Source organism: Trachurus trachurus (assembly GCF_905171665.1).
Source record: "Trachurus trachurus genome assembly, chromosome: 6".
Taxonomy (NCBI): Eukaryota; Metazoa; Chordata; class Actinopteri; order Carangiformes; family Carangidae; genus Trachurus; species Trachurus trachurus.
In genome coordinates this window covers 21,534,413-21,678,591 of record NC_139897.1, presented here as the reverse complement: position 1 = coordinate 21,678,591, position 144,179 = coordinate 21,534,413, and the positions used below count along the sequence as shown (strand labels likewise).

The window sequence follows — 144,179 nt, the reverse complement described above, 5'->3', positions numbered from 1 at the left end:
ATTTGATTATCTTGGAAAAACCGTTAACAAAAAATGAAACTTACGTGATCAAGACAGACTGGTTCTCCCTGTCTGTTAAAGCATAAAATAAAGTAATTAAGCACTTATTTCTACAACATAAACCTCATACTAACACATTTTATATTGAAAAGGATTTACCAGTTAGCATGAACTGGTAAGCGTTGTCAGAGACAGAGAAGATGTGGGGTGGAGCCTCCATACGCTTCTTGCCTCTGTAGGCATTCACAACTTCAGGATCGTACACTGGGAGCATCTTGTAGGGGTTCACGGTGGCACAGAACAAACCAGAGTAGGTCTAAAAGTGATCATAAAGTTACAACAGTTAACCCTAGGTTTCCTACAAGTATAATCATTTTCAATATTGTGTGTATCATCTGGCAGATCTTACGTAGATCATCCATGCTGCATAACGCTCTTTGAGGTTATACAGGACAGAGGCTTCATTGAGATAGGTCATCATGGCCATATCCTCAATTTTGTCATACTTGGGAGGGTTCATTTGAGAGACGTCATCCTCTTTAACTGTCTTCTCCTGCAACAGGAAATTGGTTACAATGAGAGCTGATCACATTTAACTCATATATAACTCTGAATTTATGATACAAACCTCCTGAGTGTCCAGGACTTTGACGGTGACTTTGCCACCATCTTTCTTGAGGATTGTTCCCTTCAGGTACAGCTCTTTGGCATCAACCACATAGCAGGCAGCCTTGGCATCAAAGGGTTTGCTTTGGGCCTCAATTCTCTCCCTCTCTGGTTTACGGAGGTAAATGGCAGCTTTGCCATAAATGGCCATCTCTGCGTCTGTACTCATGGTGGCAGTTTATGTCTGTGAGGTAAAATGAAATGAGAGTAATTTTAGGACACCTTTTTGAGGTTACATCAGCTCATGAATCTGAACAGCCAAAAATAACTTAATTCAATCAAATGTTTCATATAAAATGCATTAAATTCAAAATATATTCATACCTGACCCTCTCTCTGTCAAAATGTTGTTATATTCCACAATCCTAAAAAACATAGTACATATTTTCAGACACAGAGATACATTTAAGAGAATATTTGTTCCAAAATATATCCAACCAATTGCTATTTTAAATACATTAAAATGAAAACATTGATATTCTCCAGAGCAGATAGAGGATGTTCTTACCAGTAGCAGGCTCTGTCAGGGGTCTCCACACACTGCTCTGTTCTCTTAGTATCCTTTTATAAGGTCAAGATTGCGCACGCAGCACAAGTTATAACGGGACACATACAAAATGTGGTGTGGTTTACATTATATGGCATGATGCTTTTATTGGCCGTTTAATCACCCCTAATAATTTGGCTCTCCATATTTCCATGGACCCGTGTGGCTTGAAGCAAACTGAAAGGCCTTCAGGAGGCTATTTTTAGATTTTATTGTACTGATGAAAGAACATTTCTCTTAAATTGGTAACACTTTATAATAAGTACACGCTATTAAGCATTAGTTAAACATTAAATACTAGAAGGAGAGCGGAGTGGCGAGCGGAGCAGCATGTGGGAGGACGCTCTCCCGTGTTTTAGCTGGGTCAATAAAAGGGACCTCTATTGAAGTAGTTAAATATGAAATTTATATCAGAGTTAATATCATAATAGTGTAGTAGCAGGAAAGACCAATTCACCTGTATCAAATATTGTGAATAGGCCTAGAACAACTTATTGCTTGTGTCTGTTGATTTAAAAAAGTTGAAATATTTCCATGTATGCCCCATACTGGGTCACACTAGAAGTCAGCTTAAAGTCAAAGGAAAAATGTTTAGGGTGTTTTTACTGTTCTCAAATGTAAAAATGCGTCACATTGGACCCTCAACATTATTTAAGGGTTAAAAAACATTATTTAAACATTTTTCATTGTGCCCCTAAAGTAGGAACTAACAAATATTAGTGTAGCCCGAGCAATGTTCACCTTTTTATGTTATAGACCCTATACCAAAGGAAATTTAGGTTCTCAGGAAAATTGCCGATTATCAATTAACCATTAATCGATTGGCGGTCAACCAACTAATGATTAATGAATTAGGCCTAATTGATCATTTGCATCCCTACTCACAACCCAAAGTGACGCCAAAGCGGCATGCATTTAGTGGGACACAAAAATTTGGGTGCACCTAAATTTTGTGCTGGTGCACACAAAAATAAAAGTTAGGCGCAACAGTGCAACTAATGCAAAAAGTTAGTCTGGAGCCCTGCATACTAATGAGTATTCATCTGTCACTCGAGATGATTATTACGTAATCTATGCGTAACTATGACAACTGCTGAAATCATAGAAACGTAATACAACTCCACCAGTCAAGCATAGCAAAGCCGGCTTCCACAAGAGGTAAACGGCAGCAGCAGGTACATTGTCAGCTGTGCTGGACCAATACAAACTTGAAGAAAAGAGCGCCTCCAAGCGAGGTGAAATTCACTGGAATCGCTTGAATGACGTCATCAGAGCGATCTGTTGAATTGTGCCAAACTGACGAGCGACTGCAGCTGAGTGACAGAGCGATTTTTTTGGTGCGACAAAAACAGTGACAGCGACAAAAATAAAACGCACCTTTAGTCTGGGCGCACTTGTAGTCTGGTTACCTCAGTGGTAACATTTTCCAAACCACTGTCAATCCCATTCAGACGGTTCACTATATCATGACGTTGGGATTTTAATTCGGCCATTATATCATTATTCAACTTTGAGGGGGGAAGTTTTGGCCTGTGGGTCAAACCTTCTCCTGAGATATCTTCTGTTACCATTTCATTTCATTTCATATACTTTAATTGTCCCTGTAGGGAAATTTATCGTGGACTCTCCAATGGTCGGCAGTTTACAAATAAAAGAAGAACAGCAACATTGAATGATCGCACCAGGCGACACACATCACACATGCGAGACAAGTACACAGCAGCAACAAGTATCAGTCGCCCATATCAGCAAACAATAAATGTCAATCGATCAATTACCCATACTGTTACAGTACACAGCAGCATAAAATATCAATCAATCAATTACCCTTACAAATACAATACACAGTAAACAACACATATCCGTTACCCATACTGTCACAGCACAGAGCAACAATAAATGGCAGTTGCCCAAACCATTACAGTACACACTGTACACACTAAACTACATATGTGCATTCAGGATATTAACAGATGTTGGGTAATAATAATAATAAATAAATAAAATAAAATAAAATAAAATAAAATAAAAATAGATAGATAATAATGCAGGTGACAATGCTAGGTGACGCATTGCCACTTGCAGGGAAAGAACAATAAATGAATAGATAATGAACAAGAAACAATAATAATAATAATAAAGAAAAAAAAATAATAGTGCAGGGGACAATGCTAGGCGACGCATTGCCACTTGCAGAGAAAGAAAAAAAATATAAAATAAAATAAAATAGAATAATAATAATAGTGATAACCACAGTGGTAACAAAGGTAGTGTACAAAGTTAGCAGCCATTATAACAATAAGAAATGAGAGGCCAGATAATGATATCTGCATAGATATAAAAGAGGTAGCTACACAATAATTTACAATAATGGATATGCTATAAGAGGAGATAAGAACTACAGTGGTACTGTATGAAAGTGCTAATTAGTCAGAATTTCAGACATGGGTGCAAGTTTGGTGGGACAGTAACCATGTTTTAAGCTGTTTTTTGAATGCATTAAACGTGGGGCTGTCTCTAATTGGGGTTGGTACTGTAGACTGTTCCAGCAAGTACCGCCCTTCACAGTTAAAGCAGATATCAGCTTCACGGCCGTTTCGGCTAATGCTGCGTTCAAGGCAGGCTTTTGAAACCGTAAGTTACAGCTTCAAGTCACAACTACGACTTGGTAGCGTTCCAGGTAACCCGTAGCTCGTGTTTTTACCATCCTGTTGTCTGTGAAAGTTCCCTATAACGGCCACTCGTAACTTCCGACCCGTGAACTCGTACCAGATCGAACTGGTATGACTTCACAGGAAGGAAAAACACAAAGTACGAGTTTCTTTGAACGCACCATGAGTTAGCAGCCCCCGCCCTTGTCAGGCATCAATTGGTCCTCGTGCTACGTCACCACATTCACGCGCATCCCTTGGCTGCACACACAGCCCTTCATGCCGTTCTCTCTCCTCATTGGATAACACTTGTATCCCACAAGGAAAATTTTCTCCTCGGGTTACAGCAGAGCAGAGTGACGGAGAGACTCGTGTTTAGGCTGAAATACTTCATGTAAGTGATTGCTGACGGAAAATAGGACTATTTAGGACTTATATTAACAAAAACATTCCACTGATATCTGCTTTAAAGAGTTTTGGCCTATTTGGCTTCGTCTGAATGGCACCTCGCAGTCCCCTCTGGAGGCAGATCTGGTGCTAAATAGATTTATTTAGCACAGGCAACGTGATTTATCAAACCTGAAACAGATTGCGGTGGAAGTTTTTGCATCTTTATTTAGTACGTTTGAAAGGCAAGTATTATCTGGCACAGCTTTTTTTTATTTTATTGATTTAATACCTGCCAGGGCAAAGGCTCTTATAGTTCTTATATGAATTTCCTCGCATCGGGGTCATTCCAGCGAAATGTAGCATCAGGTGTGTTAAAAGTCATTTAAGCGCCGTTACGCACGCCGCACGTCTCTCCTCCTGTGCGCCCCTCTCCTCTCCTTTCCTTTCCTCCCTCTTGAGTATGTGGCTGCCCAGCTGCGGGACAGGGACTGAGAGATGTCACCTCTGCCTTCACCCCGTCTTTCTGGTCAGTGTGTTTAGATCCGAGTGTGGCCTAAGTGTCCCACCTGAGCTCTCTATTAATCCATTGGATCAAATTCTATGCGGCCATCCAGCTCTCTGTCCACTCTCTCCATGGTAGAAATGATTACCACGCACAAAACCCTCATTTAAAAGCTGCGGTTTGCGTGTGTTGTCATTTAGCGGGTTACTCTCAGTAGATCACCTGTTTTTTGTGCGCTAACCAAACACGCAAATTTTTACCAGGAGCACGCAATTTAGCGCTCCTTATCTGGGATCTTAGTAGATCAGGCCCTATATCTCCTCCCGGAAGGAAGCAGCTGGTACTCTGAATGGAGAATATGAGATTAATCAGACGGAATTTTTTGTGCGTGTCTCAAGGTGGATTGTTCGTAAATGGTTTGAAGAGAAACATGATCTTTGACGCCCATAATTTTCATGGCACGTTGTACCAGACGATTAATTTGTGTCTTCAGTTGTACAGACAAGTTGTCGTACCAGGCTGTAATTCCGTACCTTATAGTACTCTCCAGTACTGCATGATAAAACAACAACATAAACTTCTGCTCAACACCAAAAACTCTCAATCACAGCAGCAGTGTTGGGCAAATTACTCTAGAAAAGTAAATAAATGATCGGTAGTTCTGATGACTATTCTTAAAAGTCTACTACCTAAATACCTCTTAAATAACTTTAATTTACAGTACTACAGTAGTTACTTGCAAACAGCCAATCAACTAACAGACAGGCCCACGTGTTCTCCCTGCTGGCTCATTGAAACAGCCAATCATATCCCTGCACGCTACGAGTGACAGACAAACAGCCAATCATTGAACAGCTGTGTAATTCAGTTGCAGCATCACCTAAGAGACAACACAACACAACAGAACAGCTGTAGTGAGATCATGAGGCTGAAGGAGAGGAGAATTAACAAAAAAGGACATGTTAGCTCAACTGTATGGTCAGGGTAACTGAAACTGTAACTGAGACCATAGCTACTGCATGCACACTTGCACAACACAAAAACATCTTCCAAAAAGCTGTTAATCACTCATAATTCTTCCTCTTTAAATGTAGATTCACAACTATCAAATTGTGATCAAATATTCAGCATCATTACTGGTACTGGTGAGATCATTGAAATGCATTATCTGGACAAAGTCATTTCACACTTGAAAAAGGCTCATTGATGGAGTAAAAAGATCAGTCTCTGTAAAAAAAAAAAAAAGCAAGTCTCCTTCAGACACATTCCCAGACACACAGGATCAGTGAAAAATCAGACGTGACCCATATCAGCGGCGGCGACCAAGAAGAACGCGGAGTTTGAATAGAACTACTATTACTACTACTACCACTATTTATATACAGATTAGACATATTGATAAATAGATATACAGATAGCTTGCAGATAGCCTATATTTACTTTTTGTTAGTTTTTACTTGAAACAATACTTTACAAAAGTAACAAATCAACAGAAAACAGTAGTGGTGGTAGACAGACACAGAGCTTCATCAAACATCTGAGTGTGACTCTTTCTGTTTCTCTCTACAGTATTTATAACTGATCCACTGAACAAAGAGCTCCAGATATCTCCAGATAGTTGTATTGACTTGTTTTTGGAGAATATTACCACTGCTAACTCAGCACAAAAACTTGATTCAAACCATTTAGACTGTATTTGCCATCAGTTTTACTCCCTACACTTAATCATGTGTTTCCCTACTGCCTGCAGACTTTGCACCCTCTGTTAGGGCAATTAATTTTTCAGGGCTTCCGAAAAAAATACTGTACAGTAAGGCCTTATCGTAAGGAAAGTCCTTGGGGTCAGGTCCGTCCGAGATTCTCAGGCAGGCAGCCAGGTGTTCTCCTTGCAGCTGATTTCTCAGGTCTGTTTTCACCGAAGGATTCATCAAAAAATAAGTTTATATGTCATAAACTGCACCAATAAAGAAAATGTTAAAATATTTGTTTTGCTCCTCAGAGTGATGCTCTTACCCTATACAGAGTAGAAAAATCCAGTTAATTACCACTTGAAAACAGGGATCACCAAAGCAATGGCTGCAAGGAGGCTGAGGCAAGGGTACATATTATCCCATTCGTTGAACTCACTTGCCAGTAGAGTAAGGATGTCAGCCTGGTTCTTGTCCTTCAAAAAACAAGTGTGGCAATAGTTAGTTAGTGAGTGTGCTATGAATCCTATCCTATTATATGAATCCTAAGATTATAAATGTGTTTAATTCGCCCACCTTGAACGCCCCAGTAAGGACATGGTTCTTAAATGAAGTCCATTCCTGCAGGACCTCATTCTGTTGCTCAAGGCAGAATTTTCTGGCAAGAATCTTCATATTGTCAATGTTTGCAGAGTCATCTTGCAGAGCACCCGATTTAGGTCCAAAGACACTGAAAGCCCCAAGTATGTCCAGGTCATGGAACCTCAGGTGAAGGTTTTTTTCCAGGCCACTTAGGTAAGGGTGGATGACCTACAATGAACATAGGAAGATGAGCTTACAGCCACCTTTAATATAGTCATTAAGGGTCAGACCATAGAGTCAGGAGTACAAATGAAAATCATGTAAGGGGTAAATCATTACTTAAATCATTGTTTACCTCTTGCTGGAATCTGGCCCACTGCTCCTCCCTTGTGGCTTCCTGGCCATCTCCTTGCCCCCATCCTCTGCTGTTCCTCTCCTCCTCATGCTGAATGTTTAAGGCCCAAGTCCTTGGGAATTATCCAGGCCTCGTGGAGGCGAGACAGGAATGATCCCGGGAGTCTGTCCAGCTTCTCTGATGTTCCTCAGAGTATTAATGGTGACAGGTACCTAAATTAAAAAACATAGCTGCTGTTACTGGTCAGATATGGAAAGGACCCCTATTTCAATATATCAAAACACACTGACTTTTATCACACTAATTAAATGTGCACATTCAGCATACCATCTCCTTTATATGAAGGAAGTTGACGTCTGCTTTTTGAAATACTCTGGACAGACTTGCAAGGTGGGGCAAAACATCAGCCTGCAGGTAAACAGCAGCCACACATCTGTAGGTGGCACAAAAAGTGTAGAGACCCTTTGCCACCTAACATCTACGCACTTCTGCCTCCTCTGCCAGGGCTGCCAGGACTGCTGTCAGGTTTCTCTGCAAGTTCTCAATTGCTGAGACAGCCAACGTGTGTCTTTCCTGGAAATGTTGCAACAAAGACAGGATATTGTTATTGACAGAAAATAACTATGGTATCACATTTTACATTATGAATAAACAAAAGATAACTACTACTGGTTCCTCAATAACCACTGGTTCCTCCATAACCTCTCCCAAGATCTCCAGAATTTCATCGATAATGTGATGAGATCTGTAGTCATTGTGCTGGTCAATCTTGACATTAGGAAAAAGAGAAAATTTGTTTTGTATTTTTTATTTATTAATGTAAAGACTGATTTTATTTTAAATAATATCTTGATGACCTTTACCATCAATTTCCTAAAATAATCATACCCCAGAAGCTCAGCCAGGCTCAAAAGTTAGTGTGGTGGGCCAGTTCATTTTTTATCAGCCAGTAAAGGCACTTTTCTGGCCACCTATTACTGCCTCATGCTCCACAACAACTGTGGGCTCAAAAGCATTCATCACTGACATGCCTGTAAATGATTAAATGTTTTAAAATGTTAAACTCAGATTTTATTATAATTGCATATTTGATGTTGAAATTGGAACCTACCAGATGCAAGAGATGCTTGGCATCTAACACTCTCCTGGTGGTGTTCTGTGGTGATGTGCCTCTCGATGTAGTCTTTTCTGTAGACCCCTCCTCCAAACTCGACAAAGGCCCTCTTTCCTGGCCCTTTTCTGGCAGCAGGCTTGTGCTGTCTGCACAATAGACAAAACATCCCTAAAATGTAAAGCAATAACATTACAAAGAGAACAAAAAACAAGACATGGTTTTATCAATAAAGATACTAAATTTATCGTGCTGGGTGTCATACAGCTATGACTTAAATTGTGGCATTTTTAGCCATTCTTGATCAAACCCAGTCACTCTATGTTTTGTTGTGGTCCTCTCTATAAGGCACATATATAAATTTCTGATCTGACCCCTGCTTTATTTTTCAGTGTTTGCTGAGTCTCACCTGTTGCCTCCGCCCTAGCTGGCTCTACAGTACATGCTGCCTGTCTTCCTCCTCTCCTACAACATCTCCCTGCGTACTCACTGCTATCCCTTCCTCCTCACCCTCTCTTATTGCCTCAGCTGCCGCTGCTGTGTCAGCTGCCACAGCTGCAGCACTAGTTGAAGCCTGGAAATATTGGAAGCAAATTAATTTTCACACTGATGGACATCTGTTCACTTTCCATATGAGATTCTTAAGTGTCTACACGGTTTTGATAATAGGCTACCTCCTGTGGTCCGGACTGTAGACCTACCTCCTCTCCAGGACGAGTCCTTTTCTGCCGTTGAAAATATTTTTCAATACTCATCTGTGTGAAGGAGTGAACATCCAATGTAAGAGTTTATTACTAACGAGCAGAACCGCTCTATGTACAGCGCCGGCTAACCTTTTTTCCCGTTTACAATTGGAATTAGGCCACTTGAACCAAAGACAGCCTAGGATGAATGTTACCACTTAATAACTTTATTCCGGCGCCATTAAATTAGCCCCACGGACCAAGCGGTAGGCCGTCACAAAACTGTCACGGATCAGTCATGGTCCTGTAGGGGGCCTGCCGAGGACCAACCATGAAAACAGGGGAAGGTTTGAGTGGCTCCTACTGTACACACAAGTGCTGTGTACAAAACGACTTCTTTTTTCTTTTTCTGTAATGTACCGGTAATACTGCGCATGTTCTATCAGTCCATAATTGCAAGTGTTACATTATTTGTCATTGTCTTCTGGGGTAGCAACATCAGGGTCAGGGACAGGAACAGACCAGACAAGCTTATTGAGAAATGTAGCTCTGTGATGGGAGTGGGAGTGGAGCTGGTGGAGGTTGTGGTTAAGTGGAGAATGGGGTGTATAGGACTCTCATAGGTCAGAGGAGCAGTAGCAGGCTTATCTCCCTGACCTGCAGAACAGAAAGATTAAGGAAATTCTTAATTCCTGCAGCGGCAGCCATCAAGCTGCACAATGCCATTTGTTAGACTCTACACTTTTACTTTTTATTTATATCATTATAGGTTATTTATTCCCTGTCATGTGTTCCTGTAAGCTGCTGGAAGACTTGAATTTCCCTCCAGGTGGATGAATAAAGTATTTTTCTTTTCTATTCTACACACACAACGACGTTTTTTGTGTGAATCAGGTATCCCGTCAAAGCTTATTGAGGGAGCCTGGATACATACAAAACAAAACAATACAGTACATACAAAATGAACAATACACTAAATAAAATATTAACAGACATTAGACAACATGGACCGCTTACATACCAACAGGAACTTTCTCAAAACATGTAAGTTGTTAACATGTTAGTTGTTATTAACAGTTGGTAATAAAATTTACATTCAATTTACTGTTGATCAGATGCTCTATGGTTGCAGCTTTATGTATAAGAATTAAGCAGTTTAATTTTTAGCTTTTTCTTGAAAGTGAAGATGGGCTTCTCCACTTTCAAGTTCTCGTCTAGTTTTGTTACAGATCTGCGGTCCTCTGCATGCAAGAGACAAGCTTGTACTTTTTAGTTCTAGTGTTTTTTCCTGGTATCATACGTGTGCAAAAGACCGCAAATCGGAACAAGCTCACACAATCTAGGGTTGGTTTTATGGATGATTTGATGCATCACACAGTCGTTATAAAATTAATTTAATTCAGTTAACCAGAGGAGATCAAAGCGATGCAAAATAGGTCTTGTGGGGGCATTGTACTCGGACCATGACACAGCTTGAATAATCTTTTTTTGAAAGCTTTCTAATCTTTTCAGATAGCTGGGTAAGTGTTGCACCAAATAACATTACAGTTGTTAATGTGTGAGTAGTGTAGTTAAAGGAAGATAATGTCTTCTTTTAAAGAAGGGCCCGACATATTTAGCTAGGTTGGATATTAAATGCTCTGCATGATGCTTAAAATTTGAGGACTCCTCTAGGGCTGACCCAAAAAATGTGAAGCTTCGAAGCTTCGTTCGTTGCCATGGTAATCGATCATGAAAGTCCGTGATAATTTATTTTTGTTTTGTTCCTTTTTTCCTTTTTGTGTCGGGTTCTCATCGGCAGTTGTTACATTAAAATGAATAGGCTACTTGGCATCCTGGAAACATGCCTGATTTTGGAGATATGCAGTGTTTGTTTGCCATTACTTTAATAATTTCCACTACGATCGCGCACCCCCCCGGCCTTCGAAGCTTCGACTTAAATCGATTTTACGTCCGCGAAGCTTCGATTATCAAAATATGATAATCGGGACAGCCCTAGACTCCTCAATGTGGACACCGAGGAACTAAGTAGAGCTTACTCTAAGTAATTCTTTATCACTTATTTTAAGATGTATGTGGTCTGCTTCTGATGCCTTTTTATTAGAATTAAACACAATATACCGTAATTGGTCTTGCTGATATTAAGAGATAACCTATTACACTTAAACCAGATATCCCTTTTCTGTAATTCAGTATTTAGTATTTCCTGTAGTTCAGATGTGTTGGTGTGAGAAAAAAAACAAATTGGTATCATCAGCAAAGATGATCTTATGGAGCGTTTCTGAAGAATTAGCAAAATCATTAATATAAGTAATTAAGAGTAATGGCCCTAGAATCGATCCTTGGGGGACACCATTTATGACGTCCTTGTTTTGAGATTTTTTATTTTTTATATTCACATACTGTTGTCTACCATAAAGATAGCTTTTGAACCAGGTATGTGCCGTGCTTCTAATGCCATAATGATGCCATTTCCCCAGCAAGATATTAAAGTCTACTGTATCGAAAGCCTTCGATAGGTCCAAGAAGATGCCAGCGCCACAATTTCCCTGTTCAACGGCATCGTTAACCTTTTCAATGAGGTCTATAGCCATACAGGTTGAGCTCTTTTTCCTGAAGCCATACTGTGAGCTGAAAAGAATATGCAGCTTATCAAGATATTCTATTATACACCACTCTCTCCGGTACCTTGGAGAGAGTTGGTAAAACAGAAATCGGATGATAATTAGTGTGACTGCTGAGCAGTCACACTATTGTTCTTCTGTTCGGCCATTTTCTTCCGCCTTTTTACGGTTTTAAACTAGTCCTTCATACTTTGTGCGATTTCAACAATTCATATATCAAAACGTGCAGCTTTTTTTTTTAACTTTATTAGTGTGACTGCTGAGCAGTCACACTATTGTTCTTCTGTTTGGCCATTTTCTTCCGCCTTTTTACGGTCTTCTTCTAGTCCTTCATACTTTGTGCTATTTCAACAATTCATATATCAAAACGTGCAGCTTTTTCTGGACTTTATTGGCATTACTTTTCTCTTTTTAACTATTTATACTTTTTCAAATATTTAACTTTTTAGATGTTGACAGTGTGCAGATCATTAACAGACAACAGTCTTCTTGACAACTCCACTGTAGTGTAGGGGTTAGGGTGGCCGCTTCCCAACCCTAAGGTCACTGGTTCGAATCCAAGGGAAGAACTCTTGTTATGTTATGTTGAATTCTGCTCTCCTCCCCCGCCTTCAATTGGTCACAGGTGTTTGTTATCTCCTTGATTACTCATACCAGTTTGCAGCACATCATCACATTACAATGAATGACAACAGTCTTGAAAGCAGTGTGCTCTCTGTAGCGGAGTGGCAGAGTAAAGGTTTAGTGATCGTATGGTCATGGGTTCGATTCCTGCCTTAGTCATTTCACATCATTGCTTGACTTTTGATTCCAATTATTCAGCTGTCATTGGACAGTCTTTGATTCCTCATAGTATAAAGCTCATTGTATCAAAGGTTTTCTTTACCCCTCACATACTGTCTCTGTCTGTAGCCTAGTGGTTAGCTTGCTGGTCTGGAGACCTGAAGGTTGCTGGTTCAAATCTTGCCTCAACAACAATTATAGTGAATTATTTTCCCAGTCGTCATCTGTTGACTTCTGATAACTTGCTTCATGTTGAAACTGCTGCTCTCAGCCTGAAATTCACAGAAATTTTCATTCTAAGTCATTCAAGCTTGACTCTCAAGCTTTCTTGATGTTGACAGTGTGCAGATCATTAACAGACAACAGTCTCTGCAACTGTGTGTGCACTGTGGCCTAGAGGCAGAGTGGAAGTCTAATGACAATGAGGTTGTGCGTTCGATTCCGACCTTGGTCAAACATTTGTATGGTGATCACTGCTTGCACTATTTGCTAATTCTGCAACAGCGTTCAGTTGCTATCAGCAGTCACACCATTTCCATTCTTGGAAATGCTTTTTCTAGTTGGCATTACTTTTCTCTTTTTAACTCTTTATACTTTTTAAAATATTTAACTTTTTCTGATTTTTTTCAGCTTTATAATGGGTGTGTATTGCGTCTAACGAGCAGAGCCAGAGTGGTGTCAGAGTGGATAGAGGCGAAAAAACATTCTAGAGTTTTTCTGGCTAAACTGTCAGCACGGCCACAAATTAAACTCTAGACAAATTATTTTCTCCAGTTTTGTAGCCACACTTGTCTTCTGGCTAAAATTCTGGTCAAAAATGCAAAGAGACTTAGATAATAATTAGTGTGACTGCTGAGCAGTCACACTATTGTTCTTCTGTTTGGCCATTTTCTTCCGCCTTTTTACGGTCTTCTTCTAGTCCTTCATACTTTGTGCTATTTCAACAATTCATATATCAAAACGTGCAGCTTTTTCTGGACTTTATTGGCATTACTTTTCTCTTTTTAACTCTTTATACTTTTTAAAATATTTAACTTTTTCTGATTTTTTTCAGCTTTATAATGGGTGTGTATTGCGTCTAACGAGCAGAGCCAGAGTGGTGTCAGAGTGGATAGAGGCAAAAAAACATTCTAGAGTTTTTCTGGCTAAACTGTCAGCACGGCCACAAATTAAACTCTAGACAAATTATTTTCTCCAGTTTTGTAGCCACACTTGTCTTCTGGCTAAAATTCTGGTCAAAAATGCAAAGAGACTTAGATAATAATTTAAAATATTTTTTTAAATGCAGCCAGGGAGCTCTCTGCTCTCATTCAGCTCAATGTATTTTTTTCACATCAGCAGGAGAAGGAGCTCAACTTTGTAACTTGCTGTTAAGTGCTTTTTAATTCATTTTAATTCACCAAAAAATAGTCACAGGTCACAAAAAAGTCCTCTTCTTGCTTGGTGTGGCTAATTTATACAAATTTCTCTTTATTTTAAGAATCATTGAAAAATCTCACATTCATCAAAGTCTCAACCTCTCTTCACCAATACTCCACTGTAGTGTAGGGGATAGGGTGGCTGCTTCCCAACCCCAAGGTCACTGGTTCGAATCCAAGGGAAGAACTCTTGTTATGTTATGTTGAATTCTGCTCTCCTCCACCGCCTTCAATTGGTTACAGGTGTTTGTTATCTCCTTCATTACTCATACCAGTTTGCAGCACATCATCACATTACAATGAATGACAACAGTCTTGAAAGCAGTGTGCTCTCTGTAGCTGAGTGGCAGAGTAAAGGGTTAGTGATCATATGGTCATGGGTTCGATTCCTGCCTCAGTCATTTCACATCATTGCTTGACTTTTCATTCCAATTATTCAGCTGTCATTGGACAGTCTTTGATTCCTCATAGTATAAAGCTCATTGTAACTCAGGTTCTCTGTGGCCATATGGTTAGTGTGTTAGGTGTTGTGCTATTTCAACAATTCATATATCAAAACGTGCAGCTTTTTTTTAACTTTATCGGCATTACTTTTCTCTTTTTAACTATTTATACTTTTTCAAATATTTAACTTTTTCTGCCACGATTCCTTACTTTTTTTTTTAAGCAGAAGCCAGTGATCCTCTTATCAACGGTTTTCTTTACCCCTCACATACTGTCTCTGTCTGTAGCCTAGTGGTTAGCTTGCTGGTATGGAGACCTGAAGGTTGCTGGTTCAAATCTTGCCTCAACAACAATTATAGTGCATTATTTTCCCAGTTGTCCTCTGTTGACTTCTGATAACTTGCTTCATGTTGAAACTGCTGCTCTCAGCCTGAAATTCACAGAAATTTTCATTCTAAGTCATTCAAGCTTGACTCTCAAGCTTTCTTGGTGTTAACTGTGTGTGCACCGTGGCCTAGAGGCAGAGTGGAAGTCTAATGACCATGAGGTTGTGGGTTTGATTCCAACCTTGGTAAAAAATTTGCATGGTGATCACTGCTTGCACTGTTTGCTAATTCTGCAACAGCGTTCAGTTGCTATCAGCAGTCACACCATTTCCATTCTTGGAAATGCTTTTTCTAGTTTAAAATATTTTTTAAATGCAGCCAGGGAGCTCTCTGCTCTCATCCAGCTCAATGCATTTTTTTCACATCAGCAGGAGAAGGAGCTCAACTTTGTAACTTGCTGTTAAGTGCTTTTTAATTAGTGTGACTGCTGAGCAGTCACACTATTGTTCTTCTGTTTGGCCATTTTCTTCCGCCTTTTTACGGTCTTCTTCTAGTCCTTCATACTTTGTGCTATTTCAACAATTCATATATCAAAACGTGCAGCTTTTTCTGGACTTTATTGGCATTACTTTTCTCTTTTTAACTCTTTATACTTTTTAAAATATTTAACTTTTTCTGATTTTTTTCAGCTTTATAATGGGTGTGTATTGCGTCTAACGAGCAGAGCCAGAGTGGTGTCAGAGTGGATAGAGGCAAAAAAACATTCTAGAGTTTTTCTGGCTAAACTGTCAGCACGGCCACAAATTAAACTCTAGACAAATTATTTTCTCCAGTTTTGTAGCCACACTTGTCTTCTGGCTAAAATTCTGGTCAAAAATGCAAAGAGACTTAGATAATAATTTAAAATATTTTTTAAATGCAGCCAGGGAGCTCTCTGCTCTCATTCAGCTCAATGTATTTTTTTCACATCAGCAGGAGAAGGAGCTCAACTTTGTAACTTGCTGTTAAGTGCTTTTTAATTCATTTTAATTCACCAAAAAATAGTCACAGGTCACAAAAAAGTCCTCTTCTTGCTTGGTGTGGCTAATTTATACAAATTTCTCTTTATTTTAAGAATCATTGAAAAATCTCACATTCATCAAAGTCTCAACCTCTCTTCACCAATACTCCACTGTAGTGTAGGGGATAGGGTGGCTGCTTCCCAACCCCAAGGTCACTGGTTCGAATCCAAGGGAAGAACTCTTGTTATGTTATGTTGAATTCTGCTCTCCTCCACCGCCTTCAATTGGTTACAGGTGTTTGTTATCTCCTTCATTACTCATACCAGTTTGCAGCACATCATCACATTACAATGAATGACAACAGTCTTGAAAGCAGTGTGCTCTCTGTAGCTGAGTGGCAGAGTAAAGGGTTAGTGATCATATGGTCATGGGTTCGATTCCTGCCTCAGTCATTTCACATCATTGCTTGACTTTTCATTCCAATTATTCAGCTGTCATTGGACAGTCTTTGATTCCTCATAGTATAAAGCTCATTGTAACTCAGGTTCTCTGTGGCCATATGGTTAGTGTGTTAGGTGTTGTGCTATTTCAACAATTCATATATCAAAACGTGCAGCTTTTTTTTAACTTTATCGGCATTACTTTTCTCTTTTTAACTATTTATACTTTTTCAAATATTTAACTTTTTCTGCCACGATTCCTTACTTTTTTTTTTAAGCAGAAGCCAGTGATCCTCTTATCAACGGTTTTCTTTACCCCTCACATACTGTCTCTGTCTGTAGCCTAGTGGTTAGCTTGCTGGTATGGAGACCTGAAGGTTGCTGGTTCAAATCTTGCCTCAACAACAATTATAGTGCATTATTTTCCCAGTTGTCCTCTGTTGACTTCTGATAACTTGCTTCATGTTGAAACTGCTGCTCTCAGCCTGAAATTCACAGAAATTTTCATTCTAAGTCATTCAAGCTTGACTCTCAAGCTTTCTTGGTGTTAACTGTGTGTGCACCGTGGCCTAGAGGCAGAGTGGAAGTCTAATGACCATGAGGTTGTGGGTTTGATTCCAACCTTGGTAAAAAATTTGCATGGTGATCACTGCTTGCACTGTTTGCTAATTCTGCAACAGCGTTCAGTTGCTATCAGCAGTCACACCATTTCCATTCTTGGAAATGCTTTTTCTAGTTTAAAATATTTTTTAAATGCAGCCAGGGAGCTCTCTGCTCTCATCCAGCTCAATGCATTTTTTTCACATCAGCAGGAGAAGGAGCTCAACTTTGTAACTTGCTGTTAAGTGCTTTTTAATTAGTGTGACTGCTGAGCAGTCACACTATTGTTCTTCTGTTTGGCCATTTTCTTCCGCCTTTTTACGGTCTTCTTCTAGTCCTTCATACTTTGTGCTATTTCAACAATTCATATATCAAAACGTGCAGCTTTTTCTGGACTTTATTGGCATTACTTTTCTCTTTTTAACTCTTTATACTTTTTAAAATATTTAACTTTTTCTGATTTTTTTCAGCTTTATAATGGGTGTGTATTGCGTCTAACGAGCAGAGCCAGAGTGGTGTCAGAGTGGATAGAGGCAAAAAAACATTCTAGAGTTTTTCTGGCTAAACTGTCAGCACGGCCACAAATTAAACTCTAGACAAATTATTTTCTCCAGTTTTGTAGCCACACTTGTCTTCTGGCTAAAATTCTGGTCAAAAATGCAAAGAGACTTAGATAATAATTTAAAATATTTTTTAAATGCAGCCAGGGAGCTCTCTGCTCTCATTCAGCTCAATGTATTTTTTTCACATCAGCAGGAGAAGGAGCTCAACTTTGTAACTTGCTGTTAAGTGCTTTTTAATTCATTTTAATTCACCAAAAAATAGTCACAGGTCACAAAAAAGTCCTCTTCTTGCTTGGTGTGGCTAATTTATACAAATTTCTCTTTATTTTAAGAATCATTGAAAAATCTCACATTCATCAAAGTCTCAACCTCTCTTCACCAATACTCCACTGTAGTGTAGGGGATAGGGTGGCTGCTTCCCAACCCCAAGGTCACTGGTTCGAATCCAAGGGAAGAACTCTTGTTATGTTATGTTGAATTCTGCTCTCCTCCACCGCCTTCAATTGGTTACAGGTGTTTGTTATCTCCTTGATTACTCATACCAGTTTGCAGCACATCATCACATTACAATGAATGACAACAGTCTTGAAAGCAGTGTGCTCTCTGTAGCTGAGTGGCAGAGTAAAGGTTTAGTGATCATATGGTCATGGGTTCGATTCCTGCCTCAGTCATTTCACATCATTGCTTGACTTTTCATTCCAATTATTCAGCTGTCATTGGACAGTCTTTGATTCCTCATAGTATAAAGCTCATTGTAACTCAGGTTCTCTGTGGCCATATGGTTAGTGTGTTAGGTGTTGTGCTATTTCAACAATTCATATATCAAAACGTGCAGCTTTTTTTTTTAACTTTATCGGCATTACTTTTCTCTTTTTAACTATTTATACTTTTTAAAATATTTAACTTTTTCTGCCACGATTCCTTACTTTTTTTTTTAAGCAGAAGCCAGTGATCCTCTTATCAAAGGTTTTCTTTACCCCTCACATACTGTCTCTGTCTGTAGCCTAGTGGTTAGCTTGCTGGTTTGGAGACCTGAAGGTTGCTGATTCAAATCTTGCCTCAACAACAATTATAGTGAATTATTTTCCCAGTTGTCCTCTGTTGACTTCTGATAACTTGCTTCATGTTGAAACTGCTGCTCTCAGCCTGAAATTCACAGAAATTTTCATTCTAAGTCATTCAAGCTTGACTCTCAAGCTTTCTTGGTGTTAACTGTGTGTGCACCGTGGCCTAGAGGCAGAGTGGAAGTCTAACTAGAAAAAGCATTTCCAAGAATGGAAATGGTGTGACTGCTGATAGCAACTGAATGCTGTTGCAGAATTAGCAAATAGTGCAAGCAGTGATCACCATACAAATGTTTGACCAAGGTCAGAATCGAACACACAACCTCATGGTCATTAGACTTCCACTCTGCCTCTAGGCCACGGTGCACACACAGTTAACACCAAGAAAGCTTGAGAGTCAAGCTTGAATGACTTAGAATGAAAATTTCTGTGAATTTCAGGCTGAGAGCAGCAGTTTCAACATGAAGCAAGTTATCAGAAGTCAACAGAGGACAACTGGGAAAATAATTCACTATAATTGTTGTTGAGGCAAGATTTGAACTAGCAACCTTCAGGTTTCCAGACCAGCAAGCTAACCACTAGGCTACAGACAGAGACAGTATGTGAGGGGTAAAGAAAACCTTTGATAAGAGGATCACTGGCTTCTGCTTAAAAAAAAAAGTAAGGAATCGTGGCAGAAAAAGTTAAATATTTTAAAAAGTATAAATAGTTAAAAAGAGAAAAGTAATGCCGATAAAGTTAAAAAAAAGCTGCACGTTTTGATATATGAATTGTTGAAATAGCACAACACCTAACACACTAACCATATGGCCACAGAGAACCTGAGTTACAATGAGCTTTATACTATGAGGAATCAAAGACTGTCCAATGACAGCTGAATAATTGGAATGAAAAGTCAAGCAATGATGTGAAATGACTGAGGCAGGAATCGAACCCATGACCATATGATCACTAAACCTTTACTCTGCCACTCGGCTGCAGAGAGCACACTGCTTTCAAGACTGTTGTCATTCATTGTAATGTGATGATGTGCTGCAAACTGGTATGAGTAATCAAGGAGATAACAAACACCTGTAACCAATTGAAGGCGGTGGAGGAGAGCAGAATTCAACATAACATAACAAGAGTTCTTCCCTTGGATTCGAACCAGTGACCTTGGGGTTGGGAAACAGCCACCCTACCCCTTACACTACAGTGGAGATGTGGAGAAGAGAGGTTGAGACTTTGATGAATGTGAGATTTTTCAATGATTCTTAAAATAAAGAGAAATTAGTATAGATTAGCCACACCAAGCAAGAAGAGGACTTTTTTGTGACCTGTGACTATTTTTTGGTGAATTAAAATGAATTAAAAAGCACTTAACAGCAAGTTACAAAGTTGAGCTCCTTCTCCTGCTGATGTGAAAAAAATACATTGAGCTGAATGAGAGCAGAGAGCTCCCTGGCTGCATTTAAAAAATATTTAAAATTATTATCTAAGTCTCTTTGCATTTTTGACCAGAATTTTAGCCAGAAGACAAGTGTGGCTACAAAACTGGAGAAAATAATTTGTCTAGAGTTTAATTTGTGGCCGTGCTGACAGTTTAGCCAGAAAAACTCTAGAATGTTTTTTTGCCTCTATCCACTCTGACACCACTCTGGCTCTGCTCGTTAGACGCAATACACACCCATTATAAAGCTGAAAAAAATCAGAAAAAGTTAAATATTTTAAAAAGTATAAAGAGTTAAAAAGAGAAAAGTAATGCCAACTAGAAAAAGCATTTCCAAGAATGGAAATGGTGTGACTGCTGACAGCAACTGAACGCTGTTGCAGAATTAGCAAATAGTGCAAGCAGTGATCACCATACAAATGTTTGACCAAGGTCGGAATCGAACCCACAACCTCATGGTCATTAGACTTCCACTCTGCCTATAGGCCACAGTGCACACACAGTTGCAGAGACTGTTGTCTGTTAATGATCTGCACACTGTCAACATCAAGAAAGCTTGAGAGTCAAGCTTGAATGACTTAGAATGAAAATTTCTGTGAATTTCAGGCTGAGAGCAGCAGTTTCAACATGAAGCAAGTTATCAGAAGTCAACAGAGGACAACTGGGAAAATAATTCACTATAATTGTTGTTGAGGCAAGATTTGAACCAGCAACCTTCAGGTCCCCAGACCAGCAAGCTAACCACTAGGCTACAGACAGAGTTGTGGAGAACTCTCAGCATTGGGCTGAATGAGAGCAGAGATAAATAGTTAAAAAGAGAAAAGTAATGTCGATAAAGTTCAAAAAAAGCTGCACGTTTTGATATATGAATTGTTGAAATAGCACAACACCTAACACACTAACCATATGGCCACAGAGAACCTGAGTTACAATGAGCTTTATACTATGAGGAATCAAAGACTGTCCAATGACAGCTGAATAATTGGAATCAAAAGTCAAGCAATGATGTGAAATGACCGAGGCAGGAATTGAACCCATGACCATATGATCACTAAACCTTTACTCTGCCACTTGGCTACAGAGAGCACACTGCTTTCAAGACTGTTGTCATTCATTGTTATGTGATGATGTGCTGCAAACTGGTATGAGTAATCAAGGAGATAACAAACACCTGTAACCAATTGAAGGCGGGGGAGGAGAGCAGAATTCAACATAACATAACAAGAGTTCTTCCCTTGGATTCGAACCAGTGACCTTAGGGTTGGCAAGCAGCCACCCTAACCCCTACACTACAGTGGAGTTGTGAAGAAGAGAGATTGAGACTTTGATGAATGTGAGATTTTTCAATGATGCTTAAAATAAAAAGAAATGAGTATAGATTAGCCACACCAAGTAAGGAGAGGACTTTTTTGTGACCTGTGACTATTTTTTGGTGAATTAAAATGAACTAGAAAAAGCATTTCCAAGAATGGAAATGGTGTGACTGCTGATAGCAACTGAACGCTGTTGCAGAATTAGCAAATAGTGCAAGCAGTGATCACCATGCAAATTTTTTACCAAGGTTGGAATCAAACCCACAACCTCATGGTCATTAGACTTCCACTCTGCCTCTAGGCCACGGTGCACACACAGTTAACACCAAGAAAGCTTGAGAGTCAAGCTTGAATGACTTAGAATGAAAATTTCTGTGAATTTCAGGCTGAGAGCAGCAGTTTCAACATGAAGCAAGTTATCAGAAGTCAACAGAGGACAACTGGGAAAATAATTCACTATAATTGTTGTTGAGGCAAGATTTGAACCAGCAACCTTCAGGTCTCCAGACCAGCAAGCTAACCACTAGGCTACAGACAGAGACAGTATGTGAAGGGTAAAGAAAACCTTTGATAAGAGGATCACTGGCTTCTGCTTAAAGAAAAAAGTAAGGAATCGTGGCAGAAAAAGTTAAATATTTCCCTGGCTGCATTTAAAAAATATTTAAAATTATTATCTAAGTCTCTTTGCATTTTTGACCAGAATTTTAGCCAGAAGACAAGTGTGGCTACAAAACTGGAGAAAATAATTTGTCTAGAGTTTAATTTGTGGCCGTGCTGACAGTTTAGCCAGAAAAACTCTAGAATGTTTTTTTGCCTCTATCCACTCTGACACCACTCTGGCTCTGCTCGTTAGACGCAATACACACCCATTATAAAGCTGAAAAAAATCAGAAAAAGTTAAATATTTGAAAAAGTATAAATAGTTAAAAAGAGAAAAGTAATGCCAATAAAGTCCAGAAAAAGCTGCACGTTTTGATATATGAATTGTTGAAATAGCACAAAGTATGAAGGACTAGAAGAAGACCGTAAAAAGGCGGAAGAAAATGGCCAAACAGAAGAACAATAGTGTGACTGCTCAGCAGTCACACTAATTAAAAAGCACTTAACAGCAAGTTACAAAGTTGAGCTCCTTCTCCTGCTGCTGTGAAAAAAATGCATTGAGCTTAATGAGAGCAGAGAGCTCCCTGGCTGCATTTAAAAAATATTTTAAATTATTATCTAAGTCTCTTTGCATTTTTGACCAGAATTTTAGCCAGAAGACAAGTGTGGCTACAAAACTGGAGAAAATAATTTGTCTAGAGTTTAATTTGTGGCCGTGCTGACAGTTTAGCCAGAAAAACTCTAGAATGTTTTTTTGCCTCTATCCACTCTGACACCACTCTGGCTCTGCTCGTTAGACGCAATACACACCCATTATAAAGCTGAAAAAAATCAGAAAAGGTTAAATATTTGAAAAAGTATAAATAGTTAAAAAGAGAAAAGTAATGCCAATAAAGTTCAAAAAAAGCTGCACGTTTTGATATATGAATTGTTGAAATAGCACAAAGTATGAAGGACTAGAAGAAGACCGTAAAAAGGCGGAAGAAAATGGCCAAACAGAAGAACAATAGTGTGACTGCTTCAGCAGTCACACTAATAAAGTCCAGAAAAAGCTGCACGTTTTGATATATGAATTGTTGAAATAGCACAAAGTATGAAGGACTAGAAGAAGACCGTAAAAAGGCGGAAGAAAATGGCCAAACAGAAGAACAATAGTGTGACTGCTCAGCAGTCACACTAATGACCATGAGGTCAGAAGAACACTATTGTTCAGAAGAACAATAGTGTGAATGCTGAAAGCATTCACACTATTGTTCTTCTGTTCGGCCATTTTCTTTATACTTTTGGCACTTAACTAGTCCTTCATACTTTGTGCTATTTCAACAATTCTCACATCAAAATGTTCAGCCTTTTCGGGACAGGTGTGCTATTACTTTTCTCTTTTCAACTATTCATACTTTTTGCAATATTCAACTATTTCTGATTTTTTTTTTCCCCATAGAGAATGCATTGGAACAGTCTTGAAACTCTTCAAATCTTCTTACTTCTTTCAGCCTTTAAAGCATCCACATACTTTCAGCTAGAGACTTCATTCAAATTCTGAGCTGTAGACAAACTTCTAATGTATTCATCCTGTATGTACAACTTTTTCATAGCTTGTACCGTTTTTGAGATAAATCCTTTAAAAGCACATGAGGATTTCTGACAAATTTCACACTTTTCAATGAGTGTGTATGGGGTTGGGTCAGAGTGAGTGACATCATCGTTAGAGTGAGAGGGATCGAAAAAACATTCAGGATTTTTTCTGGATAAATTGCCAGCACGGCCACAAATTAAACTCTAGACACATGATTTCCTCACTGGTTTGTAGCCACACTTGTCGTGTCTCATTTGATGTGTTCAAAACAGCAGACAGACTTACAGAATTGTCTCTATAAGCCTAATTGTGCAGCTAGACCCGCTCCAGTGGCTCATCCACTGCCATTCAGCCCAAAGCATTTTTTTTCACAGCAGAGTAGCAGGAGCTCAACTTTTTAATTCGCTGGAATGGGCATTATACTTTGTTTGATTTCATCAAAAAATAGTCACAAGTCACAAAAAGTCCTCTACTTACTTGTTATGGCTCATTTATACTATTTTCTACTTTTTTTAAGCATCATTGAAAAATCTCACATTCATCAAAGTCTCAACCTCTCTTCTCCACAACTCTGTCTGTAGTCCAGTGGTTAAGGTGGCTGCTTGCCAATCCCAAGGTCACTGGTTCGAAGCCAAGGGGAGCACTCTTGTTATGTTATGTTGAGTTCTGCTCCCCTCCCCCACCCTCAATTGGTTACAGGTGTTCGTTAAGAGACTCATTCATTCCTAGTGCCACAGTTTGCAGCACATCATCACATTAGAATCAATGACAACATGATTATGTGTGTGCTCTCTGTGGCGAAGTGGCAGAGTAAAGGTTTATTGATCATGAGGTCATGGGTTTGATTCCTGCCTCATTCATGTTGTACTTTCTGCTAGAGACTTCATTCAATTTCTGATCTGTAGACAAACTAATGGCACATTTATACTCTTTAATTTCTTTTTTTAAGCATCATTGAAAAATCTCAATCTCAAGTCTCAACCTCTCTTCAGAAGTCAGTGAGCCTCTTATACAGGGATTTCTTTTACTCTTCTCTCATTGAATGTAACTATGGTGAAGTGGTTACATCAGTGGGCTGATGTACAGAAGGTTGTGGGTTCAATTCCTTCCTTGGTCATGTTTCTTGTATGCTATTCTGCATGTCTTTGTCAATTTATTCTGCTAATTCAGCATGGTTCAGCAATTGCTTTCAGCATTCACACCATTTCCATTTTTGGAAATGCTTTTTCTAGTTGCTATCAAGATTTCGCTGCATATACCATCAGCCCCTGCTGTATGTTTTTTTTTTTTTCATATTTTTGATATATTTTTTTAAGTTCAGTAGTATCAGTGGGCTTCATAAAAAAAGAGTGTACATAGTGGCCTGAGAGGTAGTTTCTATAAGAATTTCCCTGGGGATGCCTGATTTTATTGGCGAGTTCTTGACCAATAGAGGCAAAGTAGTTATTAAAACTATCAGTAAGCTGAGGTAGATTGCTATTCGCTGTGTCTGGGAGCACTAGAGACCTCTGATCCCTGTTAAAGACTTAATTTAATGTCCCATGTCCTTTTTGGAATCTCCCTGGGCTTCACTTAAGTGTTCAGTATAGTAATTAGTGTGACTGCTGAAGCAGTCACACTATTGTTCTTCTGTTTGGCCATTTTCTTCCGCCTTTTTACGGTCTTCTTCTAGTCCTTCATACTTTGTGCTATTTCAACAATTCATATATCAAAACGTGCAGCTTTTTTTGAACTTTATTGGCATTACTTTTCTCTTTTTAACTATTTATACTTTTTAAAATATTTAACTTTTTAGATGTTGACAGTGTGCAGATGATTAACAGACAACAGTCTTCTTCTCAACTCCACTGTAGTGTAGGGGTTAGGGTGGCTGCTTGCCAACCCTAAGGTCACTGGTTCGAATCCAAGGGAAGAACTCTTGTTATGTTATGTTGAATTCTGCTCTCCTCCCCCGCCTTCAATTGGTTACAGGTGTTTGTTATCTCCTTGATTACTCATACCAGTTTGCAGCACATCATCACATTACAATGAATGACAACAGTCTTGGAAGCAGTGTGCTCTCTGTAGCCGAGTGGCAGAGTAAAGGTTTAGTGATCATATGGTCATGGGTTCGATTCCTGCCTTAGTCATTTCACATCATTGCTTGACTTTTGATTCCAATTATTCAGCTGTCATTGGACAGTCTTTGATTCCTCATAGTATAAAGCTCATTGTATCAAAGGTTTTCTTTACCCCTCACATACTGTCTCTGTCTGTAGCCTAGTGGTTAGCTTGCTGGTCTGGAGACCTGAAGGTTTGCTGGTTCAAATCTTGCCTCAACAACAATTATAGTGAATTATTTTCCCAGTTGTCCTCTGTTGACTTCTGATAACTTGCTTCATGTTGAAACTGCTGCTCTCAGCCTGAAATTCACAGAAATTTTCATTCTAAGTCATTCACGCTTGACTCTCAAGCTTTCTTGATGTTAACTGTGTGTGCACCGTGGCCTAGAGGCAGAGTGGAAGTCTAATGACCATGAGGTTGTGGGTTCGATTCCGACCTTGGTAAAACATTTGTAGGGTCATCACTGCTTGCACTATTTGCTAATTCTGCAACAGCGTTCAGTTGCTATCAGCAGTCACACCATTTCCATTCTTGGAAATGCTTTTTCTAGTTGCATTTACTCTTCCTTATTATGTGGGTGAGTTTATTTCTAAATATATAATATTTCTTTTTGTTGTTATCACGCGGGTTTGTGATGTACCGCTTATGGAGTTTATTTTTAGTATCCCTTTTGTGAGCCAGGGGTTTTGATCCTGATTTTTGTATGTAACAGTCTTCTCTGGGATAGTTTTGCAAATGCAGTCATTGAATTCATGTATCAGACTGTTATATGCAGTATCAGGATCATTCACATTAAGAACATTTGTCCAGTCTCTCCAGGCATTCAGACAACTGCTGCAGGGTTCTATTAGAAATAACACAACAGGAAAATTGTCAGATATGACAACACCAGACTCCAACTTGGTATTTTGAATATTTGTTAAATGATAGACTTGGGTGATGTGTTACTCTGGTGTAGGTGTTTGTGGTAGAGAAGAATGAGGTGAGTGTAGAATATTGTTGAAATCATTATTGATTGCATTCTTAGAGATGTCTATGTTGAAATCTCCAAGGAATAGGCATTTATTATTATTCTTGTTTACTGCATAAAGAGTTTCCTCTAACTTGTACATGAAATGAATTGGATTTGAATCCGGTGGACGGTAAATAACTCCAATTAGAAGATCATTACCTTGATCAGTGTTTATATTGATAAAGAGTGAATCGGAGTATTCGTTGTCCTGTACCAGATTATCACAAACATTTGCCTGGAGTCTGGAATTGACATACAGGCATACACCTCCTCCTGTTCTCCCTAGTCTGTTTTTATGATATAGTTTGTAGCCTTCCAAATTCAACCATAAACTCATCATGACCCATGTAAATGATGGCTAATTGATTTTACTGGGGTACAAACAGACATCCAAACAAGTAAACAATCAAACAAAATAGAAACAAACAGACACCATAGTGTCCTGTGCCCAAACGGGAGTGAAACCGTAGCAAAAAAGGAGGGACAGCCGAATCGCGTCTGCCCTCCTCCATAAGAGAGAAAGCTATATGGGCTATAATGTCAATAAAGTCAAGAGCCTAGAATTCTATTTCTATCCTGTACATCTCCTGGGGGCTAACCCCCTCCCTTGTCCTTAAAACCTAGTGTGCCCTGTCCACCACACTCCCAGGCTTAAATTGGAATCCTTGCATTGAATGTGTTTTGCTTACAAAGCAGAAGTTAAAAACAGAACACATACCAAATATGGTAAGGTCTACAGCTAGATGGTTACATGAGTTTTACATTTGTTGCTGTATCCATCTTGTGTTTCACCAGCAAAGGCAGATCCTGCATTACCTTTTTTATGTTATGCAGTTTTATAAACTGTCATGATTCCAGTTGATGATGGTGATTATTATTATTCAATTAAAGTTCATTATTTAATTGTTGTTTTATTATTTTATATGATATTAAATTAATTAATTAATCAATTCATTCATTAAAATTATGTAATGTGACCTATACCCAGACAACTGATGAATTATCTCTTATGATATTCTATTAGTCAACCATTAAAATAATTGAGATGTAATAGTTTTTAGCAAGAAATGAACTTGCTCCTGATTAAGTGTAAGGGATACTGTAGGTCTGTGGTATTCACACTTATATGTCAAGCTATTAATTGATTGACTGATTCTGCAGACACATCATCAAGTCCATTTCTGGCTCATGCATATCACAGGACTGTGAAGGTCAGCCTCACTCTGGTAGTTGAGCAGTATTATTTTTCAGTGTCACATTCAATAGTGTTAAACTTGCACTTCACTTCCAAAAACACTCAAACACACATTTTTACCTCAAACTGTCACCTAATAAAACGTACTATTATTAGGGCCCGAGCGGAGGACAGCGTCATCCTCGACGAGGACCCATTGAAATTGTGGTGTTTACTCGGGCCAACTTTTGGTATTTTAACAAACTAGTCCTAGGGATTTTGCCCGAAATTTGCTACACACCATCCTGATATCATGATGATCAAAAGTTATTGAAAGTTTTTATGTAGGTCAAGGTTGCTTGGGCAGGGCTCACCTCATTTTGATGACGCTTTCTTGGCTCACTAAAGACTTTTGAACAGCTGTAACGGCCACATACTTGATCGAAACAGCTTACAGTAAAACATCATGGAAATGATGATGGCTCCGACCTGAACGGCCTTCCCACTTCCCACCCACCGGGGGTAACAGGAAGTGACCAGTATTTACTTTAACATGTACTGATGGCACATAGTTGACCCCATCAACTGACCCCTCGCCATGAAACTACATTTGGCTTTTTGATGTCTTTAATGAACTCGTATCATGAAAAATGCCTCTATAGCGCCCCCTTGAAATTTTCAAAAACCCTTACGCAAGTAGGAAGATGAAAATTGGTACACATGGGTAAGTTGTCCAGATGCACAAACAGGAAGTTGGCCATTTTTGACTTGTCACTTTGGCGTTATTTCCACATGTTGTATGATAAGAGCCCCGTCTTCAATGTTTCTGTATGCCCATATAATAATAATATGAAATCTCGCTCATGGCACCCCCTTGTGGAAACAGGAAATGCCATATTTTACATTGACAAACACCAACCTCTAACTCCTGAGTGACCTGATCAACTACATTTTGTAGCCACATGACGATCAAGTTGATGAATCTCAACAGTGACTATGTGTCATGTCATGTTGCAGGCTGCCCACCGCAGCTTCGACGACTTTCCATCCTTAAAGCAGATATCAGTGGAATGTTTTTGTTAATATAAGTCCTAAATAGTCCTATTTTCCGTCAGCAATCACTTACATGAAGTATTTCAGCCTAAACACGAGTCTCTCCGTCACTCTGCTCTGCTGTAACCCGAGGAGAAAATTTTCCTTGTGGGATACAAGTGTTATCCAATGAGGAGAGAGAACGGCATGAAGGGCTGTGTGTGCAGCCAAGGGATGCGCGTGAATGTGGTGACGTAGCACGAGGACCAATTGATGCCTGACAAGGGCGGGGGCTGCTAACTCATGGTGCGTTCAAAGAAACTCGTACTTTGTGTTTTTCCTTCCTGTGAAGTCATACCAGTTCGATCTGGTACGAGTTCACGGGTCGGAAGTTACGAGTGGCCGTTATAGGGAACTTTCACAGACAACAGGATGGTAAAAACACGAGCTACGGGTTACCTGGAACGCAACCAAGTCGTAGTTGTGACTTGAAGCTGTAACTTACGGTTTCAAAAGCCTGCCTTGAACGCAGCATTAGCCGAAACGGCCGTGAAGCTGATATCTGCTTTAATTCCATCCCAATTTTATTTACATGATAACATGATTGCAGAGTGTTCATGATAGGGCTCTCAAATTTTGGCACAGGGTAGCCTACCCTCATTTCTCCACTACAAATAGCAGTGCCTTAAACTTCTCAAACTATATCAGTGCCACTGGTTTGGTCTCAGTTTTTAGTTTTTAATCTCACTGTTACAATTTACCACAGGTTATTTTACAACCTACCCTGGTAGTGGGGTAGGTTGTAACATAACCTGTGGTAAATTGTAACAGTGAGATTAAAAACTAAAAACTGAGACCAAACCAAAAAAACATGCATCTCTATGTAGGTTTATTGTGCATGTTCCAATAAAGCATCTTCCTATGGTTCAGTATGAACAAAAAGAACTCATCACTGACGGCTAAATGAAGAACAGTGTCAGTGGTGTGGATTCTAACATTAGAAAGCTATCTTAAAGAACATATTCTGATAATACCAATGAATGATGAACATGTTTGAATGGAAACCTTCAGCAGGAGGTCAGAAGCAGCTCATAATCCATGTAAAATTCCAGGAAAGATGGTGACACTTAATAAAACAACAAAGGTAAAACGTGTTACCACCACCCCCACCTGTTAGTCACTGTTTGACTACCTGTACCAGCATGGTGGTTTGAAATAAACATTGATGAAATGACTGATATTTTACCTAAGAATTTAGGCTTGGTCCAAAATATTCATTTCTGACCTAAAAAATTTTTTTTTTTGGCTGTAAAACCAACACATTCACACAGCCATGCAAATTCACATGCAAAGTGAAATGGAGTGAGTGGCTACACATGATATTGATCACATAACTCTAATGTTATCCCTTATTGGTGAATCATCCCCGGTCTCCACTAATTTATCTATCACATGTCCATTATTGAGGAAATAAAGTGACTAATGTGACACTCGTTTACTTTTGCCCTTATCTCCCCAACTTCTGAGAGATACAAAAGTGCACAGAACTCTCAAAGTAGCAACCTTTCATGCAAGGCAAAAAGATACGAGTGATAGACAAAAGTATTAGAGCAATAGCTTGATCTTTATTGTGTCAGCATAAGTGATATGACATTAGATGATTCAACATCGTAAAACACACTGTGCTTTACTCAGCTGCTTCCTTTCCCTGTAAAGACAGATACATGTTTTGTGTGAGTAGTTTTAGTGACAATCAAACTTTTGGTTTGATTTTTATTTTATTTTTTATATTGGTTACTTTTACTAAAATTCTTTATATTTACCTTGCCAGAGTCGTGGTTCCTGGCTCTGAGCTTGTTGACCTGGGCATCAGCAATGTCAGCACGCTCCTCAGCCTCCTCCAGCTCATGCTGGACCTTCCTGCACTTGGACAGATACACTGGCCTGCTCCTACTGGCATACAATATTATGTAAAATGTTTAAATATTAAAAAGGCTACCACTTTTGCACAGGGACCGCCAAAATCAACACAAACTGAAAGTTCCTCGTAGCGGCTTTAACGCATGTTTTGCCCTTACCTCTTCCTCAGCCTGCCTCTTGTAGGCCTTCATCTTGAGCTGCAGTTTGTCGACCAGATCCTGCAGCCTGTTAACGTTTTTCTTGTCCTCCTCAGTCTGTAATAAAAAAAAAACATTTACATATTTAAATGTTTTAATGGGAGTAAACTGATTCTGAATCTGTTCCACGTCTCTGCTCAGCCTCAATCTCTGTCTCCAGCACCTTCACCTATTTCAAATAATGTATCTTTTTACTTCTACCCAACTGACAAAACATTAACATGACTGTTGTACCCTAGACTCGAGTTTCTGGAGCTGCTTCTTGCCACCCTTCATGGCCAGGTTCTCAGCCTCATGCAGACGGTGCTGCAGGTCCTTAACAGCAACCTCCAGGTTCTTCTTCATCCTCTCCAGGTGAGCGCTAGTATCCTGCTCCTTCTTCAGCTCCTCAGCCATCATGGCAGCCTAGATAATATAAAATTGGGATTAGAAATCTCATGAAAAACACACTTAAGATGGGTTAGTACTGTAACCAAATTAAATTTAAACCTGCATCGGTGATGGCCTTCTTTGCCTTCTCCTCTGCATTCCTTGCCTCCTGAACGGTGTCATCAACTTCACTCTGGACCTGAACCAGGTCAGTTTCAAGCTTCTTCTTGGTGTTCAGAAGGCTGGTGTTCTAAGAGATTTAAAGAGAAATGTCACTTAAATGATCATGTATCATTCTTTTTATTATCAAACCTAATCTGTTTTTATAAATTGTTGAAATGATCATCACCTGAGAGTGCAGAAGTCCAACACGCTCACTGGCGTCCACCAGCTCCTGTTCAGCGACCTTGCGGCCTCTCTCTGTCTGTTCCAGAGCAGCTCTAAGTTCCTCAATTTCAGCCACCATAAGACCATTTATGCGGTCCACCATGGCAGCCTGTTCCTTGAGGTCTTCCTGGGCTCTGACAGCATCAAGGTGCATTTGGGCATCCTAGTTCAAAAGTATATTAAAAATATTCACATTAACACCACTGACAGCTTTTGTGGGACCACTCACTATACTGTAGTTTGTGCAGCAGCACTATGTCAACAATACCTTGAACTGTGTCTGCACATCCCTCAGCTGCTTCTGGGACTCAGAAGCCTGGCGATTGGCATGGCTCAGCTGAATCTCCATCTCATTCAGATCTCCCTCCATCTTCTTCTTGATTCTCAGGGCATCGTTCCTGCTCCTGACCTCAGAATCCAAAGTACCCTGCATGGAGTCAATCACCCTCTGGCTGTTCCTCTTGATCTGCTCCATCTCATCTTTTCGCTTCATGGTCTCCAGCTGATCCAGAGCTTCCTCATATGAGTTATTCATCTTGAACAGTTCAGTGCTGAGAGAACGAGCCTCCTTCTGAGCTCCTTCAAGCTCGGCCTGACCCTCCTCATACTTTTGCTTTCACGCTGCCAACACCTGAGTGACAAGAGATGACAACATCTGCTGCATCTGTGTAAAGCATCTTCTACTCAAAAGTGGAGGAAGAAACGCATCAAGGAAAAGTCCAAATCAGGGAAGAAGAGGGAAGTGAAACACAAAGAAAAACCACAGAAAATGACACGAAAAGAAGAAGAGATGGAGGTGAAGACATAACGACTGACCGGATAAATGACGGAGCCCAGTTACATCCCGCACCCATCCAGATACCCCCCACTCTTACCCAGGTCTACCTCAGTTTCCTTGATGCATTTCTGAGCAATGAGACTAGTAAAGGAGGAAGATCAGACAAGACAAAAAACACACAATCTGCACAAAGGTATAGAACACTAATTGTATTAATAATGTTATATTACAGTAGCCTCAAACTATATAACCTTTTTTTCAAATTGAGAAATCTTTGTTTGCAAGAGCATTACAAATGCTTTTGTAGTAAAGTAAAACTGTATTAACTCTCTTTGGAGAAATCCTGCTGTATCTGGCGTAATTGCCCTACAGTATGTTGTAACATAAACAACCTCAATCAAAGCCTGTTGACATATATTGTTACTCTTGCTAAAGACTTTTATTCTGGCCCTGTTTTAACATGTGTCCTTGTGATCTAGTCACATGTAGACAGCTCTAAGTACATCAGTTCACACCCAGCATTAAAATGTATCTGTACATACCTTTGATGATGCCAGTTATTTGATCCCACTTGCAAATGTAATAAACGCACATGTTGTTTTTAGCCAGGCCAACTGTTGCAGTGGGGTCCATTGTCCAGAGAGAGAGGGAGAGAGAGAGAAAGGGAGGGAGGAGGGGGAGAGAGCACAGCATGCTATGGTGTATAATAATGTGTTATCCTTGTGTTTGGAAGGTGGAGCTGAGACTTGAGGACAGGAAGCTTGTCAACGCCTACTGTTTCATTCATCTGACCATACAGGAATTTTTGGTTGCAATCAGAATCATGACGAGTAGTGATGTGAGTGACACGCAACTCAAGAAGAGGTGAGGAAATAAAATCACAGAGGTCTGGAAAGGAACATTGTAATATTTGTTAGTCTTCTACTATTGAGCTACGAGATATTCACTGTAAATGAAGATTGTGACGGTTTGACTTGATAACCGAGTTTTATTAGGAGGGGACTGCCAGGTGTCTCTCCTGACATTTAGGGTTATAAGTCATGTTAACAATTATTTACATTCAAAATGCACTTCTACACATTGAACATCTATTTTAGCCCCACAAAGAACAAAAGCATTCTTTTTCAACTGCAGTAAAGAAGAAAAAAAAACATACAGAAAACAACAACGGATAACTTTAAATCCCACAATCACAAAGTTCTTTTAGACTTTAATTTCACTTATGGCAGGAAAAAAAAATTGAAATAGTTCAGTTCAGTTCAGGAAAACCCTAGAGCCATACTGTACTGTATAAATAAACAAATAGTCTCTCGGTCAGCAGGTCAGTCGGCAAGTCTTTCATCCATGAGCAGCTTCCATAAAGAACAAAGTGGAATGGGAAATGTAAAGCATTTAGAGGTAGTTAACAGAGACCAGCTGCCAGTGGTGGAAAGATGACAATTTATAAGAGATTTAATGGCCTCACTCGTGGCTATTGTAATGAGCGCCTTGCTTCCTGTCACTCCTGCTGACCTCTTCTAACCCCCTCCCCAAAACTGATTGAGGATATTAAAGGAAGCGTTTGTGGCATGAGCACAGGTGGTTGTTATTGTTTCAGGGGGTGTGTATACTATGTGCTGGTGACGTCCAGGTTGTCACATCAAGGGGTGGGCTCTATTTTAGTGTCCTGTGATGTTGTTGCGTGTTTAATCAGTTAAAGTTTATCACAGCTTTTATGAAACATTATTATTTAATTGGAGTACAGTGAATGTCCTTGTGTTTTATACTTCAGTACTTCACTATTGACAGTGCAACACATGACTCAAACCAAACTTCTGCCTCTACAATAACATCTGTTTATACTTTTATATATTTGCACTGTGTACTCACTGTTGGACACAATTCCAATTTTACATGTAAAGCAAATTTAATTTTCATGGGCACACAAGCCTCACTGACCGGACAGAGACAGTGTTCACCTCTGCGAATGTTCCACTAAAAACAGGTTCCTTCCCAGCAATGCAAAATGAAAACCAACCAGTTGTTGTGTTGCTTGCACCTGTCGTTCCACTGCCACCAAAATAGAACCTCGTAACTTAAACCTGATAAACAATCTGATAAATAACAAATGGATAATCAATATAATATTCAAGCAAGAGCCATGTTCAGAGTTGATAGCAAAACCAAATTTCAAAATTGCACATCCGTCATTAGTGTACAGCTGTATTTTCAGATTGACTGGTTACTGACGCAAGTAAAGGCATGCTACAGGATTTGACCATATGTAGGCTGACCGTACGCCAGGAATAACTTGGCTGTGGAAGTAAAATGAGATGTGTAAGTTGAGCACGCAACTGTTCTGTCCTTCCTCCCCAAAAGGAGGTGAAAATAAAACCGAAACAGGCGCTGAGCAGATGGTCCAATCACAGCAGTGGTGGGTCAGGGTCAGCAGGGTTGAGGGCGCACTGAATTTGAGACGTGACTGTGACGCAGAACAACTTGTACTCTGTCACTCAAGAAGAGCCTGCCTATGTATAGCAACCCAGGGCCTTGGTCTTGTATCCTATACTGTAGAATGAATGTCATTTATACTTATGACAATTTTGGAATTCTATTGAATTGATAGGTCACAGTGAGATTCTAATTGCTAGGTATGTCACTTGCTGTAATTGACTTGTTCATAATGTGGAATAGTAAAATGCAAAATCTCAGTAGCAGACCAACATACAACTCGACCCTTTCCTACACCCAAACAAACGTCCAAACCAAACAACAATCAAAACTCTTCAGATTTTCCACTACTTCTTCTTCTAACTGATTCAATCTGAAAACACGTTGAACAACCAAATCAGACCAGAGGTCAGTCTTCACTGACTCCCTGCACCTATATCTATGTGGTCTGGCCTCCCAACACTGCACTGCATTTATGTCTCTTCATACAGTATACCCAAAACAGTCAACATGAACAAAACAACAACATCCAGTTTTCATGATACTACAGCAGAGTGCAGAGTACCACTAAAAGCTCAGCAAGTATCAGATAAACATAAAATACTGAATCCTGTACAGGTTTAGATTACAGTGAAAAGCAAAACCCACTGAAAATACAGTACAGACCATGCTAGATGTATTTCTGACTCCTTCCATTTTGGTTGAAGACACTGGTGCTTAAACCTGATCAGTGTGTCTACAATTAAGCAGTTGTGTGTTTATGTACCTGATGGTTATGTTTAACCAATTGGCTCATGGGTGTGATCATTTGATAATCAGCACTTTGGAATTGCAAAGAAGTGGCATAATCATAATGCTCTAATGTATTTAAATGTGTTTAGTGTTTTGCAAATCCTTCACTCACAGAGTTGGATTGAGTCTTCTCCATGTTCTGTTTGAACAGACATAATCAATAAAGGCATATTCATAAATGATGAGAGAAAAAATAATAAGAAGGTCATGTTTGTTGTCGCCATCCACAGTTTCTCCCACAACAGCCTGGAGATAGTTGAGTCTCTCTGTTCTGTTTTACCCGTGTTGCCAAAACTCACGTGGTTGGGTGATAATTCTGGTTACAAACATGTATTCATAGCTAACCTTTCAAAGCTAATTTCCGAAGGCGTACCAAGTAAAATACGACCTCCTGTAGCCACTTGCCATTTACTTGTAATTTATTTAATATCGAAACTTAAGCCTGCAGAGCTATTCCAAGTAGTTAGTCGTTAATGATAATGCTGCGGTGACACTGACACATTGTATTCGGACGTTATTTAGCACCACTCAAAAAATCTGGCCCGTTTAAAATTGTGTGTTCCTGCCAAAGTAGCAGCTTCACTGTTCATGTTGCAGCCACTGTTGCTGGAGCTCATCATTCCAACATGCCATCAACTCCACATGATACTCATCATAAATAAATTGAGTCTGATCCTACAATTGCACCCCACACCCCCCACCCCACCTTCAGAGGAAAGGTATTACTCCCCCTCTCGTAGTGTTAAGCTGTAAAGTATAGCTCTACAAACTCCCAAGATCAGGACTCGGACATGAAATGTCAGTAGCTGTGTGGTACATGAATAAATATCATATTTGTGTAGAAATCTGACTCAGATGAGATGATGGTTTGTATAACACTACTAATCTTTGTACTGAAGGACTGATTGCCTGGTTGAACAGCACCCTTTTTATGTGGCTTGTATGTGTGCCAGGTTAAACAAAAGTGACACTGCAGTTGGACCATCAGGAGCAAACAGCATGTTGGATCTGCTCTCTGCTATGGATGGACTGACACGGATGGAGGAGATTGAGTTAGTGTTTCACACATGCAGAAAACCTGGCACATAAACAGATGTGATAAACCCCTTTAAAATCTGTCATTGAAGTAAAGTTGTAATTGTTGGGTAGGAATTATGAGGTGATGCAGGAGAAGAAGAAGTACAGTACCAGAGTCCTGGATGTTTTTTATGGACAAAATGTATTTGTACTTGAATGGAAGAGTCATCAACACAACTTAAGCGCGTGATGACACCTCAATTTGGGGCAGATAACTGTCTCTAGCCATATAGTATCAAACAGAAAGACATCTACGTCTCAGCTCTCAACTATAAACATAGAGGGTTTGACCTTTAACCACACAAATTACATAGGGAAGTGAAATTCTTCCCTAACAATGTTGGATGTCTTGTGATTTCAGGCTGGAGGGCGGGAGGATGGCTGATGCTGCTAACCAGACTGTTTCCTATCTGGACCGGACGCACACTGCTCATTTTCTACACCTACACAAGTCAGCCGTGGTCAAACCTGTGTGACAGAATGATTTCATGTGTGGGTGACATGGATAAAACAGGGAATAAATAGAATAAATACTAATAAATATGTTAGTGAAATGAGCTTAAAAAGCACCGTCTTTATGGGCAGCAGCTGCTCCTATTTGGCTTTAAACTGTCAGTCTCACTCCTCTCCAGGAGTGAGACTGACAGTTTAAAAGCTCTTATAAAAAGGTGCCACAAAGCTGTGGTCATTAATTCATTTGTTCATTCATTACAAGATGTTGTAGCTGTATACTTTTTTTCAAAAATGGCTTCATGGCTCCTAACCTCTAATTTTGGCACCACCCAGTGGTCGTCTCAAAGAATACACAACCACTGAATCTTTTAGAGAAGGAACTACTTTTATATATCAAATTTGTGTGTGTGTCTTTTTCCTTCCAGACTCTCAAAGAACCTCATCAGCGACCAATCAGGAGACAAACTACTGGAGGCTTTGGTCACCTGAGCTCTAGTAATTTTTATGTATGTGGCTCATTCATGTAAATATTATTTTGGAAAATGAAACACTTGATAAGGTGCAGTGTTTTGGTTTCTATCAATTCACACAGGCACTAATGGCCATAAACATCTTTTTATCCTGCTTTTCTGTAAAACTCAAAACTCTTTTTTTTTTTGTAGTTTTTTGGTCAGATGTATTTTGGTTAAAGAGGAGAAAAGACGTGATTACAAATCCTATTTTTACATTGTTCCCTCAGTAAAGAATGTAAACGTGTTTTGTTTTGTTTTTTTCTTTCCTCCAGTCTGGGCAGCAACCATCTTGGTGATCTCACTGCTGCCAGGACGGCCCTCGTCTTCACGTCAGTGACACACATCACAGTGTTAGAGTAAGTCTCACACACATACATCAAGTTTGTCATTGACATTTATGACATTAAACAGTGTGATCCTGAGGTTTGTGTCCTTTATCTTTCGTTATGTCTTTTGCAGTATTTCAGAGAACAGTATTGGACACGAGGGCTCAGTGAGTCTGTCCAAAGCAATAATGTGCATGAAGAACCTCACAAAGATTCAGTAAGACTCTCCAGCTCCTCCTCCTGTTGCTGTGGGAATGTCAACACTAACGGATGACCGGCTTCACTGACTGTTTCTCTCTCTTCAGGCTGACCTCTGTTGGCACGTCAAACCTGAGTGCTGTAGCTGCCAGTCTGGCCCACTGTCCTCTCATACAGGATGTGGGGTAAGAGACATACAATGAACTCACTAAAGTGGTGCTACAGTGATAGAAATAACTGTGTGCAATTGAAGGTGTGGTTGGATTGTGAAGTTCAAATTTTCAAAACATCCATCTTGTTTATTTCAAAGCTTTAATCATGCAAAAGTCCAAGACCGAAAGCCACGTGAAGTTGGCTATTGTGACAGTTTCAATTAACTATGAACTGAATAAAATTGTTCTTGTCTGTGAACTTTACTCTCACTCTCTTTCTCTAGTCTGGGATGGAATAACTGTGGTGATGAGGTGGCTGGAGCTGTAGTTTAGTGTATAATATTAAGGTTCTATTGTTTAATGGAGTCTGAATGAAATAAATTAATAAACACAAGTGCCCCTTTCACAGCAGACATATTGACCTGTCACAGTCCAGGTGTAAACAGAAACATTCATCATGACTGAATTTCAATTTCATTGTTCTTTTTTGTTATGCACACTAGTTCACAGTCACACTGGTATAGAGGAGAGAAATTGTGCTGTTGTCAGTAACAGATGGCCCTCAATAAAAATATCTTAAGTATGATTTGATAATAAAAGAAGTCTGGAAGGATTATCTAACTACATAAAGGTGAGGTTGATCTTATTTATGAAGCTAATCCTCTTGCATGATTATACATATGGAACATATTAATGTTGTAGCCAACACATTTTATGTACAAGGTCATACAATTTTATTCTAACACTTGTACCTGTTATATAACTGTAGTGGATTAAAGATGCTTTAAATATTCCTCTACAGGAACTGAGTGGGGTAGAAGTATGTAAAATGGCAAAAACACTTGAATTCTTAATTACAGTACAAGTACCTCAGTATTTCGATTGAAGTCCAGTCCTTGAGTAAAAGTTTCTGTATAGGACTGGTAAAGTAGCTGAGAAGTGATAAAGATGTAGGTTAGCTGTGTAACCACAAGAGGGTGCCAGTGTCACTACATGTTTTCTACAACAATCAGAATACTTTTTTAAACCCCCACGGGAAATTGTTACACATACAAATAGAATAATAGAATAATAAATATTCAAAAATGTAATATATATTATTTTAAATATATATATATATATATATATATATATATATATATATATATATATATATATATATATATATATATATATATATATATATATATATATATATATATATATATATATATATATATATATATACATATATATATGTTTTGAAAAATAAATAAATAAAATAAGTAAGACAGTGGGTGGAAACGCTTCACTTCCGCTTTTATTTTGTAGGTGAGCTCATCTTACTTCCGGTCTGAGGCTAAATCCCGGTAGCTTGACGCAGTTCCATCCATCAGTGGCGCCGGGCTCAGAGCACCGTGGGGCTACGAGGATGATTTACGGTCACACACTGTTGCTTCTTCCAGGATACTTGGGATAAAAATATTATAATATAATCAAAATGTCAACGGCAACTTCAGTTTCTCTTCTTTCTTAAAACAACAAAAGGAGAAGAAGTATTTTTACATTTTTTGATCTTTTTGATTTTGCTCCTCACAGTGCGCAGCAATAGGAAACTGTGAAGTGAGAAGCGGCGGTGGGGAAGTTGGACGGTTTTCACTGAGGTGAGCGTCACTTGAGTTTTTACAATGTTTTTTTTGTCTTTATAGAGACTGAACAGGTTTCTCAGGTAGCTATCAGCTGTTTTGGATGAAACTACAATGTGCCAAAATGTGTTAGTCCGCTACTTAGAGAGCTGAGAGGCGGAATAAGGAAAGATGTGGCAACATGTCACTGAACGCCATACAGTCAATATGTACTATGTGATTTGTTATTATAAATAACAGCCGGGTCTTCCCCCCAGATCTGCCCTCCCGCAGAGAGAGAGGTGACTCAGGTGTGGATGTGACTGTGACTGTGTGATCATCAGCAGCATCAGCATCAATGCCACTACAGACATGGACCAAGCTGCTGTAGCCTATACTGTTTGTTGTCAGTTGGCTTTTTTGTGTCATCCTGCATATTATAAATGCACTCAAACACTCATTGTAGTGCTGCTGCTGCTGCTGCTGCTGCTGATGGTCTTAATAGCAGGTCTATTTAGTTGTATTATTATCATTATTATTATTATTATTATTATTATTATTATTATTATTATTATTATTATTATCAATTTGCAGTTTTCAGGTGCAGTGAATGTTTTCCAATCATTGTGCAAAAGCAGATTTTGAATGAGACATTTAAAATATGTTTTTCAGCCTGCTGTGTCAAAGGACACAAACACGCCCCATGTTTGTGTTTCTCTATTAGTTTTGACCTGAATCAATCCAGGATGTACTTGGACAAAAATCCAGTATCAGTTAATTTATTCATTTTATTTTATTGTACAGTGTTTCTAATACAATATTATTTCTAAGTGTATTTTTACACTAAGCTTCATTTTTAATATCAGCATCCTTCATCATGTCCTATTAGCAGGTTTAAGGCTGAGCTACTCTCACAGTCACCAGTTCCTTGATGAACACAGGACAACAAATGAAGCCATGAATGGTGAAGAATGAATGAGTAAAAGTGTTTCAAAACAAGCCCTTCACTGCCTGTGAATGGCTGCGTAAGTGAATGAAAATATTGCACTGGTTATTTTTTTTCCTTTTTCAGTACATCACCACTACCAGTGTGACATCACAGGAGCAGAATGGGAGGAGCACACATTAGTATCTTAGCAATAGACAGCAGCGTTTTAGCGTGCCGCTCTCAGAACAAAAAACACCTTTATTTTGCGGACGCGAGGTGTTGTCCTTATCATCTGTGCTCAGTTGACACATTCGGATTAATGTAATGATTTGTGTTTCGTCCTCTTTACCTGAGGCCTCACGAATATGGAGATATGTGCAATGACTCTGATGGCACTGTGTGTGTGTGTGTGTGTGTGTGTGTGTGTGTGTGTGTGTGTGTGTGTGTGTGTGTGTGTGTGTGTGTGTGTGTGTGTGTGTGTGTGTGTGTGTGTGTGTGTGTGTGTGTGTGTGTGTGTTTCCAGAGGCCATGCATGCATGACCAAACCCTCTCATTCTGTCTGGATGTGTCTGTACTATGTGGGTGTGTGTGTGTTTACGTGTGTTTAATTTTTACTTGCTGCTTATTTCAAGCCAGACACTGTCATTATTCTGCCGAGGGCTGTAAAACCACAGGTGGTGTCTTAACTCTGATTTATTCATTATTTCTTCTTACCTCTGAATTTTTTTTTCTTTTATTGTTATAAAAAAAAAATCGAACACTGAACTGTGTCTAAATACAACAAATGTCAAGTCTCTGATCCACCGACTTCTCTCTGGAGACAGGCACACACTCCCATAGCAACAGGTGCGAACACCCGGTGTGTTTCTAGATTTTTCATTTCTGTGGTGGCGTTTCCACAGAGTTATGATTTTGTTGGCCGACAATCACACACACACATCACACATACTTGATTGGTTAGTTATGTAAGAACCCGGACATGTGACTGTAACCATTCATGTGTGAGACTGTGTCAGGTGAACGTCTCGTTTTTATCTCTTTAAAATGTATTTTGTCAGTGTATTTGTTTTATTTTTTGATGAGTGATTGGCAGATAGTTTGGGGTGGAGTAAAGCAGTTAAAGCGATTAGAGCTCAAAGGCTACACCTGTTTGTGTTTGCATCACGGTCTCACATTCAGAATCATTACACCTTTAATAAATGAGCTGTATTATAATATAATGTGGGGGTATATTCATTGTCACAACCTCTGTTGATGGCCGAACCTCTTTGGTCCATGGTGGAAAATCAATTTAGTGGATTTCCATTAAATCTGGTGCAGTCGTTGATGTTGTTCATTAGCTGAAGTCTACTGATTTTGGAGATCCCATGAGATTTCACACAGCTCCACCACCAACATCAACATTAGAGACATGGATGGTTCCCAGATGCCATCTTACCGACTCTGGTGGTGATCCCCTGAGTTTTTTCCTCCATTGAAATTACGGGGTCGCTATTTTTGGTTTTGGTTCTCAACTACTCACATCGGATACAGGCCTTCATGTTTGTGATCTCATTTCTCTCCATAACGAGTCATCATTATCTACCATAGAGCTGCTGCAGCCATTACCAGATAAAATCAATTGGTTAATCAATAGACAACTAGTTCCCATCTTTCCTAATAACTGATTGATTGTTTATTGACTTTATTGACCTTTTTCCCAAGTAAAAAGGTAAAAAAAAAAAAAAAAAAACTTCCTAGTCTGATGATCTCCAATTTGATAGCACAGTTACTATGGTGGACATTGTAGCTGCAAAATATAACTATTTTAACATGCTAATAGTGTAGAGCACCAGCATAGAGCTTTATCAAATTTTGTCTTTTATATTGTTTTAAATGCATTAATCATATTCATATCAAGGAACACTTGTAAGGCTTCATTATATTGTTAATAACACTATCTCCCTGTCTCCCTGCCCCACAGTCTTAGTTTGCTATTACAGGAGACTGTATTTGACTTTAAGGGCACCTATGCAGCCTAGAGAGCGCCATTGGAGGATGATATGATGATGTTATTTCTAATATTAACCCTATTTATTTGTCTGTTTTTTGTTTTTCCTTCCAGGCTGATTAGTTGTGACCTCAGATCATGGCCTACACTCTGGGCTCGACCACCGAGGGCCAGACGCTCAGTGTTGTGCCTCAGCATTGCGTCACTCGGGTGGAAATGTCCGTCACAGCGACGAGCCTGCTGGACCGAGACGTGGCCTCCAAGTCGGACCCCTTCTGTGTCCTCTTCCATGAAGTGGACGGAAACTGGGTGGAGGTAAGGATGGAGGGATGATAGGTTAGAAGAAGGACGATTGAAGGAAGGAAGGAAGGAAGGAAGGAAGGAAGGAAAAAATGTCTTTTGTCTTTTTAAACAAACTGAAGATGAGAGATGAGAAAAAAGGTTTAAAAAAAAAAGGCAGATTGAGGAGAAAAGGCCAAACACAGGGAGACATAGAGCTGTTGAGATCAGACTGAGTCAAACCAGTTTCTGGTGTTTCTCCATGTGTTGACTTCAGCGAGGTGGAGTGTAGAGGATGAAAGGGAGGCAGAAAGAAAGAAAGAAAAAAAGAAAGAAAGAGTAGGCTGAAGGGAGGAGGGAACATTTGAATAAGTGTTATAAGTGCCGTCAAGGTCACACTCAGCAGCATCGAGCAAAGAGACAGAGAATAGAGGATTTTGTTTGTTGTCTTTGTTACTCTGCAGACTGTGTGTGTTGTGAGACAGATCCAGACTCAGGATGTCGTGGCCATCTGGTCTCAGTCCTGAAGTCTGAGCCCAGTGAGATGACGGCTGGTCCAACATTAGTCTAAACCTGAGGAGGGTCCATAATGGTAAAAAAAAAAAAAAGTACTTGATTAACAAGTTGTAACTACTTGAAATAATCATAAATTGCACAATTAACAAATCTACTAACACTCTCAATAACTGATACTGTACGTGTACGGCCCAAGTCATTGTTTGTAATTGGTGTTTAAATGATATAGTACTTGATTTACAAATGCTGAATGCACCATTATAGGTGAGTTTATTAAAGCATATTAACTTTGTTTGAGGCAATAGTGTTATGATAATAGATAGTGATAATATTAACACTAGTACTAGTAACTAGTAATAATGTGTAGGTAATATGAGTGTTAATGAAAAAAGCCATGAGGTCGTAAACAGACCAGATGGAAAAATAGATAAAGCAAGATAAAGCAGTGACTAGAGAGTTTACAGTTACCTCGCACACTGCAGCAAACTCTGCAAGTATAGTTACACTGTCAGGTCAGCTTTTGTAGACTAACAACATATTGAGGTGTTGCCCAACAAAGAGCAATGGGACAGGAAGAGCAGTACTGAGAATATTTTACAGTAATGATGAGTGACTGTAGATTTGATACTGAGAGTTTCTCTTCAGTCGACCTCAGGCCTCACTTCACTTTGTTTTCTCCTGTTCTTCTGTGTTTGAACCTTGTTGCTTTAATCCCATGATGTACGATGTGAAAAGATACAATATACCGTACTACTTGTTTATATTTATGGTGTAGGAAGAGATAAACACGAGCTCCAAGTTGGAAGATGACGAAGAGGAAGATGGTGATGAAGTTTTGGTGTGTGTAGGCTGCTGCTGCTGCTGCTGCGAGGCTTTTCTGCAGCGAACAGCTGGTCAACAGGGCAAGCTGGCTTTTGTATGTGTGTGTGTGCGCGTGTGTGCATGCGTGCATGTGTGCGTATGTGTGTGTAGGCGTGTGCCTCTGGTTGTAGCTAGCTCTCGGTCAGCAGGGCATGTGGTACTGATGTGAAATTGCCAATGGTTGCTATGGCAACGGGAAAGGAAACAAAAGCTTAATGCTCCTGGAGTGAGGGAATGATGCAGGAGGCGAAATGAGGCTCAAACCTTTTCTTGGATATTATCCACAGCTCGCTGTTTCTCTCACACTCGCAGCTCTCTCTCTTTTTCTCTCTTTCTCTCTCACTCTCTCTCTCTCGCTTTCTCAAATCCCCTCCTGTTAACTTTCTCTCTCCGTCTTCCTCTGATTGTCTTTCTCATCTCTGCCACCAGTCTTCCTATCCCTCTGTCTTTCTCCCTCTTTCGGGCTCACTTCCTGACTATCTTCGTCTGTCTTGTGAGATAGAGGTGTGAGAAGCAGCTGGGTCCATCGGGGGAAAGAGAGAGAGAGAGAAAGAGAGAGTATGACTGTGAGAGGGAATAGGTGTGAGAAAGGGAGATGAGAAAAAAAAGGGTGGAGGTATAGAGAGGGTGAGGAGCACATTAGCAAGAGAGACGGTAAGGGCAAATGTAGAAGAATAAAAGAAACACAGAGGTTAGACTGAAAGAGCGGCACATAGAAAAAAGAAGTGAAGATGAAGGAAACAATGAAATGAAGGGAAGACGTGATAGCAGCAACTAAAAACTGGTGTTGGAGGCTTCAAACAACACGATAGGCCGACATAAATACAGATCTAAGCTGAGCTGATGACTTGGCAGCCAGTTAGCAGACTAGTTGGGTTATTTTCTAAATCCTCAGATTTTTTTTCCTATCCGAGTCGTTCTGCTCATCTCAGCACTGTAACAAACAGAGGTTGGCAAGATGAGCTGTTCAGAAATCTAGTTGTTGGAGCATGAAGCGCATCTGTGAAAAATAAAATGTTTCCTCAAACATTTGAAGCCCGTGTTGGGTTATCACTGTCATTAGAAGTTTATTACTGACACAATTTTTTCAATAATATATGTATTGAATTCAGTAAATTAGATAAATCATTGGTCTTCTTGATATAATCTGTGTCAACCAATTCTATGTACGTTATTTGTTTACAAAAGGTAAGACTGAATGTGCATAAAAATCTCTCAAATATTAAATATTTTATCCACAGATATAAATCATAAAAATTACTGCTTCATTTTAGATTTTATCAGAATTGATGTCTCTAAGTTTGAGTGTGACTATGCTGAAAGGAGCTTTGTCTTTCCATTATCTTGTATTGATTATAGATTAGATTATTAAATATAACATAATATACTTTAATATGAATATCATAACTTGTATTTTACAAATGGGACTTTTAATCTTTGAGTAACCTGTATCACTGAATTGCCCCAATAGAAACAGGTTTTTTCTAATTATTTGTTTTGCAAGACTAATTACCAATGGGAAAACTGTGTCAATCAGTCAGTGAGTGAGTCAGGCGACTAAAAACTGCAATGCAGGGGTTGAAAAATAGTTAATAAATATGATAAATAGTTCATGAATATGATAAGAATGCCAGAGTTGACATGTTGGTTCGATAGTCTTACAGCCACAAGGAAGAAGTTATTTAGCCTTGTGGTGCTTGAGCGGATGTTGCTGTAGCTTTGTGAAAACAGGCTTCATGAGTCGACAAATTACTTTTCAGTGACAACCAGCCAACACTGTACAACTGCCAAAGAATTAAACTCTGGAAATGTGTGCACTCGTAAATGAAAATGGCTGAACAGAGACCAGCAGAGATGATGTAAAAGCCTATATTATGTTTAGTCTTCACTTACTGGAGGTTTTACTGCATCTGGCCGCTCCCATTGTTGTTATTGCACCGTTAATATCACAGATGATCTGATATCTGATTATAAACACTTATAGATAAAAATAGAGGATAATAAGCGCCATGAGGGTCTAATTTATTATTTCCATAGCCCAGTGAACCAGGTGAAAATCCACTGTGACACAAATGTGAGACATGCACTTGCAGGCTTTCACCGAGCCCCAATAATATCACTTTTTAAGCCACAAAGTGCAGCTATTCTCTTCCCCATGAGTCAGACAGATGGATAAGTGCTGTGAGTACCGTTGGCAGGCTAAAGTTAAAACCGTTTCCCCTCTGAAGTGGGTCTGCACCATCTCTTTATCAGTTCTTGAACGGTAACAGCATCCACAGAGATCAGAGAAATGTTTAAAGTTTGGAAGGAAAGCATTCACAACGGCATGTAAAAGGTTAGGTAGGATAGGTTTTTATCGAGATTTATTAAATTTATACTGTTATTGATACTCAAAATGAAGACTAAATCATGTCTTTTCATCGTGCTATAGTGCAGTGTAGAATTAAGGAAAATAAATAAGAAAATGCCTGAGAAATACAGTTAGATGGGTCCCGATGGGTCACTGCTTCAAGTAGCCAACTCAAAGTCCGAGTGATTAGCTCAGACCTCTTACACAAGCAATTCAGTCCCAGGGTGTTGACATTACATGGCGACCAATTGAGAAGTGGTGACAGGCCAGACATACGCTGACCTTGTCTAATGGTGGATAAACACACTGAGCAGTGTGTCCTGGGTGAGTCAGAGTAGAGAGTAGCAGAGCCAGTCAGTGTTAGTCATAGAAGACCCAGAGCAAATAACATGGCTCTCACAGTGCTCTTACAGACACCCACTAGCTGTAATCTGTCTGTGCAGTGTCCAGCCTGTTTTTTATGAGGGTGGGTGGGTGCATGTGAGAACCACTCAACCACTTGTAATACCTCAAAACTGGACGCACTGGGAACGGGGTAAAGATAACAGATATTCATGGTGCCCAGAGGATGAATAAGCTTGGTTTGTTAATATTTTTTTTCCACATATTCTATAAATTGTATCAACATTTACGGCAGTGGTCTTCGACAGACGGTCCACAGAGATACTGCAGGGGCGGTTGCGAAAGTTTTGGTTCATTAGACAATTTCTTTTATATTTTTTCGTTGACATATTTAGCCTATGTTTAAAATAAAAACCTCAACTTGAATAGCTTGTTAGATTATTATAATGCAATTGACAGACATTGTTAATATGTATATCTTTATTTTTATTATTAAAAATAAATCATTTTCAAACATCTTTCTCTTTTTTTCTTCTTGTTTAGTTGAGCCGCACTGAAACAGCAGTGAACAACTTAAATCCAGTGTTTGGAGTGAAGTTTCAGGTGGACTACCACTTTGAGGAGATCCAGAAGCTTCGCTTTGCCATGTTCGATGAAGACAAGTGTGCCACGCAGCTCTACGAACACGACTTCCTGGGAGAATTCATCTGTACACTGGGAGTGGTATGAAACAATTCCTCCTTTTCAATCCACAGTTGCTTCTGTATTAAATGAGATGATGGCGTACATGAGTTAGGGAGGAAACCAACCAACTCTTAAATTGACTTGATTCAGATAATTTGATTCAGGCTATATTCATATAATAGCATTTCACGGCTCTTTAAAATGCTGTGTTCTGATTGGTCAATCACTGCATTATATGGTCTGTTATTTGTTATTGTTTAACACACCGTTGCTATGTATGACAGACCATTTTAAGGTCTGTTATTGTTTAACAGAGGAGAGATTGAAACCCTTCATTCATGCCTAATCACTAACAATTTCTCCAGAGAATTTCCTGTCCTCCAATTCAGGGAACAGTAGTGGGTTGCTCTTGTAAAGCGGTGTATGGTAATAACTGAGCCTACGACAACTTCTAATTATAAACATTTTGTTCACAGTTTTGTCACATCCAGGGCCACAGCATAAAAAAAACACAGACATCAGTTTTAACAACACCAAAGGATTCCCATCCCCCCGTCTCATTTCACTATCAATGGCAACGTCCAGTTTAGTAAAAGTTTTCATCGACTGGCCGCTGATCAGCTGTTGCTATGTGCGCAGATTTATGCTTGTTTAACCACTGCGGGCAGTTTTTCAGAAGCAATTTATAGATCATTTCAATCGCATTTATCCAAATTTTGTCTCAAATTATAGAGTGTGCAGTTGTTATAGTATATAATACATTATCCCTTACATACAGTATGTTGTAGTTTTGTATATTTGTTCGTAATCGTGTTTTCTGTTTTTAATTATCCACCAGATTGTGTCCAATAAGAAACTACACAGACCGTTGATTTTAGCCAATGGGAAACCAGCTGGCAAAGGATCCATCACGGTAAGATGCAGCACTGTTTTTTACAGGTGCCCTACCAAACCCTAACCTAACCTATACATTGTGCATCAAGTGTTTCTGTTGTTAATAATAACAGCATGGCTGTAGTGGTTGATGATAGTTGTTGTTATTGAAGCTGATGCTATTTAGGGTCCGGGCAGCGCAGCTGACAGGACACTATTGTATTCCTAGGAATTCTTCTTCTTCTTCTTCTTCTTCTTCTTTCTTTCTTTCTTCTTCCAAGGAAGTCATACTTCCCATGGGCGAAAACTCACCAAACTTTGCACAAAGGTTCAGTCCCATGCCAGATTCACTCAACTCCAAGGACATGTGCCCCCCCCTCCTAGGGGGGGCACAATAAGCGTTTAAATTTAAAAACTTTAAAAATTCCTACCAAACCAACGGTAGATGCTACAGTGTTGAAACTTCACCACAATGTCGCCTCAATACTGCTGAAACTTTTGTCCACTTAAACTTATTACAAATTATGAAGTCCATCACTCTGTTTTTTTCAATAACTGTAAAACTTTTAAAATGTATCTCCTCCCACAATTTTTGCTCAATTGACACCAAACTTGCTACAGAGCATCTCCAGACTGTCCTCCACAAAACTTGTTTCTCGGATTTTTGATTAAGCAAAAATTGAGCCTACAGTGCATGAAAACGTTTGACTGCAAACAGTACTGTAAACATATACCATCAAATTCTTGATAAATACATTTTCAATCTTCCTGAAAAAAAATGACAATATTCTGGAGTCATGGTTGATGAAGTTTGGCAAATATCAGAATTTTAACTCAAAAACTGAATTTTTGAGAACATTTTGAATTCTGCTCTCATGGGAACAACTGCAGTCAATGTGAGAGTGGAATTTATAAACATCAGATTTTCTCTTATGAAGCAAAACACTTATCATTAAAAACAAATCACCAACATTTCCATGCTGTCAAGATGCAATTTATGTATTATCAGATTTTTGTTTAGATGACTGAATTATTGACATTTTGACCATTTCATCACAACAGCTGCCCGGGCACTGACTCCCTGAGTGGATAAATTAAGCTACACAGCAGGTCTCACTACCAGCTAATTAGCTCAGTGAGTTAGGAGCTGGTTCTTGGTGTCAGAGATTGTGAGTTCGAGACCCAGCAAGGGTGATGATGATGATGATGACGGATCAAAATGTCACATGTCCTCAAGCTGTTTTGCTGTCTAAATGCAATTTATGTATTAACAGATTTTTGTTTAGATGATAGAATTTCTGACTTTCTGAAATCTGCCTTGACAACAGCTGCCTGGGCACTGACTCCCTGAGTGGATAAATGAAGCTACACAGCAGGTCTCACTACCAGCTAATTAGCTCAGTGAGTTAGGAGCTGGTTCTTGGTGTCAGAGGTTGTGAGTTCGAGACCCAGCAAGGGTGATGGTGATGATGACAGATCAAAATGTCAGTTGACCTCAATATGAAACACAAGACAATTGTCCTAATTGTGGCATCACAGCAAGCCTCTAAATAAAAAAAAAAAAAAAAATAGCTTGGACTGGTCCATGCGCGAAGGCTCCTAACATCTTAGACTCATAGTAGATGTTTGACAAATATCATTATTTTACCTCAAAAACTGATTTTTCTTTTTACTGTGGTTTCAAATCTGCCTACACGACAGTGAATGGCTTACTCAATTTGTGAAGCCACTGTTGATCTGCCACTTGTCAATTAGCTCAGTGCGATAGACAACGGTCTTTGGTTCCCAAGGTTGTGGGTTCAATCCTCAACTGATGCAAATTGAACATTATAAGGTCAATTGTCTTGTCTTCCTATTCTCCTGTTTGTTGCTCAGAATTGCCTAAATTTGCCCAAAAGTAGCCCGGACCCGACCCATCGCTGCGCAGCAGCTATAATACTGTTATTGTTGTTGCTGCTGCTGCTGTTGTTGTTCCTGCTGATGTTGATGTAAGATGTGATGTAATGTTAATAGTCACCAGCATTTTGTTGCAGCTAATATTGTGCTGTAAATGTTATTTTAGATAACAGCACAGGAGCTGTCTGACAACAGAATCATCACTTTGACCCTGAGTGGGCGTAAACTGGATAAGAAGGTAGGCAGTTAGACCCACACACACACTCACACACACTCACACACACACACACACACACACACACACACACACACACACACACACACACACACACACACACACACACACAGGATGCAAACACGCACACACACTCGGACTACATTCAAGCATTACATACTACTTTAGATGCACAAACTAAGCCCACACAGTAAATGTTTTCACACTTCACCTTTGTCCACCAACTAACGGGCTGTCAGGTACAGTACACTGATAGCTGGAAATGAAAACAACGGAGGACCCTGTTCTTATGTTTGAAAGTTTATTTTCAGTCCTGGAGCTACTGTATGAAGTAGCTGCTGGTTTATTGTGAGGGGAATTAAGTGACGGTGGATCAGAAATGGCACAGCTTGAATTGTGATTTCGACTAACGCTACAGGTGTGAATGCTGTGCTCCCTCTGGTTAAGCCACCAGGAAACACACAAATCACAGTCATTGCAGGAGCTCAGGGTACGTTTGAATATTCACACTGGTTAAGATTGGCACACGTGGAGGCAAGAATAATCTTCACCCTGTGTACGCTTTATTTGTATTTGCAGCTAAAGAAGAACAGTTCATGTTGGTTTTGGTGTTATATAAACCACATTAACCTAAATCTACAGACAACAATAGAAAGAAAACAAAATAAAAATAAAGACCTATGATAATAATTTAGTAACAGACACTGACATATAACAAACAAATTAATTTGGTGTGACTGAATTACTTTGAATGTAAATGTGTATATTCTGCCTTGATAGAAATTTTGATAAAATTGGAGGTGTGTGTGTGTGCGTGTGTGTGCGCACATGAGCACAACCTACTGAACCTAGGACAACATTAATCAATGGAAAATCAGTGCAATATGATGATTTACTGTATTCGGCCACTGTGATGCGATAGGCTATTAGTGCCCCAGACATGGTGGTGCCCGGTGACATAAATGTTGCAGTTTGGCCGATAGTGAGAGAAATGATGATAAAACAAACTGTTTTCTGTGCAGGACTTCTTTGGGAAGTCGGACCCATACCTGGAATTTCACAAACAGGGAGAAGACGGTAAATGGATGCTGGTGCACAGGACCGAGGTGAGTCATCATGGGTGGTGGTGATTAAGTTTACCTTCAGCTGACACACAGTGTTTGTGTTTGTGTGTGTGTGTTTGTGTGTGCAAGGTAATTACCAGTGCGTAAGGTAATTCTACAGTGGCAACATCTGCTATCATATACAGTATCCTCTGCTGATTAATTTAATGATAACTTGCCCCTTTTCTGTGTCTGTGGCTTCAGGTTATAAAGAACACTCTAGACCCATCGTGGAAATCATTTACTGTGCCTCTCATCTCTCTGTGCAACGGAGATGTGGATAGAAACATCAAGGTTGGTGATTAGAGCCTGTATTTCTCCTGTGTGATTTGGAAAAGTTTTACATGACAGATGTTAGACACTGCCAATTGAAAGGAAGTAGTTAGCTCAGTAATTTTCATCAAAAAAAAACACTGAGTAATAGCTGCTTGAGTCTCAAAGAGGGGTACTACAGAAGATAACCGTGGTTTGGTGTGATGTGCTCTGCTCAATGACAGGTCCTGTGTTATGACTATGATAATGACGGAGGCCACGACTTCATCGGAGAATTTCAGACTACAGTTTCCAAGATGAGTGAAGCCCAGAACTCAGTGGAGGTAAAACATATTTGATATTATTGTAAGTGACAACACTTCACACCTGAACATTTACAGTTTGTTTTTTAGCCTGTTAAACATTTGACTTTTTAGTTTTCGGTTTCAGTATTGTGTCACACTCAGCACACACAGCTCTAATAAACAAAGCTAGTAAACAAACTCCCATCTGCCCCAGATCTACTATAAAACACACACATAAACACGCTTAACATTGGGAAATCAAAGTAATTTTCAATGTAATCAAGATAGCAAGCTTAAGTTTTGATTGTTACATGGTCAAAATTGAACATTGACATAATATGCATTACAACATGCATCCTAGCTTGAGAGAGGCATCAGTATGATAGCATGTTAACATTAGCATTAAGCTATTGCAAAACTGAGCTCATGCAGCCAAACAGCTGAGGCTGCTGTAGAGTCCTGAGTCTGTGACAGGGCTAAACCAAAATAAGCCCTTCTGATTTAGGCAACATCATCAGGTCAAACAATGAAATCATCCTCAACAGCGGTCTATTATGATTAGTACAGTATGAAGATTAATGAATATCAAAGTTGTCATTTTTTTCTGGAACATCGGAGCCTCACCGGGCGACTAATGTGGTTAAACTTCATCCACACGTTATCCAGTTTGTTCTGCTTCACCTAAGCAGCTGAATCCTGTGGGAAAATCTAAACTGTATGAATCTGATCTTGCACAAAAAAACTGGGACTCATGCTCCTTCACCAGCCAGTGAGTCGCTGCGTTATCTTATCTGTTTTAGCTATGCTGAATTGGCCACACGCTCTGCCCCGTACTGGCTAATTTGCAGTTTAAATGCATTCAACAATGAAACTGGAATAATAATACACAGATTTGCCTCACTGCATTTTTCACACATTATGTCCTCTGAGGACTGATTGAGGCTGAAGTCTGAGCTCCCTATGACTAAATACCATTGATATTTATTCTTTTCACTTCTATATTTGTGGTCTGCAAAAGATTTAAAGATGCAGGAATCAGATAGCAGTTTATTCATTAGCAGCTCTGCGTGTGCTCACATGTGCATCTGTGTGTGTGCGTTCATTTGTGAAACTGCGTGTGCATGTGTGGCGAAGCAGCCTCATGACTCGTTCTCCCACAGAGTCTCTTCATGTGTGGTAATGATGTTAGGGGTAACACAAAATAACAAGCAAAAAAAAAAAAAGACACAGGCACAGGATGGAGAGATGGGGGCTGGAGAGCGAGAGACGGAGTGTGTGTGAAAAGAAGCATGAGAAAATGAGAGGTGCTTTTGAGATGTAAAACAGCCTTTAGCTGAGCCCTAGTAACACGACAAGGCATTTAGAGCTACCTGTCATATGACTCACCAACAGACTTAAAGCATGCAAGTCTGTGCAGTTTTTGAGTGTGTGTGTGTGTGTGTCTCAAACGTCTCTTTTGATCAAACACATCGAAAGTGGTTATGAGTCTCACAGCTCTAATCTTCAGTTTTCTTTCATCTTCATCACATAAAATGAATTCATTACTGTTAATAAACAGTAATTGTTGTAGAATACCTCTGTTCATACATCATCACATGTGACTGTCAAGTTGAAGTTGTAGGCGACGTGTTGAAAACATACAGATCCATGTCATGTCTCTCAGTCCTCGTCTCTTCATTTCTTCCCAGCTTCTCTTTCCAGCTCAGCTGTGATCTCTTCTTTTCCCCTCATTTCCTATCCTCCTTTGAACTTTTTATTTGCTAATTTCCCTTCTTTTTTTTCTTTTTCTTTTTTTTACTCTTTCCAACTTTCTTTTCTCTCCTACATCTTTCTTTCTCTTCAGGTGGAGTTTGACTGTATCAACCCCAAAAAACAAAAGAAGAAGAAGAATTATAAAAACTCTGGGTTCATCATCGTCAAGTCATGTAAGGTGAGGATGGATGGATGGATGGATGGATGGATGGATGGATGGATGGATGGATGGATGGATGGATGGATGGATGGATGGATGGATGGATGGATGGATGGATGGATGGATGGATGGATGGATGGATGGATGGATGGATGGATGGATGGATGGATGGATGGATGGATGGATGGATGGATGGACGGATGGATGGATGGATGGAGCTTCAATATACTCCATGTTTACTCTTCAGTTGTTGCACCTACACAATGAGCACCGGTGTCACTCTGGTGGTGCAGATTGTGTAGATAATAAGACGGATGGTTATTTTCTCACTGTTACTAAAATTAGCTCGCCACATTAGACACATTGGGTTAATCGTGTTTCCCGCATCTCAAATCAAATCAATCTCCTCTCATCTCTCATTGAGTATTTGCATTTGCCTTGAGAGAACTTAGAATATAGAAAATAATAATGCTCCTCATGCTTCTTCCTAAACTAAATTTAAGTTGAATTCCTAATTAAATTCTATAAAATTCTGCATTATATTCTAATTAGGACAGCACAATGAATGGCAATGTAATCAAACTCCTAATATCACCAAATGCAATATCCAAATCACAGGGTTGTTCTTTTGTTCACAACATTGTTAGCGCCATAAGTGTTGTGTTGCTACAGAGACACACTGGCCAACAAATCACAGTTTCAAGATGTAAAACACCAAACAAAGATCATATCATACATTTTTATGTTTTTAAAGTGAAATTCAAGTAAAAGTGATCACTCCACCTGAAACTGGAGTCCCATATTGCAAGATCTGCACATATAATCACAATATTAAGCTTTTTGCATATTATTCAGCCAGAATAATAATGTGTCTCTTTGATGTCTGTTATCAATAGGCAAGATTGCTGTCATGAGGTGAGGTAAACACTGTGGCCCAGGCATTAACCATGCAGTGCACCGTGTTTAAAAAAAAAAAGAAAAGTCTAGTATTTCTCAATGAATTTCAGGATGGTATGTGACATTTTGAGTTCACGTGTATTAATATCAAAAGTATTGCTTTTCCAAGCCTGGAAAGCATTCACGTTCCAGGTAAATTTTAATTCAATTCAAAAACCAATCAATTAAAATCCTGCGGTGGAAGAACAAGCCACTCAGTTTCCCCTGATGTCATGTCACCACATAATGAGTAATGACCCATCTTACTCTTGGCTCAGGGAAACATTTGATTAACCGTTGTGGTTTTGATCAGCTGACACACTTCTAACTGGGCGTTCATAACTCTCTCTGAATAACTAATTAGCGTGGCAGCTTCGAGCCCCTCAGACGACACATTAAGCTGGAACACTCGGTCTTTATAGACGCCTATTGGAATGACATTAAAGCTGTGTGCGTGTGATGACAAGCTTTCATAATTGATTCTTTTCCTGCTTTCTTTTTTTTTCTCCATCATGCTAAATCATGAGCGAGCCGTTGTACCGACGTGCACACAGACACATTGCATGTACACACACATGCACATACACATAGAGCCCATGCACAAAAGAACCCCCCCCCCCTCTAATACAGTAATTATATTTGTTGGCTGCCGTCAGGGATTAGACTAATGACAGTAAAATCCATGCTAAATATTCATTGTAATTGGAGTGGAAATTGTGTTCAAACAGGATAATTAATTGGTGCTCAATTGGTGGTGCCTTATATCAGAAAACAAGTAGCTGTCTTTTCATTTTGAAACACATTTTATGAAAAGACTTGTGTTGTTTACCACATATGCTGTCAAAAAAAACAAAGGCTTTCAAAGGATAAAATGTACCTAAAGTGAAAAAAAGAAAGAAAAACAGTCCATTATTTTGTTTATTACTAGCTATTTCTCTTTCTTCTTCTTTTCTTCTTCTTTTGTGGCTGTATTAATTATTTTCCTTGTTTTCTGACTGTTTCCTCTGACTCTCCGGTGTCTCCAGATTACAAGGGACTATACCTTTCTGGATTACATCCTGGGAGGATGCCAGCTCATGTTTACTGTGAGTATTATTATTAGCATCCCTGTTTCTTATCTTGCTTCTGAAATGATGTGATAATGAGATACACGTTTCCGCATGCTTTGCTCTTGAAAATGGATGGAAAACATTCACATCTCCTATGTTCATCTCCTGGGGGAAACAGCTGGATGATCATTTGCATATAAAGAGGGAAAAGTGCAAAGAGACAAAGAAGATGTTACTCAGAGAGAATGAGTGGAGTAGAGAGAAGAGTAAATAGGGTATTGTGAAACACTGGATTGCAGGTACTTTACCGGATTTGTGAAAAGAGGAGTGCAGAAAGAGAACAGGAAAAAGGAGAAAGATAGAGATCGCGACTCACCATAAGAAGGGAAAGAGGAAGCGCCATAGTCTAATTTGGTCTCTCGTTAGGAGAAGCTTGTGTGTCCCTGGTGGTGTGTGTCGTATCTTCATGTGTAATTCAGTACAGTAAATACTAGAAACACACATACACACACACAGTCATTGAGTAGTTTCATTATTATCATGGTGGTTTGTGTCCAACAAATACAACTGCCCTAATAATCAATTCAGAGCCATTCAGACTTTTACTATAACACTCACACACAGATGAATTATCATTGGTTATTGCGTACACTCTGTGCCACCTAAACAGTAAGTCAGAGGGAGGATCCACATATAGCAGGATATGTAGGTGACGTAAGTGATTTTGTCTGCATTTTTTTTGCAAACAAAGCACCACCTTGTATTTGAATACTTGTCAGTGATCACTGCATTTGTTGTTTGTCATCTGGTTTCTGCTTGTTGAACTGTCCCACAGTTTATTAGATTAGATAAAGTATACTTTATTGTCCCAAAGGAAATTTGCTGCGTAGTGTTTAGTTTTCCATTTATTCAGCACATTATACTAAACGCCCAGCTTCAAATGAACAAGAACAATTCCTCGTCAATTTCCGCTGAATGCTTTATCAGTGTCATTTCTGCTGAGAGATGGAGTCTTTCACTCCTTGTCACAGTCCGAATTCACCCTTTCACTAGTTGAATCACAAAGAAAAACATTGCTCAGAAAGTAGAAAAGACAAAAACAAACAAACAAAACCTTTTCTCTTGCTATTTGTTGTGTTAAGAAAGTCTCTAGAGTGTGTGTTAAGATCAGGTCGATGTTTGGGCAGCACACACAGGCAAACAGCCTTTCTCACATGGGCCCTAGTTTGGTGGCGCAGCGCAGGTGGCGTAAGGTAGCGCAGCCGGTGTAATGCAAGTTTCGACCAGCGCAGCCTAGCGCAAAGTCAGATTGGCAGATTGGCAGATCGCGCTGCGCTGAGATAGGCATGGCCGCACAGCAGGGGGAGGCGTCACAGATTCGGCTTGGTGCAGTGGAAGTTTCGTGCGAAAATGTCCCGCCGAGGGTGCGCTGAAAGCTCGCCACCTCAATCCAGGTCTACTCTCAGCGCAGGGCGAAGCGCAGCAGGTGCAGTGGAAGTTTGGCTGACTGCCGTGCAGTGCACACACGTCACCAAGACCTCACAGGCAGATCTCCACAGTTCCAGGCACATTTCAATGCAATAAATATCCACAATAACCACTATTTAATGCAACTAATGGAATCAACACGTGAATTTATATCTATATAGATTGTCCCGTCACATCTGACGTCAGATCAAAGCAGAGATCAAAGGCTGTCGGCACGCGTAATGGAAACTCCACCTGAATTAACACAGCAGGGACGAACTGGCACTGAAAAGCAGCTGTGGATGTCCCAAAAGCAGGACTGAGGGTGGATGACTGCATGTCGCTGCCGTGTTGAGATACCACTCTGCCCTTGTGATGATCGCTTTATTTATTTATTTACTTATTAATTCATTAGCGGCGAGCGACCGCGTCGTCACGCAGCCGTAATGAAAAACAAAACACAAATCATCATCTCTCTTAGCCCACCACAACATCCTCGGTATCAGATAGTCAGTATATAGCCTATACTCAGCATCCCTCATCACAGAAAAAAAAGAGATGGACAGACAGAGAGAGAGAGAGAGAGAGAGAGAGAGAGAGCGTCCTTTACGCTGATTTCATCCCGCATGGTGTTTGTTTATGTTGTGATTAGTGTACATCTCTCATCTGTCTTACACAGGGAATAATAAATTGAATTGAATAAATGTGAGTTTCTTTATTAGTTTATTAGTTGTTGTTTCTTACACTGAGCACCGGTTCTCAGTGTATCAGATCAAACCTGATTAAGGATATTAGTAAACTCATTATTGGTCACTCTGAGCTCGGACCTCCGGACCAAAACAGCTGTTTCCTCCTGGGAGAGGTTCGGCCACTGGCGTCGCTGTCTCCTCCGTCCATGTCAAAGTATAAAAAATGACAAACTTGCAGCGCGCATCGCCCGCGGCGCAGTTAAAGGTGAGGAGAGGAGCTCATTTGATTGGTGAAGATCCGAATCGGCCTTTCTCTCCTCCTCCTGTCTCCCTCCCGCCCTCTCTCCTCCCCCTTTGCCGTTTGCGCCGGGAGGAGGGACGAGGGGCGGGCTTGCGCTGGCCTGAGTCGGACTGCGCTGCCCACCAAACTTGCGAAATGGACCTGGACACGCCTCGTTGGCGTGGCGAAGCTGCGCTGAGCTTAGACTTCGCTCGGTCTAGGAAACTAGGGCCAACATCTTATTGTTGGAAATGAGGCTTTAATGTAAAAAAGGATAGACATTGTTCCCATAGTGACGCTTTGTGATGTTGAAGACAACATTTGCTCCATGACGAATAAGTGAGTGAAATATGGATCAAAAATCTGGGAAAGAATATTTCATAGACAAAGGCTATTTAGATAATTTGCAGCTGCAGTAGTAGTGACCAGGTCGTCAGCTCACAGAGTTCATTTTGGGTCTGTACGTGACGACATCTGGGAAACTGTTGCAGGCAGCTTTAAGCACTGTGAGCTGTCAACATGCTCAGGCTCTCTTGTAACTTTTTGGATTACTGCAGTACAACCAGTAACAAGCATCACCGGTTGCTCTGCCAATATAAGTTCACTGTGTGTGTGTGTGTGTGTGTGTGTGTGTGTGTGTGTGTGTGTGTGTGTGTGTGTGTGTGTGTGTGTGTGTGTGTGTGTGTGTGTACACATGTGATTATTATGCACACTTGGACGCCATGTGATATCTTCACCGCTGCGGTTCAGTGAGTTATTTTGCCTCCTGCTCCTGCTGTGCTCACGTTTTGGGACTTTTACTGTGATTAATTATCGTCCCCCGCTCGCTTACAGCAGCAGGTGTGTACGTGAGAGGAGTGTAATGTCTTCGCCTGACCATTCAGAATCTGTTACACTGTTTAGAGTACAGTCACTTTGTCTAAATGTAATGAATATACAAATGTCAATTACATGTGGAAAATTGGATTTGATAATCAGCTGCTAATAGGGATCAATGAATAGAGAGGATGGTATTATTCCTTCCTCTATCTTAGGGTAACATTCATAATTAGTATTAGGCACCTAATTCATCATTTATAAAGCATCCCTTCTATATGTATACTAATTAGTGTTATTCATGTTTAATTCCATATATTATATGTATTACAACAACATTTTATAAATATCGCAATTCATGATTTATATAGAGTACTTTATAAAACATCTATTAACATACTCACTAACCATTAGTACATGTCTGAATCAATGTATGTACATATAAGTGCTGCATAAATAGTTTGTTAATCATTTACAGCCAAATAACTGGTTTATAATAGATGTAATACTTAAATATAATACTTAATCGACATACTAATTAGTATCAATGCAGGATGAAATGCTTTATAAACATTGAATTAACTAATACTTAATAGTGTGTAGCCTTCCCCTCTACATGCTGTGATGTTGGTCCAACTTAATTTAATAACTGGTAGTACTGAGTGATAAAACTGTTGTTAATAGCAGCAATGTAATTCCTCATGGTTTTGCCGTGGTCTGCCTTTTTACGACCAGTTAAAACCAGAACAGGGAGGTTTTGCAGTGAGGAGCTTTCAGCAGTTTTCAGCCCCTATAGGACTCTCTGCATCCATCCAGCCTGTTCTCTCCTGGATGACTGAGGTGAATGTGAAACGCTCTCCCCCTCCGTCCTCAGCCAGCAGTCAAGTGCCTCAGTAAAAGGTTGGACGGTGTTGGACAACAACTCTCCAACTGTGGTGGAAAATAATTCACTGCTGAGCAAGTGCATGTAGGGATGTTGGCAGAAACTCAAACATCCAACAAAGTGTGCCAAAAAAAACACACAAAAAACTGAAATTTGTAGGATTTTCAGAGAGAGATTGACATAAATGTTTTAATCATTTCATCACTTCAGGCTTGGCGTATTTGTAATGAACCGAATTTCACTGCAGTGCGAACGTTTGCGTGTTCTAGTGAGGATGAGATGAGCAAATTTAAGGCGGAATGGGAACTCTTAAATCCTCACTGCTCCCTCCTAATCTTTTGCCTTTTGTCACAGACCTGCAGCTCTTTCACTGATGCACACACACACACACACACACACACACACACACACACACACACACACACACACACACACACACACACACACACACACACACACACACACACACACACACACACACAGATACCTAATACTGTCTTAGCACAGATACTTCCTCTCCTGCTTACAAACTCATTTACATACACACATGTGAGCACAAACATTTATTATCCTCTTCACACTCTTCTCGTCCGCTTTCGCACTTACACGCCACCGTGTGACTGATTTACACGTAAACTCCCAAACCCATGACGAAACACATGCACACACAAATCCAGAGGTAGTATCTTCTTCATACAGACGTTTTTATCTTGCACACTTTTGGCTGTATTCGAACACATCGTACTGTTACTGTAACGTGTGCACGCACCAACACTATCTCCTTCCCTGCTTATGCACACTTTACTGATTTTGGCGCACGTTAATCTGACACAGACTCTCAATCATCGATGGCATCGTCCTCTCACAAACACACACTGCCACTTACAGTAGATGCATAGATTTTGTGTACACGTGCAAACGGCGGAAAGCATTCGTGTACAAAAACACACCCGCGCTGACACACAAGCATGCAAAAAGAGCTGTTCTGTGGTGTTCAATCAGACTTAGTGTGGCTCTAATCCTAATCTCCAGGAAGGGAAAGTCTCGAGGCTGTGGGAGCTGGAGGAAAGAGAGCAATGTTTCTCTGTTACACACTCCAACACAAAGAGACAGCCCGCTACTGCTCATGGGCTGTTTGTGAAGGACTCATTTCAGCTGAATTATGCCGTTATTCATATCTTATGTTTGATATCATTCAGGGCCGTGTAGAGCACTGGCGGTGAGGGATTTTCAGTGAGGAGAGAGCAGCATGTATACAGGAAACATACAGAGGCTGACGTACATATCACTTACTGAGATATTAGCTGAGTAAAGTGGAGGATTCGGTGTATAAACTATCAAATCCATCAGTACAACAGGGGAGAACATGACAGAATGGATCTCACCTTGTGCTTTGGAAGAGCTACAAATCACAACGGTGTCCTCAAAACCCTGTGGGTTCATGGAGTAAACCAACTTTTCATGAATGACAGCACAGTCAAGAATTTACATAGGTAAAGACTGACTGATAGAGTCACAAGGCTGCTTCATGCTCAGGTTCACAACACTGTTTAGATGTCATTCTCCCGTCAGATCTCAGAGCTTCACCGTTTTATTCAATGAACTGAGGCCAAAGTCAACAGCTGTGAAATGTTACAGTAGATGTCTGTTTTTAAGGGCTGCAACCCCACAGCTACAGTAGTATACTGTGAGCCACCCACCAGTGCATGTTTGACACTGGAGATTTTATTATTTTTTAGTTTAAACCACTGTTGTCTTTTGACTATAAAACTTGTAAAAGACACAAATATACACAAGAGCAAATCTCAAACCACAAACAGACTCTCTTACTGTCGAAGTTTGGCATTGGACAGCGGCAGCAGCAGTTTTAACACACTCATCCATCCAGCCTCCCCTCCATCCATCTCTCTGGCTGTTTAACTGCAAATGAGTCTGAGAGGTCCTGGCGCGAGAATTGGCTGATACTTGACAAGACACAGCCGAGAAAACTCTGATGCGAATGTCAGCATGTCAATTATTTGACAGTAATTTAGCAGCAGTGGAATCTCTCTAATTCTCCGCAGTCACACTCATTCTCCCACGTCGCCCGCTCTAAAATATTCTGGTAATAGGATGCTGCCCTGTTGCCCCCCCCCCCCCCCGTTCATTTTCACTCTGCGCACTCTTGCTTGTTGAAAATGTGCGTTTGTCATGTTGTGTTTGGGCAACTTGTCTCTGAGCAATTACTAATGGCTCGAGGCGAGGAATAAGTTGGAAACAGAATGGTGTTGTCTCCGCTGTCATCAAATTTACAGCCATCAAACTAATAATGTCTGTCACTGAGGAGGGCACTGGAGGAAAGGGCTGTGGTAGTTTCACTATATATACAGAGAAAATAATGGAAAATATGAATTGGTTTCTTGCATGTTTGGTGTAAATTTGTTTACTTGGTTGCATTAGCAGTTCATACTTTTATAGATGGTAATTATAGAGCCACGGTTTACTTAAATTTGTCCTTTCATAGCCAGGTAGGGAAAAAAATACTCATATAATTTCTGAGATATGAGCTCTTGGCTAAACGTTGTCTTTGGTAGCAGTGTAAAAAGAAATTAACTTCCAGCTAGTAACGCTCTACAATACCCCTCTGTATGAGGGATGCCACTGGGTGCTGCTCTCTGAAGCCAGGCCTGGGGAGAGCTGATCGAAGCTGAGTGCCTGTTGGCTGCGTGATTAAAGTAACTCAGTCATGCACAGGCTAAAAATGCATCTTGGGGTTCACTCAGTAAAATCCGTCTCCAGGTAAAGGAAGCCATGTTGTCAGTATTTGACAGGGATCAACTATAAAACCAAGGGTATAAAAATAAGAACATTTTATTGATTTTCTGCAAAAGCAGTGTTTTAATGAAATTTGAAAGGTCCACACTGGTATTAATAGACCCCTTCCTGTTTGTATTCCCAGAGAGGTGAGCATGTGGTGCAGTGATGATTGTATTAAAGCAGATATCAGTGGAATGTTTTTGTTAATATAAGTCCTAAATAGTCCTATTTTCCGTCAGCAATCACTTACATGAAGTATTTCAGCCTAAACACGAGTCTCTCCGTCACTCTGCTCTGCTGTAACCCGAGGAGAAAATTTTCCTTGTGGGATACAAGTGTTATCCAATGAGGAGAGAGAACGGCATGAAGGGCTGTGTGTGCAGCCAAGGGATGCGCGTGAATGTGGTGACGTAGCACGAGGACCAATTGATGCCTGACAAGGGCGGGGGCTGCTAACTCATGGTGCGTTCAAAGAAACTCGTACTTTGTGTTTTTCCTTCCTGTGAAGTCATACCAGTTCGATCTGGTACGAGTTCACGGGTCGGAAGTTACGAGTGGCCGTTATAGGGAACTTTCACAGACAACAGGATGGTAAAAACACGAGCTACGGGTTACCTGGAACGCTACCAAGTCGTAGTTGTGACTTGAAGCTGTAACTTACGGTTTCAAAAGCCTGCCTTGAACGCAGCATTAGCCGAAACGGCCGTGAAGCTGATATCTGCTTTAATGTTTTGCTACTTGGGTTCAAAGAGGTGTGGTCTCCCTCAGCCTGCTGGCCTCCTGTTGTTAGACTTCAATGCAATTTATAGATATAAATACAAACAAAACCAGCACTGAAGCCAAACAAAGCACAACCATTGGTACATTTTGGATTTATACAGCGTGAGTTTGACTTGTCTGTATTATTTAATTATTATTATGTTATTATTACACATGGTTTCCAAAAGTCCCACAGTGCACATGGTTGTTAATAAATACTACCATCTCTAGAAACTCTCTGTGATTACAGGAACCTAGAGTAATTTGCATAATTGGTGTCTTGTTGGGTTTTTTTTTTTTTTTTACACATATGTTATTCCAGGAGTAACACACATGCACACAGGAGCAAAATGCACAGCAGCACCCTAATTCTGTCACCCTGCATCTCTGTGTCCGTCAATCCTGCTGCTCCTGCTGCTCTTTATCCTCCGTCCTCTCTCTCTCTCTCTCTCTTTTTCCTCATTTGTCCAATTGTCTCTGTGCTGCTCACACACACCTAACAGCTTTCCTCTCCATTACCGCCTCTCTATTTTCTCTTTTTCCTCGGTTGTAGTCCATATTGAACCAGAACATTGTTGTTTTTAAAAAAAACACCCCTAGTGGCTCCCAACAAAGAGAGACGGAGGGAGATGCGTGAGCCTATCTCCGAGCCGATCGCATGGGAGGCGGAGTTTCTGGGTCGGGTTCTTGTCAGCCCACAAACCGCTTTTCAACGCCTGAGGAAAAGCTTGTCACTCTTAATCTCATATTATGTTTGGCTGTGTGTATCTGCATGTGTGTGCATTTGTAGTTGGGGAGCATGTGTTGAAAGTTGGTGTGTGTGTGTGTGTGTGTGTGTGTGTGTGTGTGTGTGTGTGTGTGTGTGTGTGTGTGTGTGTGTGTGTGTGTGTGTGTGTGTGTGTGTGTGTGTGTGTGTGTGTGTGTGTGTGTGTGTGTGTGTGTGTGTGTTCATATTTGTATATACTGGATGTTCTCGCAGTGTCACCCTGTGGTCATGTTAAAAATATGTCTCTGTGTGGTTTCATTGCCTCTCTTTCCTTTTTTAGACACAGCTGCACTATGGTGTTTAAAAGAAAAAAATCTGTCCTCAGATGAAAAACAAATTGTTGAAGTTTTGATATTGAAATGCTTTTAATTTGTCCGATGAATCAGAAAAGTTGCTTAATGGACAAATGGCTGAGTGCCTTTTTTATTAGGGCTGTAAGAAAATCATGTTGAAATGTTTCGTGTTGCATTGTGGGGGTGCAAAAATGAATCACGCTGTCAACTAAAATCATACAAACCGGCTGTCAAAGAAGAGAGCGGTGTAAAGTTGGGAGTACAGCAGGTCTTTTCAAAATTAGACCGTTGTGTTGTTCTCTTGCTCAGAGATAACAAGACGTCCCAGTTCAGACGCTTAACAGCAACTCCTGTTTCTCTGTTTTCACCTCCGACGCCTGTCTCCTATCGTCTAATAACTCTGACTGGAACAAACAAAGAAAACTTTTAATGTCGATGTTCATTTTCAGTCAATTTATGGAAAGTTTCAGAGTGACAGAGTGAGTTTTGTGTTGCAGGCTAAATAGACAGGTCTTTTTTTTTACTGACTTCTGTGTCTTTTTTGTGAGTTACTGCATTAAAAATGAAAACCAAACCTACAAAACCATCAGAGGCTCCAGCTGAGTGATTAATGGGGACAGCATATGTCACATTGGCAGCGAACATGGCAATTTCTGTCCCACATCTAGATAATATGTAGTAGAGGTGAACTGGATCCCACAGGTTTCTAATTTGGCCTCACTTTCTCTGTGTTTCCATAGGTCGGTATCGACTTCACGGCCTCCAATGGGAACCCTCGAGAGCCGTCCTCCCTCCATTACATCAACCCGCTGGGCAGCAACGAGTATCTCGCTGCCATTTTAGCCGTGGGACAAATCATACAGGACTACGATACGTGAGTGTCTGATTCAGCCATCCTGGTCGTTTGTTTGCCATCAGTGAGGGGCAGGTGTCAAGTGTTTGTTTTCCAAGTGACCACAATTACAGACACAACAACAATTCAAGGACCAACACGAGACACGAGAAAGACACTGATCTGTCGGTCACATAGACACTAGTGGAAAAGAATTACATTTCATCAATTGTGCATTTTAGATTATAGGTATTTGTTACAATAAGATTTTCACAGTAAAGGCCTCCAGTTTTACATGATACACATATTTTTATACAATTGCTGTCAACAAAAAGACCATTCTTTTTATGTCTTCTCAGTGAGAAGCCATTTACTGTACTACACTACTGTATTTTTCTACCATCTCTTTGTTTGTTTCTCTGCAAATGTCTTTGAATGTGAGTCTTTGTGACAAGGTAACAGGATTTCCTCTGCCATCTGAATCCAGCTTGTTGAATTTGGATGAAAAAAAGGAAAGAAACGGTTTAACTCACGTTCCAATCTGTTGTCATGGTTTCCTCCTCAGCGACAAAATGTTTCCTGCTCTGGGATTTGGGGCCCAACTCCCACCAGACTGGAAGGTATGTGTGTTTGTTGATGTGATGTTGCCGTTATTGTTGTTGTTGTGTGTTTGTGTGTCGGTGTCTGTGTGGATGTGCATGCATGTGTGTGAGAGAGAGAGAGAAAGAAAGAAAAAAAGAAAGAGGGGGATGGTGTCGCATGCAAACTTCAGTTAAAGCGAGTGTGTATAATACATGCATTATTTCACAAACACACAGACACACACACACACACGTAGACTGTTAGCATTATACATGCATATTCACATGATTACGCAACTGTCAACCCATCTGTGTTGCCATGGCACTGAAATGATGAAAAGGACAAAGGAGAGAGAGAGAGAGCTCTACACGCTGCGAGATGGAGAGAGGGTGGGAGGGAGAAGGTGTGGGAGAAATGGACAGTATTTCTCAAACAATATTTTACAGTGTAGCGAACGACGCACATCAGATTTATTGCTTTGTTTTTTATCTTCTTTTCTCCTCAGGTGTCACACGAATTTGCCATCAACTTTAACCCCACCAACCCCTTCTGTTCAGGTGAGACACTGCAGCAGTTACACATGTCGTTGTCGATGACCCTGCTGCAAGAAATATTGATAATATATTCACATTTTTTATATCACGCATCGATTTTGTACTTTAATTTTGTTGCACTGAGCATTACTGCATTTATGAGGTGTACTGTACACCAGTATTGATATAACTGTAAAAATTATATTTCGTTTTATAGAATAAGAGCATAAATAACCAAAATAATAAACAAATCATCGCAACAACGACCATAGATTTACACAGTGAATTAAAAACTGCTGTTGCCAGGCTTTCAACACGTAGGAAGAGAAGAGACATCACACCTCATATCCTTGCAGCACTTCAGTGTCTTCCTGTGAGTTGTAGAATTGATTTAGAGATTTTACTGCTTGTGTTTAAAGCCTTACACAGTCAAACTCCAGCCTACATCGATGCTCTCAGTTGTGCTTCCTAAATCTGGACTGGTCACTGAAGGTGATCAAGCCTTTGCCTGCAGATCTCTGGCAGAGTTGTCTCTATAATAAAGACTTATCTTTTGGCCTTTTCTTAACCACTGGCCTAGGTGTAACTTTTACTGTTTCCTTATCAGTGTTTGGAATTTACAGTATCTGCTTATTGTTTCATTATTGTTTTTATTTTTTATGTAATTTTTTGAATTGTTAAGCACTTTGCAACAACAGCCTTGCCTACTAACCAGTTGACTAACATGACAACATATCTCTACTCCATTCATGACAGTTGCTTGTTGTTCATCTTCATTTAGAGGTTGTTGTCTGTATTCATGTGACTCTGACTCACATCTTTGTGTGTCGAGCCAGCCGTAGGAACAGATTTGAGTTATAAGCTGTTTCTTGCCCTTTGAAGATGAAATAATTATTTGTCTACAAAAGTACTTAAGGATTAGGCCCATGTTAAAATATGATTTCACAAGTACTGCAACAGAAAGAAAAAATGTTCCCAGCTTTTGTGAAAAGCTAAAACAGAATTAAAGTTTATTTAAAAGGACAGAAACACATAGAGCCATTTTCTCTAAAAACATTCAGAAGATTTTGTGGGAAACGAACAGAGCTAAAACACCAGGGTAATAAACAGTAATCTACTGTTAAGCAAGAATGGCAGAGACTGGTGAAAAAAAAGACACACCATCTCGAGATCATGTGACAGCAGCTCCTCTGTGAGCATCTCGCTGAGTTGAGTAAATAACACATTCACACTTCACCTACTCTTTCTTCTGAAGACGTTTGTCTGAGTTGGCAGCTCGATGCTCAAACAGTCGCTCCTGACAATACAGACCAGTGACAGATTCAGATAAGGGCATTCACATTTTATGTACTGGCAAGGAGAACGTCAGTCACAAGACACTTTTGTCTTCTACTCTGGTGTGGACAGGCAATAAAAGAAGATGTGTGATATAGATAGATACAGTAGATAAGGTTATGATGTTAAGAGTTGAATGTTTCAAAGCATATAGTCAAACTACAGTGGCCCTGAGAGCTCATTGCACTCACAACATTGGAAGTGTTTTCAGGGACACAACAGACCTGGCTAAAGACTAACACTAACCCTAAGCTAACAGTATGATTATGTTATAATTAACCAAACAAACTCACCTTTTCAAACGTTCAAACTACTTTTTTACTCATCCATGGCCTTCCTTCGTATCTCAGTAAGCATGCTACCTAGATGTATAGATTAGAAAGCTTATAGTACTGTGTCCTTCTAGTGTGACCACAGACTCTTAGTCATATTTAAAATACTTAAAGCAGAAGTAAGTGGTCCGGTCGTTTTCGCTAATGCTGCGTTCCAGGCAGGCTTTTGAAATCGTAAATTACAGCTTCAAGTCACAACTTACGACTTTGTAGCGTTCCAGGCAACCCACTCGTGTTTTTCCGACCTGTTTTACCGGTGAAAGTCACTATAACGGCCACTCGTAACTTCCGACCGGTGAACTCGTACCAGATCGAACTGGTACCACTTCACGGTCGGAAAAATACGAGTTTCCTTGAACGCACCATAACAGTCCTCGTCCCTACGTCGCCACATTCACGGCGTTCCTTGGCTGCACACACAGGCCTGCATGCCGTTCTCTCTCCTCATTGGATAAAAACTGTAGGATACGATAAATGTTTTCTCTTCGGCTCAGAGCAGAGCAGAGGGACTGAGAGACCCGTGTTTCAGTCCAAACACTCTATGTAAGTGATTGCTGTCGGAAGATATAACTATTTAAGACTTATATTAACACAAATATATCACTTACTTCTGCTTTAACAGAAAGGCAAGAAGTTAGATTTCTAGTAAAGTTCAGATTTGAAAACCCGCTGTATCCTGCTCCCACGTTTATGGATCCCAGTGCAAGGACGACTTCTTTAATGTCACATCTGTTAAGGCTACATTAGCGTTTGAGATGTGTGGATGGGAAATGTGTTTATTGACAAGTGCAAATGACTCGAGTATCAACTGCTGGGAGCACAACTGTGGGACCCAGGGTGAAGTTTTTCTGTTATATATTTCAGCCCGACAGAAGCGGGAGGTTATTATTAAACATTACGTGTACATTTTATACTTAGCAACAGCTTCTCTGCGAACTATAGAAGAGAGCATTAGAGTTCATCTTTTCTTTGAGAGGCTAATACAGCCTCCAGTGCACTCTCGAGTGGAAAGAATCAGGTCAGACAGTTAAACCTGATTTGGAGGACTGCAGTAACAAAAACGCTGCTGCGACTGACTCATAAAACCTTTTCATGTAGCTTTCATGTGCAATATTCAACCATCCTGCTAACCAGGACAACCTACAGATAATCTTTGTCTTGTCACCAACAGTTTCAACATTGTATGACTTAAATTCAGATGGAGCTTTTTCATCTCTGTAGTACTGACGTCACCAAACACTACTGTCAGATTTTATGAGTGTAAGTCCGAAGTTTTTTGTGTTTTACATAACAAAGGGGATTGTGCCCTCATTGTGAGACAAAGCAGTTTTAGGTTTTTGTATTGTGATATATCAAAATATCCATACTTTTCCCAATGCCTACGGTTTTATCAAACTCATCTGTGAATGAAGAGAACGTAAGAAGTAAACAGCTGCAATTAAGCTGCCGTGTTGACTTTCTACTTCTACAACTTGCAGGTTGATGAGACAGAAGGCCAGCGTTCAGCAAATTAACCTTGTCTGGGCATAAATTCAAGATTTAAGTTGTTTAAGCTTATGTGAGTCCATCAGAGCACTGTTAATGAGAATCTGTAATATGTTTGGAGCTGGGATATAAAGCCATTTTTTCATTCATCAATCTCTCCTCTCTCTCTCTCCTCTGGCCACTTTTCTTCTTTCTATCCTGATATTTAATCTAAATTCACTCTCCCTGTCTTTTTCTAGGTGTGGAGGGCATCGCTGAAGCCTACTCTGCCTGCCTCCCGCATATTCGTTTCTACGGTCCGACGAACTTTGCTCCAATCATCAGCCATGTAGCGCGTTTCGCTGCGCAGGCTCTACAACAGGAGAAAGCAGCGGTATGTGACAACGATTACATTTTGTCATTCTTTGTTCTAACCTACTAAAAGAAAGCAAGTAAGAGGAGGCAGCGCTTTGTCAGATATAAACAGGTAGATGTTTACCACCCGACACGAAGCAGCCGCTGCTTTGCCTGAGGCTCCTCAGGTTCTGGGTTCACCACTGGTTTAACTAATAGATGGTGGACATGGTAGAAATATACACCTGCTTAACATCAGCAAGCCTTGTTGGCATACAATGGTTTTCATATAGCAACTCCACAATTTTCTGTGTGCAAACCCAAAGTATTTGTTAAGAAATTAACTCAGTGAAATTCATGGACATGTGTCTGCGTATGTTCAAATATCTCTGCTGAATATTTTGCTGTTAGCTCGTCATCATCATGTGCATACAGACATAAATTAAGTCACGTCAAGTCAGCATATTTATATAACACCTTTCATGCTAGGGCACAGATTCAGTGTGCTTAAACTGAGCACCATACAAGAGAAAGTCGTACACCAAAAACATAAAAGACTCAAAATTACAAAGTAAAACCAATGATATGATTTATTGTTTATTGTATTCTTTGGATCCCCATTAGTCTACATAATGATGCAGACTATTCTTCCTGGGGTCCACATGATAAAAATCAGATAAGAAGGTCAGAGGAAAATTAGTAGCAGACCTGAGTTCATGTGGTAGGTTTAATTAATGCCCTTTATAACCTGCTCACAGATATACAAGAAAAGACAACCACAGGTTTATCTGTGAATGAGAAAAATAAATAAATAAATTTACCCAGATTCACCTCACACTTTGTGTCAGTGTCTTAAACTTCTGGCTCTGCTTTTGTTGTTCAAAGATTACTGCTCTTCTCAGTGAACAATGACTTGACAGCTCTCATAACGGTCTGGTTTGCTCTCTCGTCTCATCTCCTCACAAAACTCTCTCCTTCATGGTGCCATCAAACTGATTTATTTGATCCTTTAGATGATATCCTCTCTCATTTCCGGAAGCATTTTCCCCTTTTATTGATTTGCATGCTCTTTTGCTGTGAATGTGGACTTTCTGAAAGGCTGCTCTGCCTTTATTTGTGTCTCTGTTTTACTTCACCTATAGTTTGTTCTCAACTTTCCTTTCCATTCATCTCGCACTGAGCATGTTGGTCGTTATCAGCCTCTCACAGGGCAAGTCTTATCACAGATAAACACTATTGACTGCTCACCAGTGGCAGAACAGCAGTTAGTGGTAAATACCTGTCAGGGCAGTTTGTACTTGTAATTAATTTCCAGTGTTTAGCAGCTTGATGGATGGCAGGAAAAACAAGTGTGTGTGCATCTGTTGGCTCCAACTCCTGGCACGTTGACCAGAGTGCCAGGGAGGAGGGCGACAGACCGGAGTGACAGTTTCATGTCCTTCCACCACTCCGCAGCTGAGACTTTGACATTTTGATTTTTTCACACATTTTTGGGCTTAACAGCGTGATAGGGAGGCATCCTCCATCTCATTTAGCTTTTTACATGCTGGTGGCATGGCTGGAGGGAAGGCTGGTGTCTGGAGTCAGTCCACCGCTTTGGCCCAGACTGAAATACCTAAACAAGCATCAGATGACCTGCCATGAAATTCTGTAAACACTTGTGCTTCGCAGCTTGGTTGGCAGTAATTTAGATGATCCCCTGACATTGTGTCAAGTGCCATTATCAGTTCAGATTTGTACACATGTGTAGCCTCATCTGTGCTTTTTGTATTGTGCTAATTATAAAGTGTTAGTCTACTGACACACAGCCTCACAGAGCTCTGGCTGTGGACTCTCAGCCTGTGTTTGTGGATGACGTGCTGTCACCTATTAGCAACCAAGTCATCTTCATTTTTCCTGTAAATTTCACCAGCATTTTTGCTTTCAAATTTTTATTTTCATTTTCATTTAACAAGTCCAACAGAGGTATTTCAGGGGATACAAATATTGATTCTCAGAGCAAGAATACGAACAGTGGGCCCAAGACATAAGAACGTGTGATGGGATACCATAGAACATAGTGATAGTATTGATTATAATAATCATTTTTCATACAGTTGTCCTTTTAGCATTAATGACACATTCACACTCACATGTAACATTATACGTGTCGTCATCTCTCAGAGTCAGTTAGTCATGTTTCAGTAGAAGAGACGAATCCCAGCTGAGCTTTTTAGAGCTGAGTTCAGTTTTAGTCCAAACTAGTGAATTAGAGCTCACTGTACTTCCAGCTAGGTGAGCCACTGGATTATATATCTGAGACATTAACACTAAATTAAGACCAAGACCGAGCCTGAGGCTCTGTCTCACACCCAGGCAGCCTTTCTATTTGGGAAGCATTTCTCAGTAGGAGGCCATAAAGTGTTCCTTGAAGTGCCTCAATCAAATAGGACTTCCTTTTAGGGTGTGGTTCAATTGACAGTAACACGACTGTCCGTCATGTTTTGGTCAGGTCGTGGCGCCAAACGATGAGCAGGATGATTACAAGACACACAATACATTCACTTTACAGCAATGAGGAGGAGCTCAGGACATTATTTTACACAATACAGTTTAATGCACAGGACAGCACCGCTTCAGCACAGACAATAAGCCCAGTTATACTGATCACTGAATGAAATGCATGCAAACCTGCATGAAAACATTCAACCCACACAGTTAACAGAACAAAGGAGATCCATGAAATGCACTGTGAATATAGGCATTATTACTCATCCATCTCATTGTCTAGTATTTTTCAAAACACTCTAATGTAGCTATGTCATAAAATGACACTCAGCTGATATATGTATAAAAAAAAAAAAAGAGGATACTAAATGGACTATTTTAGTCATGCTAGTGGTTTGGCACAAAGACACAACTCTTTTTAATTTTGAATTACAATAAGGCTGAAAAAAATCCACTTAATATGTCTGAACTATTATGAAATGCATCAATGCATCTTTTCCTCTGCATCAATGCATTTTTTCCTCTGAGAAGCAAATGATTAGATCCGAGAAAGTTCATTTAAGTGGGCTGTCTTAGAGCATGTAGCACTAAGACTAATGGTGTGTTTCATTAGTGGATTTTTATAGTTAATTTGATTTGAATGCCCCCTGAAGTCGAAATTTTGGAGTAACGCCAATCTTGCGATCCAAGATGGCCGCCCTGTGAGTGAAAGCTTTGGGCTACATCACCACTATTGGCCACTTCGTCGTGCTCTTAGTTGTATCAACAGTATTGTGCAACTTCTGTAAACATGTTGTTGCTTTCACATGCAAACTATTTCGTAGTGTGTTGTTATTGGCTGGTATTGGTAACAATGCTAAAAACACCAATAGCTTTTCCGACTTGTTGCCAATTTGTAACTGGAACAGTCGACTCAGATGTGATGTCATTCCCAAATCTGCATCCCCACTAAATGGATTATGAATCCAACAATTGGCCAAATTAACCCTTTAAATAACTGTATTCTGCTTGATTGACTGTTATTAATATGTATGGTAAAAAAAAAATGTATGTGGGTTTTTTAAGCTGTGGTGTGATGGTGCACTGGAAAGCTGTGTAGCTTGTGTGATGTGTGATTTCTAGAATTTTTCCAAACATTTTCTTTTGCTATTTGCACCAAAGTAACCTTCTGTTTTTTTCTTCCCTTGCTACACATAAATCTCAAATGAGAATTACTTGGCTTTGGCTGCTTCAAGTCTATAGAGTCAAATCACAACTGAATGTGCAATTACTACTGCTGCTGCTCTAGCGTCTGAATCTGCCACCTGGAGACCAAAATGAGAGAACTTGCCCATTAGCTACAGACTTGCTACTATGAGGCAGCAGCAGTTAGCACCGAAAAAAGGTTCAAGGCCCTGTAAGGTGAACTGGTGCAGCAAAATCATGCCAAACCCATGTTTCAAGGTTGATTTATAATTGAATTGTTTTAAGTCTTCATGATAAAAAATGTCAAGTCAACATTGTAGTGAGACGGAAACACTGCGATCAGTAAATTGTGATGCTTTTGGGACATTTGGATGTTTAACGTCTTAATGGGGAGATCAACTGAAAGGAAAGTCAAAATAACCCTAACCCAAAAAAGTAACTTAAAATAAATAAATAGCAGCCCAGATACAGCTGGAGGAAACTTTCCCTGTCCATCATTCAGCGTGTCTCAGTTTGTGCTTGTGCATTCTTTCATATTTTGTCCTCAGGTTCATGTTTCTGACTGTGTGATGCTAAAGCAACACAACACAACACTGGGCACAAACCAAAGCCTCGCTTATGCTGCTTATGTAAAAGACGAGAAAAGAGCCTTGGGAGGCTTTGGTTAGGAATGACATCACCTGTAAGACTCAGCGAGACGTCTCCACTGCCATCGGTCAAAATGTACAGATGCGTAACATCAAGGAGCTTCCACATCTTCAAAATGTTCCCAACTTCTGTTTCTATCCAGTGGCACATCTCCTGCCAAAATCTGAAGAGAGTGCTGTAGCTGGGTATCATTATGCTCCCACGGTCCTTTCTGTCCATAATTGTACCCTGTCACCCTGTGGAGAACAAATAGATGAGCAAAATACACAAAGGGTTGTGTGTCGTGCGCCAGAATCCCATTGTTTCTGTAAGGGAATGATTGCAGACCCTTTTCTTGTTGCAGATTGTAGTGAGTTCAAACAGGGCTACGCCATGGAAAGGACTAACAGACAATAAGATGTGACAGCCACAGTAGACGTGTGTGTGTGTGTGTGAGTGTGTGTGAGTGTGTGTGCACACATGGACCACATCCTGGGGTAGTGGCTGGTTACTGATGTGTGTGTTGGGGTAAGTGGGCGGTTTAGGTAGTATAGGCTGCACAAATCGGCTGCTGCTCGGCCTCAGTGTCCCTGTTCCTGGTCCTGATAATGAGAGAGCTTTGTGACTGCAAACTGTGTACGAACACATTCCCGCAACTCACACACACACACACACACATACACACACACACACACTCACATAGGCTGCAGGCCAGTGCAGTCTTATGTGTGTCTCAGTGTGTGAGCGACCCTGTCTGTCTGTGTGATAATGACTCTCTAATGAGCGCTGCTGTTAGCACATTAAAGAGACAGGCTTCAGAGCCCTCCCCGGGTGTGTGTGTGTGAGTGTGTGTGTGTGTCTGTCTTAGTGTGAGTATCATGTAAAGTAAATCTATTAAAGTAACCATTGAAGTAAAGTCTGTGTGCGTGTGTTCACCCTCACTTATCTGGGGATAACCGTTCACACAGTATGCAGAACTGATCATTGTTTTGCGTTTTGGGGTTTTTGTTGTGTTTTTTCGCCCACAGTTTTCGTGCTCACTCAGATCACGTTGTCAAACTTTAGAAAACCAAGTTCTTGCGTCAGGAAGCAAGTTCAACTCTCTGGTCCAGTTCTCTGTGGTTTACCAGGTGATCCGGGACGTCCTTCATCACACAGAGCTGGTTATTAGATAAGATGGAAGATCAGTTCAACTCATGTTTTTATAGAACATGGTCTGTGCAGCGACCAGCACAAACAAGCGTTCAGTGTTTCCTGACGGTGAAATTGGCTGCGCTTCTCTGTGTGGCATTTTGTTGCCTAACGCGGAGCATGTGGTTCAAAGGTGGGAGGAGAGGCGCAAACAGATGGGAGGTTTATTCAGATTAGGCAGCAGCGAGTGTCTGGTATTATACTGTAAAAACGTGCCATAGATGTAATGTTATGAGATAGACGTCTGTTTCTGGCCTCGTCTGCTGACTTTAGGAACTAATTATTGGAGCAAACATGCAGCAATGAAAGAGTAATGTAGAGAAACTGATTTAATTAAACAATCTCCACCCAGTAGGTGCCTGTAAATCAGCATGTCATCACCTCAGTCTGCTTGTCCACAGCTGCTTTGTAGTATATGTACATTTTTCCCTTTCACTTCATTAAATCCCTGCAGCATGTGAAGGCAGCAGGACACAGACTGCATGTTTGTGCCATGCCTGAGCTCAGCAACCATTACGCTCCGCTGTCCGCTGTGTTTACCTTCGTTATCACATGGAAATGACAGCAGGCTGCGGGTGCCATGTGGCTCACAGCTGCGCATCAATTCTGTGCGTCATTTCATGTTTTATTCTTGAATTTCATTGCAAGACAAACGCTACTACACCAGAGTCTGGTCTCTTGCACACGGAGCAGATACCGTTTCTGGTATTTGCAGCAGTCCCTCTAAATAGAATAAAATCAGTATTAGTGTATATGTTTGGTTTTTGCCATTATAAGTCCAGTTCTACATAAACAAATATCGTGATTCACATTATAATGCAAAATGATGCTCATAATGTTCCTCCATTTGGTTTTTACCAGTTTTATTTTCTCGAAGTCCAAAGTTTTTTTTCCCTAAAGTGCTCTCTCTTTAAATGTTTTTTACTTTGTGCTACCTGTGATTTTATTTTCCTTTTCTATTGTCTCTCTTTCATATGTTTGTGTGTAAAGCAGTTTATGTTGCTTTTCATGCATGAATTGTACTATAGGAATGAAGTTCAGTATTACTATTATTATTATCATCAGTTCTTCAGGTTTGTCCTTTGAATTTGTGTTCAGAAAACATTGATAACAACATGCTTCAGTCATATCCCAAAGGATGAACTCTCATTTTGTCATTCATTCATTTATTCTTTCCTCTTATTCTGATGAATTTTTTTTTTTTTTACATTTTCCCTCCATTTTGTCCAGGAACAGATGGTGTGCTCTGTCATATGAATGAATGTCAACTCACTTTGCTGCAGAGAAGCTTTTCATTCTGTTTTTATTTTCTATTTTTACACAGTGTCACTCTGTCTATACTTATTGACAACACAGTCATCATGATTGAGACAGATTGTCTCTTTTCTTCAAAACAGATCCATCTCCAAGCTACTGTGGGATCCAATTTAAAGTCACATTTTTCTCTTATTTTTCTGTTTTCTCATCCTTTCTTTGTCTCCTCTTTTCCCCTCTGCAGCAGTACTTCAATCTCCTCATCATAACAGACGGCGTCATCAGCGATATGGACGAGACGCGTGACGCCATCGTACAGGCGTCCAAGCTTCCCATGTCCATCATCATCATCGGTGTGGGCAACGCAGACTTTGCTGCCATGGAGTTCCTGGATGGAGACGCCAGTGTTTTGAGGTCCAGCACAGGAGAAGAGGCCGTGCGGGACATTGTGCAGTTCGTCCCTTTCAGGGATTTCCGAAATGTGAGTATTGAAATAGAAACTCCAGCTATGAAAGTGATCGATTTATTGGTTGTTAAATCTATGTCCTCCAAATATTTAAAATTTTGATAAAACCATAAAAAGCAGATTTGATTGACAGTTGTCTTACAGCATGATCAGATACACAAACTATTGTGTGGTTCTGATTCATTTACACCAATCAAAGAGGAACTATGTAAGTCCTGTCGCTTTTCTGCTGTTTTGCTAACCCTGCCATGTGCATTTGTTTACAACGAAGCCCGTGTGAAAATCAATCAGTAGAGTGGTAGATAACGTTATATATTATATACAATGTTACAATGTGTATATCTGTGTTGTCTTATCTGTCCTAAACAAGAAGTTACGGCTTACGGGGCACGTTTATGTCACGGTGCACAGAGACGATCTTGCAAGGTTGGTTGGCATGTGGAAGGCAGAGAGCCTCCATTCTCCCTCGTAACAGGTTAAGCCATTTATTAAACCATCACAATTATTTCAAAGCTGTTTAATTAAGGTACAAATGTAGCGTAGTTAAGCTACAAATCTTGCATAGTTCTGCTTCAAGGGGATGAAGGGATCCATGGGTAGAGGACACAACAATCAAAGGCCCAAAATGCTCTTTGGAAATTCAGTGGAACAGTTTGTTTAGGAGACGTAATGAAGCATACGGTATAAGAAAAAGAGCACTGCACCTACAATCAAACATGCTCTATTATGTCAAGGTCTTGCTTTGCTGGGAGCTTCAAATTATGACATCACCACAGTGTTTTACGGTGAATAGTGTTACTCATTGTCAAACGAAACAAAGTGTCTTTCAGGACGAGTTAATGCTCATGTTCAACCGAAGAAAAAAAGAAAGGTTAAAAAGGAAAACATGGACTGGCTTAAAGCAACAAGTCCTGAAACTAAATCCCATTGAAAACCTTGTTTTATTCCACTATTATTCCAGTTGTTTTTTTCTTATGTTCAGTCACCTTGGACATTGTATTGAGTTAATATTATGGGTTTGTTTCTAAATATATTCTGAATTGTGTACTCATAATTCATGGTTGCCAGTGATTTTGACCAGGACAGTACCTGTGCAATACTCACCATTCTAATGTGCAATATCGCCATTATGCTGTGCAATTTTTCTTAATAATCCATACTATATATATAACTTATTTTATCTTTTGATACATAGATTTATTATTTATTATTGGAATTTATCTTTCGTATTTTTTATTTCATCTTTTTAATCTATGCATATGTTTGCACTGAAGGAGAGAGAGCTCTTAATCTCATTGTACATGTGTATAGTGACAATAAAGGCAATCTATTCGATTCTATTCTGATGACATGATGTCATGCTGTCATGCTGTGAATGTGTTACCAAACGGCAGCCTGTTGCTCACACACACTCAACACCGTAGCTACTCACACACACACACACACACACACACACACACACACACACACACACACACACACACACACACACACACACACATACACAAGATGTGCGAGAGGAGGTAGCTGGTTATCTCAGACTCAATAGAGAGGCTGTTGGTGTGTGTGTGTGTGTGTGTGTGTGTGTGTGTGTGTGTGTGTGTGTGTGTGTGTGTGTGTGTGTACTTGCATTGGCTGTAAAACATGTCAGTGGTCATGAGTGTTTATGCATGTAAGATGTAATGTAACGACAGCACACAGGATAATTAGTGTGTGCACATTTTCAGACACAGAAAAAAGTAATTTAGTGCGTTTTTGTCTTTTTTGTAGGTTTTGTGTGTGTGTGTGTGTGTGTGTGTGGGCTGTTAGTGGGCAAGCTGACTTCCTTTGTTGTGGGAGGAACAGACAGTGTTTGTTGGCCTCGTTCCAGTTTGTTAGTGGGAGGGTGAGAGACAGCAACAGGCAGAACAGAGGAAATGGATTAATGAGTGACCTGAAATGACGAGCTGTGCTGGCAGACAAACTTTTACTACAAATTATCTTCATGAAGTTGGTGCAGTCGGTGGTGAGCAGCTTGAAAGTTGGTAGCTATTGTAATAACATTTGTTAGAAGGGAAATTGCTCCTTGTCTGCTGTGGGGTGTGAACCTGATTCAAAGACCCGTTCATGAGAATAAGAATTATAGAAAAAGAATGTTAAGTATCTATGTATACATTTGTTCTGAAATATGATCAGATATAAGATTTAGGTTACAAGAATTATGAACAAACAATTTTAACTGATGACACACTTGTAGGGTGGGTTAGAGCTGCCACAACTTATAAAACAACACTTGAATATTTTCATCTGCTAAAGTGAATGCCTCAAAAAGAAAAGAGCTGGGCGTCCAGTAGAAATGACTTCTTACAATGCAGGATTAACAGTGAGGTAACAAAGAACAGCTGGTTGATCAATGGATCAATGGAGCTTCTTAACATCTCTGTTCACGCATCGACCAATCACAAATCATTGAATAGGCATCACTGTACACCTGAGGTTTGCCAAAAAGGGCTTATGGGAAAACACCAATACCATTATCAATACTTTATGTATGTGGCACTTTTCTTCACAAAGTTACAAAGTGAAAAGTAAAAAAACCAGATTTCAAAAATATCCAAGAATAAACTGTTCTTCTCATCTAAACCTGTTGATACTGGATCTGCTCCAAGGATGGATTTTGATGAATCACAGCTCTCCACTCATGATCATTGATGTTGGTGGCTGTGGGTTTTTTTTTTCTTTCCACAATCTGTTTATTGACATTTTCAAATAAAGGACAAGTACCCAAGAACAAGACTCAAGAAAAAGACCAAGGACACGAAACAGCTTAGCAACATAGAGATGCATGAACAATAAAAATACAAAGTAAAATAATATTTAAAAAAAAAGGAATTAAGAATAAATATATAAATAAGCAGGTAAACATGAAATAAAATTAAATAGATAAAAAAAAAAACCTAAAGTGTTAAAGCATGAAGCAACAGCTTTTGGCAAGCTCAAGATCCGCCACGCCACAACTCCAACAACACCAAGCATGAACACCATCAAATTCATTCGTTCTACTTCCTCAAAAAACCCAGCGTTGTGCACAGGACCACTAAAACACACTCCTAAACCATGATGATTCTTCTTCACCAGATATTAGAGGCCTGACCCAAACCATGGAGGAAAGGTTAATGATGCGTATAAACAAACGACCACATAGACATTTAGTCAATGCAAACCACGTAAACAGGTTTAGGTTCATATACAAAACTTCAATTTTCTCTCATCTTTCCTTTCAGGCGCCCAAGGAGACTCTGGCCAAATCGGTGTTGGCCGAGCTGCCTCAGCAGGTCACACAGTATTTTAAACAGAGGAACGTCCCACCCCTTAACTCGGCACCGGAGTGAGGAGGACGCCAACAGAAGACGAAGACGCGCTGTACAATTGGATCGTCAACAAAACCTCTTTTTTTCTCGTTAGCGGCCAACGATATAGGGACTGAACATGTGTACAGTGTATCAGCTGTGAACAAAAATGAGTTGTGGACTTTAAAACAAAAAAAACAAAAAAACATTGGAGACATGTCTGCCATTATATTAGCAAAGTTTGTTCTGGTTTAGAGAAAGTTTGGTGAGTTTCCAGTGTGAATCCATCAGAAGTGATGTTGTTTGTTAAAGCTCTTCAGCTCAGATCTACGATGATAATGTGTAAAGGACGTTGCATGTCTACAGTGATGGCAGGTGTCTCCAAATGATCATATGAATATGCAGATGAGACACTGGTCTTCTTCTTTTTTTTTTCTTTTTTTTAGAGGAATGAAAAATATCTTGATTCATCAGGATGTAGACTTTTTAAACTTTTTTTTTTTTGCTTTTTGCATGTGTGTCTTGTGACTGGAACCATGTGATACAGTACCTACAACTCCTCGATGTAAAGTCCCTTCTAAGCTGAACTGTTATCAGTGGTTGACTCCTCTCCTGTCGTCGTATGGATCCTTGTCTGGTAGCAGTATCAGGTGAACGCTGCTTTTTTCACGCTCATGAGCGGTGGTGGAGTCACGGTGGTGGACCGATCCCGAGCAGAGATGAGAGGCAGGACCGACGATCCACGATGTTTATTTGATTCAGGAGGACAGAGTCAGCGGTGAGTGAGGCCGTCTGTAGTGGTTGTAGCTGTAGCACTAACACACAATAGATGTGGGATACTGTGCAAACTCATTTGGCTGTTATACATATGAGGCTACTTTGTTCGCCTTGTATTTCTTATGACTTTGGTTCACCCTGCATGTTGCCAATATCTATTCACTGTTTACAAACTGATGCTGGTGATCACAAACGCATGATTTTTTTTTCTTTTTAATTATGTATTTAAAAAATGTTGTCAATATTGTAACAAGAAAGAATATTGAAAGAGCAGGAAAGCACCTCAGCGGAGGTTGTTACTGTTTGAGAGTTTTAAGATGAGAAGTTTCTGATATGCATATATATATATATATACATATATATATATATCGAATGTATATTTATATGATGCTGTTTATGTTCTGATAAGCCAATGTTTCAGACATGTTTTTAATGTACTTTTTATGCAGTGCTGAATTGTGTACTTAAACTGCTACTATGTGTATTTACTGTGCATCTTTGTACTAAATGTGATATTAATTTTATAAAGTTGTGTCTATGTCCACACTCAGGTTAATAAACTGAAGAAAACGTCGCATATCCTCTGTGTTTCTGTGGATACAAACACATCAGAGAGACTTGAAATGACTGCAAAGAACTTCCCATAGCAGTAAAGTCACAGGTGTAACAATTTAGAAACAACATTAATAGTTGGTTAGTTCATGCACATCTACAGTAAATGAAATAAATGTATAGTTACAACTATATGTAGTGCCATTAATGTAAGAATATTAAAGGGTTTTATTTGTCTTTGGTTGTAAATCTTTGATTTTGATCCTAATTTACTACTTTACGTTAACTCCTGTGCATTCTTAGATTTGAATACATTGAAAGTGTTATGCACAATTTTAATTTCTGAGAATGACGGGTGTTTTGTTGTCCTACCCTTCATGTGAAAACGTCCCCTATATGAATATGTATCACAATAAACAGATATCTCCTTTGCATGCTGAAAATTAAAAAAAAAGAAAAATGGCTGCACACAAATGTACAACAACCACAAAAAGATAACAATTGGCGACAAACAGGAGAAAATCAAGCTCCCCATTGAAAACGTACTGTAAGAGAAGAAATGGCTGTAGAGAAACAGAGCAGTGGGCGGTGACAAAAAACATTCACACCAGATCTGTGTTTAACTCCACATGACTCAGCTGTGATTTTTTTTTTTCTGCTGTTGGTTTTTCTTGGATTGAAGACGTAGTGAATGACACTTTGATGCTACCACTCAAACATAATCAATTCACCTCACACAAAAATGTGGCATCAGAGGAAAATGTGGATTTCTGTGTTTTTGGCACAAACTACCTCGAATACACCGATAATTGATTTTAGCTGCTGGCGTCTTATTTTCATCTAAAGGGCCCCTGTTTGGCTCAAAGCTCAAACCCAAAGCCCCCCTTTTTTTTTTCTTTTGGTGGTGAATTTTGGTTTTTATTATTTGTTGTCATAGCAACTCCTCTCCCCACTACAGCAGAGGCACTGAGCGTCATCTGTTGGTTTAACAGAGAAACCCATTGCTTCGTTATGAAAGTCGGTGTGCTCAGACAAACTGAAATAAAGATAAAATCATCTTCAGTCTGTGTTTGCAGAGACTTTTAGTCACTCTCAAACACAAACACTGAATTGTTTACGTTGCTTAATGCCACTGAGAGTCTTTATATTTTCACATTATCTCATCTTGACTGCCACCCTGTTTTTTCTATCTCAGTCAGCAGCACTGAGCTCAGGCTCCACATGCATCTCATTCTCCTGCCAAGGTTTTAATGAGGACTGAATACACACCCCAGAATCCAATTACCTGCATTAGTTTTGATCAGGTACAATTTTACACATCCACTTTATGGCTCTTGTCGACCTGGCACTGAGCTCCATCTCTTCATCTTTTTTAACCTGTTAAAAAAAAAAAAAAAAAAAAACTGGCAGACTTTATGAAGAGTGACTGACAGCATAATTAGCTTTCATCTTTCAAGCTAACTTTTAAAGGAAGGCTTTCTGTGATAAGATATTTAGTTTGGTTTCTCCCTCCCTTATTCTTCCTGCAGGCCTAACATGTCCCTCTGTGAGCAGGCAATGAAATTAAAAGATGACTGTGCCATGAAAAGCACCTGTGGCCTTACAGCGTATTTGATGGGCTAATTAGATTCTCTAATATCATAGAGGACTGAGATTTTTGTGTATGCAGGTCTAGTTTTTATACACAACCTGAATTCAGAACTAATTCTTAAAATGAGCCGTCGGCACATCTGTGTCTTTGTAATGCAGGATTTGATCTCTATTACATTTTCTATTCTGCCTCTAATAAAGACTCTTCCTATTTAATTGTTGTCTTATGGATACAAACAAACATCATATAAAACTCAGCAATGTGAGGTAAGGGACCTTTATTTCTGAAAACCCAGTTATGGTTTGACAGAAAACATACAAAAATAACCAATTTAAATTTTAAACTGATTTAAAAACTCTAATTCACAGCTTTGTTCATTTTCATTTATCCCTGATCCCCAACTTTTCATCTTAATTACATGTAGCTATTTACATTTCTAACAGCTAACTCTATGAAGTTGTAAATGTTAAATCTAATCATCCTCTGTGTTGTCATTATTAATGTGTTAGTATACTGAATATTAGCAGTTGCAGCTAGTAACCAAACCAAAAAAACACATTAACATAGATATTGACACATTGCATTTAGGTCTGTTTTCATTTGTACGCTATAGGCCTCTTGGGGAACAGCACTAAGAACAATTTGTCTTAAGAGGTCAGAGGTCAGAAGCAGGTTTATTGCAGCACTGGTGACATTTTCTCCACAGTGTCTTTGATATTGCACATCGAAGGGTGTTTACAAGCACGTGTGGAAAGAAGTTATATAAATCCTCTGGTGGCTCCAAAGTGACCTGAATGAAGTCCAATCAATCACCTCCAGAGAGGTCACTGAAGTGCCCCACTGGGGGTTTGGACATCAGTGTGTGAGCCTTTTACAGGTCCCATGATAAATCTGGGGCAAACTACAACAAGATAAGGATTCAGGTTTCTGATAATTGTCTAATTTAGGGGTTTTATTGTGAAACATTTGATACTTTTATATCTCTTAAAATAAAATGCCCAAAAACCTGTGATGTTTACACATGTGGAGATTAAACCAACAGAAATTGTTTAAAAACCACTGACAAACACTGAATTAATGCAGTGTATTCACCTTCGTCCTGTTTCACTGATACATTACATAAATATTCAATGCAACTTCTGATTATTCCCTTCACCAACCCAGGTGACTGAGAAAGTTAGCATTATGCTAGTTGTATATTTAATGAAGTTTTACCAGCATAACTGAAATATAACTATTATATATCAATGAGCTTAAAATGGGTTAATGAGGTTAGTTTGTGACCCTACATGTTGAGTTTTCCTTTTTCCAGTCTTTCCAGTGTCTCATCTCAACTCATTCGGAGGAGACGATGTGATCATAGCAGAGTTTTATTACCAAGGATGGTGAGGTCGATGTGCTTCACCTCCTTTAATAATAAAGAATAATAAACAAATACAGAATAGTACACATATTTCACCCTCCAAAAATCACTAGAAATGGAAATAATCCACTGAGACACAACAGTGGAGGTGGCACCCATCATTCATGGGGAGAGGATTAAAATGAAGACCATCTCCTATTTATAACTGGACCCTGATATTTGCACATCTCAGCCCAGTGCAAATAAAATAGGTGTCTCTCTCTCTCTCACACACACAAATCCACACAGTAAACACAGAGTACAAGGGGAAGCTCTTTATTTTCCTCTGCTCAGACTTTGACAAACAAAACAAAACAAAGCTCCAGCGCCTGAGACAGCAGCAAATAAGTCCAGCATCTTTCCAGCATGATGTCACTTTGGAAACAAACTTCCGACAAGGAAAACACATCACATCACACAAATAAAACGTCATTCAAACTTTTTCGCATTTCACCCAAAGAGAGGAAGGAAGAGTGTGTCCTGCCCCGGCTCTCTCTCTCTCTCTCCTCTGCTAAAAGAGATGTGAGTCATGTGACACAGTCTAAAGCAGTCTCTTCCTTGCTCCACAGCTGTCAATCACTGTTCCCTCAGCCAATAGCACAGCTTGCAGTCGCTGTGGCTTGAGTTGGGAGGGGGATGTAGGGAGGGGGCAGGATGTCGTCAGGGTAGGCAGTGCGGGATTGGTTGCTCGGCTTAAACTGTGAGATGTGATTAAGGGAAGGAAGGATGGAGGTGTCATGTTTAAGTGCCACAATAGCAACAAAAAAAACACAAATAGATAAATAGATACATAGATTTAATTTAGAATAGAGTTTAAATTGGTTTACATGTAACTTTTTGTTAAGTTTATATTACTGGGCTGGAATTTGACTGGCGACAAAGAGCAACAGTTCAACTCACAGCTGTGAAAACAACAGGAATACTGAAAATATCTGTTTACTGTGTGTTTCCAGTGTACGACTCTAATATGATATGAACCTGTAGGTTTGTTCCTGTAACAGTACAGTATATATATATGCGCGTGTGTGTATATATGTGAGTATATGTGTGTGTGTCTATCTGTAAGCCCTGCTGAGCCGGGGGTACGGCAACATGATTGCGTCCACGCTACCTTCGCTGTCCGAGCTGCTGTCAGAGTCGCTGCTGCCAGAGTAAACCCACAGTCCTGGTAAAACGCCGACGCACACGGCCGCCGAGGGCAGGTGTAACACACTTTGACTGGAGCTCAGGGGAGCAGAGGGCGTCTTCGCCGTCAGGCCAGGGACTGTTTGCTGCTCTTCAGCTCCCCCTGCTCCTCCTCCTGCTCCTCCCTCCTGTTCTAAACAGCACAACACACTGTCAGACTCAGGGAGCAAACACCCACACAGGCTCTTCTGAGAGAGGCCAGGGGTGAATGAAACTTTGAAGTTTGCAGATAAAGTAAAAACAGGTAATAATGCGTATTTAGGGTGATGGAAATGTTGTCCTATGTTCCCAAGTTGACAGATAACATCAGGTGAACGTAGATTTAAACACAAGGCTGTTTTCAGTGGTTTTAGAATTAATATATTATTGTAAATGCTGTCAAAAGGATCTGAGATCTGACCTGCATCAGTCAGCTAAACAGTGATCTGTGTGAGGTGTATGACTCAGCCTCAGGCCGCAGCCCACCTGTGTGTTTGTCTCCGTTTCCTGTTGTCGTTGATGAGATTTCCACTTTCTGTTTCTTACTGGTGTCTGATGACTGGGAGGAACTGGGAGAGAGGACAGAGAGATTTCAAAGACAATTTAAAGATCCTCTAATCAATATCTCATGTGGACAACAAAAGGTAAAAAAAAAAAAAACCCTTACCCGTTACACAAAGTGACACAAGCTCACCCAACGCATCGTTTTTGTTTTGAGGCCAACAACTTTAATGTTTCTGTTAGCAATTAGCTGGTAAAAATAACAGCACATTTTAGCAGCTAGAGAAAACTTTTCATCAAACGAACAGTAACACAAGTGCAGATTAGTTGTTGCTCGTTATTTGCTGTAAACTGTATAAATCCAAACATTTTTTTCATTTTTACACCTGGTTCAGCTTTACATTGTCCTAAAAGTGGCAAAAACTTTTTAAAATACACAATGACAAAAGTGTGAGCCTACCTGCGTCTCTTCACAGCTCCAGCCAGTAAATGGGCCTGAGACAGGTGGCTGGTCCTCTGCTCTGACCCAGAATGCTTTGCAGCCGCCTTCTTTTCAGGCTCTCGGCGGCTTTCAGTGGATGCCTGCTTCACTCGAGCACTGTGACAATACAGAGTTAAGGCGAATAAAGCATAAAGGCCCCTTGGAGAGGGGGCGGGGGGGGGGGGGGGTGTCAGGGGCAGGAAGAAACATACAACACATTCAGCTGCAGTCAATTCTGCAAGTTACATTCTGTCCCTTCACGTCTCTGCTGGAAAAAAGTGACATAGTTCTGAGAAGCTAAGAAAAGCTGTCGGAGACAGAGTGAGGAAATGAGTGACAGAGAGTGACACAGATAAAGAGGCTAAAACTAGAACAGAAGACGGACGGAGCTCAGGAGACGTGAAATAAGGCCGAGAAGCCGAGACAGAGGGACGTGGACAAGTTGGAAGATAAGAGGGACGAGGACAAGAAGACGAGCTGGTGTAGAATTAGAGAGTAGATATGTGAGGTGCAGATGAACGGTCCTGATGTTTTCATCAGGCCCACACCCGTGTGTCTGCACGGACTTTGTGTTCGCAGCAGCAGGTGACTGCTTTTACTCGTCACCGTAGTTACCAGCCTATGATACAGTTTCCACGACAACACATTCTCCTCATCTGCAGACAGAACTGTCTGTCAGAAACCTGTCTTTCTGCAAAGATGAAAAGAGAATGACAGAGGAGAACGGATGAAAAGCAGCAACATGCATTCAGAAAAACTACTGGACGTACAGAGAAATGTGGACGTGCAAGAATTTCATCAGACTGTGTAAATCAGGTGATTTGTCCTGAAGAAGAAATTATAGGTCGTTTTTCATTCAAACCAGTCACAGTATTACTGCAACTAAGATGTAATGTAATTAAGATCTTCCTGTAATGAATCACACCCATTAATGTTAAGATATTAATGTTCTATCCCATGAGTACTCAGTAATCATTACCACGAATATCACACCCATATTTTAACGTTCATATTAATCTCAACTACACACCTGTAAAGTTTTGTGACTGTTTTTCTTTTTTTTGTGACACACACAGACTCAGCAGGAGAAACAAAACCAGTCGTGTTATCCTGATTGTGATAATAAAGTCGCTCATGTTGACAGATGTCACAGTTGGTGACAAGAGCCTCTCATTGTTCTAGATCAGGAGTGACTGACACTGAGACACTGTGATCTGTGAGTTACGGCAGGGTCTACGACCTGTCCTCCTGCCTCTGGAGCTTTTAATGGGACCACAACCACTTCCCAGTAAAGTTTCATGACTGTAGTGAATATATCAAATATTCTGTATGGTGCAGAGCACAGGAAATGGGCTTTAATGCAGAGAGACTGGGTTACGATGACAGAAATAGGGGTATTGGCCTCGAAACATCCACTTTCTGTCTGGCTACTACTGTCAGGAGTAAAGGGCAACACAAAAATGACAAAATGACGTTGAGTTCCTCGTTTCCATCATCCTTACTGCAGCTGTCAGCAGGACAGAGAAGTCTCTTAAAATAAACCTCCTCTCAACAAACAAACCAGGGGACATGAACACAACGTGAGGCTGAGTGAATGAAGTCAAACTAAACTCAATTTCAATCTGGTGTTTTGACAACAGCAAGAAAAAAAAGCCTAAATCGCAGAGACATGGCTCAGAGTTACTCTGCCCTTCAGACGAGGCTGGAGCACAGAAATACATCTACTGCTTTGACACAGAGCCGTTCGTGTGCAGCACTGTGCTTCTCTCATGAGCATAGATTGCAGTTTAGAAGGTGTTGAGTGTGTGTATGCGTGTATAATGTATGCATGTGTGTGTATGTAATGTATGCATGACACACTCCCAGCAGAGGCTCGACTGTGGTGGAGACATGCCTGATTCTGCCAATACACATAAAGCTGCTTATCATACACAAACCGAGAGAGTCTCCCATGTTGGCAGCGTGTGTGACCTTCAACTGCATGAAGAGCAGAGAGTTACAGGAAAACTGCCTCGCTGCTTCACTAAAGTAGGAATCTCAAGACTTGGTCAGACCGTCAGAGAACAGAGAGTATTAATGATCTGCTGTTACATCACAGTTGTCATATTTTTTGTAGTTTTTGCAGGACATCTGGCTCTTATCATTTGGCTCTTAATTTCATAAAATGTAAATGCTTGATTTGGTCCTTATAGTTCAACAAAATCATCATCAACAATGAATTAAAAAAACACAGATATTTTAGCCTGACTTTCAGGAGTTTGAGGTCGAACTCTTACACATACTAACAATTTTTTATTGAATTCAACATACAAAGCTGTCAAACTATCTCTGCTCAGCTTCATGCATGGGTTGAAGCTTCAGTTATTTTATCATTTCATAACAATATTCTTTGGTACTTGGCTTTAATGCACATAAAATTGTTTAAAAAGTATTCTAGCTAGAGAGAAACAAACACTAGGTCAGTGTTTCTCATCTCCTCTTCGATCCATTACATTAAGTTTATTATAAGATGTTAAAACACCAGGGAGCTGGGGATCCCCACTCCTCGACTCCCAAAGGTCTCTAAAACATTGACTTGTTGTGTGAGGGCAAATTACATCTTACTAGAGCAGTGATAATTTATTAACCTCTATCAGCAGCAAGTAGTAACTGCATCAACACTAACAGACTCTCTGGCACAGCTGATACCGCCCACTCTAACACGTACTGTAGCCTGTGACTGACACAAACAATGAAGTCGTGTTTCAGTGGACGGCGGGTGCTTCTGTTTCCAGACAGCATCTTCAAAGGAGGCTGCAAGGTGAGTTCGGCACCTGACAGAGTTTGCATTAATTTACCAATGACACATTTTGCCTTAGCGGGCTAATTTTAGCATCACAATAAAGATGTGTGGATCAGGTTTGTATTACATTCTTAAGGCGTGTGGGTGAAGAAATGCATCTTCTTTGGAAAGTAGCTCTTTGACTGAGATGTTCTGCAGTGAATCGGGTCACACAGTGGCACTCTGGCAAATTTCAATATAATTTCAGCATCTGTTTTCATTTGAAATATTGTGTATGTACTGAACCTGAGATATATTATATAATATTACAACTCTAAGGTTTCAAATTGTGATGAAATCCTAGCTTTGTACGCTGACGTAGCGCAGCGACCACTGTAGCGCACTAAAAATTGATTTGAATTTGTTTTGATTTGAAAATGGGGGATAACAGATTACCATATTTGGGAAAACAAACACCAAGTGATAACAGCTAATTGATTTTTTTTTCACATACACAAACACTTGAAAAAAAGGATATTCTGTACTCCAGCAGTTCCTGCTTCTCCTCGTCCCTGCGTTGCTTCTCCACCAGGCACTGTTGCCGGGAGACCTCGTCCAGGAAGCTGCTCTCATCCTCGTCCAATCCTCTCACCATGTTCCCTGTCACCATGGAAACAAACATGCTCTCAACACATGGCAGGAGATGGCTTGCTTTTTTTTCTCTTTTTTTTCCAGAAAACAAACTGTAATAATCTGCTTTAAATCCATGCACAAGTGACCATCGTGTAAGAAGAAAACCCTGAAATCAGGCAGAACATTTGGCAGACGTGAGACATGTTTTCAACGTGCTAACAATTATTTTGAATGCTCTGACTGAATGAGTGCGTGCTCTCTACAAATGAATCTCTTTACTACAATCATTTAAGCAGTGTTTATAAATGAATGACATGATGTGTCCTTGAGTTGCTGTCAATCTGCCATCTGCCAGTGAAACATTTAAAACATTAATATTTTTATGATTAAGCTGCAGTAAATAAATAGCAGAACATGTTACAAAAGTAGGTATATCTTCAGAAATAACCTGTAAGCCGCACTGCAGCAAAGTTGTGAGTGACCATCATCTAACAGAGGCCTCAACTTACTATTTTTATTTATAGAAATCTTAACTCTAATTTATGTTGCATGTATGTGATATTTAATTTATACTTTGTGTCCGTTTATGTATTTCTTGCATATTTTCTCCAGGTAAAGGGCCTCATGATATCAGACAAACAGGTGGGACCCACTGAATTTGAATTGCTCCTCAAATTCGTCCTGCTTCTTGTCTTTCTGCTCCTGCAGTCGCTCGAAGAGGGAACGTCCATCATACTCCTCCTCTGGGGCCTCTGGAGAGTAGAGCACACAAACATACAGTAGACATGGATGTTCATGCAGCTTTCAGTTCATTAGAGAGGTGTGATGCATTTTGGATCACTGTATAAACATATTCTTACCCTCTGGGTCGTCAGGTTTTCTGACTTTCTCCCATTCCTCCTGTCTCTTCTTTCTCTTCTCATCGAGCTCTGTCTCAGACACAAACTTCCTGCTGAGGTCGACGCCTGCTGCCCCTCCCCCTTCCATCTCAACTGACAAACAAACACATAAACATAGACACTTCACCTTATGCAAAACAACATAAATTATTTTTTATTCAAGACTAGACAAAGTCTATTCCTGCTGGACCCCTATAGACTAAATGATCAGGTCTTCAGTGTTTTCCCTCTGGGAATCTAAGTGGAAAATCTGTTGATTCAATTGACTTATTCCTTTTTCAATGTGGTTCTGCAAAGTGGGAAGTGGAACAAACCCAATCAATTAAAACTTGGCTTGTGTCCCCTGAGCAATACCACAACCACTGCTACCAACTACTGCACAAAGCCATTATTTGGCAAATTGTACAACAAAACACTTAACATAATCATGGATGGACTCTGCCAAACACTCAACAATATCACTGTAGATGCCACAGACAAATGTAATGCTGCACAGTTAAGAGCTTTTTCCACCGTACTGCAAAACAGATCAGGGATTAATCCAGTAGCCTACATTTACATCAACCTATGAATACTTTTGACATGACATAATGTCTCTCACTCATGCCCCACATCATCACAGGAGAAATCAAATGCAGAAGCTGAACCCAGGTTACCACTCACCAAGTCATATCTCTGAAGTGATCAGTCACGCATATGCTAGATAAATACAGGCCTACATGGAAAAACTAGTGATGTCATTTTCTGAATATAGTCACAAAACAGAGGCAAGCTGCAGCATAAAAACAAACATTGATAATAATCTTCTATTTTTTTAAAAATGATATTTAGGCCGTGGCTGATGATTGTGTAACAGCAATGTGATGTAACAATAATGTTCGTGTTTTATCCTATGGTTTTATCACTTTGTGGTGCTGACACACTGCTGCAGTCAGTGAGATCACCAATACAACAACACAACTGCATGTGGGAGACTGTAACTCATCATTGATGGTTTAAATAAAGTTATTTGAAGATGGGAGGGTTACATCCATGGTTGAACTCGACCTGTTGTTGGGTTTTGGCTCTCCCTTGCGGTCATCTTTAAGCCTCGCATGTAATATAGGACTCACGGAGAGATTCACGGGGATACCACGATGGATTTGTGACCAAACAATGACAGATTTACATGCATTGACGGAGAAAAGGTTTTAAATATCTGCTCGTTCACTCAGCCACAGGGACAATAACGTCAGCCAATAAACAAGATTAGCAATTCAAGCTAGCTTGGTTTAGCCAATGATACAACAAATAAACAACAAAATTATCTGTCTGGTGTGAATTATTCAGAGCCACTTGCTGTGTGTTTTTGTTGTTTTTGTGTATGGTCGAGTAGTAAATCGGCCAACACGCAGATGCCGTGTGTGTGTGTGTGTGTGCGGTGCTGCCTGCTAACAACCCCCCCCCCTCGGCTAACGTTAGCTTCTTTAGCATTCCAACGAAACGTCACCACCGCCGTTGCCAAGGAAACATCGTGTCATGTTGCTAAGGAAATACATTCTGGTGCAAAATCGCACAGAGAAGAGTTTCAGCTGAACACCGATTCACATTATGTTGAATTTCTGTAGACATTTGATTAAACTTACCAGTCGATACGATACCGCTCCTGCTGCTACCGCTGCTGCAAATCAATGACGTTTTGTGTCACTGTAAAAAATGTCCCGTCACAACTATGGCAATCCTCCACTGTAGTTCCGGTTCGTTTTTGGTTCCTAATTTTGTTATTGCACAGTGCACTTTAATAGATAGGCTATATATCAGGGAGTAAGGGGCAGCTCAGTTTATTTGAGACAAGATTAAATGATCTCCAAAAGGCATTAAGTTAAACGTGCAACACTCCTTTGCAATATTTTAAGCAAAATCAGTGTATTCATTTTGGTTTTCTGCAATTTTAGAGTGAAAATGGGGAAAGCAGCACCATGCAAATGAATGGGAAACCCAGGAGACTTGAGGTCTTGGATAACTTTGACCAAGGTATCAGACACACTGTGATAGTTTCCAAAGAGGGTGTGCTACCTACTAACTATGCAGGGTGCCCAAACCTTTGCTGCAGGCCCTTTCCTTTTCTGTCATTTTGAAGATTTAAAAGATGAAAATGAGAATATGTCTAAAATGCAAAGGGAATGTGTCATCTGTAACTTTATGTCATGCCTTTTGGAGATTATTTAATCTTTCAAACTGCATGCCACTGTTGATGTAGTTCATTTTTCAAAAATATTATTAAGTGTAGTATGTGAATTTTGCTACCTAATCCTTTTTCTTTTTATGATTCAGCACGTCTCATCAGCAGCTACTGGAAGAGTTAAAGGATAAACCTGCTAAACTAAGCCAGATTTGACCAGTGATTAGATCCAAAGCTGTTACATTTTCCATCACCAATGTGAATGTTTAATGCGGGCATTCAATAGAAACAAGAAATATTGAAAGTGTGTTTGCACTATGAGTTAACTGTATTTTGTTCGTTTTATACTTGTGACTTGGCTGAGATTAGACTACATTTTATAACCTATTAGTGTGACAAAGCAGGTACATGAAAGCTTCATATACTATCACTTGACATCAAATATTTTATTTTCCTCACTGTTTAACTTCCTTGATCCTCCTTGGCTGGTTTTTCATGAACACAACTGAAAAGATGATATTCTCAAAAGCAGATATATTCTGAACACAGTTAGGCCTATGTCCTTTTACAGAGACAAACAACACTCATACACTTACATTGACACTTTTAGGTGATGTAGAGAAACTCCACATAGAGCCACGAACCTTATTCCTGTGAACAACAGAGTGCTAACGCCACTCTGCTAAGACGATTTTAAGTAAAAGCTTTAATAGGATGACCTCTAGTGGTATTATTTACACTGAACACGCTAAATGTGCATGGGCCGTGTAATTTTGTATGACACAGATTTAAACCTCCTAAACCATAACCCCTTTCACCTGGGATGTTTATGGCTGTTATTATTACTATTATCATAATTATTAGTATTGTCAGCATTTTTATTATAATATTCAGAAACTACCCTTGACGAGCAATATCAATAATCTAATCTAAAATGTGTGATCCATTTCCTACGTCAAGCTAGTTTGAGGCTTTGAGATCCCAGATACAAATATATCAAACAGCACATTATTAAATTATTTTAATAGGAAAACACAGTCCCATCATTTCTAGAACAGAATAGCAAACATAGAAAAATAGGTCATGTTGTCAAAGAGCCAGAAAGTGTAAACAACATTGGTTAATGTGACCCTCAGCTCTCTGATGGAGGAGGAGCAGCCCTGCGCACGGCTTTGGCCAGGGATTGTTGGATGACAGGGTACAGTTTATAGCATCCCTCAATGCAGGTCCGAACCCCGGCCGTCAGAGTCTCTTCAGTCATTTCTCCATCTGACTGCAGCCCAGAAATCTGGTTCAGGCTGGGGAGGAAGGCAACAGTCAGACCACCCTGGTTCTCACCACTGCCTGAGCCGCAGCTGTTTTGCTCCTCGTAAGAAGGGTCGACTACGTAAGAGGCGCCGTCCTGGCGGATGGAACAACCAAGCACCAGATCATACATTTCTATCCCTGCATCTGCGAGAGCGAGAGAAGCGCAGGTGATGGCATGGGCCAGAACTGAACCGCTGTTCTCCAGAACCATCACGTTGACCTCGATCTGGGAGCGAGGGTATTTGTGGAGGCACACTGCCGGCTGCAGGCTCTCATGTAGCATCAGGGAGAGGTCCTTGTCCTGGCTCCCCTGGATCCAAGAGCCTCGCTCCGGGCAGGAGAAAGGAGCGAAACGCATGTCAGTGGTCAATCTGGAAACACAGAGAAACACATTTGTAGTGTTTGATTAAACTCTTCCAACAGCAGATATCACAGACACACTCATAAAAGTATAATGTGGAGCTGAATCCAGTTTGCTGATGCATAGTATCAAGAAAGATTATATGCAGGTCTCCATACTTCCCCTAAATGAGGGACATTTTGCCCCTAAAATTTGAGACAGTGCAAGTACATTTTTCATCTACTTGCGCATGTGCAACCAGTAAATTAGCTGTTTGTTTTTTTGGGGGGTGAAATGTGAAAGATGTGACTCAAACAATCTGTAATCTGTCGTTAGAGGTGTCAGACCAATGTGAGGATCATGAATGAAAAGAAAATGTGAATATTTGCTTTGCAAGTATATTTACAATGTGCACCCCTAAATTTTCGGTTTGCGCTCCCAAATTTTTAAGTTAGGGGCCACTGTGCTCCTAGTAAAAAGTCTGGAGCCTTGAGGTATTACTATATATTAACAGTAACATTGCTACAGGTTATAACAACTTTTAACAGGAAAATATTTACCATGATATTCTTCATAGCAAACTACTATAACATCTTATTCACACTAATCACAGTAATGTGGCTCCTTGGCCTAAATAACTTTCCAGAATACTAAGTTTGGTCTTTGAGCCATTTTTGTTTAGTTTTTGAGTTTTTTTTTTAAAGTCTTTTGCAAATCTTGGGACAATGATGATGAGTTAATGGTCTTATGGGGGGAAAGTAAGGCTGCGTTTTACTACTGATCACATCAAGTTACATTTCTATGTGAACCATCTGACCCCAACAAACAAACTAACACCCTCACAGACGAGTAACTACCTACCTTCCACATTTCATATCGGTCTCATCTTTCCGCTCTGTTTCTTTGGGGCCATAAACGCAGCACATCAACTTGGTGTTGCCAGCCTCGATGTACGCGGAGCCTTTGGCCTGGCTCACCAGCCCGCACCGGACAAACACCGGCCGGACGTCCACCTGATCCCGCTGCCGACCGTCCGCTCTGGGGCCGCACGACGGGAGGACCACCGCGGGTTTGCCCGTAAACAGAGACGGGCTTTGGGACACTTCTGGGCCGCGTACGCGCTTGGTGTCAGTCGGCATGATGATGGTGCAATGTGATGAAGCAGCAGCAACTGCAACAACAGCGTGTGATTGGGTCCTGCACAGAATTGAACCCCCCTGGAAACACAGCAAGTCAAAGAAATGGTTCCGCAAATGAGCTGCACTGAACAAAAACTACATCGGTTGTAATTATATTATTATATAGTGTGAATGGTTTTAGTAAACAACAACATTATGTCACAAAATAACAAATTATCAGACAGTTTGTAAATACTTTTCATGTTATTTTTTGTAAGATGAAACGATGATAAATTATTATTGACAAAATAAAACGATTACACGTAAACCTTTTATAATTTTTTATTTTTTTATTTTTTAGCAACGACTGTCTCCAACTATCTTTCTTCAAAAACTCGAGCATAAACCTTTCTTTTATTGATCACTGATAGATTATGTATTAACACCGGTGTCTTTTTCATTGCATCAGCCATCAGTGGGAAGTTTGTACCAGTGATGTGGCGGGCTTGGCGAAGATTGACAGCGGAATTGACCAATAGACGTTCGCCTTCAGTGACGTAATGGCGCTCCGGACCAATAGGCGTCCGCCTTGGGCGTGTCCACGGTCCTCTGTGCTTTCCTTCTGTCTTGAGCAGCGTGGGCTAAAGCAGTGTGTTTGGGAGCACTACCTGATTCATTCTGCGAGAATAGCGACTTCAGTGAGTATTATCATTCATTCAGGTGCTGTTAAAATAAAATAACATTCAGTTTTACATTCAGTGACGTGGTGGTTTATGTAAAAAGCTGTGTGTTTATATCTCCTCCTCGGGCTGAACAGACCGGTCTTGCTAACGTTTAGCTTGCTAACGTCAGCTAGTCCAACAAGATCTGTCCAACACAGCAGTTTACAACCTGATGATGACGGTCCAACGACATGGCATCCCGGTTATATGCAGCAGTTTTAACATTTTTAATATTAAGAAATGGTTGACTAATTTTGTCAGATGTGAGTGGCACTATTTCATATGTTATGGCACTAATCCCTGTGTGTCTTTAGTACTCAAGGGTTGCTAATGTGACATTGGAGAACTGATTTTAGTCAAACGTTTAGTTATCTATCTATCTATCTATCTATCTATCTATCTATCTATCTATCTATCTATCTATCTATCTATCTATCTATCTATCTTAAAATCATTATACATTTTGGAAGATTGATGGAGACAATACACATTGATCTGGATTCAGTTGAGCTTCTTGTCAATGTAGATATTGCAGAAATGCAAATCATTTTGCTCCCTATTTGGATTTGTATGTTTAAAACTGCAAACTGCATTTCCATCTTTTATATAATGAAGCCTCTTGCGCTCCTAAAATGTTAAGGTAAAGGCCACTGTGCTCCTAGTTGTGGTGTTTTTGGTTAAGTCCCACCTGCTTTACTACTATAATCTTCAACAACACAGTTTACAGGCTGTGGCAGTGACTGAAATTTCCATCCCATCACCCCAGTGCCTCCACTTTCTGTTGTTGCTAACTGGGTGGTTTGGTTGTCAGCATGGGGACAGTGGCTGTTTACTCCCTGCCTGCTGGATGCACCAGCTGTGATGTTTCCTTTGCCAGCAAGTTTACAAATGAGGAGGTCACTGATGGGAATTAAATTCTGCTGTGTTTTTGCTGCAGGTAGCAGTCATAGTGCTTGTTTATTAGACGATAAACAAGTTGAACTGAATTCAGAATCTTCAGAAATATAAAGTGTTGGATTTTGCTTCATACAATATCAACTCATTTGGAGTTAAGTTTTTATTTCTGCCTTAATTTTGAAAGTAGTTTGCATTGGAGATCACAATTCAATTGGAACTGATGCACCTCCACCTCCGACGTGGTTGGCTCTCTAAGCAGGCACAGAAAAATAGTATCTCATACCCAATGGCACACCAGAAAAAAAGAGGAAACTCCCGGGAGAGGAAATTCAAATACACTTTAATTTGGTGTGGGAATTTAACTGAGGAAACAGGCTGAAGAACTATAAAGTGGAACTTGTGGCCAGAAATGGAGACACAGAAAAAATCCTGTTTTTACAGACTTGTGACAAGAATGAATGCAATGTCTTTTTTTTTTATTTGCATGCTATTTATTTGTCCCTTTCACAACACAATCATCTTATCTGAGGCAATGTTTTCAAAGTTATAAAATGTAAAATGAAAGCAGAACGAAGTTCTCACATTTGAGAACCTGGAATCAGCCAGTTTTCCCAACAATGGCAAAGATGTCATTTGTTCTTGCAAGCAGCTATTACTATTAAAAATGACTAAAGGTAGAAAGTATGTCCTCTGTGAACAGTTGGTTCCCTGAATGCTTTCAAGCCCCATAAGACTGTTTGTGTGCATTTTAGATTGAGGAAGGATGAGCGCAAAGGACTTGTAAAGCCATATGCTGAATGATGCAATATTGCAGCGATATGACATACTGCCACACATTCAGATCCTAAACTCACTGATCTATGTGTTAATGGTATAATGACACTAGTGCAGTGACTGCAGCATGAAAAGCCTCACCTGCCTCACAGGATTCCTGAGCTGCTGTGTGTTTATGAGAGGAGCCAAAGGCCAATTGGGTGGAGGGGAGTGAATATCCCCACTGAAGCATCTTGTTGGGACACGCACACTGCTCATTACTGACCTGACAAGAAAATAACTGCCAGTCATTTTTGATTTTTCTTTCTCCTTTTTTTTTTTTTTTTTACCCAAAACAATTTGTCAAGCAAAAGTATTTTCCTATTTCGTTTTATGTTTTTTCAGATATTTATGGATTTTGGTCTGTGGTTGGATAAATCAAGACGTTACCTTGAGTGTTTGAGAAATACCATTATACCATGGATTTTTTTTTTTAATTTTGACCTCAACATAATTTTACAAATGTATCCTATAGTGATCTAATAAATCATTAATGCTTTACCTCCATGTTGAGCACTAGTATGCAAGTATATAAACGCTTATTAAATAATTTACACTGTATGTTGTTAAGTACGGAACCACTATTCATGGAAGGTTAAAATAAAGTATTATACCAATAAGTCCTCTGGAAAAGAAAGAAAAAACAACTGGAAATGAATTTACCTGACGTATCAAGGGTCTTCGATGCAAAACTAAGAGATAACATAAAATAACATGTTATCATCTTTATTTACAGTATATACCACTGATCATGCACAGTACACCCTTGAGCTTTATTCCTGTGTTTGTCCATTCATCTTATTAACAGAGCTCGTTAAACTGGATTGTAACTATTGTCTATGTCTTATGACGCGTTTTTAACCAAACAGCACTTAAAGATACTTAACCTGCTGAGGTTCCATGTTTTTGACCTGTTAAACATGAAAAGCTGGTTTTCTTGGGTGACTCGTCTTCCTTTTGTTGTCCCAACTATGTTGGAGAGCAATTTGCTACATGTTCAATACAGTTTCTTGCTTTTAGCTGTAATTTGTAATTTACCAATTTATGTTAATCCCACAGTTTTCAGTCTCTGTTTCTCTGGTGTGTTTTTTGTCCAGAGAGCTGATTCAGAATGGACTCCTCTTTGAGTGCAGCTCAGATCCGTCAGAAGTTCATCGACTTCTTCCGTCGCTATGAGCACCAGTACGTCCACTCGTCAGCCACCATCCCTCTGGACGACCCCACGCTGCTCTTTGCCAACGCCGGCATGAACCAGGTACAACAACATCTCCACGTCTCTCCCCTACAGGCATCCCCGTTTATTTCTAAGCCCTTCTTGCAGCGAAAGTGAAACAACTCACACCAATGACCTTCTTGTGCTCCTCTCTCTTAGTTCAAACCCATCTTTCTCAACACCATCGACCCGTCCCACCCCATGGCCAGGCTGCGGCGTGCAGCCAACACCCAGAAGTGTATCCGTGCAGGCGGCAAACACAATGACCTGGACGACGTGGGTAAAGATGTCTACCACCACACCTTCTTCGAGATGCTGGGGTCTTGGTCCTTTGGCGACTACTTTAAGGTATGATGATGATGATGTCACCCCTTTCAGATGTGTCTGCCTTTAGTCACCTAACAGTTATAATCCAACTCATACTGGATTTCTTTCAGTCTGACGTTTATGTTTAATAGATATACTGATGTATCTGCCTGTTCCTGCCTTATCAAGGCTTTGAACAAAAGTCTTGATAAGTATCTCTTGCAACCAAGATAAACACTAAATTACAACATTTTACAGATGAAAAATGAACTTTTGCTCCTGCAGAAAAAATATCAACAATCTCAAAACTTCCTTCCTTGCGCTTATGTACAAGATTGCTTCAATCTCTGCCCTCAAAGCTTTCCTTTTTTCCTTTTATTCTGTGTCCTTGTCTTGTTTTGTATAATTGTTACCGTAGTTGTTTGGGGTTTTGTTGTTTGTATGTTCAATAATGATATGTTTGGACTGTTTAGTAATTTTTAAACCAAATTAAATGAAAAAACAGTCTCAAAACTACCACACATAATTTTGCCTTTCTGTTCTGCAGATGATCTTACTATACTTTCAGCAGTATCAGCTATAGCACTCATTCATTTCATCAACAGCTGTGTGTGTGTCAGCTGAAATTATTAGGAAGCAACGTGATTTACGTACCATAATTATTTGTTATCCAGGTGCTGTGTGTATTGGTGACACTGGTCTCATTCTTCCCTCTGCTCATTCTGCATCTTGCCCCCTCCTCTCTGCAGCAACTGGCCTGTAAGATGGCCTTGGAGCTGCTGACTCAGGAGCTCGGCATTCCTATAGAGCGTCTGTATGTCACCTACTTCGGAGGTCATGAGGATGCAGGCCTGGAGCCCGACCTGGAGTGCAAACAGATCTGGATCGACCTGGGGTGAGTCGAGCTTGAAAATAAGATGTATATATGATTTATTGTTAACAACCATCACCCTCTACAAATTATTGCCCATTCACTGCATTATTTTCAGGGAGCACTGTATAGCTTATTTACATCTCTTTTTACACATCTTGCATCATACTCGTAATGTGTTGCACAACATCTACTGTCTATCTTCCCCCATATAAAGCCATTGCATAAGATTGTGTGGTCGCTCCCTGGGGGGCTTCTTTTCCTCTCCACCTCCAGTCCCTCGGAGACACCATATTTATAACAGGCTAAAAGTTTCTGCCTCTGCAGCTCCCGTCTCACATCATCTATCTCTTATCCTTACAAGAAAACATTCATTAATTTGGTTGATTCAATGGTGCAGTGATTTACTGTTTATTTAGATTATGTGAAGAAGTCGAAACATTCAGTTCATATTTCTTCCACAAGACTGGAGAGGTAGCAAATTTCCACCACAGGCTTATTCGGGATAACTTTATAACACAAAACAGACGAAAAACAAGAACAACTTGCAGTAGAAAGTTTCTTCTTGGACCAAAAATATGCTGCTCCATGTGGAGTAGATGATGTGTTCAGATTGTGATGTTCTTTGCTGATTAATGAGGCAGAGCTGATGTTTTCTAACATCTGTTGGTGTTTTTGATGATAAATGACTATTGTCTTCTCTCTAGTCTCTAATTTATATCTCAACTCTTTTTCTCTTCCTTTCCTCCTATGTAATTATTTTTTAAATGATGACAAAATGTCACTCTGTAAATATTGACATCTTGTGTGGGTCTGATGAATCACTGGAGCATGTGTCCTTAATTTTACACAACACCATTAAACAACTTCATTTTTAACTTCACTAATTGAACGAATATAATGAAATCCTCTCTGTTCTGTGTGCTGCTTTTGTTTCTGTCAGGATGGAGGAGGCTCGCATCCTGCCCGGCAGCATGAAGGACAACTTCTGGGAGATGGGAGACACCGGTCCCTGCGGTCCCTGCAGTGAGATCCACTACGACCGCATCGGAGGCAGAGACGCCGCCCACCTGGTCAACATGGACGACCCCAACGTCCTGGAGATCTGGAACCTGGTGTTCATCCAGTTCAACAGGTAACGGACACACACACACACACACACACACACACACACACACACACACACACACACACACACACACACACACACACACAGATGAGACAACATTAAAAGATCCTAAAAGACTGTATCTCTACCTCACAAATTAATGATCAGTGCAAAAATAAGGGCCAGCACCTTGAGCATGATCTGTGGGCCAAATGATGCTGTTACTGCTTTTAGTTGTAGCCTGTTTTCAGATAGATAGATAGATAGATAGATAGATAGATAGATAGATAGATAGATAGATAGATAGATAGATAGATAGATAGATAGATAGATAGATAGATAGATAGATAGATAGACTGCCTGCTAGGAAATAAGATTAAATAAGTCAGGTCAACACTGCAACTACTGAAAAATGCTCTAAATGATCAGATAATAACCCCGTGTCCTTGTGCTGTGTAAAAATCATTAGTATAAATCCCAGTTCTGGTGGTGCAGCTGTTTGCCCAACACCAGAGTTCAGTTTTCAGCTTTCACAGACTGTTTTTGTTGCTGCTGTTGTCAGCGGCGGTGAAATGTTCATTCATAGTGTTGTCGACCTCAGGCTCCAATGTCCAGATGGCCCATCACATCAGATGTTTTCAGCTCTTTCTTCTCTGCATCCGAGTTGTTTGTTTTTCTTTAGACATTTGCTTCCATTCCTTATTCCGACCATCCAGTCGAGTGATAGGTGAACAAAACAAACTGATTAACCTCGCACAACCTTGAATTAAGAACAATTAATGATGGAATTTGAACACACCTTAACCATTACCTGTTTTGGACAGTAGGTAGTGGAGCTGCTGAACCAAACACACTGTGTCTGTACACTCACAAAGAACTGTATAGCTATTCACAAGCTGTTTACAAGTAATCAGATGTTATAAACACAGCAGTAGGTAAATACAAGTACATTCTGCTGAAGAAATCTGATAACTTTGCAACTAAGATCATTCACCTGGTTTCTGAAAGAGAATATCCAGGACTGATGAACAAAAGTTTGACGTTAAACAAACTGTATGTTCAGGAGAAAACGAGACGAGATGAGTAAAAACTCCATGTGCGATCCCACTGCGTTATCGCGTACATTACATTTATGCAATTACCGATCAGTGAGTCAGCGTCTTAAACTGCCTTCTCTCTCTCTCCGCCCCGTTTAGAGAGTCGGAGACGGTGCTGAAGCCGCTGCCTAAGAAGAGCATCGACACAGGGATGGGTCTGGAGCGCCTGGTGTCTGTGCTGCAGAACAAAATGTCAAACTACGACACGGATCTCTTCGTGCCGTACTTTGAAGCCATTCAGAAGGTACGGAGATGATCAAAACTTGTGTAACCGAGACTATGAAAGTATTAGGAGGATTTCATCTGTCAGCTAAAGCAGTTCAAAGCTGATGAACATTTAATGCACAAGTTTACCTGCACATCAAAGTTTGGGGCCGGTGATTCCTCAGTACTGGAACTTTTAAGTTGTAATTATTTCACATAATTCAAGTACATTTATAAAGACTCAGGCCTACAAGTCAGCTGCTTACTAGAATTGATCATTTGATGTTTTATTGCACTGTTCAAGGTAGAAATAAGCACAATGACCCACAGTGATCTACTAAAAGTAACCCGCTAAATTCCAGCACGCGCAAACCGCAGTATTTAAATGAGGGTTTTGCGCGTGGTAATCGTTTCCACCAATAGCCAGTTAATACCTGCCTTTCAAACGTGCTTAATAAAGAAGCAAAAATTGCCACCGCAATCTGTTTTGTAAATCATATTGCGTGTGCTAAATAAATCTGTTTGCATCTACTCCTCCCAATATTTTGCGCGTTCTGGCAGAAACGCCCATAATGCCATATTCATCAAGGCAAATGCGTTAAATGGATTGCACTTGCTATTTTGCCCGTTTGAGAGACGCAATCCTTGGTGCGCCCGGTTAGTAGATCAGTTTCAACATGTTTACGTGTGCAATCAAGTTTATACACGCAAACATTTAGTAGATCCGGCCCATATTGTATAAAATAATAACAGTTTGTTAATGTGCAAAAAGAAAAAGAGGAGACCAAGACCTAACATCAACGATTCAAATATTAACATGTGTTGAATAAAAAAAAACCCATTTTAAACAAGGGTGAATAAACGTATGACAGCCTGTGGTTGAGCTTATTAAACATTTGCTGATGGCGTTACCGTTGGAGGCGTCTGATCTCCTTCACAGTCTCATCTTTGTTCGTGTGTTGGTTTGTTCCAGGGCACAGGTGCTCGCGCTTACACTGGTAAAGTCGGTGCCGAGGACGCTGACGGCATCGACATGGCCTACCGCGTGTTGGCCGACCACGCCCGCACCATCACCATCGCCTTATCGGATGGTGGTCGTCCTGACAACACAGGAAGAGGGTGAGATATAACATACTGCAATACATGGGATTATAGATCATTATTTAGATGTGATTGTAATAAAGTAATTCTGAATCTGAAGTCTGTGTTGTTTCCATCATGTTTCAGCTACGTGCTGAGGAGGATCCTGCGTCGTGCCGTCCGTTACTCCCACGAGAAGCTGGGAGCTCAGAGAGGCTTCTTCGCCTCTCTGGTGGATGTGGTGGTTGAATCCCTGGTGAGATTTACTTCCTTGTTTTTACCTCGGTGTGTTTGTGCACAGGCTGTCGGTGTGAAAACCTGAATCATGTGTAGACCAACAGGATTTGATGTTGCTCATTAAGCTTGTTTGTTTGGTTTTTTTGGTCTCGACTGAGTCTTATTGAGTGTTCGGCCGGTTCTGCACAGGAAGCCTCCTGCTCTCACTGGTTTTTCCTGAAGGAAAAGAGATTGAAGAAAATAAACACATCATTAAGCATTGGTGCAAAACCATGGGGGTTTTAATGAAAGAACCAAATTCTTGTTATGTGTATGGTATTAGTTCAAACTTGTCACTTTTTATAGTAGGTACACAGTTGAATTGATCTGAGTGCAGGGCTGCAGAGGCAAGTGACATGATGGATGAGAAAAGGAGTCAAAGTCATCATGTCTGATTGGTTTGCTTTGATTGTCAGTTGAAATAATTTTAACAGAAGTTGTTTAGGTAATGTAAGTTTGCATTATTATGCTTTCACACTGAAGACTTTATTGATCATTTTCAAAGAAATTGTAATTTAAAAGCTTCCAAATTAATCATGCAGGGTTTAGTTTTAGTTTCACATTTTGTATAAATGGAGCAAAATGAATTCCATTTAACATTTGCATGAGTTTATGTTAAATATGAAACGGGATATATAATTGGCCTGGTAATTGTTTGGAGGTTTAGCACAACTGGGACACATCTGCGCCTCATGCAAATACAATAACAATTTATTATTATGGAAGCACCTGCTCAAGGACTCTTGGGATTTTTTTTTCCAGATTAATGATAAAAATTATGTGATATATGTTATAAATGGATACACTGAATGTCATCCAGATCAGTAGATTTCGATATAGGGGGACGATAATAATAACCACCTATGGTTCTGCCACAGTGAGGTAATGTCTGGATTATAATAATATTCATGGCGAGTGCAGCGTCTCAGCTCGGCTTCACCTTCATCGTGTCTGTCTTTCGCTGCCTGTTTCCTGAAATCAGCTTATACACACACATTACTGCCAGCAACTGGCCTGAAATAGCGCAGCAGACAGAACTGAATCGTGGGATATACTCTCTCAGCTCTGAAAGTCACTTTAGTGCAGTATCGGCTTAAATCAACTGTGGGTGGTTGTGTGTGTAGTGTGTTGGCATTTTTTCGACACGGGCCATACGCGCTGACTACCTGAGTGCCACAATGATGGTGACAGATTGAGGTGAATTTACTTTACTGAGGCGTTTAAGACCAAATGTAAATGCATCTCTGAAAAATCCTGGTAATGTTCTCCCAACCAGGTCGATGCTGCAACACTTTAAATGATGGCCAGTCTCCTTTCCCTCTTTTCTCTTCTCATTTTCATCACATCTCTCTTCTTCTTCTTCTTCCTCTTCCTCTTCTACCCTCCCTCCTTCCATCGACCATACACTCTGTTCATTTCTCCAGGGCGATGCTTTCCCAGAGTTGAAGAAAGACCCAGAAATGGTGAAGGACGTTATTAATGAGGAGGAGGAACAGTTCCTGAAAACCCTCAGCAGAGGGCGCCGCATCCTCGACAGGAAGATCACGACCCTGGGAGAGAGCAAGACCATCCCAGGTGAGACACGTGTTCACTCAAGACACTTTATACTGTATGTCCGAGCAGAGGTTTGTGTCGATCAGCATCCTCCATTGTATTTTTTCTTTTAATCCAATCAGAACATTTATGTTGTCATTATGGATCTCTCCATCTTCCTGACAGTCATGAAAATGCCTCAAAAATCATCCTGTATTCAAAAGTTGCTCTGATTACTATGCGTACAATGAGAATCACTCTCCTTTGGGTGGTGTGGGATTGTGGGAGGGATAAAAAGATGTGAAAAAATGAAAGAATGGAAGTCCTCCATGTTGCCTGTAAAATGTCTTCAATAAATTAACAAAATTGCCCTGATTGACAGTAGCCACGAGGCTGAAATTAAAAAGAAAAAAACAATTAAAGCTAAAATCCTAATCATGAATTCAAATGATAGCAAATTGAGGCACATGATCCAGCTCTCCTTTTGAAAACCTCCTTCGAGATAATTGGTGTTCTTTCTATTGGATTTCTTCGACGGACTGTTGTCGACCTGCAATTTATCTCTCCTCTGTCCCAGGAGGTGACAGCATCGTTTGTGGACTCAGACAGAATGGACGCTTCAAATGCCAGAATACAAGTCTCTTCACAGACAGTGACTTGCAAAATGCATTTTCATTGTTGTAAACACAATAATAGCAGACCCTGGCCTTTTCTAACGTCGCATTGATTTATGCAAATAACGACCCCATCATTTGTATCAGCAGCAGGTTTACTGTTTGACTGGAGGACACGAGTCTCGAGGTGTTTGTTGCTTCAGACACACGCAGCTCCTGCATATAAATCAGCATCTTCTGTCTGTGTGTGTGTGTGTGTGTGTGCAGGTGACACCGCATGGCTGTTGTATGACACATACGGTTTCCCTCTGGACCTGACCTCCCTCATCGCCGAGGAGAAGGGCATGGCTGTGGACCTGGCCGCCTTCGAGGAGGAGAAGAAGGCAGCTCAGGTGAGGAGAGAGTGGATGGTGATGATGAGTGAAAACCCTCTTGATAGGCACTGATTGCTTTTAATATGGACTTGACTGCTCCAAGAGAGAGAGAAACTCCACCACCGTGCAGTGTTTTGGGCCCAGTCCCATGTGTGTGTGTGTATTGTTTTGTCTTGTGTCAGCGTTCTGCAGTATTGCATCGTAAGTCAGACTCAGAAGCCGTGCACCTGCTGTTTAAATAAATCCCCATTTACTTTACAGCCCCGTTCTAATCCCCCTGTTGTTTGATTTAGCAGAAGGATTGATTTCTTTTCTGTAAGTCTGCAGCTTCACACTGCCGTCCAACACAACACAGTCTGTGTGCACTTGATTGGGAACAACACACTAACACTGCTCTCAAACAGCCTCAGTTCTCTGGGTCGTGGGTTTTTACTAGATGTTGAAAACATTTGAGTTTCTGCTTCATGTTGCTGGACTGCAGCACATTATCTCTGCAGTTTGATCATCAGCTGCACATTCAACTTTAAAACTTTATAGATGAGATTAAAACAAAAACTGAACATAACCAAATATTTTTTTAATCAGGCGAGTCTTTGTTCATTGCGCCCACTGGTGTGTTGATGAAGCCTGTTTGTGACACTTTTTGCTGTTAAACATTGAACATTATCATTATCAGTGGCAGTGCACTCACTTTTTTTAATTACAGTGCAGTATGTATGATTAGATATGGGTATTGTTACAATCTTAATCATACTGATACTTCTATTGATCCAGTGCTTTAATGGAGTTTTTGTAAGGGCCAAAAAACTAAGAACAGAAGATTGCTTCATTTTTCATCATTAACCGATGTTAAGATGAGCTGCAAGTTAATCAGTTTATTCCTCCACCTTCATTTGCCTTTATTAGATAGTACAGGTGAGAGAGACAGGAAATGAGGAGGCAGAGAGAGGGGGAATGACATGCAGGGAGGACTATAGCCTCTACACATGGGGCGCCTGCTCGACCTACTGCGCCACTCGACGCCCCTTGACCTTAACCTCACTTTAAAACCTTTAGCTGTTTCCACCACAGTCATTAAGAGCAGGGTCTCTCTCTGTTTGTGGGAGTTGCCCGTGTGTGTGAAAACCTTTAAGTTGTAATAACAGACAGGAAATTTATTTTATTAATTCCTCTAGTACCAAGAGCAAAACCAATATTGCTGGAGCTTATCGATACTCACAAACCCCCAAGTCTGATTGTTATTGTCTTATGCAAACACACTCACAAAATATGTCCGTTAAACAAAGAATGTAGTGAAAGGAAAATGTTAAATTTAGATGTTTGTTTCTATACGATAGTCTTTCACTTGTTCCTTTTTCCGATTAATCATCCATCTGTTTCTCATGAAGAGCTTAAGTTTGTTTTGACTGAACAATTACACTTGTTTGTTTGTGCAGCTGAAGTCTCAGGGTAAGGGCGCCGGAGACGCGGACCACATCATGTTGGACATCTACGCCATCGAGGAGCTGAGGAACAAGAACGTCGCGGCCACAGACGACGCTCCCAAATACAAATACACCTCAGACGACAACGGCAACTACGGTCAGTGACGCTCACGTCCTCTTTACAGACCATAAGTTCGGTGGGATGCTCAATGTACTGACCCTCATCCTGTTTGTTTGTGTGTGTGTGTGTAGAGTTTCAGCAGACCACAGCTACCGTGCTCGCCCTGCGTCGCGAGCGCGCCTTCTGCGACGAGGTGACCACGGGGCAGGAGTGCGGCGTGCTGCTGGACCAGACGTCCTTCTACGCCGAGCAGGGCGGACAGACGTTCGACGAGGGCTTCATGCTCCGGGAGGACGACAGCACAGAGGACGTGAGTGGAACAGAAACACAGAAAACTGCTCCGTGGGTTTTAATTAGCTCTGCTGATGCTGTCGAAGAGGTCCGAGGTTTTAAACGGCCGTCGTCTCCGGAGCTGGTCGTTTTGGTTTGGTCCTGACCACAGAGCCGCCACGTTGCAGCGACAAACAAAAACCAAATTTGCCTCCAAAGCAAAAAAAAATCACCTTTTTTGTTGACTTTTAAAATGTGGGAGAAAAGATAATTACGCTAATCTTCAAAGCGGACACTTTGCTGTTTTAACATTTGTTTATATAGTGACTGGAGGGTCTGATAGCTGGTGGAGATGATGTCTGCAGGAAACGGACCTGTTTCTAGGCGACAACGGCTGCCTTAGAAAATAACACAGTTTTGACAGAAAGAAAAGGTAAAAGATGATGAGTTGTTCTCGTCTTTGTCCCGCGAGCGAGAGCGCTGAGAACTGGCATGAGGACACATTCATATCATAGTTTCCAGATGGGCGTCTGTCAAAAAATGAGTCAATTTAAATGCCTCTTTTCTTTTCTCTCTTTACTCGGCCTTGATGTTTTTTTCTAACGACCCTCATTTGTACCAAGGATATGAAGACTTGTTCAACCCTGTCTGACTTGACTTGTTCTCGTCGGTATCTGACAAGTTTCTTAAAGCGCTTCAAAGACTTTGAGGCGTTAAGTTTTAAAATCACTACAATTTATGTCCAAATGCCAGAACACAACACAAAAGGCATCAGCAAGTTTTCTCACTAAATTGGTTGGAAGTTTTATGTCTCGACTACTCAACATCACATCTCATCGTGCTGCGTCTCTGTCCTCTTTCCTCAGCGGATGGAGTTCACAGTGAAGAACACGCAGGTCCGAGGAGGTTACGTTCTCCATGTGGGAACCGTATACGGAAAGCTGAAGGTTGGAGATCGCGTCACCTTACAAGTAGATGAGGTGAGAACAGTCACACATCCTGAGCACGGTCCTGTTTTATTATCCAACAAAACCTCAATCCACGTTTTTTTTTTGTTTCCTTTTCTCCAGGCTCGTCGAAAGCCGATCATGAGCAACCACACTGCCACGCACATCTTGAACTTCGCCCTGCGAGGCGTCCTGGGAGAGGCTGACCAGAGGGGTTCCCTGGTCGCTGCCGACCGCCTGCGCTTTGATTTCACTGCTAAAGGCGCCCTGAGCACGGGGGAGGTGCGCCGCACTGAGGAGATCGCCTGCGCCATGATAAGAGAAGCTAAGGTCAGTTTGGAAAAAAATCATTCACATGGTGGAGTTTAAATGCCTCTTAAATGAAATTGAATAAAGGGACGCATGGTCTCTTCTTTTCTTTGTCAATACTTCAGTCTGAATATTAACTCCATATAAATATTACTGTTTTGCTTCACTTCTGAGCTGCTTTGCTTAAAAGCTTCTGCCAAATGACTAAATGTACATTTCTAAAACGCTGCAGCCAGTCTACGCAATGGATGCCCCCCTGGCAGAGGCCAAGGCCATCCAGGGTCTGCGTGCCGTGTTTGATGAGACCTACCCCGACCCCGTCCGAGTTGTGTCCATCGGTATCTCCGTCGAGGAGCTGCTGAAGGATCCCACCAGCACCGCCGGCTCCCTCACCTCCATCGAGTTTTGTGGTGGAACGTGAGTACGACGCCTTATTTCTCCTTTCATCCATTTCTGCCACAGTCTGTTCACTTCACTCCTCTGTGTTAGTTTGTAATTGACAAACCGGAAGAACCTTGTTTTCACTCATGTCTTGTCCGTGAGTGCAGAACTTTTAATTCAGAAAAAGAAGTAATATGTAGCATCACTGGGATACTGAGTTAATCACTGTCTAGTGATTGAGCAGTGATTGTGTTTCACTTAACTAACAGTGAACTGAGCCTTAGCACTGATACAGGTTTTCCTTTAACCCCAGCTGGTGCATCATGGGTATAGTCATTTAGCGTGATACTGACATGTAACACATTAATGCATTTTTTTAACCCCCTTGTTTTTCTTGACACATGCTTAACACACATTGTGTTACAGATTGTGAAGATCCGTCTCTATTCTATTCACATTGTGTTACATTGGCTTTTAGCCTGATAGTTTGCTAGAGATGAATCAGCTTTGGTCATGAGCATGAACCTAAATGCAGTGAAGTCGTTTCTGGACAATAATGAATAATAAAGTTGCATTTGCCTAAAGCAGAATATTTATCCATTATTAAACACTTGAAAACTTCCCTTTAAGGTACATTTTTGAACAAATAGAATGGATAATTTATTAGATATCCGTCCTGATTGGGTTGGATTGAGTTTGAAACACACACCTTACTGTTAATGTGTCAGTTTTTTAATTTCACCTGCTTTTTGTGAGGTTATTTTTTTACTCACATTTTACTCTATACTTGTCTGTCATTGCACATAATGAGCAAGTGCATTGGCATGATGAGATGCAAACATGTTGACACTTCATAGCAGATCTCCTGATTTGAGTATGTGTGTGTGTTTCTCATGGTGTCTGACTTCCTGCTGGTGGCTGTGTGTGTGCATCCTATCTGAAGTCAAAGCGTGCAACAGCACAAGACTAAATGCCGCCATCTGCATGAAGCCAGCAGCCCGGAGAAGAGCCAGACCTGCCCCAGCAGTGGTGTCCAAAGCAGAACCCATTAATTGGATTTGTGGCTCTTTACAGTGAGGCTCTCGCGTCCCTGCGCAGACGAGGCCTTGAACACTTTGTAGAGCTCTCGCCAGCGATTAGACTTGCTCCACTGACTTTTACAGTGTCTGCTCCCGGCTGTAAAATTCACCTGAATGCCGAGACGTCCCCACTCTGACATAGATTATAGGAGGACTTTTCATTTTCATTTTTACGGAGTCGGAACGATTTCCGAGCTGCGCTTAACGTGTGTAGGAGTTTCTAACTACCCTGCAAGTGTGCAGAACTGGTGCAGAACTGGTGCAGATTGAAGCACTGGAGGACACATTTGCTTGAAGTTTTGTTTTTTTAATTGCAAGTCCCACCATCACCAACCATCTCATTCCCGCTTCAGGATTTAGTAAATGGTTGCTGCGCTTCCTGATGTTGTCTTTGATGTTGTTTTTAATGTGCAGCCACTTCAAAGAATCCCTTGTTGTTGTTGCTGCTGCTGCTGCTGCTGTTTTGTCAAGCTTTTCTCACCACCGCTCCTGTTCCTCCTTCTCCTCGTCCGCCTCCCACACAAACGCTGTTGGTTGGTAATGTGCTGTTGGGTTCCTCTTATCTACAGCCATCTGCAGAACTCGGGTCACGCTGCACCATTTGTCATCGTCTCAGAGGAGGCCATCGCTAAGGGCATCCGCCGCATTGTAGCTGTGACAGGAGCAGAGGCCCAGAAGGTCAGGAGACACACACACACACACACACACACACACACACACACACACACACACACACACACACACACACACACACACACACACACACACACACACACACACACACACACACACACACACACACACACACACACACACACTTCATGCTCCTCCACACACTACACTTGTAGAACAGAGATTAGTCTGTATTTTAAAGGAAGCCACAGTTTGTGTCAATCTAATGTTAAATAATGACTGGTCAAGGTGTGTTAATCTGATCTGACTGGTTAAATAAAAATGTCTCCCAGATCATTTTGGTACCTGCTGAGGAAAACTGCCACAGTGACAAAAACACTAATTAAGCTCCTATTTGACTTGTTTTGATCTTGGAGCTAGAAATTAGCATTTTGCATTTTTCTCCTGTCTCCGCACCCTGAGGACAAATTAATCTTTACTATTTTTAGCCGACAATTGTCGTTTGATCCTCCTCTTTATCTTTTTGCCTTCTTTCTTTCACTCTCTCTACACTCTCTTTCCTTCTTTCTGTATCCTTCTCTGCATTTATTTCTCTTTCTCCTCATCTCTCACTCACTCACCTTTTCAACGCTCTGCATCTCACATTGATCAGGCCCTGAGGAAAGCCGATGCCCTGCATCAGTCTCTCTCCGCACTCGGAGAGAAGGTGAAGCAGCAGACGGCCCCCAACAAGGACATGCAGAAAGAGATCGCCGACATGACTGAGGTATAAAAAAAAAAAAGACAAAAAAGTAAAATAAAACCAAATGATGCCAGAGCTACTCTGTGCTGCGGTGCCAACTTGTCCGTCCTCCCTGCAGTCCATAGGCACAGCAGTGATCTCTCAGTGGCAGAAGGACGAGATGAGGGAAACCCTGAAGGGCCTGAAGAAGATCATGGACGACTTGGACCGCAGCTACAAGGCCGACATCCAGAAGAGAGTCCTGGAAAAGACCAAGGAGGTGATCGAGAGCAGTCCCAACCAGCCGCTGCTCATTATGGAGATGGAGACCGGAGCCTCAGCTAAGGTGAGAGCTTTTTTTAAAAATGTATTTAGCATATTTAAATGTGTTGTAAAATGAACAGAAAATCAACCACATCCTTGTAAAAGATGTCCTTTATTAGACACAGAGTGAATCTATAATTCAGACTCCAAGACGTCCACCAGCCTCCTGGAGCAAATGAAAAGTGTAAACAGTATTAAAATTCACTTTATCTCTGCGGTATTGCACATTTTCTCAGGCAGTTTTGTAGCTTATCTCGTTGTGTTATTGCCACAGGACCAAATCAGCTCTGTGGCCCATTAATTCTGACCTTGAGACATCAATAGAGCTGATTAGGGGGACTTGTTTTTCTTTCTTTACTCCTTGTTTCTACTCTTTCTCCTCCTTCTCTTTCCTTCCCTCTCCCTCCCTCCTATTCTTCCTCTCAGGCTCTGAATGAGTCACTGAAGCTGCTGAAGACACAATCCCCTCAGACCGCCGCCATGCTCTTCACCGTGGACCCAGACGCCGGCAAGATCACCTGTCTGTGTCAAGTCCCTCAGGTAACGCACAGTCTCACTCATTCAGTACGTTGACATGACAGTTGAAAAATTGCCTTAAAGGAATAGTTCACAAAAAAAATGAAATTCAGTCATTTGTGACTCACCCTCATTCTGATGAATACTCCGGAGTAGTTTTTTATTCCTCCATCTGGAGACCCGGGAGGCCGGTTCGTAGTCCAACAAAAACTTTATATGAGAGTCAATAGCGCCCAACACAAAAACATCCATAAAACTACACAAAAACCATAATTAATTAATAATTAATATTCCTCCACACTGCTCGCCCACTGCAATCCAAGTGTTCTGAAGGGATATAGTCCAGAGAGAGCGTGCCCCAGGTAAATTCAATACAGGACTGTGCATGTGTGCAGGCTTCACAACAGTAGAGACGGCATAAAATGTAGCATAGAAGCCGGACTGAACCCGGCCAAAAGAAAGGAAAAAGCGCCCGGGCTGATGCATTACACACAGTGCAACCAGCGAGAAGATGTGTTTGGGGGGGGGGGGGGGGGGGAAAAAGGAAGCCGGTCGACTGACCCAACTTGAGTCATTTGTGTATATGGTCAGCCCGAACCGGTGCGTCCGGTTGGGAACTGTTGTTGAGAACTTTAAGTTATTTATTTCCATTTTTTTACTCGGTGACAGAAAAGTCCAGTGGACAGGGGTTCGTATTAACCCACTGAAACAACGCATAACGCCATCATCGACATCATTTATCCGATTTTCCCTGTTGCATGTAAACTGGGAGAAGGACAGAACTCCCAACGAGACGCTCAAATCGAGTTCGACTTAGCTGTGCATGTAAACGTACTAACTCAGTTGAACAGTTTTCTCTGTGAGTGCTGGATTTGCAGCAGCTCTTAACCTCTTCACCGCTCTTCCCCTGAACACCCAGGATGTGGCCAACCGTGGTCTGAAGGCCAGCGAGTGGGTTCAGGAGTTGTGTCCCCTGCTGGACGGCAAAGGAGGCGGCAAGGACATGTCGGCCCAGGCCACAGGCAGGAACACACTGTGCCTGCAGGAGGCGCTACAGATGGCCAACAACTTTGCACAGCTCAAACTGGAGAACTAAGAGCGGGGAGGAAGCTGTGTGGGAGGTGGAGGGAGGAGATGACGCTGGGGGGAGTTAGAAATCATTGAGCATCTTTTCTCCACCCCCCCCCCCCCCCTCTCTCCTCTCTTCTCTTCTCCTTCTTCTTCTCCTTTTGGGGTCAGAAAAGATTTAGAAAACAAACAAGGAAACTCGAGAGTTTCTCGCTTCAGCCATTTGACAGACGACCACTGACACTCAGCCTGCGGTAAATGAGCCACTCTAGCTATTTATTAGAAGTATGATTATTACTGACCTGCCAAAGTAAAATTCATCTCTGTGGAAATTGCTTGAAATATTAAAAAAAAGACGCTTTCATGCAGTAAAGTGAAAGTGAGGTGGTGGATGATTTGAGGAATTATTTTTTAGTGTCTCCACATCATCATTGCATGCTTGTGTACAGAGGAAAAAGAAAAGGTATCCACTTCTGATTGATTTTTATATTTTCTCCTGCAAGCATTGCGCAGCTCAGAAGCAGCATTTACCAAGTTGGCTCTCGATAAACTCCTAAACTTTGATCCTGCTGCTGCGTTTGTGTTTCATCTCACCGCAGCCGTGTTCATTTAGAAACAACCCCCTAAGCACTTTTTCCTCTCCTGCTTGCTGAGGGCTGCTTCAACTTTTGGCTTCCTGTACCACTTAAGCTCAGCCTCGGGAAGGAAAGAGAGAAGTCAGCCCAGGTCTTAAATGGTTTAGGTACAGTTTACACACGATGTCCTTTGTTTGGCTGAAGCCTTTTGATCTGATCTCTAAACAGTGGCTCCGTCCATCTGTGCGACTGGTTGGACTCTTCCACGCTGTAGCTGTATCATATTCTTGCTTTTCAAACGGCAAGGCATTGTCTGACATAATGTAATAAAAGGTTTAATTTACTAATTGATAATTCATCAACTGTATAAAGTAATCAAGAACATGTCCAATAATCAGTCTGTGTAACTTCATTTCCCTGACATTTAATATTGATTCAATGCACAATGTGGAAAACGTCTGTTTTCATTGTAGCTGTTCATGTCGGAGAAATGTCACCTCATATGAATAGAATAAATATGATAATTCCACACGTGTTGTCTTCTTTGCATATGTGTGATGTATTTGTGATGTTGATTAATGTTTGGAGGCTGATACAGGTGATGAGATGAAAACCACAGCCACATTATGATATAAATTCATTATAAAGCTCCAAAACAAACTATTATTCACACTGTAGGCTTCATTGAGAGAATAAAACCGATTTCTAAGTGGGCGTGGTCGGCATTGCGTTATGACAACAATGCACAACACTAGATACCGTTTGAATATAACCTAATGAAAATTATATTGATTTGTTGTGGGAACAAATAATAATAAATTGACCAATGTTTTAACAAGGCTTCACTATGAAAGAAAGGTTTTAATTCAATCCTTATCTGCTAGATTTAATACTCAATCAATCCAATACAAGATCACATCAGTGCAGTTGTCCCTCCAAAAACAGTTAAATTACATCAGCAATAATGTTCTTTAACAAAGAAACACAGCTTTTATTTTATTTCTCCTACTCTTAATTCATATATCTGAAAATTGTTGTGTTTGGAAAACATCAGTTGTGACAGTTCAACCAAACTGAACGCAGAAAGTTAGATTGTGAAATCTTTGAAGAGTTTGAAACCACACCCCAATAAATCTTTTTCCTGATCTGTTGCGCCAAAAACATGTAATTTTGATTTTAATGTTGCAGTGTACTTTCTCTGCTATCCCATTTTCAATAAATTAGTTCATACATCAGCACTGTGGTTTGTTTACGTTGTTTACACATCCAGCAGCCACAATAATAGAGTCAATTCCGTGGTTTAAGCCAAACACATTTAGCTGCCTGTGTTTTGGTTTCCACCCCCTGAGGGAAGTAGCTATCTGGCTTAAATGTCCCATTATGTTCACCAGACATTTATTGGTGGGTTGGAGCCACAGGCTACTCTATGTTTTAGCTATTTAACTGGGAAAAAGGCTCATGAGGGCAGTGAGAGTGATGCAAAACAGTAACGCCATGAGCCATAGTCCCAAAACAACAGAAAGATCTACGTACAAGAAGTCAGGTTATATTTCTCAGTTCTACTATTACATACAGCCCCAGTCACATTATAGTCCATTATTAAAATAAAGATAGACTAAAATTGCTTTTAATGTTCGTTTTGCAGTTCCTTGTCCAGATTTTCTGTTAAATCTGAATTTGCAATACTGAGATGCTAACAAAGTTAATGCAGAACCACAAGGTAAAAAAAAGAAGAAGACCAGTATAAGCAGAAATCCTACATTCAGACGGTGTCTTATGTTGAGTATCATAGAACAAAAATGTGGATAAAGTGTTAACAGTAAAAGTAGTCTACTGATCATGAAAAATGGCCCATTGGTTAAGCAGGATTTAAAACATTTAACTGAAAAGAAACTGGCTATTCAATGTAATGGAGGAAAAAACACAATTTGAGTTTTCTGTGACTATAAACTAGTGCAAACCTAAAGCTACTTTCTCTGCAGTCGATTATACCAAACTGTTTTCTCTTCACAAACACAACATCAGACTTTCACCTCATGTTTCATGAAGCTTTTATTTACAGTAGCATAAGATACAAAGAATTCGACCACATATCATACAGATGTTACAGTGTAGTAGATACACATGTACTGCTTTGTCCAAAAGGTAGTCCTACATCAGAATGAGACATTTAAGACGGCACTAGACATTGACAGATCCAGACAGCAGGAAGCCACCCTCAGGAAAAGATGTAAATAAACTCCTTATTCATACTGTAATACTGTTTCATCTGTGCCACCTGGTTATTCAAGCAGCTTTTAATCCTAGTTGATGAGTTCAGTCTTTTCTCCTAGTGGTTGTGGATTATAGCACGGTAGCTAATAGAGGTATGAGTGTTGGCGTTACAATCCCCACATGTTCTGATATGTGCTGTGTGCCGCACAGTGGCTGCTGCTAAAGAGCTGCTTCTGTTCAGTGCACACCAGTGATCTGAGGAGGGAAGGGCCGCCTTTGGCTGTTCTCACCTCAACCTCAAGCAGTCGCAGGCGATATCATAACGCCAGCAGCCTCGGACCAGCGGTTGTTTTCATCATGATCTATTTGTTCCTCTCTGAGCTCCTTCTCTAACAGGCAGTGAAATGTCTGTCCCCCCGCTGCAGAACACAGAGCTCCTCTCCATTACCTCAAAATGACACAGAGCTTTACTGCAGCAACTGGAGAGACACGGGACGAGGAGATGTAAGTGGTATTAAAGTTCTTTTCAAGACACAAGGGCTGTGGTTTCCCTTCCTTATCTGGCACAGATTCTGTTTTGTTCCAGCTGGAGACACAGACTTGATTGTTTCTCCCCTGCCAGACCACCACAAATTGATCCAATTTTCTGACTTCCTGTTAACTCAAACTCAGTAATGAGGCTCTGATTAATATCTGAGAGTAATAAAACAGCAAGAAAGAAAGAAAAAAAAAATCCAATGAGCTCTGAACAAATTACGGTTAAATGATACAGTATTTCTGGGAAACACCGCTCTGAAAAGGTAAATATTAAATGTATTTCCCCAAAATGTCACACTATTGCCTTCAAGCAGATGCATGTGGGGCATTTGGATGCTGTGCACACGCTCTCCCTCCGACATAAAAATGTCACTTTCTCCTGGCTGAACAGGTGTGCTCTGAGGCTGTTCATTTCCACCCTCGTTCTGTTTAATTACCCCATAAAAATACATTTAATGAGTTTAATGAGCCTCCTTTATTCCAGGGAAATTTTAATTGTGGTATACTCTTGTTTGTGTCTGCCGCTTTTTTTGCGGCTGTACAAAGCTTGATAACATATTTCCAGGGGATCAGTAATTGGGTGATGTTTTGTGGCTGAAATGTGCCGCAGCACATAAGTGTGTGGGACACAATGGTGCAATAAATAGTGCTGGATGTAAAATGGTTCTGTAGTCCAATGAGAACAAAGGAGAACAATGATATGGGAGAAAAAACAAAATAACAATGCACCTTTAAAAGGAAACTAGTCCAGAAACTCACTTACATTTCCTGAGAAAACAATTATGGTCCACATTTCCCCCCCAAAAAAACTCTAAACATCTGTGGCTCTTTATTTGTTGACTGATGTTACCAACAGAGCAACAGAACATAAGTTAACCTAAAAAAAAAAAAAAAAAACTGGGGCTCACATTTTTTCCAAAAATTATTTTAAGAATCAACTGTGGGGGAGAAATCAGCGTTTTGGGTCAGCGACAGCAGGAAAGACCTACTTTAGGTTGTCGAAATGCTACAGGGAACACTGTCAGATCTGTGCCATATGCTGCTGTAGGTGGAAAAAAAAAACACTCTCAGTCTAATCTAGACTTGCACAGCAGAGAGGGATCACCCTGACCCCCCCCCCCCTTCCCCCCCTTCCCCCCTCTCCTCCTCCCTCTATCTGATCACAATGTTGTTGGTGAACAGCTGTGAGAAATTGAAGAAGTTGATAACAGTTTCCACGGCGTAACAAGGTCTCGCCTGCTTGGGAGGGGGGGAGAGAGAGGGGGGTGCAGAGTCGACTATTAAGACTTTTCTACTGACTGCAGGCGGTGAATGTGATAGGAATGTATTATTCCGCTGCCAGAGAGAACCCGGAGATGTCCTGATGATGAAAGCCACGTTATCTCCACAACAATTTACACATTCGGTCTGAAGCTGGAAGGAGCATCTTGGTGGTGGTGGTGGTGGTGGTGGTGGTGGTGGGGTGGGGGCAAACATCGATAACACAGGGGGCTGACAACAACTCTGAGAAAACAGTGAACCAGGCGCCAGTTCATGACAGCAGCGATACACTGATAATTCGAAACCTTTAGATGCTTTGTCGTCCTCGGCGGCGTCTCTTGTTCTACGGTGTCTGAGTGGTTGTGAACAGATGCAGCGAGACGGAGCAGGTATCTGTGATATCAGGGGCTTTAATTCTGGCACATGATGACCCTCTGTGTCTGTCTGCCGTGTTTCCTCACTGTCTAGAAAAGCTGAAATGCCTCAAAACCTTCCACTATAGATTCAAAAAAAAAAAAAAGTAGCAAATGACCTAATATGAATTCACAGCACATCCTCTCCTTTAGCCTACAGCGTTCTCTAAAAAACACTGTCAGTGTACAAAGCAGTAAGAAGCAGAGTGGGAGGCGCCTGTACCCCGAGCAGAAGGCAAGAGAGTGTGTTTTCATGTAGGTGTGTGTGTGTGTGTGTGTGTGTGTGTGTGTGTGTGTGTGTGTGTGTGTGTGTGTGTGTGTGTGTGTGTGTGTGTGTGTGCATATATATATATATATATATACAGCTCAGAAGGCACAGCTCTCAGCCACAAGATGTTTGCGTGTGTGTGTGTGTGTGTGTGTCTGTGTGAGACTTAAAAAATGCAAAAGGTAGCAGGTGTGTTTTGCCAATGGAGCAGCTGTAGGTGAGTGACGTCCAGCAGCAGGACAAGGCACGAAAGCACGAGAGTGTGTGTATGTGTGTGTGTGTGTGTGTGTGTGTGTGTGTGTGTGTGTGTGTGTGTGTGTGTGTGCAAGTCTGAGTGTGTGAGACAGAGAGCGAGAGAGAGAGAAAACACAAACAATATGTCCCGATTCAGCGACATTGAATTAAAATGAGCCCAGCTCAACACTTGAAGATCCCATAAAATCTGTTATGTGCAAAATGGGATAAAAAAAACAAAACACAAAAAGCGAAAGAGAGAACATGAGAGTTACACGATATCACCCAACGATATTACAATAATACAATAACAGAACTGATATCAGAATAGGAGGCACAGTTTTCCATCACCTGTTGGGGGCAGTATGACACTCCAACCCTCCTCAATATGTATATGTGTGTGTGTGCTACACATCCTGCCCAGTAAAAGTGATGTAAAACTTATGACTTCATAGGAACAAAGTCATTTCTCTGTCGACCTTTAACATCAGACTCACAGATCACACGTCATCTGACACGAATGTACCATCTGCTGCTGCTGCTGCTGCTGCTGCTCCAGCGGTCGGCACTCACAGTTCCTACAGAGACTCTGTTCACAGATATTCAGCCATCTTCTCGGCCATTTTGGAGGCTCGTGGCTCACTGTGTGACACACTATGTATGAGTCACTGCAGACTTCCTCCTGAACAAAACAAAACACAACACAACACAACACAACACAACAGGGAGTGCAGTTAAAAAGCATCCCTACATAATGTCTCTGTGTGGTTCCTTTAAGTTGCTTAATTAGTCTTATTTAATATCATTTGAATCAATTTTCACAGGGGGTTAAATTAAAATGTGTTTTGTATCTTCACAGTTTTCACTTTTAAAGTGTAAAATAAAAGTTAAAAGCCGGGGTCCCCCACACAACCTCTACAAGTGACCTCTGAGTCTTTTAATACTGATCAATAAACTCATACAAATGTTTAGTGTAAATGGGCTGAAGAAATGTCTTTATCAGACCTACGCAGGAACCCTGAGTACTTCTCCTTTGCAGCCAGCAGCTCTTTCTTGATAAACACATCTCTGTCTTCCATCTTTAGCTGGATTTACATCCTCAGCTCAACCCAGATACTTTTCTTACTACTTTTCTGTCTCTCTGCGGAGCACAGTCTCTTTTCTCCATTGATGTTTCTGTTTTTGATAACGTCTAGCAGCACTTCCTTGACTAATAATTCGTTTATGCCTTGTTAAAGATGTAAATAACCAACAATGGAGGATTTAAATGAGTACATGGGTGTAATTCGATGGTGCCAAGTGATGACAGAAACCTTTCATGTGCCACCTGGATAGAAAAGAAAATGAGTATAAATGCAGCCAAGGTGTAATCTCAAACAGTACAACGCTAACAAGTGAAATCTGCAGTCTGCAGGAGGATATGCCATCAATGACGATGAAAATCAGAGCAGGAGGTGCAGTCAATGTTGTTCGGAGGTGAAGTCTAAGGCGTCCGGTGGCTACACTCCCTCCAGACGGAGCAGAAGTGGTAATTGGCTGAGCAGGGACCAGGGCTAGTGGTTAATGAAGCCAAGCTGCTGGCAAGTTAAGTAGTTCCCAGCTCCAGTGGGGTTTTCTGTCACCCCATCATATGGGTCCTAATCTGGGCCGAGATGTTCTTGACAGTCTCTCTCTTCACTGGGACGCAGGAAACAGTCCTTTCAAAACCAGAGTGGTGAACCCAGTGCAGTCTGTGCAGGCGTGTGAGTAGAAGTCGCTGCAGACACACAACAGTGAAGCAACTGCTTTTTTCTTTCATCCTATAAAGATGCTGCTGGAGCAAATGGTACGTTCCCTTTTGCCTCCAGTCCTCTCCTCACAAATTAGACCCTGACAAACCACATGGGGATTAAACCCCAGTCCAGAAAACCAGTGTGACTCCATCCAAACATGAAATCCCAGGAGATGGACTTTTGGTCTCATTAGAGTCTCATACCGTCACACCAATGCTCCCCCAGAACAGTTTGTCAGCGTGAATAAAGACTGGAGCCGGACCTGTGGCTGCTGTGGCATTTTAAAATGAGGCTACAGAAGCTGAAGCTCATGCGAGTGCTGCAGTGATCTTTCTGAGTCGGAGTGGCCGAGAGGCAAAAGTTTTGATTGCGTTGTGTGTGTGTGTGTGTGTGTGGCTCTGCTGCGGCCTGGTAAAAGGACCTCAGGGGTTTAGTAGACAGTCATACGCTGTAAACCCACAGCAATCACCTATCGTCTTATAAGCAACCGTTTTACAGCCCGTCGCCGTCGAAGTCCTTTAGCACTGAGGCAGAACTCACATAAAGTGTAGAGTTATGACGGTGAGAAGCGCTTTACCTCGTATATGATCTGAGAAGAGCAATTCTCTCTCAAGAGAGGGCAAATCAAAACACGGCCCGGGTTCAGACGGAGCTACAGAAGTGACTCTGGTGCTTGTTTGACGGTACATTGGCTTCTGATAGCGTCACAGCTTGTGTCCGTAGCTTCAATTTTGTCTGAAGGCTCCGCGCTCCTCGGCGTCTGCCAACATCCACAGCTGTAAGCTCGCTTTCAGACACCACTTGGCCGTAGAACAATAGCCCCCCAGATGCTTATGGTGCAGTATGTAGTATATTGTCCTTTTGTTAACAGATGAGATTAAACACTCGGCCAAGAAGAACATTTCCTCTGGACCGAGTCCAGAAGTGGGATATTTATTTGCGAGATCTTTCCCTCTCCAGCCATCTCAGCGCTGTACACAGTCAGAGTCGGTATTTGTGATGAAGCTGCCCTGGGAAAAGGAGATCTGTGGTCTTGTCTTTCACTCCTGATGCTGGCCAGTTAATTCATAGTTTAATTTAAGGCTGAACTCCTGAACCCAACTACATATGGATCTATATGCTCCTTGTTTCTGGCTCCTAAAAGACTACGCTGTGTTCTCCGATATTTCCCAAACATAAGGGAAAGTTTTAAGGATTAATACTTTTTGGTAACAGTTCACGTTGTTAAATCTTGCCTGGATTAAGCATTGGGTTTACTTCAACTGGTGTAGGTTAAGTAAAAGAGAGAATATCTAACACATTCTAGGCAGCTTCTATTGTGTCTGTTGCCGGACCAGTTTTCTAACGTGAAACCTCAGGGTGGATTTGCTGGTTATTTTCCAGGGAATACGGTGATTTTTCCAGCCTTGGCCAGACGCTGGATCATCTGGGCTTCATAGTCGGCGTCGTGGACACCGGTTTTCCTGAACTCTCCGGAGTAGCGGTTCTGCTCCCAGTAGTGGTGCCAATTCCCCCGGCTGTCGGCCCCGAAACCAAACACATTCACCTAGAGGGGATTGACAAAGGGTGTGTATGTTGCCGTGTGTTATTATTACACTTGCGTCTGTCCTGGGTGAATATGATGCAAGTACAGTTTCAACACGGTGTAAGGATTTACAGTATGTGTTGAAGGAGAGAGGAGAAAAATAAACACTGACCTCATCACAGACGTGAAGGGCAAAGAAGAGCACCAGCATGCCAGTGGAGGGGTAACGCCCATGATGTTGAGTCCAGTGGTCATGGATGTATTTAAAGAATGCCGGGTTGAAGATCTGAACCTGGATGGATGAAAGAGATCCAGAGAAAGGAAAACACTGTAATACACAGTATGTAATATGTTAATTTGCCACTAAATGCCACTGAGAATCTCATGATGTTGAAGCTTAAAAGGTGCTTGAGGATTGTGGTAATGTCAGTATCCATGAAATTGTTGATGTTGAACATATAAACTAGTGTCATTGATGGTTACTAGAATTGAAATGCTGCCATTTTGTCCCCTTATCTTGGGCTGCCTGGGAGATGTTGTATCATATCGCATCGCATCGCATCGTATCGTATCGTATCGTATCGTATCGTATCGTACCGTACCGTATCCTATCGTATCGTATCGTATCGTATCGTATCGCATCGTATTTTATCGCATCGTATCGCATCGTATCATATCGTATCATATCGTATCATATCGTATTTTATCCCCATTGCCTCATAGTCTCATTTTGAGAAAGGTACAAGTCATACTCACAAAATGTGGATTTGTTTTTAAATAATCTTTGGTTATGAAAAATGAATCCAAGAAAATAGTTCCACTGCTGCAAGTTCAAAAGGTCCAACTGAACAAGAAGAGATTTTGCCACATTACTGATTGCTCTGGCAGATTAGAAGCACTGTTAACCACATGAATAGTGAATTATTTTGGTTAACTAAATGTTCAGGGCTTTAGGCTGCTTAGAGCCGCGCGGTGGAGGAGTAAATCTTATAAATCTATATTTCTGAGTCGGCTCTAAAGACACTAAAAACCGTGTCTCTGATTGTGCGAGGTTACGCACAAAGTCTTCACAGGGCGGGGATTAGTTTGAGTTTATTTGTTTTCACAGATTAAAGAGCAAGCACAAGATTATTCAAAACAAAGGGGAGCTTTATAATCTGTCTGTAATCCTTCATCAACAATGGGGAAGGGAGGGTATAATTGAAGCAAAGAAGCGTCACGTGTGTGTGAGAGTGTGAGTGTGTGATACATACAGTGCATTCATAATGTATTAATTTCTTACACAATTTATTATCTAGTAGTCTTTTGCTAATATGGCTTAAATTCATTTGAATACATTCGCAAACTTTTCAAAACTTGCTTTGTCATTATGGCATCCTGATGAAGGACGGATTGAATGTAAACAACTTTAACATATGGCTGCAAAATAAAACAATGTGCAAGACGTGACGACGTCTGAATATTATTTCCTGAACGCACCTTAGATGAATGTGTTTGCATATTATTGTGTGCGTTTGTGTGTGTGTGTGATTGGAGGACAGTAATTGCTGATAATGTTGAAAATTCGCACCTTGTCTTTATCTACACGGAGGAACTGCTTCACTGGAGCATAGGTACTGAAAGAGAGAGAGAGAGAGACAGAGAGAGAGACAGAGTGGTGGAGAGAGAGAAAGAGGGAGGGAGGGAATTGATTAAACATATTCAATCAACACTTTAAGTGATTGCTGCAGCTATGAATTCTGGATGATTGACGGCTGACAAATTGTTCCAACCCAGTAACTTTCTAGCCTCCAATAACTCTGCTGTGTATGTGTGTGTGTGTGTGTGTGTGTGTGTGTGTGTGTGTGTGTGTGTGTGTGTGTGTGTGTGTGTGTGTGTGTGTGTGTGTGTGTGTGTGTGTGTGTGTGATGAAATGAAAATGTATTTATGCCCTCAAACTATACTTGTGTCTGTGTGAACTTCAATTAAATGGTGCATGCAAACATATGATCACATAATCTGCTCATCATTCCATTTATGATTGATGTTTCTGTGCATTCACATGTGTTAATCCATGCGTATGCATATCTGTGTGTGTGTGTGTGTGTGTTGTGTGTGTGTTTTTTTGTGTTCTTACAATCGAATCTGGCCGGTGGACAGAGCACTCGTGATCCAGACGAGATCCAGTGTTTTGAAGGGAACCAGGACGAAGCTGACGTTGGCGGCCAGGTTCTTGGCGCTCTCCGGGTACATGAAGTGGTGTGTGGTGTGGCTGCCCGCGTCCTCCTCGTAGCCCACTGTGGGGGCCAGGTTTATCCTTGGTGCAAGAGAGAGAGAGAGATAGCATAAAAATGTTGTGATGATACAAAAAAAAAAAAAAAAAAAAAGTGATAATATTTGAGCCGTATCATTCAGCCCTGCTTGATGGCATCGTGTAGTCCCTGTAATCTTTGGGCAGCCAGCTTGTAGCCTGGCTTAGCGGCTTTTGAAGGAGCAGCACAACATTTTTGAGAAATGAGAAGATCAACATCAGACTCATGTCAATGTGTTAAACCTACATTTATTGATTTTTTTTCCCCCGCCCATTTGCAGACAAGATGGTACGAACACAAATCTGACTCTTTATACAAGTACATACACAACAAGGTAAATTTAACCCAAGGGTCAAGGAAGGAAGAACGAAGGGAAAGAAGGAAGGAAGGAAGACAGGAAGGACAAAGGGAAAGAAGGAAGGAAGGAAGGAAGGAAGGAAGGAAGGAAGGAAGGAAGGAAGGAAGGAAGGAAGGAAGGAAGGAAGGAAGGAAGGAAGGAAGGAAGGAAGGAAGACAGGAAGAACGAAGGGAAAGAAGGAAGGAAGGAAGACAGGAAGGACAAAGGGAAAGAAGGAAGGAAGGAAGGCAGGAAGGACAAAGGGAAAGAAGGAAGGAAGGAAGGAAGGTCAAAGAGAAATATGGGAGGAAAGAAGGAAGGAAAGATAGATGGAGGGAGGGAACAGATTGGATCAAAAAGGAAAAAAAAGAAGGAAGGAAGGGAGGGAGGGAAAAAGGATTTGATTTGATTTGATTTGATCAACTTTATTAATCCCAGAGGGCAATTCTGTTCGGCAGTCCAAAGGATTGTGGAAAGAAGGAAGGAAAAAAGGAAGGAAAGAAAGATGGAGGGAGGGAACAGATTTGTTCTAGGAAGGAAGAAAGAAGGGAGGAAAGAAGGAAGGGAAAAAGGAAGGAAAGAAAGAAGGAAGAGAGAAGGGAAGGAAAGAAAGAAGGAAGGATGGAGGAAGGGAACAGATTGGGTCAATTTGACCCAGAAGGACAGCAGGAGAGTTAAGATTCATTTACAATCAGGTGTTTATCGCCACCTGATTATACACTCAACAAACTGGTGGGCTGGTCTGACTCTGTCTGGGAACATCTTTAAATCTCACTTTCCTCCCTTTTTGGGCCATGGGAATGAAGGATTGCTCAACATGTCATAAAAGAAAAAGAAAAACAGAAAATAATTGCCAGACTTTCAGTTGGACATTTACTCTCTTTTGAGTTTATTCTTTCTGTGCTGCCACAGATGATCTGGTTCAGGGTTGTATGCTAATACACAAACGACAGCCTTTGTTTACTTGCTGTTTGCTTCACAGCTCGAACTCGCCTCATGATAAGGACTTTCCAGTCGCACATCTTATTAAACAGAATAATGAGCATATTTTGTCTGGTGTAATGTTCATTTGGGCTGCAGCTGAACCACTTGGCTCTCTGCGCTGCTGCTGCGGACCTCTGCTGTATTTACATGCAATGTGACTCACTGTCTGGAGGAGTGAGTCGTTTTCTGTCGACAAGAAGACGCACCTGAAAAAATGGCCGCTGAGTGCCCCTAACCATATGTTAGCGAATAAAAACAGATGCTTGCTCAGATAGCAGGAGTGAAAAGGCAGAAAGACAGACAGTGGGTGGGTGAGTGGGATTGCAGTGGGCCAACCTGAGTGTTAAGAGCAAATGGGAATCAAACCACAGTAATGGGAAAGAAAAATGGGAGATGGAGGTTGTCGGAGGCTGCCCACGCGAGCAAATGGCTCCAGTGCACAAAAATACGAGTCGTTCCTTTCACGGCACCAGCAGCACATGGCCTCGACGTACGCACAACCAACCAACCGCTGCAGGAAATCACATATAGCTGTGTGTGTGTGCTCATGCCAACTGACAACAATCACCCTCTGTGATTCATCAGAGCTGCATGACAACGGCCGGGGGAAGAAGCTGACACAAAAGGATTTATGTGCCTTGTGCAGATGTGTGTGTGTGTGTGTGTGTGTGTGTGTGTGTGTGTGTGTGTGTGTGTGTGTGTGTGTGTGTGTGTGTGTGTGTGTGTGTGTGTGTGTGTGTGTGTGTGTGTGTGTGTGTGTGTGTATGTGTGAGAGAGAGACAATCTATGCCTTTCAGTTTCTTCAGACCTAAACCTCTCTGTGATGATGACCCTGCTCAGACCAGGTGACCCCTCTCCTGACCAATCAGAGAGCTGAACAGCAGACAGCATTAAACAGTCAGATTAAATATAGTATCAGATGCACAGATCAGCTGCTGTCTGCCTCTTTACTCTGCAATTTCCCTTTCGGCTTAATAAAGAACGCTATCGTCTATCTGTGAGTGCATGTAAGTGCATCTCTGACTGGTGCACACGAACACACAAACTTTAGATGATGTAACTTTAATGAGACATACTGCATTGTAACAGTATAGTGCTCTCCTTACTAACTCTCTTCCCCCCCTTTCTTCAGTTATCCCACCTCCTCCTCCCCTTCTTTCTCTCTCCAACTATTCGTCTTGGCGTCTACTTTGTCTTCATCTATCGAGTCCTTCAGCCACTCTGCTCGCTATTACTTTTTTCCTTTTATCCATTTCATCTATACCCCTCTCACCTCATGATGTAGTTGTGTCCATCAATGGTGGCCCCGTATCCGGCACCGCGGAGGTTTCCAGAGTTCCCCACGACGGCGCAGCGCAGGCACCGCCCGGGATCCCACGAGCCGTACGGCGACCTTCCAGGAATCACCTGCAGTAGGACAGAACAAACTCAAGGTTTACAGGAAGTGACGTTCAGGACACCAGCTCTGTAACACCAACAGATGCAAAATTACCTAAACCTGCAGCTCAGGCCTGATTGTAAAAATACATCCTGCACTCAATTCTGGGGTGAATTCTTCATGAGATCTTCCATGAAAAATACATAAGCCCTTTCTGCCCCCAGGGAGGCAGACTGAGATATCTAAACATCCAGCCTAACGTCAAACCATGATGCTGAACTGAGAGCCAGAATGGAAATAAAAAACAACACTCAAAAGCAATGAGCTGGGTCACTGATAAACCTGATGTCTAATAAAGAAATCTGCTCCTGTCAGTCTTTGCCCAGGAGTGTAAAGTAATGACTTGGCTGACTTGAAAGCACAACGGTAATGGAAAGATGAATTAATAATACAAAATACCTGGAACAACCGCAGCAGCACCTGCTGGATGCTGTGGGGTTTAAACTGGGGCTGCAACATCTAGAGAGAGAGGGAGGGAGAGAGACAGCATGGTTAGGATGTGTAGTTTCTCCTCCGCAGACAAATTGGATCTGACAACAGACTTTAAATTTAGTTACTTTCAGAGCGCCAATGTACGTGTGTATGCATGCATTTGCCTGCATTCATGTGCAAATAAGCAGGTGCTTGTGCCTGCATCGTGTGTGTGTGCGTAGGTGACAGCCATGTGTCAGACTGACGGGATGCAGTCAGACTGGGTGAGCTGTGGTCAGAGGAGCAGGGGCAGTGCTGTCCACATGTCAAAAACAAGCTGAATTTGAGAAAAAAAATCAGATGACAGTGAAGGAAAAGGCAAAAATGTGAAAAGGAAAGCAAGAAGTGCTGTTTTTTTGCTTGTGTGGTTGCTTCTCTGCCCATAAACTCTAAAAAATTACACCTACACAGACGGGGTGCTCAAGTTTCTTTGTGTCTTTTCATGATTTCTTTCATATCATCCGTCTCCAACAACAGTGAGATGACCAAAAAAGACCCTCTATCCTGCTAAGAGGGACAAACAAGTGACGACAAGGCTCTCCTTAATTAACAGAGGGTGGATAAAGACGTAAAAAAAGAAGAAGTAGCAGATATGAAAGAACAGGAGATAAAGCTAGAAAAAAAATGTGGGGGTTAAGATGATACTGTGGTTAATTTTGTTCCCAGCTCTGAAAAGGTTTCATGGATACATAACACCATAAATGTGCAGCCATTAGACAAGAAAATTTCAGATTCAGACTTTCTCTCTGGGCTCTGTGAGAGTGTGTTTAATGCACTGTTGAACATCTTGTCTGAAAACAATAAAAACCATTTAAGTGTTTAAGCTTAAAAGGTCACTTCATTTAAAGTGGATATTAAAGCAAATACAGAGAAATAATCTATCTGGGCTGCGAGAGGCAATGAATAAATCACAGTGAAAATGAAATGATAAAGAGGATTCTTTAGAAGATTCAAGCCTTTTAGAGTGGAAAAATATGCACAGTTCGTTGATATCTTGATTTATGTGTAATGTAAAAAAAAAATAAAAAATAACATTATGCTTTTCATACACTGGGAGCCCTGGGATATTAGATGTTTATAAGATGTTTAAGACACTGCAGAAACAGAGAATGACTCCCCTTTGCCCTTTGCCCTTTGCCTTTACATAAACCATCTCTACACCCCAGAAGGATATTTGCTCTTCAATAGATGCACCACCTGCAGGCAACAAACATTACACCAGCAGACTTTTTTTTCTTCTTGTTTTTATCTCATTTACTTCTGTTTTTGTGAGTTTACCTTGGATTTTTCCAGTTAACTTTTTAAGAAATACAATGATAAAACATTAGCACGTCTGTACTTTAATGCATATTTAACAATTGAGGAAATTTCAGAATACATTTCGGACCAACTCTGGAAGAAACCAACACCTCACTGACACCGAGACGGGATATTCAAATGGCCTGCATGAGCAAGAGGAACGGCTCCAGCTAGCCAAACCTATTTCAGTGTTCGTGTGGGCAGTCGACTATTGATTCAAGACAGACATGAAAATCTGTGAACTTGTCCTGAGGCAGACACGAGTCACTTCAGATTGACGGCGTGATTTTGATCTACGGAGGCATGAAATGTTGAGAAGGAAGATGTTCACTTCACAGTCGAGCGTAAAAATATGTATCCCTGCTTTGTCTTATGTGTGTCTCTTTCTTTATTTTAATTTTAGATCATGCTTTGAGCTGCTTCATTGTGGGGTGTAAGGAGAACGATGACACATAGTAGCAGTGACTAACAAAAGTTTTAAAAAAAACCCATCCAATTAAAAAAAAAAAAAATTCTTGTTCCAGTTTGAGCATTTGCCAAACCACACAAACACAATGTGCAGTCACGCGTGCAAAGAGAGAGAAAGACAGCACCTGCACGCACAAAAAACATTCCCCCCCAAAACAAAAACGCGCTCTCACACAAAAGTTTTCACCAGGATATTGGCAGCCAGCACATAGCCGTTCCTCTCTCTAACCATATTTTTTTCCCTTCCTGTTGTTCTCACCCTCTCCCACACAGCAATCTTCATTTTCCCACTCCTTTGTCACCGCTTCCTTTTCACCCACCATCGGCCTTAATTCGCCTCTGTCCCCACACACACACACACACACACACACACACACACACACACATACACACACAGATCTCGTTCGCTTGCATTTTCATTCATACATGCTCTCAGCAGTCTCCTTGCCCTCATGTCTAATTCCTTCTCTTTAATTTCCCTTGCTCTCCTCTTTGTTTCTCCTCCTCCTCTTGTCTTTCTTCATCTCTTTGTCTCTCCGGGACGCCTGTGCACCATGCAGCTCATCAGTGCCGATTTGAGACCACTAAATCTTTCCTTTACTTTCCTTCACACTCTCTCTCTCTCTAACTTTGTTTCTCATGCTGTTATCTCTCTGCGTTTCTCTCCCTCCCTCCCTCCCTCCCTCCCTTCCTCTGTTTTTCCCCATCCTACTTGATCCCTCCATCCTTTGCCTCCTTTTCTCTGACTCTCAGCGTGATGCCAGAGCTGGCTTGGCATGCTGCACCGCTGTTGTTCAGAGGCTACTAATTTTTGGCAGCCATGGCCCGTGCGCCGTCTTGCTTCCTTCCTCTCAGCTGTCCTCTGCCTCCTAAAATTAAAGCTTCCTGACACCTACTTTCAAATAAACAAACTTCTATTTTACTCATTTAAACCAATATTTCGCATGACTCTGCATACACACATTTTTATTGTGATGATTTCTTGTTATTAAATATTTTCACCTAGTAACTTCCAGGTGTAACTGATACAGGACGAGCTTCTACCCAGAGGCTGTCAGACTGACAGACTCTATATTGCCTCATTGATTGCACTTAGACTGCTGCTCTGCTAAATGCTCTGCTCTGTTTAAACATGCCACTCTAATTTTAATCACTGCACTGAACTGTATTTATTAGTTATGTTTATTCATTGCTTATTCTATCAATACATAGAAATCATAGACCTACTGTTATTGGACGCTGCTGGTCCCGAGTATAAATTTGGTTTCATGCATATTTAACTAACAACTGAGAAGAGTATAGCATTAGCTCATTTTGTACATTTATCCACCCAGATTGCTGCTCTGCATATTCATCTCCATCCCCCTCAAGTCTGATCTAAAAGATGGGATTTTAAGACAGCTGAATTTTTCATAATAAAGCCTCTTATTCACATATTTTTCTGTTTTTATTTTTACTGAGTAAAAGACAACGTGCATAAAGGCTGAAATCCTGAACCGATACCCATGACATGTCTGAAAATGAAAAAAAAAAAAAAAAAAAACATACACCAATCAGCCATCACATTACGACCACCTGCCCAGTGATGCACTGTGTATTCTGACACCTTTCTATCACAATTTGGTCCTTGTCAAACTCGCTGAAATCCTCACACTTGCCCATTTTTCCTGCTTCTAACACATCAACTTTGAGGACAAAATGTTCACTTGCTGCCTAATATATCCCACACACCACTAACAGGTGCCATGATGAAATGTTATTCAGTGTTATTCATATCACCTGTCAGTGGTCATAATGTTATGCGTGATCGGTGTAGGTTGACTGGTTTGGGTGCAAATCAATGGGAGAGGGGGGGGTATGAACACAGGTGAATTTATTTGGGTGAGCTGGTTGAGGTTCTTAAAATTAAACCATTTTGGGCTGAAGAATTTCTCTCAGATGAAGAGAAAAGCAAATAATTGACTGGTGAGCGGTGACATAGCTACATCTCACTGAACATCAGTGTTGCCAGGAAACAGCCACATTATTCTGTCTGCTCATTGCCAGCAGCGAACACTTGAACTCCCCTTTACCTTTGCACATTACCTTTACTTTGGACCGACATATAGAGCCCTTATGCGAATCTTTCTGGGCCGAAACTCAGCAGAGAAACATGAGGCACATCTGGCAAATGGGGCATTAGAAATAGAGTCATGTCCCCGGTACAGCCCAGACAAAGGCCTGCTTCTCTCTGACACTGAAATAAAACAAGTTGAAGTGAAGTTGTATTTCAAAGCCAACAGGTACTACCCCTGTGGATGGTAATAACTTGTTGGTCTTTATGAATGCAGACTTGTCTTTCCCTCGGTGCTCTTTCCCAAATGCATGCATGTAAGAACCAGATTACTCCATGCAAATACAGTATCAGTGTATGTGTTCTCTCTCATACAGAATAAGAGGAAGCAGAAGTTGTTGTTGTTCTAGTTTGTTGTTGTTTACATGTACCCTTTGTTCCCTCCTTGCAGTTTCTATCCTCCTACTCCATATTTATCTACTTCATTTCTCTCTCCACACTGCACCACTCCCATGCTCCTGTCTTCCATGTGTCTGCTTCCTCCTATATTTGATCTCCCCTATTCCTTTCCTCTCCTTTCTCTTTGTCTTCTCTTCCTCTGTTTTATTTCTCCTTCCTTTCCTCCCCCCTCGTCCCTGTTGCAGTGTGACCTAATGACTTGGCAGCTGTTGGCCTGTGTTTGCAGCTTTCTGCCATTTCATTGCAGGACTAACAGCAGTCCCTGTTTCAACGCAGTATCCGAAGGACACCGCACAATGCTCAGGTCAGGATAATACTGGAAACACTCACACAAACACATACATTTAGGTTTTCAAGCGGTATTGCACACACAAATGAGTACACAGCATCCACAGCAATTGAAACTCACCCTCAAAGACAAACACACACATACACTGAGGCGGGATGTTAATAGTGGAATTCCTTTAATTAAGTACTTTCTATCTCTTGCTCGCACTCTCTGAGGATGTATTTATTTCAGTTTTTAGTCATTACTCAGTTGTGGTTTCAGAAAAGCCCAGTGGCCAACTCTGTAATGTTCCACTTCTTCGCTAACACCATTACATATGTCTGGCAGGGATACATCAGGAGCATGTAGTACTTGCAAGAGGGGATTGGTTGGAGGGAAGATGAGGAGGATGGAGGGAGAGATATGCGATTACGATGCATTACTGCCCCTATGTTGGTGCTCTATTAAATTCGTTTCGTCCACGTGACTGACTGCCACCCCCTATATTGCACCATACACAAACACACACATGTGAAGTGTTTATTTGTTGCAGACATGGCGAAAACATTGCAAAACTTTGGTTTTGTATAGGTTTTTGAGGCACACTCAATTCTAGTGTACCATAGAGTCTCATTATTGTATTGTTTTCAATGATAAATTGGAAAACCAAAGTCTGTGGGCCTGCAGGAAAGTGATTTACACATTAAATATGCACTATAGTTAAGCAGGAGGAGTTATTTCGGTTAAAGGTAAAAGCCCCATTCATTTTCCTATAGACTACATTACATGATTTACATTTGGTATCTTGTTAAATAAAGTATATGATATTTACAGATGTGAAGGAAAATATCAGTTTCTTTGAAAATAACTAAGAAGGTAAAAGCCTGTTGTATGATTCCCTATGTGCATTACATCATACCAATCACTAAGCTTGAAATTCGGTTTATGCACCACTAACAGTGGACCGGGGCTAAAAATGCCAGTGTTGAGAAAACACAGTCTGCAGCCTCAAATCCGTTCAGATCAGTTTTGGATGTTTTCAGCAACTCTGGTGCCATGTTTGGTTCACAAATTCAACAACAAAGCACTCTGAGTTCTCTCTCCAGCTCTGATTCGTGCCTCCGACTGACTTCTCCTGTGCAGCAGCAACGGTGACTGAGGCGCTGAGGTGTAAAATGAAAAACAATGCAGGATTTCTATAGAATTAAATAATTTAAACTGTTGCCAGTTACATAAATGTTTGAAACAAAACAGAAGCTCCTCCCACTTTACAACTATATTGGATGCAAAACTCAGAATAGGTCAAGTGATACAATCAATATCAATATCAATACAAACTTCATTATCCCCGCAGGGAAATTTGTCATGGACAGTCATGTGCCACAAGTTGCTGCAATTACATTAATACACAAAACAGATAAAAAACCAGTACATTCGACATTCCTCACACAGTTCTCGCATTCACATGATTCTCACATTCGCACAGATAAATATAAATATATAAGACGGTACTTACCACCCACCAGTAGTAGACATCGGAGGGCAGCTGGACGTTGTCTCTGGTCCAGACGGGTGAGATGTCGGGGTCGTAGTTCTCATCGAACCAATCAGAAACGCCGGGGTCGCCCACGCAGCGCGGGCAGGCACACGTCCTCTGCTGCGAGGTGTCGGCCGGCGACAGGCGGTGAGCGCCCACGTAGCTGGGCACCAGCTTCACCCGCCGCGACTCCTCCCACCCGGGCGGCTCCAGGTAGTTGAAGCTGACGCCGCCGCGGAGCGAGACGGAGAAGAAGAGCGAGGTGAGGAAGACGAGGACCAGCGAACCGAGGAGAACCCAGATCCTGCGGGAACATCTCACCCGGCCTCCTTTCTCCGTGCCACCGCCTCCTCCTTCTCCTCCTCCTCCTCCTGCGCCTCCTCCTGTACTACCTCCACCCGCCGCCGCCGCCCACGCCACGCCTCCGCCCAGCCAGGGCCTGAACTCGGAGAGTCTGGGAGCTCCCCTGGATGGACCCCCCCCGCCCCAGGACCCCCAGCCCCAGCGCCTTTCCCGGTGCAGGGTGGAGGACGGGATGCGGCCCCCCCACGGCCATGCCCCCACCCCTGGGCCTGCCACTGTCCCCAGCCCACCACCACCACCACCGCCTCCTCCGCCGCCTCCGTGCAACGACCACCAAGGTCTGGTCGGCGTGATTGGGGCACCCTCCTGCCTACGAGTCCGTACCACAAGATTACCCACTATATCAGAGCAGTGAAACACTCACACACACACACACACTCACTCACAGACACACACAGAAACTCTGACCCAAGACAATGTGTCAGAGTCAATTTGTCTCACAGTCAAGCTGTGCACTCAGCGATGCTCCAACGCTTTCTTCTTATCTCCCGCTGGATCCTCTGTCTCCCTCCCTCTCGCAGCCACAGCTATGTGCTCGTACAACACAGCAATGTCTTGGTACACACACACAACACACACACACACACACGGCACACACACACAAAGCAGGAGTCACAGCTGAATCACACAGCTGGAGTCTGACTGCTTCACAAGTCTTCTGCTTTCTCCACGCGGGGTGATCTCTCCTTCAGCTTCGAGCAGCACAGCCTCAGCTTTTCCCACCTTCCTGTCATTTGTTCATTCCCTCCCTTTTCTTATTCTTTTTTTTACTTTCCAACTTCACCTTCTGTGTCTCTGCGTCCACCTCTGTCTTCTTGTCCCTTCCCTCTTGTTGTTGTCACTAACCGCAGTGTCCATCCTCAGTCAAATCCAGTGGATGGATGCAGCAGGTCCTTCTTGCTCTCGCTGCCATCTGTGTGAATGGTGAGCTTGGCTCCGGCGCGCTGCTTTCTCTCTTTTCTGTCTCTCTCTCGTTGCACTGAAGCGACTTAGCCAAAGAAAGGCTGGCAGACTAGTTGAGAGCAGTGGTGAGAGGGAGGGAAGAAGGGAGGAGGAGGAGAGGGAGGAGGAAGAGCAGTACAGGGGAGGAGGTTTGGCCTGAAGGGTATTCCATCACGTCCCTTGCCATCCACAACAAAGACGATACCTTTCTTCTCTTCTCTTTTTGGTTTTTGCTTTCTTTTCTTCTCTGCCACAATTTCCTCTGTTGTCTGCTGTTTTCTCAGTATCCTTGTTTTTCTGCTCTCCTTGCGTTTCTCTCCAGGCTCACCTCATCTAGTCTTTTGTCTGTCGCAGGGTCTGTCCTTTCCTCCTGAACAACCTCTCAGTCCATCAGTGTCTGTCTCTCACTGAGTCTGTCCGTGACCTATTAGCACGTCGAGTTTAAAGAACTCTTTCTGGTGCCGTTTCTCTTCGCACAAAGTTTTCAAAGTTGGGATGAAACTTTCAGGTTTTTTTTCTTCTTTCTTTTCTTTTCTTTTTTTTCTTTCTACAGCGAATGATGAAATCTTAAAGAAAAAAAAACTCTTTCAATAAAAGCACAATCACCTTCTAGATGTCAGCGTAGGAGTTGATAATTCATCATCATCCTTTCAATGTCCTGCTGAGACTCAATGGGAATGGATTATTAAAAAAACGAAGAAAGAAAAGAGACAAAAGATAAATGTATAAATTACTTCTGGGGAAATAATCAAAGCATCACAAGCGGATTGTTGGACGTTCTTCTGACGGAAAGTTTTTTTAAGAAGATCATTCGTCCGGGGTCGAGGCTGCGCCAAGGAAAGTTGAGAGTGGTGGATGGATGGATGATGTGCAGAGGGTGCGATTAAAAAAAAAACAAAACCAATCAGCCCCAAATCTCATCTTCTCTCCAGCTGGCTTTGAGAGGATGACGGCAGGAAGGGCAGGGGCAGCATCTGTCCTGCAGTCCAGAGTGTGCGCATGTGTGTGTTATACCGGTGATATAATGTGCTTCTGGAGTTAAGCTTGGGTTGCACACCGTCTGCCAGTTGCACTAATTTAATTGTGTTCAACAGCTGTGCCAGCGTGTGTGTTTGTGAACGACCTATTGGCTGGCGGCGAAGGTTTCATGGGGCTGGTGAGCTTGAGGCGGCCGCTGCTTAGCTCTAATCTGCTAAACTGTAATCCAAGGGTAGGACCCATGTAGTGCCCACTTTCTGCCAGCTGCCTGCCCTCACCGTGTTCATCTGATGCCCTGTAAACACCTGCTTATCTCACCTGCACCCACACACGCATCCCAGTCGCACTGCAGAAGTTCTGCCGCAGTAACGTCTAAGTGTTAACACGTAACTCGGCCGCCTAAAGCAGAAATATCACAGCTCCCAGTGAGGCGATTGTTTCATTAACACATGTCCTTGTTTGTGTCTTTCAAGATTTCAGACTTCCTTCTGTCTTGGTCCTGATGAAAACCTGCAGAGAAAGAGAAAGAAAAAGAACAGACGGATTGTCATTTACAGCCATTACTGTACCTTCATTAACTACTTTTCCGCTTTGATCCTATTGCCTTCCCTTTTTTGCCCATAACACTGCAAAAACTCAAAATCTTTCCAAGAATATTTGTCTTATTTCTTGTCAAAATGTCTCATTTCCAGTCAAAACGAATCTCTTTCCACTTGCATAACTTGCAAGTTATGAAAGAGTTAAAAAATGTACTTGTTTTTAGATCATTTTCACTTGTTTCAAACAAATTTTCACTTGAAATAAGTTGAAAAATCTGCCAGTGAAAGCAAGTTTTTTGTGCTTGTAATAAGAAAGAAAAACTTGCCCCACTATCAGATTATTTTAATTAAGTGAAAATATGCTTGAAAGAAGTAAAAAGTGTCTAAAAACAAGCTACTTTTTAATGTGATGAGTCTTATTTTAAGTATAATGAGATTTGTTTTTGACTAGATATAAGACAAATATTCTTGGTAAGATTTTGAGTCTTCTTCTCTCTCACTCTAACCCATCTCACAAACATTTCTATTTTTCTACAGTATTTTCCAGCAGCCCTTTTTCTGTCTCGCCGCCCCCCACCCATCCCCGTTCTTCTTTCTCAGTTTGTCTTTCACACTGTCCATCATGAGGGACAGGGGGGGCGAACATGGAACAAACTTCTCCTCTGGCCTGTTGTGTGTCTGTTGATTGGTGCAGAACAAATTTTAAAATGTCACCATGTTGGATTGGAAATACTGAAGGAGACTGACAGGCCACAGATTGAAAGAATCGGGCAGAATACTAAACAGAGGTGCAGAGACCTCCCATACCGACACCTCCGATAGCTGCTGTGTACTGTGTACTGTGTACTGTGTATTGCTACTGTGCCAGATGATCTCATGCATCTACTGTAGCTATTCACTCAAGCCCATAATAAACTGACATCAGATTTCTTGATTTTTTTCTTCCTTCATCAACCTATTTCCATTTGGAGAAGTTAAAAACCACAAATGTGCTGCGACACGTCTTCTCTCCATTGGCCTTTCTCCAGTACAATTTAGAGCTACCTGTAAAATCCTTGTTATTGCCCATCAGGCTCCACTCGGTGAAGCCCAGTGCATCTCATCACATGAATTATTTTGTCCATAGGGAACTACCTGTCTTCCAGAGCCCTTTTTTTTGGATGCTCCCTGGGCCAGACTTAAAATGAGCACTATCTGAATAAATCCTTGCTTATTTACTACTGGCTGATCGAATCATTTTAAGCACACTAGGAGAGCAAAAATGAACCAAATGAAATCATATCGCCATTGTTTATTATGGATATCACAACTGCAATGACTTTTATGATTAAAACGGCAAGCAGGATCATCGGGATTGATCAGGTGTCTGCAGTCCAGCTGTACAATGAGCTGATTAAAAAAAGGCCTGTCAGAGCCTCAGTGATCAAACTCATCCTCTCCATCTAAAGTTTCGGAGAAGTGGCAGGTCAGAAAAATCAGAACAATGAGATACAGTAAATCAGGCTGCTTAACAGTAGGTAACGTAACGTTTAACTGTTTTCCAGAGTGCACAGATGTAATTTAAACATTGTGAATGATGTACATTTTAAATTATTCATCATTATTGAGGCATGATGTGTTTTCCTGCATGAAAGGAGGAAGTGAGTGAGTGTGTGTGTCTCCTTGTTCTTAGGGGCCTCCTTTTTTAACTTGATGGTTTTTATAGATTGCCTTCCTGTGTTATTTTCTTTTGCATCGTGTAGGACAGTTTTGTTGGTGCGAGTGTGTTTGTTTCTCCTTTTTTTTTATCTATATGTTGGACAGTGGCGTGTTGGACCACATACGTTTCCTCACTGAGGATAATAAAGTTGACCTTGAACTTTATATTAGCGTGAATGGTCATTTTTTGATCTTCTTTTTACTGTTGTTGAAAGTCCTAGTTTAAACTGTTGATAGTCCTAGTTTAAATTAAAATACACGTTGTTATGTACATGTCTTATTTGTTATTATGAGCTTTTAGGTAAATTGATATGTAATTTCAGCTGTATTTTAATGCATTGGTTAATTGTTTTTTTGGTTCTTAGGTTGCCTGTAACACGCCTGTCAGTGTTGCATTGTCCCTGGCAAATAAACCAATACATTACAGTAAAGTTCCTTCTGATCAAACAGTCAAAAAGTTCTTCTACTTTTCCAACACTGCCTCACTATCGTCGTCCTTTCATGTCAGTTGTGTAGTAAATAAGAGAAACTAATTTGCCTGAGAGGGACGGGTGAAAGTGCTTACATCTGATTACTCTGTGGAGACGAGCTGCCGCACTTCCTTCCTACAAACCTATCCACCCACCCTGCACTGAACAATTATCTTCCACTACTCTATTTTTGACGCATTGCCATAGCAGCCAACAAACCATGCAGGGTTGTTAATGACAACGCAAAACCACAGAGTCCCCAGCCCTGACCCCCTCTAATCAATGCCGCAGAATTGGGACAGATTTTCCTTCAGCTAAAATGTTTCTTTTTTTCATCTTTTGTTTCCATATTTGCTCTATCAAGTCTTCCATGACAGAGAGTTGCTCAAACTGTGGTAGTGCTATACCTCTCCAGGTGAGTTTTTTTTTTTTTTTTTTCATAACGTTGCCATTGTCACTGAATGTCCTCTGGGTGTTAAAGTGCGGAGACAAACAACACAGGTGCACACAAACACAAAGAGCTTGTGATGTTACTACAGTTGTATTCTGAGTGCTAAGACACTGCAGAATTAAAATATGAATTAAAGACATTAGCTTTTCACAGCAGTTGAGACTTGAGGTAAATTGTTCATTACTTCAAACTCGGTGTAATGGCTTGTTAGCATTCCTTCCATTTGTCACTGAAGCCAAGATGTACAATTAATTTGAGCGTGAAGCTCGCCTCTGCCCCTTTGGTATAATAAAAAATGCTCCCAATGCAACCGAGAGCATTTTTTATTGTGTTCATTATTCATTTTTTGAGAAAGCAAAAGACAAATGCAGATAATTCTTGGCTATGGCAGCTGTTAATGGAAACAGCTGTCAGTTTTTTCCACTGTATTCCCACTGTTATCCGTAACGTCCTTGAGAGAAATCTTCTGTGACATGATTCATCTCATCAGGTTCTCACTGAACAAACGCTCCTTTCGCCTTTCCCTTCTAAATATAATTTTTCATCAGCTCAGAGGCATCTCCTGTCTAGATGTTAATACATTTATGCACCTGGGGAGTAGCTTTCAGAATCTGAGTTTGACTTCTGTGTTTTGTATTCTGTCCAATTTTTGTAAATCGCTCTGCCTCCTGAATGGTAACGTTTCCCTATTTAACAGGATCGAACCACTTTAAACTGTCACTCACTTTGCTCCTGTTCCCTCTGAGACACTGTCTGCTTTTGGGAGTCGACTGATTATCGCCCTGGCAAGTTATTGATTCTAAACGTTTTGCATTTTACAATTATCTTCATATTTTTCTTTCCTTTTTAAAAAATCTCAGATAAAATTAACAGATTTTAAAATGCACAACTTTGGCTGTGATCCATCCAGCCTTGTGTTGTCGTGACCACTTTGTGTCCTTGTGTACACAGTTCATTGGCACAAACCAGAGCAGCTTCGGTGAGCGATCAGTGCTTTGTGTCAAAGGTATAAGGCAGAATACACTATATTGTTGTAAGGTACAATCCTCTCACAGTCCTGAACAGTTTTAGAAAAACACCAGACTTTTAAGAACAAGTTAATATGTTGATTGAAGATACACTAAGCAAAATGAGAGAGAGAGAGGGAGAGAGAGAGGAGATTGCTGATTTCTGAGCTAAAGTAACAATCAGTTGTACAACATGTAAACAACAGTGGGACTGATGTGTAAAGGTCAAAGGCAACAGCAATATTATCTGCACTAAGATGGAGCAGCAACTGGAAATGGAAATGAAATGAAAGTTTAATGTTAAATGTACAAAGTAAGTGACTTACAGTATAATTCAGTCTGACTATAGGATGGGTACAGTTATACAATAAAACTATTAAATTAAAGAGCGAATCAGCCTCATCCTCAGGCAAATGTGGGCATATACATACATTGGTATTTCAATAATCAGTGTCGGAAATTGCCTTGAATGAACAAAACCCATTGTCATGCTGTCATATTCCTGGGTTTTCGATGCCATCACACTTTTACAGTAAGCAATTATCAACCTAGACCCTCGTGTCAGCCTTCCTCTTGTAACAATGGCTTTTAGCATGTGTGAGAAATTTTCTGTCTTTTCACTCTGGTCCATGTTGCCCTCAGTCTATTGAGTGTCTCACCTCCTCTCTTTATTCTTTATGTGAGCCTGTCTAAAGACGGAACAGAGGCTTAAGTTAAGTGCAAATCTATCTCCATGCAAGTGGCTTTCAGGCACTCTGTGGTACAAAGCCCACACATACGTCTGTGATAGACAGTTCTGACAATGACGGCAGCAATTTTACCCCACGTGATGTGACCTGCTGCAGCACAGCGAGTGCCACATTACTGAGGATGAAAACCTACACTCACTCCAAGTCTGTACTCCTTGGTAAATAAGTATAATTATAGGCTTATGTTTTTCCAAATGTGACAATAATAACGACATTTCAGAGGGATGCAGCAGCCACGAGTTGAACATGTGAATGTTGTGTGTAACGTACTGTTCTCCATTTAAAGGGGAACTATGCAAGTCTTGTCACTTTTTGTGCTGTTTTTCCGGTCAAGCCGTGCATTTGTTTCCAACAAAGCTGACGAGAAATCAATCAATAGAGCGGTTCATAGCGTTAAATATCATATATGATGTTACAACGTGTATATTTGTGTAGTCTTATCTGTCATAAACAAGAGATTACGGGTTACGGGCATGTTTGTATCACGGTGCCGCAGAGACGAGAGCTGGGACACCGGGTCGGCGGCTCTGATCTTGCAACGTTGGTTTTCAGCCAAGAGAGGCGAGGTTGAAGGCAGAGAGCCTCCACTCTCCCTCGTATCAAGTTAGAAGTCATTTATTAAACCATTACAATTACTCCAAAGCTGTTTAACTGAGGTAAAAATGTAGCAGAGTTAAGCTAAAAATCCTGCATAGTTCCTCTTTAAAGGATGAGTTTTATATTTTTCTATAAGTCAACACGATGCACCATGGAAAGATTACCTCTCTGTGCCCTACATAAAGCTCCATTGTTGCCAAACAAGACAAAGGACGTGTTCAGATCCACTTTAGCACTGCTGGGTGAAAAAAATGCTGCACTCACATTCATTTGAATGAGGCCAGTCCACC

General features: G+C 40.9%; 6 protein-coding genes and 1 pseudogene across 7 annotated transcripts in view; 3 read left to right on the top strand and 4 right to left on the bottom strand.

Annotated features, from left to right (window-relative positions):
* Positions 1 to 1,017, bottom strand: part of LOC310987466 (myosin heavy chain, fast skeletal muscle-like) — a 10,610-nt pseudogene extending 9,593 nt beyond the window's left edge. The window contains exons 1-5 of the transcript XR_014596480.1: positions 991 to 1,017; positions 629 to 850; positions 410 to 553; positions 160 to 316; positions 45 to 72 (exon numbers count right to left, since the gene is read on the bottom strand). The product of XR_014596480.1 is annotated as a myosin heavy chain, fast skeletal muscle-like (transcript). The remainder of the gene's footprint in view (positions 1 to 44; positions 73 to 159; positions 317 to 409; positions 554 to 628; positions 851 to 990) is intronic.
* A 32,134-nt stretch (positions 1,018 to 33,151) lies between these two features.
* LOC310987876 (uncharacterized protein) lies at positions 33,152 to 38,601 on the top strand (the record flags this gene model as incomplete). Its single annotated transcript, XM_083974346.1, has 5 exons — positions 33,152 to 33,192; positions 37,865 to 37,948; positions 38,052 to 38,135; positions 38,224 to 38,301; positions 38,553 to 38,601. The coding sequence occupies 5 exons, from the start codon at positions 33,152 to 33,154 to the stop codon at positions 38,599 to 38,601; spliced, it is 336 nt and encodes a 111-aa protein (XP_083830472.1).
* A 4,327-nt stretch (positions 38,602 to 42,928) lies between these two features.
* On the top strand, positions 42,929 to 81,145 carry cpne2 (copine II; the record flags this gene model as incomplete). The annotated part of the gene is made up of 15 exons (XM_083973736.1): positions 42,929 to 43,105; positions 47,682 to 47,861; positions 48,661 to 48,735; positions 50,758 to 50,829; positions 51,849 to 51,932; positions 52,134 to 52,223; positions 52,427 to 52,525; positions 54,330 to 54,416; positions 56,360 to 56,419; positions 65,873 to 66,006; positions 66,530 to 66,584; positions 67,052 to 67,103; positions 70,471 to 70,604; positions 77,553 to 77,789; positions 81,038 to 81,145. The coding sequence occupies 15 exons, from the start codon at positions 42,929 to 42,931 to the stop codon at positions 81,143 to 81,145; spliced, it is 1,644 nt and encodes a 547-aa protein (XP_083829862.1).
* A 4,999-nt stretch (positions 81,146 to 86,144) lies between these two features.
* Positions 86,145 to 93,537, bottom strand: psme3ip1 (proteasome activator subunit 3 interacting protein 1). The gene is made up of 7 exons (XM_083973043.1): positions 93,490 to 93,537; positions 91,826 to 91,957; positions 91,619 to 91,717; positions 90,869 to 90,992; positions 87,551 to 87,688; positions 87,076 to 87,158; positions 86,145 to 86,743 (listed from the first exon to the last, which is right to left on the bottom strand). The coding sequence occupies exons 2-7, from the start codon at positions 91,950 to 91,952 to the stop codon at positions 86,481 to 86,483; spliced, it is 834 nt and encodes a 277-aa protein (XP_083829169.1). The 5' UTR covers positions 91,953 to 91,957; positions 93,490 to 93,537; the 3' UTR covers positions 86,145 to 86,480.
* Positions 93,538 to 95,045: 1,508 nt separating this feature from the next.
* On the bottom strand, positions 95,046 to 96,845 carry exosc6 (exosome component 6). The gene is made up of 2 exons (XM_083972830.1): positions 96,535 to 96,845; positions 95,046 to 95,704 (listed from the first exon to the last, which is right to left on the bottom strand). The coding sequence occupies exons 1-2, from the start codon at positions 96,810 to 96,812 to the stop codon at positions 95,158 to 95,160; spliced, it is 825 nt and encodes a 274-aa protein (XP_083828956.1). The 5' UTR covers positions 96,813 to 96,845; the 3' UTR covers positions 95,046 to 95,157.
* A 549-nt stretch (positions 96,846 to 97,394) lies between these two features.
* aars1 (alanyl-tRNA synthetase 1) lies at positions 97,395 to 116,796 on the top strand. The gene is made up of 20 exons (XM_083974197.1): positions 97,395 to 97,489; positions 100,321 to 100,478; positions 100,596 to 100,784; positions 101,492 to 101,637; positions 102,557 to 102,748; positions 103,918 to 104,062; positions 104,996 to 105,141; positions 105,250 to 105,358; positions 106,803 to 106,953; positions 107,793 to 107,917; positions 109,336 to 109,480; positions 109,576 to 109,754; positions 110,581 to 110,694; positions 110,785 to 110,991; positions 111,203 to 111,387; positions 113,000 to 113,108; positions 113,716 to 113,829; positions 113,924 to 114,130; positions 114,535 to 114,648; positions 115,544 to 116,796. Exons 2-20 carry the CDS (start codon positions 100,335 to 100,337, stop codon positions 115,718 to 115,720), a joined length of 2,898 nt encoding a protein of 965 aa, XP_083830323.1. The 5' UTR covers positions 97,395 to 97,489; positions 100,321 to 100,334; the 3' UTR covers positions 115,721 to 116,796.
* Positions 116,797 to 124,337: 7,541 nt separating this feature from the next.
* st3gal2 (ST3 beta-galactoside alpha-2,3-sialyltransferase 2) lies at positions 124,338 to 137,733 on the bottom strand (the record flags this gene model as incomplete). The annotated part of the gene is made up of 8 exons (XM_083974345.1): positions 124,338 to 124,511; positions 124,663 to 124,782; positions 126,061 to 126,106; positions 126,607 to 126,786; positions 129,376 to 129,509; positions 129,940 to 129,999; positions 136,075 to 136,768; positions 137,729 to 137,733. The coding sequence occupies 8 exons, from the start codon at positions 137,731 to 137,733 to the stop codon at positions 124,338 to 124,340; spliced, it is 1,413 nt and encodes a 470-aa protein (XP_083830471.1).
* Between the last annotated feature and the right edge of the window lie 6,446 nt (positions 137,734 to 144,179).

Bases quoted from the DNA above. Each gene is read 5' to 3' on its own strand.
- psme3ip1 (XM_083973043.1), bottom strand. From the start codon at position 91,952: ATGGAAGGGGGAGGGGCAGCAGGCGTCGACCTCAGCAGGAAGTTTGTG. The intron at 90,993-91,618 runs GTGGGTCCCACC...CCATGGTGACAG, and splicing joins TGAGGAGCAATTCAAATTCA to GGAACATGGTGAGAGGATTG. The intron at 86,744-87,075 runs GTGGGCTGCGGC...TGTGCTGTTTAG, and splicing joins AAACGGAGACAAACACACAG to AACAGGAGGGAGGAGCAGGA.
- aars1 (XM_083974197.1), top strand. From the start codon at position 100,335: ATGGACTCCTCTTTGAGTGCAGCTCAGATCCGTCAGAAGTTCATCGAC. The intron at 106,954-107,792 runs GTGAGACACGTG...GTGTGTGTGCAG, and splicing joins AGAGAGCAAGACCATCCCAG to GTGACACCGCATGGCTGTTG. The intron at 113,109-113,715 runs GTCAGGAGACAC...CACATTGATCAG, and splicing joins CAGGAGCAGAGGCCCAGAAG to GCCCTGAGGAAAGCCGATGC.
- exosc6 (XM_083972830.1), bottom strand. From the start codon at position 96,812: ATGCCGACTGACACCAAGCGCGTACGCGGCCCAGAAGTGTCCCAAAGC. The intron at 95,705-96,534 runs GTAGGTAGTTAC...CTGTGTTTCCAG, and splicing joins ACCGATATGAAATGTGGAAG to ATTGACCACTGACATGCGTT.